This window comes from Clarias gariepinus, chromosome 19 (assembly GCF_024256425.1).
Source record: "Clarias gariepinus isolate MV-2021 ecotype Netherlands chromosome 19, CGAR_prim_01v2, whole genome shotgun sequence".
In the NCBI taxonomy this organism is placed as follows: domain Eukaryota; kingdom Metazoa; phylum Chordata; class Actinopteri; order Siluriformes; family Clariidae; genus Clarias; species Clarias gariepinus.
The window spans coordinates 3,409,180-3,541,750 of record NC_071118.1 but is presented as its reverse complement, the minus strand read 5'-3'; the positions used below and the strand labels follow the sequence as shown (position 1 = coordinate 3,541,750).

Here is a 132,571-nt window from a genome sequence, read left to right as displayed (position 1 = left end):
GCTGGACAAGGCATTGTTCGTCACCAAACTGTTCTTGGATGATGGGAGAAGTTGCTCTCTGGAGATGTTTTTGTGCCATTCTTTGTTCATGGCTGTGTTCAACCCCACACATGAACGGTCTCAGGATGCTGTTGGCATGATGGAAGCCTGTGACACATTCGGAAATCTTTTAAATATACTTCAGTATACCATAGTAACTCCTGACAAAAAGATCTAAAAAATAAATATTTGTTTATTCTTAAAATGTTTCGCCATGGCTGTCTTACAAAACACCACCTTCCTGCCTTTACAGATCACATTAAAGGGTATACTGTACTGTATATCATCTAGGATCATAGACTTACATACGTATCTGTTATTACATGCACAGTTCCTCACCTCTCCTTGCTCCTAGTTATAGTGAAATCCAACACCTCCTTGATCTCTCCAGTCAGCCTCTATCAGTTCTTTGTTTTTTTATCACTGCAGCTCCTATGTTAAATTGTGCTTTTGTTTCTGGCCAGACTAATCCTATTGTGTCTTATCACGGGACAATTACAAACCCCTTTATCATGGATGCTTTAACTTTTTATTGTCTTGCTTCTAACAGAAGACAGAGCCAGAGGTGGTTTATGACCATAAGGTAGATTGTGTGGGGGTAAATAAACATTTATAATGGCATAGCCCCAAATAAAAGTAAAGTCGACAACCTACAGTATCACACTTGACTTGTCCTGGGTTACTCTCTAGTGAATTTTTTAGAGTAATAGGCATTCGAGAGTTAAAAATTATGTAACAGAAACCCACGTGACAATCTTGCTTCTTGCTTTAAACAATTTACAGATGTATTTGTTTAACTGCTTTCAGCATAGCAAAAACTTTCCTAGTTTCAGCCGATCCACATCTCAACGCAAAAGACCTGAAACAAGACACCAAAAACATCTTCTTTTCCTCTGCCTTTGCATGAGAATCATAGTCATTGTGTACTGTGCCCACATCCACTTCATAATCCTTGTTTCTTTCACCCAATCAGTATCTTCTATTAGAAATTATAGCATAGACACACTGTCTGGACTTACACATTACCTTTGTCTTGAGAAATGTATTATTCATATGTATTATTAATATGTAATTCTGATTATTTGGTATAATAACAAGATGCTGAAATTAAAAAATCATTGGGCATTTTCACATTAGGAACAATTGATTAGTAACATGCTCCGAAATTATTGCTACACAATCTTGTGGAGTCTGCTTTAGTTGTGTCCACACTGTCATTAACTTCAAATAGGGACATAGTCAATTCTAAGAAATTCTTGAATTCAGGTCACTATTTTACAGATTCTCCTTTTTTCTAAAGTTATTGCTAATGATATCAATTACTTATTATCAAGACATTTAGGACTTCATTGGATATAAAGAAATATTCGATATTCCCTTATGTCACTATTCTTATATTTCTACAACTTATAATTTTCATGTATTTCCCATCAGATCATACAGTAAGTAGGTCAGTGAATATCATCTGTTTGTGAGGGCAGGGTGAGGCATGAGATTCACAATGCATAATATTTATATAGAGGTCTGGCATGGTTACCCCGTATACATAAAAACAAACTCTGCACACCACCGACTGTGGTAATTATCCACCCAGATCCAACCTTCTATTTTACTCTCGAAGCTAAATAAAAGGGTTGTGACCACCCAACTGCAAACACACATTTGCACCAACAACCTGTTTGCACTGTTAGGTTTTTACCTGCATAATATTACAAAAAAAATTACTCTTTACCAGTGGACAAAATCCTCCCATGTTTGTCTAATTCTGGCCTCATTAACTTTCTACTCTTTTTAGACCTCAGTGCTGCGTTTCATGCAGTTAAGCATAACAGTCTGTCCTAGGCATCTGTGGCACGGCTGTGTCTCAAAGCATTCCTTCCTGTCAAACAGAATTTAAACTTGTTTCTTTTGTCTTTTCTTTGGTTTATTCTTAACATGCTTCCTCTTAGATTAAATTGACCACTTACACTCTTAACAAGACCACGATCAGCAATTCTACTCTAATTTGTTTCTCACATAGACATTCTTTAAGGAAATTAGACTATTTGTAATGTTCACAACTCTGGCTCAGTGGTTAAGGCACTTCAACCTTAACACATTTAACTTTCTCTCTCCACGGTGCTGTGCCATGGCTGAACTTGTGCTCTGAACCCAAATTTCTAGCAAGCTTGGATATCTGGTGAAAAGAATTTGACTCTCTTTTTCATGCACAAACACTGATTCATGTATTCATTACATACCTCACAATGCAACTTGATTTTTGCATCCCACTTTTTCGGTATTTAACTTAAATTCTTTAATAAACTTCAATACTGTACATAATAAATCTGTATTCTGCGTACTCATTCACACCAGCTACAGTGGTGTGAAAAACTATTTGCCCCCTTCCTGATTTCTTATTCTTTTGCATGTTTGTCACACAAAATGTTTCTGATCATCAAACACATTTAACTATAAGTCAAAGATAACACAAGTAAACACAAAATGCAGTTTTTAAATGATGGTTTTTATTATTTAGGGAGAAAAAAAATCCAAACCTAAATGGCCCTGTGTGAAAAAGTAATTGCCCCCTGAACCTAATAACTGGTTGGGCCACCCTTAGCAGCAATAACTGCAATCAAGCGTTTGCGATAACTTGCAACGAGTCTTTTACAGAGCTCTGGAGGAATTTTGGCCCACTCATCTTTGCAGAATTGTTGTAATTCAGCTTTATTTGAGGGTTTTCTAGCATGAATCGCCTTTTTAAGGTCATGCCACAACATCTCAATAGGATTCAGGTCAGGACTTTGACTGGGCCACTCCAAAGTCTTCATTTTGTTTTTCTTCAGCCATTCAGAGGTGGATTTGCTGGTGTGTTATGGGTCATTGTCCCGCTGCAGCACCCAAGATCGCTTCAGCTTGAGTTGACGAACAGATGGCCGGACATTCTCCTTCAGGATTTTTTGGTAGACAGTAGAATTCATGGTTCCATCTATCACAGCAAGCCTTCCAGGTCCTGAAGCAGCAAAACAACCCCAGACCATCACACTACCACCACCATATTTTACTGTTGGTATGATGTTCTTTTTCTGAAATGCTGTGTTACTTTTACGCCAGATGTAACGGGACACGCACCTTCCAAAAAGTTCAACTTTTGTCTCGTCGGTCCACAAGGTATTTTCCCAAAAGTCTTGGCAATCATTGAGATGTTTTTTAGCAAAATTGAGACGAGCCTTAATGTTCTTTTTGCTTAAGTGGTTTGCGCCTTGGAAATCTGCCATGCAGGCCGTTTTTGCCCAGTCTCTTTCTTATGGTGGAGTCATGAACACTGACCTTAATTGAGGCAAGTGAGGCCTGCAGTTCTTTAGATGTTGTCCTGGGGTCTTTTGTGGCCTCTCGGATGAGTTGTCTCTGCGCTCTTGGGGTAATTTTGGTTGGCCGACCACTCCTGGGAAGGTTCACCACTGTTCCATGTTTTTGCCATTTGTAGATAATGGCTCTCACTGTGGTTCGCTGGAGGCCCAAAGCTTTAGAAATGGCTTTATAACCTTTACCAGCCTGATAGATCTCAATTACTTTTGTTCTCATTTGTTCCTGAATTTCTTTGGATCTTGGCATGATGTCTAGCTTTTGAGGTGCTTTTGGTCTACTTCTCTGTGTCAGGTAGCTTCTATTTAAGTGATTTCTTGATTGAAACAGGTGTGGCAGTAATCAGGCCTGGGGGTGACTACAGAAATTGAACTCAGGTATGATAAACTACAGTTAAGTTATTTTTTAACAAGGGGGGCAATCACTTTTTCACACAGGGCCATGTAGGTTTGGATTTTTTTTCTCCCTAAATAATAAAAACCATCATTTAAAAACTGCATTTTTTGTTCAATTATATTATCTTTGACTAATAGTTAAATGTGTTTGATGATCAGAAACATTTTGTGTGACAAACATGCAAAAGAATAAGAAATCAGGAAGGGGGCAAATAGTTTTTCACACCACTGTATGTCCAAATGTCATAAAAAATGAAGACTTGTACATTTTCCAAAGCAAATACAGTAGTTTATGAACATTTTCACCCATGGTATATTCAATGTTGAGTCCCTGCCTACCTCCTGCTTCAATTACTCCGTTTACATCAGGAAATGTCTTAAGATTCACTTACAGTATTTGCCACATGTACATAACAGCAGAGTGAAATTATGTTTTCGCTTCTCCCAATCAGAAAACTGGCATCAGAGTGCAGGGTCAGCCAGGATAAAGTACCCCCTGGATAAAGGGTTAAGGTCCTTGTGCTAGGGCTTAACAGTGGTAACATGGCAGTGCTGGGGCTTGAACCCACAACCTTCCAATCAGTAACCCAGAGCCTTAACTGTTTGAACCAACACTATCCTGTTTAAGTAAGGAATTGCAAATGATGTGACATAATTCATTTTTTATAATCATCTTCTATACCGCTTATCCTGGACAGGGTCACAGATGGGCCTAAAGCCTATCCTGGGCATGAGACAGGGTGCCGATCCATTGCACATGGCTACAAACCAGTCTGTTGACTCAGATCCTCTGGGAGCAGTCTCATCTTTCCTCCAAACACACACTTCCCACAACAAGAGTCAGATTTTAGTGAGTCTAAGTCAGGAGTGAAAGAAGATTTAAATTCTTGCTGGTGCTACAGTACTTTCTTTTTAGTACTCAATTCTCCTTGGTTTCAAAAATTTATTGAATATTTTGAATACCTATATGGGATAGAAAGAATTAGAAACACTTAACATTGCACATAGCAATCTTTAACAGGCTTCTATAAAAATTGACAAAACTTTCAAAATCCTAAAAACTTCTTTTGTCTTCATTGAAGGAAAAACGGCGGCACGGTGGTGTAGTGGTTAGCATTGTCGTTTTGCACCTTCACGGTCCGGCTTCGATACCCGGCCAGGCTGTGTGCATGGAGTTTCCAAAGACATATAGGTAAGGTTAATTGACGTTCCCATATTGCCCTTAGTGTGTTAATGTGTATGTGTGTGCCCTGCGATGGATTGGCCCCCTGTCCAGGGTGTACCCTGCCTCATGCCCTAAGTCTCCTGGGATAGGCTCCAGGTAAATCTTGTCTTTCTTTTACAAGTGTTTAGACAAAAAACTTTTAACTCTGTAAATGTGGGTTTAATGTAGTGTTATACACTTGTTTGTTCTGACCTACTGTAGCAATTTTGTTTGGACAAGACATGATCAATGATCACTGATAATAAAGCATAACATCACTGGGACATTTAACTATTTTATATGTATCACTCCGCTACACTGGTGTTCTAATCATTTTTAACTACTGATCAAGAGAACTACTTATTTCGTGGAACAATGGATCCTACACCCTACATAGTGCACTATCCTTCCTTTTTACGCTATTTGGAATTTAACGCTGGAACAGTTACTTAGCTGAGGATATTCTAAAGCGGAATAAGTGGACAAAAAAAAAGAGATACTTATCAGATTTACAGGACTGAGCATGGGTTATTCTTCTAACCTTCTGACCACACAGTACTGGTAAGAATTACTTCAACCCTCTTAATTACACTAACTCTCAGTTAACACTAGTTTACCCAGTTGAGGAAGGATCTGTGTTGGCAGAGCCAAATAACTGGGTAAATAAACAAACAAATCATAATCTGTTGATAATATAAATATCATTGTTGTTGCACTGAATATCAGCACGGCTGCAATATCTTCAGTACTTGGACAGCGTACTGATATTCAGTACAACAGCACTCCCACTCACATGATATTGCTTAAGTATACAATACTTCTTAAAATTATTAATTGAATTAAATGTCTTTAAAACACAATTTTTAGCCATGTAAATGAGCATTCAAAGGAATAACTAAAGTAAAATGAAAAGTACTTCAGGAACAAATTTGAGCCATTAAATTCTGACCTCCTGCTTACTGTACATGAAGATGGCAAGGGTAAGATAATGCACCGTCAAATAAATTTAAAAGTCTAAAGAGAAAAGAGAAATCCTGAGTCAAATTTTTTTTTTGCATTTTCATTTTTTTTACTTTCACCATAATATTGTAATTTACAGAGATACAATATCAGAACACATTTTGTTACAAATGACGTTAGAATTGCAACAGTTTTACGTTTCACTTTCTGACCAGAGAAGAAGAAAACTCTACATCACCTCAACCTCCTGACAACATGCCGTTTGTTTTGACAAAAAAAAGAAAGAAAAAACACAAAAAAGAAGCCAAAAAAAAAAGATTGAATATAGGATTGACATTTCATTACAAACGGAATACAAAACAGTGTAAAGTCATTAGCTAGTTGAAATATCTAGCTAGGTTTTAACTCAAGTCCTGTGGCATTATGGCTGATCATATCATAAAAACGTGCATGTGTAGGTAGAGTGTGTGACTCGGAGAGGCCCATGTGTTTCTGTGCTCCTCTCAGGCCATACTCCCCCCAATTGCTTCCTTGTTCACTGAGACTCGACATGCAGCATGTTATCCCAGTATGGGTCATCATTCTGTGGCTTATCCTTCGGCATGTTGTTGCTTAAACTACCTAAGATTTCTGGGTCATCGCTTAATTCGGCTGTCGCTCCGGGTTCCGGGTTTGTGACCACGCCCAGGAAGAGAGGTGTGTGTGAAACGTCATCCACGATGACAAAGATGAATGGCATGTTGACTGCGAAAATGGGGATAGTGCGCACCAGAGTGACCGATGTAGCAGCTGAGGCCTCAGCTCCCTCCTCATTGAGCTCGATGCTGGAGGCATGCTGCACACCGGAGACTACAAGAGGGCCTGCTGCGATACCGGATAGATCAGGCCCAGAGAACAGTGTCCCCAAACCTGGGCAAGAGAACCAGAGAAGTCAACTGAAGACGTAAATGCAAAGAGAAATGCTGACGCTTTGTTGGTTAGCTTAGTTTAGACTACAGTTTATCAGCCACACTCATTTAGCTCTTTCAAAAGATATACAGTAGCTCTTAACCATCTGAAGAACATAGTCCCATAATCCATAAATGGATGGATGTATCTATACCTACAAACCACAAGGAGAACATGAAAAATGCAGGCTAGATTTAAACCCTAAAACCTGCGTGTGTGCTAACTAGGAAAAGAGTTTGTGGAAATAGTTAAAAGGTTAAAGCTATAACTAATCTGATCAGCTTTAATCTAATAAGTGATATTATTATTCCAGGTTGAAGCCCATGTACATGTCTGCCTACAACAAAGATGAACCCCTTAATATTTTTAAAACTATACTTTCACAAAATTTTGTTTGGCATGACAACATTATATAGTTTCCACTGGATTGTACAAAATGTATTTAGTTTATGGCAGAATTTTTGATCTACTGTCATTTTCATGATCACACCTTGTTTATGCTAATCACAGATGAGAAATCAAAAAGGTAGATCGGATAAAGATGAGGTTTTGTCTTGAAGCAACTTGTTAAAATGTCCTTAAATTAGTTTAGCACTGTTATTCCGTAGGTGAAAATATGAACTAATCTCAGTAAAAATATTCAGTTCAGCTTTTCAAATAAATTTCTATTGCTGCAGGTTTTTGTTTACTAAAATAGACACAAAACTGTTCATAACCGCTTTTACTCAACATTTTGATTTCACTTATATTGCAGGTTCAATTTCAGGCAGATATCTACTGTAAGTACTGCAAAAGTTTCATTAAATTCTGTCCGGCCTGTGTTTGTGTGATGCTGTGATATAATCTGGCTGGACAGACATACACACAGAACATTTTCTGAGACCTGTTTCAGGTCCTCCAAAGTATAAAATGTAAAGATATCATTAAAATAGCAGGTTCAGACAGTTTCGTTTATTAGCTATTATAAATGGTCTGTCAAAGTACAGCAAAGTCTAGATGAAATCTCTCACCCATGCTTGTGAGTGCTTGTTGCAAATCCTGTTTATATTCCAGTTTGAATTTGGGCAGTTTGACAAGCATTGGCTTCTCATTTGGAAGACGTTCATACAGATCTGAGATGTTGAGATTGGCAGCTGCTCTTGACAAGTCCTGGGACGGCATGGGCATGACAACCAGGAAGCTTACATTCCCTTGAAAAGGGAATCGAGCGACCTAGATGAGAAATGAAGGATAGACAGAATGACATACAGTGTGTAGTGCAAAGAAGGTGCAAGAACATAGTTGGGAGGGTCCAAGAAGTCTACCATGACTAGACATTTTAATAGGAATACTAGGCATTTAATCATGTAGTAGTAGCCAAACAGGTGTAAAAGCAAACAGGTCATGAGAAAAAAAAAAGCACTCTCAATGGCTTGGTACTGGTCTCTGTGTTAAATTTAATGCTGGCTGTAAAGCCGAACTACCTGTATGCCTTGGTCTATATCCACAAACATGCTGAGAGGATATTTGGATCCAATCATCATGTCCACCTTTACAGCGGTCTGTCTGTCAATGTAGAAAAGATCCTTAGTGGTAAAGCGCGTGTCAAAGCGAGACTTCCACTCCCCTAAAGAGCAAACACAAGAGCTCAGTTTTGCAAATACAGACCTGCTTCCACTTTCCAGCCCTTAAACATTAATTCAAAAATACTGTATAACAAAATCAATAAACTAAAACAGACAAAATACTTTGCTCAGTTACAATGTGATTTTGACTATGAGGAGCGTTCAAGTCAAAGTGGGACAGAATGACAGAACACAGTTATGAGAGTAAAAACTCCCATCTGAAACGCTGGCCTCCCAGGAACTCCTTTAATGGTCCAAACATGTGAAAATGGCTTCATTCACCAGTCCCAATTTGACTTGAACACTCCTCATAAATCCAGTTACTGTATGCCTTGCCTTTAAAATGAACAGCGTTTATCAGCATCAAGACCACGTTAGGTGGAAGAACAGACAAAAAGTTCTTGATCTGATCATCTGTGGCCTCCTCGACCCAGTGATTAACTTCTTCTACAGAAGTGAGTGGTGTGGGTGCGGATCTAAACAGCTGACGGGATCTTTCCAGGAAGTCCTTCTTCAGGTCGAAGCCTATTCAGGTATAAAAGGAAAAAGCTAAAACCTAATAGTAATAGTTGGTTTGAGTAATGTGGACTGTTCTTACCTGGTTTGAGGTAGATACGAGAAGCCACTTTAATGGCTTTGACAATCAGTTGTTCTTGGAGGCAGCTTAAAGTTTTATAATAGTCTGTTAACGAATCTGCATGTAAAGCTTTTAAAAGTTGCTCCTCTGTCTCAGTCCTGGCACCTGATTAAAATACAGCGTTAGAAATGCACTAATGTAGTTTTTTTTTTTAAACTGGGAAAATTATTCTTTAAGTTTTAATACTTTTTGCACCCTAATCACGTACCCAAAGCTAATTGTGAAAGTGCAAGAGAAATACTCAGCGGAGACAGGACGACATTTGGTTGTTCAGGCCCAGGCTGCACATGCTCCAGTAGCTTTAGCCCCAGTTTAGCTATTGCACCACCAACTGCCTGCTGAGTCTCCAGAATGAAGTTGCAATCCTCAGTAGCCTGGTGTAGAGTATTGGTGTCATTGCCGACCAGTGTAGTGTTCTCAGGAGGCACTGAACTGACTTCACCCTTCAGTTAGTATGAAAGAAAGGGAATTGTTTGTGTTTGTCCCTCTTTTTAAATGAAGTTAGCCTAAAAAAATAAAACCAATGATAATGGAACCTCTCTCTCTCTCTCTCTCTCTCTCTTTGGAATATGAATTACACATATGTGAATTATACATGCAGTCATAAATACATTATGTTTACATTTATTTTTTGCCAACATTTCACTTTTGCTGTGAATTTTCTATAGTCAAGATTGCTGTTAATTAAAAGCAAATAAATTATTTGAACGCTTTTTATCTATAAATGTGCCCTGTTTATAACTCTGTCTTACCACCAGCCCACGTCTGAATAAACAGAGAAGCATCAGCAGTGAAGGATGGAGCTTCATATTCTCCACGTTGACCTGAAAAACATCATCAAATACTTTATTTAGTTGTTATTTACTTAACTTAAATATTATAAATTATTTTATGCACTTTCATCTTTTGGCACTTCATTTGTTTTCATCCAACACCCAACTTTTCATCCACTTCTCTCTCCTGTATTACAGTGATGTAAAGTTTTTTTATGGGTTCTTGATAAAAAGATCATTTAAATGAGCCCTAATGTTAACATTACAGTACTTACAAAAATCCACATTTCTTTATTACCTGCACATTTCCCACATTCCCAAGATGATAAAAAGTATGAAGGGTAAAACTGCTCGATCTGGTAACACATAATGTTATTTTCTCGCTTGTTGGGATCCTACAGTACGTCCGTACATTGAAATTGTGTGTGTGTGTGTGTGTGTGTGTGCCTATTCATACGTTGCTGGAGATAAATTTATTACATTTACGTTTATGCATTTGGCAGATGCTCTTATCTCGAGCGACTTACAAAAAGTGCTTTGAAGTTTCCGTCATTGGATTGATTGCAAAACTTTAAATCAGGGTCAATCAAGGAAAAAAATGTTAAAGGCACATTTATGAAAACATAAAATGTGCAAAAATACAAAAACACAAATATTCAAAAAGTAATACAGTGTGTAAGTTACCAAATGTGGTTCTTTGCCCAATTAAAGAATATGTGGAAATTTTACTGAACAAAACAAAATTGGCAAAAAAAAAAATCACAATACATATGTGTGCGTGCGTGCGTGCGTGCGTAATTTTTTAACCAAGAAACCCCTATTAAAAAAAAGTAGACATGGCACAAATTTTCAATTCAGCAACATTTTGACAATTTTCTAGGCTAAGTGAAGCAGGATGCACATAATGTTTGTGTGACATTATTACATGCTTTTCTATTAACAGGTAAATAAAATATTTTAGAAAAAAAATAACATCAACAAACATGGAATGTGCCCCATTTTATAGAATGAGAAAGTCACTTTGCATTGCTAATTGATTTTGTCAGTAAAGTTTTCACATATTCCTTAATTGACAGTTAATACTTTAGATCATTTTCACTTTTACTTATGGAAGCAAAAGTTAACAAATACAAATTGTAAGATATTGAAGAATTATAAAATAGTGCATAAAGACTTTCTATGACTACTTATTGTTGGAATTTTGGTGGAATAGTTTCCCTTTAAATATTAAGTCAGCTCTCAAATCTGTCGACTTTTCAATCTTTTCCATCCACATTTCTTTTCTTTGGCTTTTAATCAAAGTGGATGTTAAGTACTAGTTATTATCTTTTTTTAGATTGGTAATTGTCTGTAAATACTACTTCATTGCTGTATTGTTTTTATTTTTGTTTTAATGATATAAAAATAAATATAAATATAGAAAAAAAAATTTACAAATTAACTTTTGGTTGATTGGTTAATTTGATTTCGGTAACCACTTTATGGTCATGGTGGTTTAACTGAATACTTTGGTAATATTTTAAGAAATAGAACAAAACAAAGGACTGTGGGAACAGACGATATAGATCTGAATTCCTTGGCAGGGAGTGAGACTAAAATTAAATAAAATCGACTTGGCTATATCTTAGTTAGAATAAGATGGGAAAACTACAGTGGTCATATTGATATTATTATAATTATTTTTTTTTATTATTATTATTATATAAAAGTGTTTTGAACACCTTCTATTAGATGTAATGCAAAATACAATACAATGCCATAATTTAATGCAACCTATTTTTTATTACATACAGCACCAGTGAAATTCACTGCTAAACATTTTTGTTTGTTTGTTTGTTTGTTTGCTTGTTTTTCTTTAGGGTTTTCATTAATGCACTGGTATAAAAGTAGTCTTACTGACATCTAGTGTTAAATTCTGAATTTACACACTTCTTCCCATGAAGAAAAATTCAAAATTCTAAAATTTTTCTTCTTTACTCTCAAACTCTCAGCTCTCAAACATGTTAAATAAAATACGCTTCAGAAGATCCCAGGTTCAAACCCCACAACCACCAAGTTTTAATCCTCAACTGCTTAGATGTATAATGAGATTTAAAAAAAATGTAAGTCGCTCTGATTAAGAGCATCTGACAAATGCCTAAATGTAAATGTGTCTATGGAGTTGTACTACTATTGATTGTTGAAGTAAGCATCCATCACAAACGTGTGAATTTATCATTGCTCTCTCATTATAGTTTATTATCGACACCTTAGCAAGGACTTTTTTTTCTGTATTTTTGCCTCTGTACACCACTGTAGTGGGTGTGAAATGAAGCAATCAAGATGTGATTAAGGTGTAGTGTTTCAGCTTCAATTCAAAGGGTTAAAAAAATATTGCATTAAACATTTAGAAATTACATAATTTTTTTTCAAAGTCCCTCAAAAATTATTTGACAAATTAACATCACCACAAATTTTGATTATCAGCTTATGGTTATGATAATCAGAATACAGTGGAACCACGGATTGCGAGTAACGTGGTTTGCGAGCGTTCTGCAAGAATTTTAATAAATAAAAAAGCAAAAGACTTGAAAAACGAGCAAGTCTTGGTTTATGAGTGCCAAGTATCATGTATCACGCATGCACTTCTTGTTTTGATGCCGAGCGTCACATGATCACACCTAAGCCAACGGTTTTTCTCTTATGGGTAATTGTCTCCTCCTGGTATAATCAACATCCGTGCATGCGTGTTCTGTTTACTATAACACTGTGAGCATGTGTGTGTGTGCGTAAAAATATTAAATTTTGTGTCTCTACGCGTTTGTGTACAGCGAATGTGTAAAGAAAAAAGCAAGTCGCATTAGACAGGTTAAAAATTCATTTTCTCTCTCTGTATTAGCCTGCACTTTGTGTCTGTGTGCGAGTGCGTCATTGGACACTGTGCGACACACACACACACACACCCCTCCTTTCGCTTTCACACACACACACACATTCTGCTCTAAACAGAAACACCCCTCTGTCGTGATTCTTTTCAAAGGTAAAGTGCAGGTTCATTTGTTTGTTTGTTTTTTACTTTACAGCAGTGATTCTGTTAGCGTGTCGCTCATGCAAGTGTTGTTAGCAATGTTCCTTGCAATTTTCCCGATAAAAAAGTCTTTCTGTTAATGTGTGTGTGTGTGTGTGTGTGTGTGTGGTCATATGAGAAGGGTAATAATAATTTGTATTAATAATTTTTATGTATTTACTTTTTGGGGCTGTGGAACAAATAATTTGAGTTTCCTTATGCAAATTAAAAAAATTCCCATTATTTCTAATGGGAAAATACACTTTGAGTTACGAGTGTTTTGAAATATGAGCCCGTTTCTTAAACAAATTATGCTCGTTATCCAATAAATATAAAGATCATTTGTAATACTTGGAGACCAAAACCCATGGATATGACCAAATGCTGAATTTTCTCTTTTGAGCAGCTTTCATTCAGTTATTCAAAAAGCAGCTCAGTTCTTTGCCTTGGGTTTCTTTCATTATGCATTTCGTATCATCATCCATCTGTACTGTGAAGCACTCCGCTATCAGTTTTGCAGTATTGACTGTATCTAAGCAGAAAGTACATACACACTTATGTCGTAACACTGCCTCCATGTTTGCCAGATGATATGTTATGCTCTTTGTATTTTGAGGTAAAAATGCTGTATTTACATTCATGAAAGTATCTTTTAATCTTAGAGATTCACAACGATACGCCAAGTGTTCTTGACCAAGGACAGAATTCTGTGATCATTCACTTTATTTTTTATATGCCCTTTCATGCAATTTGATGCTACTGTTTTTCAAATAGTGCGTTATTTTTATTTTTTTAATGTACCAGATTGCTGATTTGGCCAAACCTGTTTTTTTTTTTATCCTAATACTGAGCTCCTTCACTTATAAGTTACCCAAGGTGAATTCAATTCCACACCTTATATTCCTTAATTAAAAATTAACATGTGATAACTAAGAAACATCCAGGGACAAAAACATGACAACTGTGCCATTGTCCAAAACCATATGGACTAGACTGTGTGTTCATACCGTGATGGCAACCTTTCACAAATTTACTGTGAAACAGTGTTATTACTTTTGCATGGAAAGAAGCTTTTCAATTTTTTTGAATTTTAAATCCTTATATTCCATTAAAACAGGCCATGATTGTTCTGCCATGTAAGTCAATGTAATTCACCACAATAACAAACAAAAATAGTTTGCTCTAATGCACAATAACTTAATATCTTGTTTCCTCAAGTGGTTTTCTTTACTTTCGTAATATGCTGTTATTCAGTGGATGAATATTGGGCATCAGCTATTCCTAATTGACTTGAAAAGTCACATAAAAGGCCACAATTAACAAATGAATATAAGTGTTGCATGGGCTACACAGCAAAATAGATCATGATGTATTAATATATGTCAAATAGGCCAAAATGCCAATGCGTCCGCCATATAGCCATACAGTATATTCACATTCCGAAAAACTCTGATATTGGGCATTAACATTGATTTTGTCTCCATTTGCAGCCATTATAGCTTCCACTCCACTGGGAGAGCTTAATGAATGCCAGTGAGGTCTGGCACGCAGTCATCATTTCAGTCCAGTAGGGTTGAGATCAGGTCTCCCTGCAGGACGTTTGAGTTCTTTCACACTGACCATAAAACACCATGTTTTTTATGGAGCTCATTTTGTGCATGAAGCGTAATGCAATACCACTAAAGAACACATTGGAATTCTAGATAAGTCTGTGCTTTCACCAACTTTGTGGGAGAAAATAATTTTAAAGAATAAAAGAGAGTTTGTTGTCTTTATGCTATTAAAGGGGGCTCTCTCTCTGTCCCAGAACAGTAAGATGAACTTGTGTGAACCAAAGGCTATGCAAACCAGAAAGCAAGAAACAAACTGGAACGCTGCAGAGACTAAAATTGCTGAACTGCATGGTTAAAATTGAAGAGGAAATAGTTGCTCTAATTATGTTCCAGATTAATTGAATAGTTAAAGCACTGTAGGTCAATTATACAATTAGGATTTTCATTAAGTTTACATAACTAAACTATAAGTCTTAAACAAAATAATTAAAATAATTTGCAAGACACATTATGCTTTTGATAATGCATGAAAATTTGAGAATTTTTATTTATTTAAAAAAATAATGCAAATAAGGCGGTATAATATATTCAGGACTGCATTTTTCGTTATTAAAGTTTATCCAAGAGTGTAAAAGTTAAATCCGTGTGACCTCTACCCACTCTCCTCTAAACACAAGCATACAAATCAGTTACAGCTTTGTTTGCATTTGCAACATGCAATTTTTCCACTCTGCACTTAAGCTGATTTCAACAGTTTACAATAAATTATATGGATTCTCTATTAAAGTCAAAATAAATTTGTATATTATCTAATTATTAAGACTGGTTTACATTATTTTTCCTGATTTTAATTATCACAAATCTGACATAAAAAAATGTAATTTAACATAAAATTAATTACTTAAAACTTAAAATGCAATTTAAAAAAACTTTAATGACGACAATACATGCACCTAAATGTAGCGCATTTCAAGGTTAGAGTCATAAGAGGCCCAGACCCGTAGCGTGCATATGGGTCTATAATATGTCTTTATAGGTCTCTCGTGCATAGTTGCATAATTTTGCCACTTTTACAAATTTCAATGACATTGACATTATTTGACGGGCAAATTAAAGATTTAGACTTACCAAACCCACGTTTGGACTAGTGATAATTTTAAGCGATGTAGCTCCTGGACAGATCTGTAGCTCAACCACGTCCAGGCACCCCACTGCTGGTTAATGTTTTATGACTCATTGATTTATGTCTCCCTACAAATACATACACAAAAATGGAAGTACTGGTCATTGGTTAAAAAGAACTACACTGACCCTTGGTTCGAATGTGTGTGTGTAATAAATGTACATAAACATTTCAAATCAATGAAGTAAGGATTTATTGTAGCTTCATATCACACAATAGTAAGGTAGTTAGAAAGCTTCGATTTACTTATCTTGTGTGCTTTGGACTGTTGCCATTTCCACCCACACAGGACCTTGAAGCCTCCAACCCCATACTGTTGCACTTCAGGCGAGGGGTTCCGCTGTTCAGAGAGTCAATTCGGGCAATCGGAGCGAATAACCTGCCGAAATGGGTAACCCTCAAGAAAACTTGAATCTTTACCCGCTACAGTAGATACGTGTGAAAGTAATTTATTTTTTGACCATCAAATCCACCAATGTATATATATGTCCTATATAAAAGGATTTATTGGATTTCTAATAACTGTTGATCTTTCACTGAGTACATACAGTAAGTAGGCAACTGTTGTCTTAACTTGGTTGTATAACCAGCACACATTTCTGGTTCAGACTATGCAGAAATCTGCTTCACTTAACCATGCTCAAAGAACACGAAAACCTACCACCATTCAGTCACAAAATCATACACCAATCCAAGCATCTTCCTCTTCACTGTGTCATGACATTTTCTTATTTTTACCTCTTGAAGCAGTTTATAAAATCCTTTATTTTCATGTATGACTCTGAACCAAAGCTCAGCATAAGATCTTAAACCATACACCATCCTGCCACCCACCTGCTTGGTCACAAACATCCAATGGGACACTGATCAGGTAAATGGAAAGTGTAGCAGCTCGTGACACGAGACCATTACATTTTCACACTGTGGAATTCCATATAGCCTTGGTCACACAAAACACTCAGGAGCAGATCCCAGTATTAATGCCAGTAGAACAACACTATTTGGAATCTTCTTGGTTGGCCTTCTGCTTCACACATACATTTCAACTTCCTACTGTAAGCTATCAACCTGAACTGTACTGAGTTTAAATCAACATTCAGTGCCAAGAAGATCATGGCTGTACGTAGGTCAAGACACAATGCACTCAATTTCTATCAACAGCTGCCTGGTCATGGTCGTCAACCAAGTCACATAACTGGGCTTCATTGTCTCTGCCATACTCTTTCTTGATGACTGTAAAGGAGATGCTGCTAGTGACATGGGGAAGCTGAGCAAGAGAAACAGCAAAATGTAAACTGGAGTTCTACTAGGCACATGATCACTTACTCCAGGCAAGAAAGGAATCTTAGGTCATTTCCACATGATGCCTCTGGTGCATCCTCAACATACGCCAATCAGCAGGGCAGGCATAGAAGGTGCTGCAGCTAGGACACTGCACTGGGCATGTTCAGAGTGCTCTATGGAAACATTTTTGTTCATTTTTTTCTGATAAAAAAGGTTAATATTTGATGAAATCATTGTATTTGCACCTATGAACATTTTCTACAAATAACTATTTTAATGAATTTAGAGACTGTCTACGGAACAAATAATTTTTTAAAGATAATTATATAATAAATTTAGTTGCAAGCAACAATGACGTCCTATTGAGTTGAGTCCATGACGTATAGTAAAAAAATATATAGTTTATAGTGTATGGTAAGTTGTTAAGGTCAATGAGATCTAGAAGTGTATCGAGTTTGACATATATACGTGCAAGTAAGTATGAGCTTTGCAGCAAGATCCTCTGTTAAAGGCCCTGAGCGTGGCCAGACTCACAGGCGTTCTTATGGCAGCATATTCCAACCTTCGTACCAATTTACATTTGTTTTTGAGAATGTTAAGCCCCCCAAAAGGGCCAGGATGATTGAAAAAAACAAGCAGAACAAGTGGGCCTTCTTATATTAGGCATCGGCAATATTAAAACAGATTTTAAAAAATGATCAGAGCAATAGCGATGATGTTGGGCCCTGATATGTATTCCATTCATCCATCCAGGTACCTCTGTAGTCCAACTAGAGAACATGGAGGCTAATGGTGACCATGGTGTTTATTCCCATATTTACTTTAGTAGGACTTCCGGTGAGCAGTTACACACTACTGGCAATTTGAGAAGAACAATTAGCCTATTTTTCATGTTTTTGAACAGTGGGAGAAACCGGAATAAACTTTATGCACACATATCCCAAGGCAGAAATCGATCCCAGACCCTGGAGGTAAAAGCCACCCTGCTAACCACTAAGCCACCGTGCCTACTTCAAAATGTATTATCCAAAAAAATAATAAGTCAAATAATAAGTCCAAGCTTTAATTATAGTCTAAATATTGAGATTTGAAATAACTGTAGACAATTTTTTTTTTGGGCACTAATAAGATCATAAATAATCAAATATATGAAATCAAATTAAATAAAATAGAATAATATAAGTTGAAACATGTACAGTAACATGGCTGATGTGGCATGTACAGTACTGTAGGTGTGCATATCTATGGCAAAGAATTTTTTAGATTTATTTGCTGCCAGTTTATAGACATACTGTACATATCAAGATGTCTTGCTGCCATCTAGTGCCGTTTGGTGATAGAAACTGTGACTATATTATATCCACCTGTCTAGGAACCTCTGTAGTCCAACAAGGGACTGTGGAGACCAATGGTGATTATCATTCTATTTATTTTTTAAGGTAAGACCTCGGCCAGCATTCACACCCTATGTATGGGCAATCTGGCAACGGCAATTCATTGAATCTGCATGTCTTTAGACTGTGGGAGGAAATCAGTACCTGGAGGAAACCCACCGAGCACAGGGAGAACAGGCAGACACAATACACACAGATCCAAGGTGGAACTTGAACCCGGACCCACGAGGTGGAAGGCAACAGTGCTAACCAATGCTAACCTGAAGCTTTATTTATGCTAACCACTAAGCCACCGTGTCACCGTTATCTATTTCCCAGAGGTTTAAGTAAAGGTTCACATGTTTCTGCACAAGCACACTGTGCATCCCCTGTAGCAAGATACTTGATTTTATTTGATTAGAGCAGTCCAGAGACGGACCTCCTCTTATTTGGGAACATTTTAAGCAATTTCTCCCAATAATGTCATAAGGTGAATGCAATATTAATTATACTGCAGGCCTATTTGCGATACACATTTTGTCCACTAGATGTCAGTACAACGAGCTCGTAAATAAAGCTTCATGAAACGAACGTTTTTAGTCATCAAACCTTTCTACTTAGCAACAAGCTAAAGCATATAGATAACGCTTCTGTCGCCAACTAACTACGTCATCAACCGTCGTCCACAGTTGCCATTGGTTACTAAATGCACTTTAAACACGAAGTCGTGGTCAAAATACTGACGTGGCCGAAGATTTGTTCTGCAACTGATAAATGTTATTTTTTTTAATTGAACAAAATTAAAACAAAATGTACATTTATAAAAGCATCAATAAGTTTGAGTAATATGGATTAAATAAAGACATACATTAGTTAAACAAAAAACAAATAGCGAAAAAACAATCAAAGAAATAAAAGGGAAAACAAATATAATAAAAAAAAGTAAATAAATAAACAAAATAGATAAGTGAATACAAATACAAAAGGGTCTTTTTATTCCTCTACTAATAAACCATCAGTATACAGTAGTATGTATAGAGTCTTAGGGTACTGCCCTCTAGTGGCAGTAACGTGAATGGCAACCCCCCTTGGAGATCAGATCTAAGAATAAAATTTAATAAAATAAACTCTTGCCTTGATTTTGCTAAGGTCATGAAACTTTGCTAAGGTCATGAAACACTGGATATAAAATGATTTTCAACATTATGTAAGCTAACAACAGAGCAAGGCGGTAACTGCGACATATATTTATCTTTTCTCCCTTTCTTTCTTCTTTTTTTTTTAAACTGGGCACCTAATGTCTTCGACCTTTTTGTCCCCATGCAAATCAGTGAGCCTTGGCCACCCATGACCCTGTCGCTGGTTCACTGGTTTTCCTTCCTTGTATTACTTTTGGTATGTCCTGACCACTGCAGCCTGGGAACATCATCCCTTAAGAACCTCAGTTTTGGAGTTTCTCTAAACAAGTTGTCGAGCTATCACAATTCGACCCCTGTCAAAATCACTCAAATCCTTAAACTTCCAACACATCAACTTCAGGACAAAAAGGTTCACTTGCTGGCTAATATATCCCAGCCACCACAGTAACAAGATATTAAAAATGTAGCTACATTTTCAATATCTTATATGTAAGAAGGGTCTGACTGTAATGGACAGACCCCAGTCTTGGAACTTGGAATTTGGTTAAAATTTAAGTTTTAAACCGACAAACAGCATAGGGACTGTAAAGGTATAAAGAAGTGTGTGATTTTTCATTTAGAGTGACAGAACGCTGTATAATTGATCAAATATTTTGGACAGTTTTATATAAATTTTGTCTTTTTTTTTTTAAAAATTTGGGGCTTGAAACCACTAGCTGAATATGGCAACTAAGTTCACTTTGTGTCATAAAAAGTGTATGACATTTTTGTACAAACAAGGATGTATTTGCGATTACACATTTTGGGTTTCCAAATGTCCTGGGTTAAACTGTTATACTTGTTTTTAAGAAATGGGTAAAACCCACCAGACGTTAATTTGGTGCCGCATGTATTTGTACTTTTCTGAGCATTAGGATCCATTTCCCGAGTGTATTCACGGCTGACATTTTGATAACTAAGTGCACATTACAGTAATAGTAAGATTTTTTCGATACATACAGGAATAATTAAATTGAATGAGTTTAATATATTATACAATAAAATAATATATAATTTGTGTAATTAAATGAAATGAGCTTAAAGTGTCAGCAATTAAATAAAAGAGGGTTAAAGTGTCCGTAATCAAATTGAATAGTTAGACGTGTCCAGCTAATTTTGATATGCTTGATCTACAACAATTCACTAACATTTAGAGCATTATTATAAAAGATGAAATTTCTGCACACAATATTAAGACTGCAGTCACAAAAGTAAATAAGCAAAGAGAAATGTTTATTGAGAAATAACCCACTATTACAGTATGTTGCAGTGTTGCAGTGTTGTTTTGCGAGCTCAGCTGCTCCAAATTAAGCATAAGCTTTGGCTTGGGTTCACACATACACCCCTGACTCAGACAATGACCTGACTGACAACCAGGATTCACACCAATTTCAGACATGACCAAAAGATGTGTTTAGATTGTATGTGACAAAGATTTATGTCCCCTGTGTTGTGTATGACTGTACTCCTGTTTCAACCTGACCACATTGCTTTTGCAGACAAACTAGCAAATACAAATACAAATATTTTATTGTAATGACAAGCTTGACAAGATCTTCCCAAACAGGCAAAATTGCACTGCAAATTGACAATGATTGGTGCCATTAAACAACATTCTGTTATATTTCAGATGCAGATGTTCCATTAGAGCAGCTGATGATTGATATTATTGTGTCTAATGAATGAATGAATGCTGTTCATACCTAACCAAACAGCCCTCTAAAATTACCATGTTAAATATATTTTTTTATGAAAAACTATTCAATAATCAGAAGTAATTTAAAACAATTATATCTGCAAGTAACAATTTACTCCTTGTAGATCATTCTTACCATGAAGCAAAAAAAAAAAAAAAAAAAAAACACAAAAAGATACCAAAGTGTTGGTTGCAGACCACAACTATTCCTGATACAACAGAGCACAGAGCACAGACCATGGAGGCCATGCACAGGTGGGCTATGCTCTACAAACGGCTCTATGCTCTATGCCCTACTCAATTCCCTTTCTTGTTCCTTTCCTTGTAATATAAAACATGGCAATGTAATGAATTTTCATTTCCAACCTGTACATCAACTTTGGGCTTGAAATTCAGATTCAAATTCAACTGGTCTGTTTACATTTGCAATTTGATGTAGTGCTATTAGGATTTCATTTACACAGGCACTTTTGGATGCTTCATAAATACCATTTTTCTGGTTTTAATTATTATTCTCCATTTTAAGTATTAAACTCACCTAAAAGCAAAATTTAAAGGAAACATAGCCTCCCAGATTTGCAGTAATAGACTTGTGCTAACTGTCTCAGAATTGGCTGAGATTCATCCTGAGCCATTTGCCTTTTTTTTTTAAGCCTGCATGTTCTCCACATGTTCTGTTTGTCAAAACCACCATTTGTCACTATTATCTTACAAATAATAAATGTTTGTCAGCCTTTGAGGTACACAAGGGTAGAGTTTGGCATAGTAAGGCCAGGATTGCCAGAAGCGGCATCTTTTAAGGAGGCATCAAAAAGTTTCAAGACTAGTTTCGTAACACAGTCTAAGGGAGCACCGACCTTCATAAGTCAGCGTGCCAAAAGACATCATCCTGTGTACATTGGGAGCTGTGTAACTGGTGCTATTCTCACCATGTGTCCTACCATGTCTACTATCTCACCATGGACAGCAAGTTAGAACAAAAAGAGAATATGAAGTTCTCTGTGAAACCAGGCAAATTTGCCACAGAGAGAGTTGACATAATTCGGCAAGATAATAGCAACACCGCAGCAACTTGTTCAAGGTGTTTTGAGTGGCATCATGACATGTCCTTCATGTTGAGAATCATTACTGGTGACGAAACTTGCATGTATGGGTACGACAGCAACGAAGCAACAGCCTTCACAGTGGAAGAGCACATCATCGTCACAAACAATAAGGGTGAGGCAGGTCCGCAGAGCATATTCATCGTCTTTTTCGACATTCTCTGCATTGTCTATCGAGAATTCATCTCAAGGGGCCAGACCGCCGTACAAGCAGCTTGTAAACAGAGCTAATCTTGAAACCTTTTGAAATGCACTCCTTGATCTTAAAGACACAATAATCCATATAGACAAATCGGATGCTACGCCCAATTGGCTTTTCTGTGGGATATACAGTAGGGTGCAGGAATCCTGAGCCACATCCCATTTCTTTATATCTTGCATTCCAAGGGCCAGACTTTCTTGCATTTTTAATGTAGTCTTGAGGAATAGTTGTCCAGGCTTTCTGAAGGACTTTTTTGGCTCTCATTTTCAGTTCATTCCCTGGACCTGAGCAGTGACCTATGAATCAATCAAACATAAAACCCATCTAACTTGAGACATGATCCAATGAGAAACAGGTGCAGATGGTGACAGATGATCAGGCCAGTGATTAGTATACTTCTGATGCTAAATGCTGAACAGACGAAAGGGGAAATGAGGTTGCTGCTAAGGTTGTTATATATAAACCACTGATTTTTAATTTGTGTCCTTAAGCACTTTGCATTCTGTTGCAGTAAAACATTTTCTCTCATTCTTAAAATGTAATCCTATATTATTAAATTTCTTTTAATATGAAGAAATGAGGTTTAAGACTTTTGCGCGTTACTCTAGGTACAGTAAGTGTAGTTTTTCAGTCTGATATTTGGATGCCAGGTGCCTGCCACAACCTACGATTCTCTCAGGGGTGTTCGGACCCCGTACTTTAATAGTTCAAACTAATTATCCTACACAGCCTATCACATGTGCTTCTTTTTTCATGGTTATAATAACTATAACTATAATTTCTTTTTATGGATGCTCAATTAAATAAAGACACTTTTATTATTAGGAAATTATGATAAGGTATGACACATTGTCAGAATTATAATCTGAAATTTTGATAAGATACAACATAATGTTAGGAGCACCTGGGACTTTGACTCATCAGCTGTTGCATCTATTTGCAAATGTGGCAGTAAAATAACTGACTTTAGCACTTTTTCTTGCATTAATTCTGGAAGTACCATGTATTATTTAGATAGACATGCAATAAACATGCATCAAAATATTTAAATAAGGGTTTATATAAGGGCTAGCCCTGGCCCCAATATCTTAGATAATATTAAGCCAAAAAAGACATGTCAGCTTATATAAGAAATGTCTAAAACAGCTGAGGTGGTCTCAGAACATCTGGCCCAATTCCAATAGAGCAAAGGTTTGCTGCATTTAGCAGCAAACCTTTGTTAATTAAAGTCTCGACATATCTTACAGTGAGACGGACAGTCCAACTGGGATGATGTGCACCAGCTCAGGCAGTTCATTAGCTTATATAACAGTGGATTCTTGGCATATTAAAGCAGTTCATGTGCCAATTGTTCTCCTTCCTTTCTGATTATGGAAAACTGTTATTTGGGACAACAAGTCTTGGGAAACTGATTTACTGGTACCTCTACCTCTATGGTGGCGGAATCATCAGAGGTAGGGTCTCTGTATATAAAACGTGTTAGAGGCATGTTTTTTGTGTGGTGCAACATAGTAAAGTGCTCGCTAACATAAAGATGCTTCGACCAAGTGCTGTAGTACAATATAGAGATGCAGAAGATGTGACCGAAGAGGCAAAATTGGCATTGCACTCTTGATGGGAGAGATGGCACACCCTGGATGCCTGTCAAACCCAGTTTAGCTCATGTTAGCAAACAGTAAGCATCTCTGAGCTCATGTAGCGTATGTGGAAGAGGATAGGTACTGTATGTAGCATAAGCAGCAAGTCGAAGGCTTCATGTCATGTTCATGTCTAAGATTATAGGAATTAATGCAAGAAGGAGCATCTAGTATTTACTGTGCAAATCCACTGTCAACCTATACATGGACGCAGTGGGGCCTGGAGCGAGGAGACTTAGGGCATAAAGCATGTTACACGCTGAATGGGGTGCCAAACCATCGCAGGGCATACACACACTCACACACTTATTTACACACTTTGGGCAATTTAGGAATGCCAATTAGCCTAATCTGCATGTCTTTGGACTTGATAGGAAACCGCAGTACCCGGAGGAAACCCACCAAGCACAGGGAGAAAATGCAAACTCCATGTCCACAGACCCTGGGCAGGAATTGAACCCAGAACCTGGAGGTGCAAAGCAATAGTCTTATCCACTAAGCCACTGTACCACCTGGGTACAAACCATGACACAAATATTATATACTTTAAGAGCACTTTAAGAACTTTTTTACAGCTTAAGTTAATTGCCACGTAAGCAGAATAAGTTTTGTGTGCAGAATTATTACAAGCAGACAAACTACTAAAAAGCTAATTAATAATTAACAAAAGTGTGTAATTTATTACTATGTACTCCCAGTACAAGATTGCTGAACTGTTTATCAGGCAACATAAATCAGGGATTAAAATAGGCTGCAATGACATACAAGTGATTATACATCAGTGCTGACACTTATCAAGTTTATCAAGTATGACGCTATCTGTGCGATCACACTGTGTTTTTGTTGTCACAATCAATCACAAAGTAAATTTGATAAGAGTCATTTAAATATTACGTAATTGTTTAGGGATTTTAAAAAAAATAGTTAATTATTAAACAAACAGCCAAAGGATTCTGTGTAAAGGCAGTGCCAGTGCTGAAGACCGGAAAACACTGAAGATTGTGAAAGATGGTACAAAAAGATTTGAATACATTCTTGCTGGGATGGTGGTGATGGAGAAGGTATCATTGTGACCTTTTAGCTCCAGGAGCTCAGGTAACATTTGGGTTTCACCTGGAGTCAATTTCTTCCTTCTGTCCAGAAAAAAAAAAAAAAAAAGATAAGGAGCTCTGCTAAATTACCCCTGCGAATTGTTTGTCCTATGTAAAGGGGAATTTTTTCATCTTTCACCCAGTGTTAAACATATTGGATTTTTGGATCCACCACAACCCTGAAGATGAATGAATGAATGAATGAATGAATGAGTGTTAGTGTTGACAGATTAAATCCTCCAGCGATTTACCTGCATGGTTAATACCCTGTTAGTCTATATAATTAAAATAAATCCCATGCCAATTAGTTTCTTAGAGATCCAAAAGTTAAAACCACTGGAAATCGCTGCGAGCAAAATACAATTTAGTGTTCATCAAAATTTTTATATATTACTCAACGCAGTGAGATGCAAAAAAGCATTAACTGGACAAAACTTAAACCTGTGACAAAACTTGGGCTTATCAGAGTTGCATGCAGGTTTGTGAGGATTAAGGAAACCTCATCCTTGCTCTCTTACAGAGCCCCATTGTCAGTCTCTCAGCAGGCCGGTCACCTGCCTGCTAAGTTACACTGTGTAGGGTTTCAGCAAGACCAACAGTTGATCCTCTATGTTTTACTCCTCCAGGGTCTTCACTTGACCCAGATGAGATTTTCTCATACTTTTTCTTTGTCTTTTCATACTCTCTCTCTCTCTCTCTCTCTCTAAAATCCTTAACTATTTGACATTTTCTCTGCTTATATAGCTATAGGATTTATTATTATTATTATTATTATTATTATTATTATTATTAAATAACCTTCGGTTGATATCTCAGAGCTCTTTAAAAGGATCTTGTTATAGACCTTGTTAGTCATAACCTTAGTTGTTTTCAGTTGTATTTAAGAATAGGCCCAAAATCCAAACTCTCCCACTATTCATGTATACAGCTAGCTTACTTTGACTGAAAAAAAATCAACCTAAACGTAAAGTACCATTAAAGGTAATACCTATAGCAGATCAGACTGGAAAACAAAGTCCAGATATTTCTTTTGAACATATAGAAACATCAAATCAAACCACAGACTGATAACTGTCTGATAACCATGTAAAAAAGCATGGCTTGAGATTCTGAGAAGGCTAAGTTACATAAAATACATAAGCATGATTTCCCAAACCTACTATGGGTAAATATTGGTTCAACTCCAACCAGTGGTACATTTACGCAGTTCTATACCTTCCTAACATCTGCAACTAATATTTCATAGTCAATATACAATACTGTGCGCAAGCATTGAGTCCCTCCATATGCCCTTATATTAAATTCAATTATGTGGACTGAATTAAACTGAAACAAATGTTTTACAGCAACAGGATGCAAAGTGCCTAAAGATACAACCTAAAAATTGATTGTTTACAGTATGTAAAAAAATATATATATTTTTTTAAATATGAAGAAATAAGAGGTGGCTGAAGACTTTTGAACATTAGTGTAGTTTGTGCATTTTTTAACATTTTGTTTAACATCAGGTTTTATAACTTGGTTTAATATTGTGCATGTTGAGAGAGAGAGGTAATGGTGTGTTTTATATGCAAGCAATATCAGGAAATGCTGTTTAAGAAAAATAATCAAGTTAATCGAGTTGCCAGATGAATTCACCATTTTTATCTCTACTACATCTCAAACACTACACAATAAAAACCCTGAAACTAAGTCCCAAAAATTGGAAATTTGGAAAAGAAGATCATAACAGCCCAAAATGATTGTCAAAATATAACAATTTGGCATAAAAATACACAATTAATAAAAATAGCTGTTCTGTCCGCTGCTCTGTCTTTACTGAAAATGTTTACAGAGTGAGCACGGGATTGGAGAATTCCATCCCCATTGAGCCTGTATAATAATAATAATAATAATAATAATAATTATTATTATTATTATTATTATTATTATTATTATTATCATCATCATCATCTCAATGCAATCACACAAAGATTGCATAACATCCACAAAGCTAAACAATTTAATGTAACTTTAGCATATTTATGGCAAAAAGTAATATATGCTCACCATATCATCTAATGTCTCATTTCTTTTTACTGAGGTAATGACTTCACATGCATTTGGCCTTCCTATGCAATATACTGTTAAGCTTCATGTTACTTTAATTTATTCATTTATTCTGACAAGCTTTCATTCTGTCTCTTTAACGGTTCAAAAATAGAAAATCAATCACATTAATCAATGTTCACTTTTTCTGAGTGACTGAAAACCATCTGAATAAGATGTGTGGTTATTTGAAACACAAGTTTAGATTGGTTTAACTATTACATTCGTCCTCACTGAGGTACTTAAGGCATTACTCATTTACAGCATTCTTACTCTACCAGACAAAAGTATGGACACACCATCTAACTCCATGGTCTTTTCTGATTTTTATTTCCTTCTACACTGTAAAACAATGCTAAAGGCGTCCAAAATATGCAATAATGTCCTTTTAACAGTTGATATTGCGATGTGTCTGCTAATTACTTAAGCCTTCATAATGGCTCTAATCTGCATCAATATTTTGTAATACTTTAGTAAAATTAACATTTGTGATTATTTTCTTATATCAATACAACAACAATATAACAATGGAGAACAACAATAATAAAAACACCATCTTCAGTATTTTCCAAATTCATAATCAAATACATTAGTAAGTAGGTAGGTACTGTAGGTAAAAAACATTTTATAATTATTTCTTGAAATAAGAGCATAACACGAAAAGAAAAAAAAATAGATTTAAATTTCTGCACACTAATTAGAACACCGTAATTATTTCCTCAGTACAGCATTTATATTACTTCTGGTAATTAAGGTGCTTATTAATTTTAAGCCACAATTTTATTTAATCTTCCACTTGTACTGGTTATAGATTCTTAATTGTCACCCTGTACCTTGCCCTGTAAGGAAAGCATGCATGGTCATGGTGTAACTAACAAAACCCTACTGAATCATCTCTGTCTCCTTTTTGGTGCCCACTAATAGGCTATTATTAAAATAATAATTAGACTGCTCTTAGAGCTGACTACACAATTCCTAACAGCAATAACTAACCCATATTTAACTTACAGTTTGGCTGACTGCTGTGTTCACATTCACTCCGCACCATACTTTACAAGAAACACAAGTCACCTCTCTTCTATTCTAACACAAATACTTTGCATTATTATATTTATTTATTTAGCTATGTAATTTATAGGAAGAAATTCTATATGCAGGTTAGCAGTATCGCCTCACACGTCAGGATTCGGGTTCGATTTCCACCTTGGGTCTGTGTGCATGGGGTTTGCATGTTCTCCCTGTGCTTGGTGGGTTTCCTCTGAGTACTCTGGTTTCCTCCCACAGTCCAAAGACATGCAGATTAGGTTAACAGGTGTTCCAGTAGTGTGTGTGTGTGTGTGTGTGTGTGTGTATGTGTGTGTGTATGTGTGTGTTTGTGTGTTTGTGTGTGTGTCTGTGTGCGAGTGTGTGTTTGCTCTGCAATCGATTGGCACCATCAGGGGGCATACCCTGCCTCGTGCCCTAAGTCTGCTGGGATAGGCTAGGATTAAGTGGTAGTACAGATGTTGAGTGAGTGAATAAAAGTCACCCAATAAAGCACCCTGAAGAACTTCAACCTGAGAGAGAAAAAGAGAGAGAGAGAGAGAGAGAGAGAGAGAGAGAGAGTAAATGTGTGTGTAAGAGAGAGAGAGAGAGAGAGAGAGAGAAATAGAGAGAAAGAGAGAAAGAGTAAATGTGTGGGTGTGAGAGAGAGAGATAGACAGAGTCAAGATGAGTGAGTGTGAGAGAGAAAACAGATGAATGAGTGGATGAATGGTAGAGTGTGTGTGAGAAAGAGAGTGTGTGTGAAAGAGAGCGTGTGTGTGTGTGTGTAAAAGAGAGAGAAAGAGAGAGAGAGAGAAGGACAGAGTGAATGTGTGTGTGAGAGAGAGAAAAGAAAGTGCGTGTGAAAGAGAGTGAGTGTGTGTGTGTGTGAGAGAGAGAGAGAGAGAGAGAGAGCGTATGAGAGAGAAAGTGTGTGTGTGTGTGTGTCAGAGTGGGGGGGTGGATGCAAGTGTGAGTTGGATGAGAGAGTGCGTTTGTGTGTGCGCGCGCGCATGTGAGAAAGATAGACGGAGTGAAGGCAAGAGAGAGAGCGCGCGCGCGCTCTCATTGGTAAACGCAGTTTCTCCCTCGCGCACTTTTTCTCAGCAGCAGTGGAGCGCGCGATATAGTTCTGCCTCGAGCCGCGAGACCCGTGACATCACCGGAGAGCATGCTCGTGCCGCTGTTCAAGTCGATCTGGGGAGCGAGGAATGGGCTCGTGCTGTTCTGCACCCCGGTGCTGCTCCTGCCCCTGCCCCTGCTGATCGGGACCAAGGTACGTATAGCGCTTACAGTGCAGGTAACCTGCCACAGCTGCACGAAAGTTACAGAATAGAGAAGTGCACTTAGTCTGTTATTCTTCAGCTTAAACATTACAGTGTGACCAGGTTCAGCTTCTCCATGGGCACTTAAAGAAGAATTGTCTTTAAAGAGATAAAATAGTTAGGATGCTTAAATTAGAGATTGGTGCTTAGTGATTAATGCAGGTCACGTGCGCCAGGGCAGGGTGAGAGAACACACACACATACACGCACACGCACACACACACTGCCCCTGCACCCCTTTGTTGTCTTTACGCTTTGTTGTCATAAAGAGGCACGGATTCCACATCATATCCGTCATTTCTCTCTTTGCTCCTCTGGCGCAGACAGACAGAAAGCCTCTGGGAAAATAAGAGAAAGCGCATTTCATTTTTCACATTTGCATGAAGTATTTGAATGCATAAATATAGTGACATTGTTAAGCCTGAGTCAGGGCAAAGAATAACCAGGCACTGTGCACCTCGCCATAATCACCTGCCTCATCTTAAACTAATGGATAACTGATATTAAATTAATGTATATGGTATCATGCATAACCAAGGTGTCATCTGTACAGGTAGATAGATATTTGGTGTTTGGTTCATGTCACTGTCTACACCCAAAAAAAACCTGTTTGATTTACATAAAAAAAAATGTATATCAGCTGCCTTTATTAAAATTATGTTTACTCAGCATTTATTTATGTTCATGTACACCGATCAGCCATAACATCATGATCACCTGCTTAATAGTCAGTAGGGCCCCTCTTTTGCCCCATTACAATGATGCACTGTCTGTTCTACAACCAGCATTAACCTTTTTATCAATTTGATCTATCCTAGCGTTTCTATTGGATCAGACTACACAGGCCAGCCTTCACTCCCCATGTGCATCAGTGAACCTTGGCCACCCATGGCCCTGTCGCTAGGTCAACCGGTTTTTCTTTCTTGGAGCAAGTTTGGTAGTTCCTGACGACTGCAACCTGGGAGCATCCCACAAGAGCTGGTCCTATAGTCATCACAATTTATTCATTCTGACAGTAGATAATTTTTTTGTATCTTGTTACAATAGCTGGAAGTGGTTTGGATATATTAGGCAGCAAGTTAACCGTTTTACCTAAAGTTGATGTGTTAAAAGTGGAAAAAATGGGCAGCCATCACACAAGCATAAAGATTTGCGTGACTTTGACAAGGGCCAAATTGTGATGACTGTAGACCGGTATAGAGCAACTCCAAAATTGAAACTCTTGTGGGATGTTCCTGGTCTGCAGAGGTCAAGATCTACAGAAAGTGTTCCAAGGAAGGACAGCCGGTGAATTGGCGACAGGGCCATGGGTGACTAAGGCTCACTGATGCACATGCGGAGCGAAGGCTGGGCCGTGTAGCCCGATCCAATAGAACCGCACAAAGATTTTTAAAATCAAATTGATAAAAAAGTTAATCCTGGTTCCAATAGAAAGGCATCAGAATACACAGTCCATCACTGTTTTGGTGCCAAAAAAGGGCACCTACTCAATATTAGACGGGTGGTCATAATGTTATTGTTTTTAAGTTTTCATTTTCTCCCACTGTCCAATGCACTGATTGGTGTTTCCAAATTGCCTGTATAGTGTGTGAGTGTGTGTGCTTGTTCCCAGCAATGAGGTAGCACTCAATCCAGGGTTTACCCCACCTTACAGAGGCACCAGGCTTCCCCATAACCCTGGACAGGTTAAGATGTAATGAAACACCAATTAATCTAATCTTCATGACTTTGGACGGAAACCGGAGTACCCATAGAAAACCCAGCAAGCACAGGAAGAACATGCAAACACCACACCCAGACACAGACAGACAGACAGACAGACAGACAATTGAACCCAGACGCTGGAGGTGCAAGGCAACAGTGCTAACCACTAAGCCAACGTGCCGCCAAGTAGTGGTCATGTTGTCATAGAGACCAAACTTTCACTGTAGTTTTCAATAAGATCTCAGTAGTAATATAACACTAAAACATACAACTTGTTAGTTCAGTGTTTTATCAGTTAAAGCCTTGTAAAAAGATGAATAGAGGTTTTCGCACTTTATCATTGTATTTATTGTTCTTTATCATGTTTGGACTGTGCAGGAAGCCAGTTGTGCCTACGTTATCGCGCTGATGGCTGTGTACTGGTGTACAGAGGTGCTGCCTTTGGCCGTTACTGCTCTCTTACCTGCTGTCCTTTTCCCTCTGTTTGGCATCATGGTGTCAAAAGATGTATGTATATATATAAATATTATAATGTTCCATACAAATAATTTTTATACAATCTACTTAACCATACGGATCTGTATAGTATGAAACTGTACTATTTTTGTTTGTATGTGTGTGGTTGTGTGTTAGGTTTGCATGCAGTACCTAAAGGATACAAACATGCTGTTCTTGGGCGGCCTGATGGTCGCCGTCGCTATAGAGGATTGGAGTTTGCACAAGCGCATTGCACTGCGAGTTCTGCTCATCGTTGGGGTGCGGCCTGCCCTGTAAGTTCCTACACCACGTGTATTACAACACACCCTTTATCTATGACAATGTGATGTTCACGTTTAGCATAAGTGTTAGGTTCAAGTAATCATTAATCACAAAGATAACAACAATTCCATGTTAGACAACACTTTCAGGCACTTTTACCTATGGTAGTATCTTTACTGCCATCGACATGTTTATCAGCCTGGTCCTGATTATGGGTTCTACTAAATAGTGATACTGTAAGTTTTCCTAGAAGTCAGGTAGTTTAGTCGTTAAGGCATTGGACTACTGTTTGGAAGGTCCTGGTTTCAAACCCCACGACCACCAAGTTGGGCCTTTGAGCCAGACCTTTAACCCCTTAACTGCTACGGTGTAAAATTGAATAAAAACGGTGTCTGTCAAGTGCCGTGATGTGTCAGTGTAACTGTTCATTCTATCCTGTACAGGCTCATGTTAGGTTTTATGGGCGTCACAGCATTCCTGTCCATGTGGATCAGTAACACTGCTACCACAGCCATGATGGTGCCCATAGTGCAGGCAGTACTGGAGCAACTCAACAACACAGCGGGCGAAGAGGAAGCTGGAGCTCCTCAAGAACATGAGGAGAAACTGCCCGAGATAAAAGTTGATGGCCAGGGTGAGTCCAGAAGCCTTACGTGAAACCACCTTTCATATTTAATACTTCATGTTCCTTTCATATTTTATACTGTAATATTTCAGCATTGGCCTGCTCACTACCTCAGCCCAGCAATGAAGAACTGAACACATAGGTTACTCTTAAACACAACTCAATGGTGCAGCGTTGGACTGTTCAGTACCTCAGCCCAGCAATCATAGAACTGTAAACTCATGTCACTTTAAACAAATTAAAATAAGCTCATTTGCACTACTCTTATTGCACTGTTCCACTTTGCACCACATCGGCCTTCTGTCATGTTAACTGTCCCTTTTTGCAGGACAGTTACTCAGTTGTATTACCACCGTTTTAGTTTAAGTTTTTTTTTTTTTTTTCCGCCCTTGTGTTTTGTTCGTAAGGGAATTGAGAGTAACGTAGTTTCAATTCTCTATATGTATGCACTGTACATGTCGCAGAATCGACAATAAAGACTTTGACTTTTGACCTTTTACCCTATTGTGTTCACTGCATCTCGGTACATTTTTGTTTGTGTACAGTGCTGGTGAACGGCCTGAGCTTTTCCACGGAGAATCCAGCAGAACCATGTAGGGAACCCAATGAGATGCTGAGAATGTGTAAAGGCATGATGCTGTGTGTATGTTACGCTGCTAGCATTGGCGGAACCGCCACACTGACCGGCACCGGACCCAATCTGGTCCTCTCAGGCCAAATGAACCAGTAGGTTCCAAACATTCAGCCCAACATTGCCTAAACGTAATCCGTAGCAACACTGTCTAAAGTCTTGAGTTCTCTCCTCAGGCTCTTCCCAAACAACCCAGATGTTGTGAACTTTGCCTCCTGGTTTGGGTTTGCCTTCCCTAACATGATTATTATGCTCTTGGCAGCCTGGCTCTGGTTGCAGCTTGTGTTCCTGGGCTTCAAGTAAGTGACATTAATTGAGTATCATAAAATTTTAATGTCAGTTAACTATAAACATATTCACATGATTTGCTCGTGTGCATTTGATTGATATTATGGCGCTTATTATCTCTCTTTCCTGTCTCTGTCTATCTTCCCTTTGATCTTTAGTCTTAAAAAAGCATGGGGCTGTGGCGCAGTGAAGACGGAGAAAGAGGTTGCTGCGTATAATGTGATCCGCGAGGAGCATCGGAGCCTCGGACCCATGTCTTTCGGGGAAATAAGCGTTTTAACACTCTTCTGCCTCTTGGTGGTTCTGTGGTTCACACGTGACCCGGGCTTTGTGGACGGCTGGGCAACACACCTTTTCAACAATGAAAAAGAGTATGGATCAATTCTGAACACAAAAGTACGAGGGGCGTTCAAGTCAAACCGGGACGTTTTGATTGTGCAGAATAACAGAACACAGTTATGTCAGTCCCTTTATCTCTTTGTATAATCTTTTGCCACACTAATTCACTAATCCCAGCATTTCATTAGTACTTGGTAGAAAGTTTTCTCAGTATCATAATCCAGCCATGATTAACGCCTGAAGCGATAGCCTCCCAGGAACTCCTTTAATTGCCCAAACATGTGGCAGTGGCATGAAATGAGGTTAGGACTCTACAGGGAATGTGCCAATAACTCCCAGCTGTGCAAGTTGTGTTGGTGAATCATTGTGTGTACAGTTCCCACACACAGATGCGACTCTGCTGCAAGTTGGTAAAAAGTTATTCATTGATTTCCAACAATAAGGACATAATTCCATTCGCTGAATGTTCATGGGAACGACTGCAGTGTGCTCTGAATCACCTCTGCCATGATCATCATTCAAGGCCTTTTGTAAAACATTTGCACCATTCGAGTGTTTCACTGCAGCTAAGTGTCTCATCACCGTACTGTGTGTCTGTAAATGTCAATCAGTTCTATATGCCTTGTTTGTGAGAAATCACAACAATCATTACAAGTCCCCATTTGACTTGAACGCCCCTTGTAAAAAATCTCTCTTTGGTGTTGCTTTTGAGACCGTCTTAATACTGTCACTGGTAATAAACTTCACTTCTTTTAAACGAAAATTCCACATAAGACAGCAAGTTCAGCAGGTAACGACGTACCCATAAAAAGGCTGGAAAGTTCATCCTTATCTGTCAGTGATGCTTGGTACATAAGGTTTGTCGGTAAATGTTTGCACGGATGTTTAGAAACAGGTTCACAAACCATGATGCAAATGACTCTATATCTAATGTCACCAAACGCACTTTGACTTGCAGCTCGGAAAATTGAAAAAAAAAAAAAAAGAAAAGCTTAACACACTAGTAGTAAACAAGATTACTCATTAAAAAAAATAAACCAAAGCAGAAAACATATCGGAATGCCTTGAGAAAAACAAATGCCTTTTGGAACACATGCTTCTAAGTCTGTTCAAATGAATAATGAAAAAGAAAAGAATTAATCTTTAGCCTAGTGCGCCTACTGTGTGTGCTCGTATCAGACGATGAAGGTCACGTGTCTGAGGATTTGTGAATGGAGTTTCCGAGAGGATACAATGTGCAAATAGTGGTTGTGTACACATCGGTGTAACGATCAATTATTCGCCGTTAGAGGCTTTTTGTTCCGGAATGTTCTGAATGTCACAGGATTCCGCAATGTTATTATACAATGCAAAACAATTCATTTGGATAGATGTGGGATTTTTATATATATATATTTCAAATTTGCTTTTTTTTAAAGAGAAATGATGATTTATATATAATGCATAGAAAATGCACTATAATCTACAGGCTCGGAAATGACACTATAGCCTATGTGTGTACTCTTCCTCTGGCAGGTATGTGACAGACGCCACAGTTGCACTGTTTATAGCTGCCCTTCATTTTGTGCTTCCTGCTAAGCCACCCTGTCTGTTCTACTGGAGGACACAGAGCCTCGACACAGGTAAGTCAAAATCTATAGAACCTGAACGATGGCTCTCTGGAATCCAGTTATTTTAAGCCTTATTGTGTATTTATTAATTCATTTTCAGTTAACGCTTTTTCCCTGGAACAGTGAGTACGACTAATAACTAGGACTTGATAGATGAGGTGCATGTCCAGTAACAGGATGTAACTTAGAGGAACATCATTCAGATCATTGAAAGTAACTGATTGGTTAAAACAGCAAAATTGCTGAGTTAGTTCACTTCAAGCTGTGCTGTTTCCTTAAAATAATCCACTTCCAGTAAACATTGTGTCGTATCACGCTTAATTAGAACATTAAAGAACTTCAACATTAACCCCTCTTAGGTTTTGGGTTCTCTGCCCCCTCGGGCTCCAGCATGTTGGGTTGTGCGGTGGAGCACCTGTGGATCTGACTTGTTTGTCTGGCGTATCCCAAGGTGTTTGATTGAATTGGTATCTGGGGAATTTGAATTTGGGGTCTTTGCTTGCTGGGCCCATGCCCATGCATTTTCTCTGCAATTTGTGCTGCATTGGCTTTTCTGTGGATTCGGACCAGACAGACTGGCCTTTGACCCACGCAAGCATGTTTGCCCATAATCTGTCACCAGTTTGCTGGTGTAGAGTTGGTGAGCAGTGTTGGAAATTGTCTTCTTTGAAAAAATAAAATAAAATCTGACAATGATGTAAACACATTTTGTAAAACTAGCATAAATGTTTAGCCACTTAAAGCCAGTATTAGTAATTAAAACTAGACAAAAATGCCACAGTTAAAACTATCGTTTTAAATATGTTTTTAAGTTCCTCAAAATTTGTTTTTGTCTCTTAATTGAGCTGACTTCATATCAGAGAATTCATATCTTAATATCCATAAACCCTACAATAGTACAATAAAAGTAAGTGACCTTGTCCTGAGTTAAGTGCACTACAAGCACTTTTATTTTAAACAACATTTATTAAAATAATGAACCTTGCCTTAACAGCTGCTTAATTGAAAATAATGTGACAACATTAACTGGTCTACACTAAGTTTAGACAGGACAAGTGGTCTTACTGGTAAAAAAAAAATTACTGTTTTCTACCGCTGGGATATTATACAAAAATTGTTGTAATTTTCTAGAATTAATTCTAGTTCAAATATTAGCTGTTAAAAAGAGATTTTTCTTTTCTGATGTAAAACATGATTACCAATAATATTTTTTTTATTTAGAAAAAAAAGACAATTTTTTTTTTTCTTTCTTTTTACTTTCTTGGGTTAAAAAATTGTAAGGGTTAGGTATAAAAATGTTGCCCTCAAAGAGCAAAATATGAGTCATTTTATACATTTTCCTCATGGTTACTCTTTTATGCTGGAATAGTGCAATCCTGTCTAACTCTTAATTTAATCTTAGAAGTATCAGAAATTTATGTGACACCTATACAGCAAATCATTAGAAATGTTATATTTCATTCTATTACAACAACTTGTATTCCATTCTATGTTTAGCCAGATCTCAGTTCCCATAGCAGTTTATTACATGTTTTAGGAAATCTGGAGCCTGGGATTTATTCTGCAATATAATTTATTGTTATTTATAATTAAAAAAAGGGAATATTATGCACACTTTGTCGCAGTGCCGCAGGCCAACAGTGAACCCCGAAAAACGCTGCTGTCCTGGCAGGTGGTTCAGAAGAAGATGCCATGGAGCATAATACTGCTCCTCGGAGGAGGTTTTGCCCTGGCTAAGGGTAGTGAGGTAAAATGCACAAAAAAATAATATATCCTATTAAAGAAGAAAACGATAACATTTAATAACATAAACTTATAGGTTTATGTGAACAACAAATAAAAAAATCCATCACTCATAATGATATTTCTGTAAAAAATAGCATTTCTGTATGCCCCACACTGCAACCCCAACATCATGAACAATTATTAATGCAAATGCATATGCTAAAAGCACATAGAGTAGTTCCGTGTAGTATGCATGAATGAGTTTTAGGAGTAAATCAGGAGATCCAGTAGCTTTATCTTGTACACAGATATCAGTACATGCTGTTTCTACTCACTTTGAATTTCTCCTTACAAACAGGAATCAAATTTATCTCGATGGCTTGGGGAACAGTTGAGTCCCCTCCAGTCCATTCCTCCATGGGCTATTGGTATTATCGTGTGTCTGATGATAGCCACCTTCACAGAATGCACCAGCAATGTGGCCACGGCCACCCTGTTTCTGCCCATCCTCGCCTCTATGGTACGTAAACATGCTTCCAAAAATATAATTAAAATGAAAGATACTCTTACATTGAGGGCTTAATAATTAATAGAATAATAGAATATAAGTGATGTCATTAGCATTATTTTTATTGAGTTTAACCGTCCAATGGGTAAGACTTGCCTTGAAAACAGAGACTTTAAAATATAAGTTTTTGGTTTTAGGGTTTAATTATTTTTAAAATCCATCCATCCATCCATCCATCTATTATCTATACGGTTATCCTGTGTAGAGCCGGGGGGGGGATACGTATTTATGTAACTTTCAGCTAGTTCGGCTATGCTAACATATATGATTAGCTAACAGTCAATGTTAAATTTTATTACAAATTTAGATATAAAGAGAATATAAAGCATACAAAATCTCACTACAGGTTATATCCTCCGTTTTGACTTCATTTCTCCTGTGTGTTCCTTCACTACATGAAAGTGGTAGACGGCTGCAGTTAACTCCATGCTGAGTTTGCAGACTCAGAAAGTGTCTACTTCTGGGATTGCGAGATGCGTCACAATTGGCCTGATTTGTTTAAATTTAATGCTATAAACCATAATTCCCAATATGTCTTAAATGCAACTTTGCTGCATGGAAAGTGCAAAATAAAGAAGATCTTTGTAAATTAATATTTAATTTATTTTTAGTACACCACCGAACTCCTTGAATTAATTTCGCTGTGTATTTCGCTGTAGAATGAAATTCTTTTCTGTCTTTGATTTATCTTCGTAAAAAAGGCAGGGTGTCCCCAAAATATTTGTACCGAAATTAATTCAATATCCCCTGATCCAACCATGGGAATGACTTTGTTTCAGTCTTGTTTTGTCAAAGCATTCTGCTATCTAAAAAAAAATTATATATATTGTAAAACAAAATTTTTGAAAAACATTTTGCTAAAACATGTTCATTAGTCCCAGGTATTGAGTCTTATGGGACGCCCTGTAGTAAGAATGAAACAAATGCATTGTTCCCATAATTTATGTATGCACAGATTTTTTCATATAAATTAATTTTTGAACGTTTTATATATATATAATAAATTCAGAGTTAGGAATGTGAGTCATGAAATGAACCTGGTCATTGCTCCACACTTTAACAGCCTAGTCTCTTTGAGCCTCCACCCCCCTCTCGTGAAACTTCACCTTCCCTCGCTGTTATTGTAAAGCGTCTGGCACACACTGCCATGTCGTGATGAATGTAGACCTCTGTGAGGAGAGCTTCTGAATAGGGAGATTTGAGTGAGGCCAGAGCTCATGTAGCTCACAAGGCAGAGCTAGGAAGATGCCATGGGGGGTTGTGGGGGAGAGAGAGAGAGAAAGAGAGAGAGAGATGGTGAATTGAGGCAAATGAAAAGTTTACCACATTGCCAACCAGTGGACCCAAATCTGGCACTGGTGTGTGTGTGCGGCCCTTGTTTCTCACTCTGTGGAACATGGTGTTTCAGAAGCAAAGCCAGATCTTTGTTTTACTGCACTCTTGTCTTTTGTCTAGTACCTATCCCTTTCTGTTTGCAAGTTTGTATTTCACTGTGAAAACCTGCTTTTAAAGCCTACCATTCAGAGCAAACCAACAGGAGTTTAATGGCCAGACACGTCAATGCTCCTGGATTGAAACTGAGCGTTGTATTGGCACACGGTAACCAACCACATGACCAAAGATAAGATGAACCTGGGTGTGAATGTGTGTTGAAATATTAATTATGGGATGATTTTGGGATGAGAAACCAATAAAAAAATTTAAAAAACTTTTTTTGACCGGACGTTAGCTTGTCTAGATGTTATGCAGTCACTAGACAGCATGCTTAGTGCCCACATTCAGCGTTAATATTGCTATTCTAGCATACATACCTGTCGATGACGGCCAAAGAGTTTGTAGCTATAGTAAAAAGGGTTAATGTAAAAATACGCTGATAGGATTTAATGTCATCAGTGATATTATTATTTCTGGTTCACATACATGTCTGTCTGTCTCTCTGTACAGCAGAACTCGAGTTCTGACCAATGTACAGGACAGACTAAAACGTTTCTTTTATTTATATACAGTAGGTGGTCAAAATGGGAACTGCAGCAAGCGCTTTTAGAGGCCAAACAGTCATTTTTTCCCAAAATCCATCCATTAACATTTTCAAAAGGAAGAGCAGTTAATGGCAAAGTTGCCAGGGTCTCATTCTCATGCCACTTTTGGCTAGTTTTCTGTTGTAAGGTATACTGTGGAGATTGGGATAAAGAAAGTGGCATTATGGAGAGGTTAAAGTCTGACCCTCAGAAATGCATGCACACCATGTTGACCTTTTTTCTCGACCAAATGCTAAGAAAAAGAAAAAAAATCCTCAACAAGTTGTATTAATGCTAGTGGCAAGTTTTGGATTACCAGATTTAACATAAATCATAATAAAAGATAAAACATAAAGAAAGCTACATCATATTTGTTATACCTATATATTTCAAACACAGTACCTTGTGCTAACTAATTCCTTTTATTTCTTGGCAGTCCCAGTCGATAGGCATAAACCCGCTGTACGTCATGATTCCCTGCACCCTCAGTGCCTCCTTCGCCTTCATGCTTCCAGTAGCAACTCCTCCGAACGCCATCGTTTTCTCTTTCGGTTATCTGAAAGTGTCAGACATGGTGAGCATCATGAACAAACCAATCGTTTTTCCATGAATATTGAAGGAAAGGCACTCTCTGTAAGTATCTTTACAGATTTGGATAGTAAACTTAAAAAAAAGATGTTTCTTCTTCAGGCCAAAACCGGGATTGTCATGAACATCATTGGGATCCTGTCCATCACTCTGGCAATCAACAGCTGGGGAAAACCGCTGTTCAAATTAGACTCGTTTCCCAGTTGGGCAAACAGCACAGGGGTGTGAAGTAATGAACCCCTTCATGCAAGTCAAAAAAAATCACATGTATCATCCTCAGCCTCGAGGATGACGTCAGATACCACACCAGCGACGGGTCCTTCAGCCTCAAGCCTCAAGCACTTACTGTATACTGTGACAATGTGACACGCAGTTTGTCAAAACTGTATGAATACTGTGTACAGCAGTGACATGTAGATTTTGTTTTTCTTTTTAAATGTAATGAAGGGCAGTGATGCATATCCATAATCATAGTGTATTTGTATAAAATTTGTAAAAGTTATTTTATTTAATTGTATACTGTACATGTAAAGTATTATATTACTGCCTTTTGAAATGACTTTTAATAACACTGCATAAAATCACATCTTATCAAGTGACTACAGTCACATTTATCAGGTGTGTAATATAAGTATTATGAGATTACAATAAGCACAGTATACTGTATAATTATTTTAATGAAGCAGTATTTGATTGCCTCTAGGACAGTACAGTTTATAAATCTAAAATGTTTTTTTAAGATAGTGAATATGTGTATCACTACATTCTTGTTCGATTGTTCATACAAGCACTTACAGTGACTCACAGAGCCTGCACAGTCGCACACTGTATATAAAAGTCTTTCATATGCCCTAGTCTAATCACTTTCTAAAAACAGAGGTTTTTATATATTGTTTATCCTGTTTTAATAAAAACATAACTGTTATATAATTTCAAGACTTTATAGGTGGTAATATGATAGTCATGTTTACTTTCGATTCATTTTATAATAACAGAAGCCATAGTCAGGTTGAGGATGACCCTAAGGATCGTCTCTACTGTTTATATCTCCATGTGATTGATTTGTTAAGAGAGAGAGAGAGAGAGTATGAAGCTGAAATGTTTTTTACTTATTGTAGTGATGATCAATCCATCATGAAAATGAGCAAAAGTTTGTTTATAAAATGAAAACCACATGCACTGACTAATACATTGAGCTTAAAGATAAGAGCTACAATGCAGCAAATTGTGCAATTTTTTTAACTGACCGGGAATTAATATTAAACAGAAAATAAGAACTCTTACAGCATAACTCCCTGCATTGCACAGGGCATATGCTCCTCCTGCTGGCGCGTTTTTCCAGAAATATTTTATGTATTTTTTTTCCATTTCTAATTTAAAGAGTTAATCGATTGAATAGATTAATTTTAAACAAATCTTTATATTTATACATTATTCTTTTTTTTTCTTTTTTTTTTTTTACCAAAAAATATCAAAACTTTTTCAAAATTAAATTATACTGTTTAAAAAATTGAGGGAATATATCTCTGTATATGGTTACAACCTACACTGCATGGATGGCTTAGTGTTTAGCACCTCCAGCTCCTGGGTTCAATTTTCACATTGGATCTGTGTGCATGGGGTTTGCATGTTCTCACTGTGCTTGTTGGGTTTTCTTTCACAGTCCAAAGACATGCAGATAAGGCTAATTGATGTTTGGTGTAAAGGCGTATGTGAATGTTGACCAGAAGTCCTACCACTGTTGTACGAATGGAAATAAACACATTGGCCTACAGTGATGTGACACCTTATGAAAGCCTGGGTATTTTGTAACAATTTTTAATATATGGATATTTAATCTCGATATTAACAATATTAACTAAACAATTAAAACTGAGAAAACAAAGAAATGTCAAGATCTTCAAGATCTGTAAATGTAATTCTACAAAATGCATATTCTAACCGAGGAAAAAGTTAGGACACCCTCACATTTATTCACGCTTATAATGGCTTAAATCACACACAGGTGCACATGAATAGTAGATCATTACTCAGCATTTTGAATGAGGCTTGCCCTATTTAAACCTCAGATATTTATATGGGTGTGCTCCTTATTGTTGGAGCAGGAGAGAGCACCATGGTAAGAGCAAAAGAGCTCCCTGGGGCCTTCAAAAAAAATATATATAGCAGCCTGTGAGTCTGGTAAGGGATTTAAAAAGTAGTGATGGGACGTAAAAAAAGGATTTGGTCACCTACAAACAAGCAAGATTTCTGGCTCTCATGGACCTATAACTTCTTCTTTAAGAGGCTCCTCTGTCCTCCGCTTGTTACCTGTATTAATGGCATCTGTTGTCAAGACACCTGTTCACAACCTCAAACAGTCACACTCCAAACTCCACTATGGCCAAGAGCTGTCAAAGAACACCAGAAACAAAATTGTAGACCTGTGTAACGGATGTGGAAAGACACGCTCACACATGGGATCTCTTTAACTCCTCTTTATCCACAGCAGTGCAACTCAAATCTTTTTAACAGATAAAGAGGCACAAAACAGGTTGGCTGACAATGGACTGCAGATATACACATAACCACAGCGTTGATACTCAGTTCTGCTGAGGTACGGAAAGAAAAAAAAGGGACAAAATACTACATCTGCAGTACCATTAACAGCCACTGGAGGGGAGCATTCATACACCAACAAATATACAACCAAAACCTTTATTTTATGAAATTCACACAAGATTCTTTACTCTTTAAATTAAATCTTCTTTTTTTTTTTCTTTACCATGTTACATCCACCCCCTCTGAATTACATAAAATAAATGTATCATAAGTGGAGTGGTAACAAAATATCTCCTTAGTTCTCAGTAAAGAAGTACACAACATGAAAGGAGTTCCTATTGTCAAAAATACAATTATCCCATAAGGATGAAGTGATGGGAGAGTAGCGCCAAGCTCCCCCACCAGCCACTGACAGTAGAACATCTACATACATTCCACAACATCCTTCCATTCTTAACCTTGCTTAACAATGCGGAAGCAAAAGGAAAAATCTACTTTAAAAAAAAGTGTAGAATCCCATCAGAGTTTGTGGAGGCATCCCTTTCATCAAGTGCTTTCTGATTTTATAGAATTTTTTTTTTTTTTTTTTTAAATCAAACTTGATAATAAAAGACTAATAAACAAATTTCAAACTAACATACTAAGAGACATGAAATCAAATATGACATCTAAGCAGAAAAGGCCCTAAGTACTGACTTACAAACAGCTTGAACACTATGTTTTGTGTCCTTAACCATATCTTGTGCTGACATAACATGTATTAACCTGTCAACAGGTCTAATAATGCGACCAAAACGAGTCCTGACCTGTGTGACTGCGCTAGTACTTGATGGTGCATTCCTAGTGTCAGCTGCATATGTATTAGCAGAAGCCTCCAAGTGCGGCTGGGCAGACAGAGTCTCTGCTTCTGAATCATGCGAATCTGAACTGTCACTTCCAATGTCACCAGACGCAGACAGTCTTGCATCTCTTGGCGATTCAGATTGGTGACTTTCTGCTGCAGCAGTAGTGACCTTAGTTGAGGGAACCGGCAGAATTCCACTTAGGGTTCGATCAGACTCGCTTTGAACGCATCTGTCAGGCAGGTCCGAAACCCAACCAATAGTCCTTTCTCTGGCACCAGAGTCAACATCATCACCTCCTGATAGCGACTTGCTTCCTGCCATTACTGATCCTTCCATCGTAACACTACTGCAGCCATCCTCCACATACTCTGACAGTCCTGCGTCTCTTCCCAAAGATCCATCCTCCACTGCACACGATGAAAGGACTGAAGGCAGACTCTGACAAGACTTGGATGCCTCTGAAAGGTGACCAGACAGGGAGTTCTCTACATTTACTGGTAGGAAATTTACTAGCATCAACAGGTTTCGATGAACCACTTTTTCCTGACCAGTAGATGGATTACAGATCCTGTAAGTATGAGTGTCTGGTTTACGATCCACAACAGTATAAACTGTCGACTCCCACCTGTCAGCCACTTTCCTTTTTCCCCTTTCGGTTTTATTTGCCAAGAGCACTTGATCACCTATTCCGATATCTAGTCCTTTCACTCTCCGGTTGTACAGCTCTGCATGCCTTTTCTGTTCTTTTGTCACGTCTTTGTGCGATAAGCTGTGCTTCTTTCAAATCTTTGACTAAGGTGGTCACAAACTTGTCACAGCTGGTTACAGCTGGATCATTTAAAACTGAACGAAAAAAAGCATCAATGGGCAGACGAGGCACGCGCCCAAACATCAAATAAAAGGGGGCGTAACCCGTCGTTTCATGTATTGTGCAGTTATACAGAAAAGTCAGTGTCTGTAGGCGTCTAGGCCAATCTCTTTTCACATCTGGTGATAAAACTCGTATCATATTTCCAAGGGTTCTGTTAAAGCGTTCCACGCTCCCATTACCCATCGGGTGATAAGGCGTTGTATGTGACTTGTGCACCCCAGAAACCCTTAGAAGCTCTCGAATCAACTTGCTTTCAAAACATGGCCCTTGGTCACTATGAATTCATTCTGGAAGGCCATAAACGCAGAAGTACCTATCCCATAGGACCCTGGCAACTTGTTTGGCAGACTGGTCTCTACACACAAAAGCTTGTGCCAGTCTTGTGAAATGGTCAGTCACTACCAAGACGTCAACAGTCTTGTTACTGGAATCTTCTGCTGACCAGAAGTCTATGCAGACAAGCTCTAATGGTCTACTTGTTGAGATGTTTTCCAAGGAGGCTCTCCCAGAAGGATCCATAGTTTTGCCTACAGTGCAGCGGTAGCATCTATGCATGTAGTCCCTTACAGTGCAATCCATGTTTATCCAAAAGAACCGCTGCCTTGCAAGACTAATAGTACGGGACTGACCTTGATGGCCACAGTCATCATGAATTCCTTTTAGAATCACATTTACTAGAGACTCTGGGACAACATACTGATGACGTTTGATCCTTAATAGATGGTCACATGACACTCGGTACAACACACCATTTCGGACAACGAGTTTCTACCAGTGCTTCAGATATCGAATGACAATCATGGATTCTTTTGCCCTTTCTCTTCTGGAAGGTCTACGTTGGCGTTCGACATAATACAAAACTCTTGACAAGTGATTATCACAAGTTGTTTTTCACGCAGCTCCCGTTCTGAATACGCCGGAAGCGCGTCCTGCCCAACAGACATGACTTGAGGCAGGTGATCGATGACTGTCATAGCTCATGCTCTGGCACCCATGTCCCACTCAGCATATGAATCCAATGTGGCAGAGACCTCCGCAGAAGGAATTAACAATAGTTCATCAATTTGATGGACGTTGTGTTTATACAACTGACTCGTATTAAGGACAGTCTGTTTCTTGTCCGAATCACTTGCACGTCTGAAGGCGTCCTGCACCGAACTTGTTGACATTCCTTTGGAGTCAGCTAGAAGCGCTCCATATGACTCTTTGAGCAATCTCTGCTTGACGTCAGTTTTGACAAATGGGACCCGACTTAGGGCATCTGCGACAGTGTTTTGGGGACCAGGCACATACTTGATGTTAAAATCGTAGGTCGCCAATTTAGCCACCCAGCGTTGTTCGCAGCAATCAAGTTTGGGTTTTGTAAGTATATGGGCTAAGGGATTATTGTCAGTCAAGACAGTAAATTCATGGCCCTTGAGCCAATGACTGAACTTATCGCATATTGACCATTTTAAGGCCAAAAACTCCAAACGATGCGCTGGATAGTTTTGCTGCGATCGAGAAAGCGACTTACTGGCGAAAGCTACAGGCCTGGCTTTTATTTCCCCCTCTGGGACCTGTGAGAGCACAGCCCCAATACCATCTAAGGATGCATCTGTCGCCAGTACAAAAGGGCGATTAAAATCTGGATGAGCAAGGACAACGCTCTCGACCAACAATGTTTTCAACCTCTCGACAGCTTGGTCTTGTGCTTCCGTCCAATCACTGAGTTTCAGCCTTCTGTTCTGGTGAACATGACCCCGCTTACCCAGATTCCTCCCACTTGCCTTCTGGCCCTTTAGTAGACTAAAAAGAGGCTTTGCTACAGCTGAATAGTTTGGAATGAAGTGCTGGTAGTAATTCACCATTCCCAAGAATGATCTTATTTTTTTCTGGGAAGGGGTGACCCCATCCAGCTCCATCAAATCCAAACTGCTCATCTTAGAGATGCTCTCAACTTTGCTTGGGTCTGTGGAAACCCCTGTCTGATCAATTATATGGCCGAGGAACTTCACCGATTTCCTCATCAAGTGACATTTTTTTGGAGCCAGCTTAAGATTGTATGCAGGGAGTCTACCAAACACCATTTCTAAGCGATTGAGAGCAGTAGTTTCATCTGGACCGAAGACAATTAGGTCATCCAGGTAACACAGGAGACTGAGGAAGTTTTCATCTCCAAATATGCTGGTCATCATACGCATAAAGCTGCCAGGACTGTTGCAGAGGCCCTGGGGCAGACGATTGTACTCGAAGAGACCCATAGGCGTTGTAAAAGCTGTGAACTTGCGGTCGTCTTCGTGCAGCGGCATGTTATAAAATCCGGAAGTTAGATCCATCGTGCTAAATAAAGCATTTCCGCCCAGTGCTGCTAAACAATCCGCTTGATGTGGAAGAGGGTGCGCGTCCTTCAGTGTTCTCCTGTTCAGCCAGCGGAAATCTGTGCATACACGCAAGTCCCCATTTTTCTTCCAGACCAAAACAAGAGGAGAGGCGTACTCACTGGTAGATCGCCTAATTATCTCTTTCTCCTCCATTTCGGTCAACACCTGCCACAGTTTTTGATACTGGCTGGGTGCTACTCGTCTAAATGGAAGCCTGAATGGTCTGGTGTCTGAGAGATGTATCCTGTGTACAAAGCTCTTTGCTTCCCCGCAATCAAGATGGCTATGTGAAAATACATCTTCATAGCTCATAATCATGTTCACCAGCCGCTGCTTACATGCATCTGAGATGTCACATGAATCAATGTCAAGAGTATGCAGACCAACTGACTTAAGTCGTTCAGTCACGGGTGGAGCATCAGCTGCTCCATCCGACAACCTTACTGAGCAATTTACCAGCAGAGGAGTGGCAATATCAGTGTGATCAAAATCTTCAAGTGCAATACATGGATAGAGGTCTGCAATTTTTGCATTCCTCTTTAATAACACTGGCCTGCCTAATGTGTTAATAAGCTTCAAGGGGACCCATCCATCTCCCCATAGTGATGTGATAAGTCTAGCCACCATGACACCTCTGGGAGCAGAGTGAGATGATGTAGGCTCAATCATGACTGCACTTCCAGGAGAGACAACAGCAGATTTGGGCAACTTCCCCCATACTAAGTACTCACAACCTGGCTCCAGATGGACAGCTGAGTTGCATCGTACTGTCCCTATCTTTTCAGGGATCTCCTCTCCTCTCCAACGGTTCAATCCCGCAAGCATTGACAAGAAGCTTTCGCACTCAGGGTTTGAAGATGTTGGTTTAGACACTGCTTGCCAATATCCCTCACTTATTTTGAAATATCTAAGAATGTGCTTAATAACATTAGTCCCAAGTATTAACTCATCATGTTGTCCGGGAACTACTAATGTAGGTACTATCATTTTTATACCATACACCTCCATGGCAAGATTGAATGATGATCTTGGGTTGACACGCTGCCCTCCACAGCCTACCAAGGTGACATCAACGACAACTTTATCACATTCATTCACTGCCCCAGCTGATCTCAGAGCCATTTCAGCAGATTCATTTATAGTACAGGCCATCGAACCACTGTCCAACATTGCATTTAGCGTGACCATTTCTCCAATCTTCACTGGAGTGTAGAAGAGGCTGTCTCGTCCACCCACAACGTGTGTGTTCTGATAAATAAGTTCTGATTGATCACAGTTTACTTTGGCTGACTGATAAACATTCTCACAATCATCAACAACTTGGGAGTTACAGAAATGATGACCCGCATGTCCTCCCTCCAAATACGGGTCTGCTAGTTTCCCTCATGTTGTGCCTGGGCAGAGGGTTGTTTAGGACATTCTTTTTTTGTGTGCCCTGGGGAGAAGCATGCTAAACACAATCTGTCTGTCATGCAATGTGTCACCGTGGTATGTTTGTTGTCGTTACAGACCCGACATGCAGTTCTGACAAAGTTGCGTCGTTGTCTAGAGTCACGTCTGGGGCTGGAAACATCACGCAATTGCACCCTGTCCATCAGCTGCTCCATCATCTCCATCATACGAGTTAGCACTTGACTGTCAGCCTGTTGTGTGTTTTGAGATATCATTGGAGATGAGCAGGAGGAAGGCTGATGCTGTGCCTGACTGGGCATTGATGTAGACTCTGGCTGGCGGCATACTTGAGCGCTGGGTAAAGTGCAGAATGATCGCATTGGAAAAGCTGGCAACCCCGCCTTGGGGCTATCATTCAGATCTGGTTCGCTGCTGAACACTGTAGTTGAGTGGCTCTGTAGGTTCACACCAGCATTTCCCCGGCTCCTGAATTCCCTCTGATAGTCATCAATTCTGCTCTGTATTTCTTTCGCACTCCATTCTTGAATAGGCTTGCATCTAAATATGTTTGCTAAACTGGGGTCAGGACAGAATTTAATAAACATCCTTGTTACCTCCTCTCCTATGTTATCTAAATGCTTGCCTTGTCTTCGTAGTCCCTCATTTGCTAAATCAGCTGCTTTTTTCAGTCGGATCCAGTAGTCTACAGGTAGTCTATTCTCTTTAGCTCTGGGGATAGTGGCATAACAGTCTGTGAGTGGTAAACAGGAGGGCGCTTCACTAAAGTACTGCATGAGAATTCCATAAATTAAATCAGGGTTCTGTCTGACGTTGAGCGTAGCATCACTACACTGACTTTAACAATGTCCTTTGCCTTTCCAGTAAGTCTACTCATTATCTCCTCGGCTTGTTCTTGAATGGGACACATTTGTTTTCTTAAGCAAGCTTTTGTCCTGTCTACCCACTCTTTAATGGCGTACTTATCAGAGTCAACACCCCTAAATGTGTCATTCTCTGACTTCATATGCACTGTTACTCGTGGTGTCATAAATGTATGTGTGCATTGTTCTGTGCGTGTAGGGGTCTGAGTGTGACTTGGTGAATTGGTTTGGCTCTCAGCATTTACATTGACTACTCCAGCAGAAACTAGTTTTGCAACTATTGACTCCAATATGTAAACCTAACTGCTCTACTATATCTGTGAGGTGATCAAACGCGACTCTATCAACTCCAGGTGTCGAAGTGTACGGACCCTCACCAGGAACCCGCCCAACAGGAGTACCACCCATGGACTGACATATCCCGATACCCCTACCGTTGCCAGCATGCACCTGTGGTCGTCCCACCTCCCGGCTGACACCGTCACTAAAAATACCACCCTCTGGACTATCAAATAACCATGTACCTCGACCTCTGTTACCATAACTTGTTACATCAAAGTCACCATCACACTCACATTTTTCAGCCATTATGCGATCAGAGAAATATGCATGAGAAATAATGTAAAAAAAAAAAAAAACAAGAAAAAAAAAAAAAAAAATTCAATACCAACTATAAGTTCTCTGACTATATGAAATTAAATCCTAAACATGATGATAGTCAAAGCCATATTCCGTGTGTTCATGCTTTGTGTAAATGTGAAAAACAAATGTATTGTCTCTATCACTTTGTGTGAGTATGCATATACTGTCCTCATCCGTAGTATCTAAAACTTGAACTACTGACGAACTTGATGTGCTCACTGTGTTGAAGACTTGGGCCACCGGTAAACTTCACACGTACACAGCAACCACAGTCGATCTGCGTCGAGCTGATCAAAGAATCCGAAGAAGTCACGGCACCAGTGTAACGGATGTGAAAAGACACGCTCACACATGGGATCTCTTTAACTCCTCTTTATCCACAGCAGTGCAACTCAAATCTTTTTAACAGATAAAGAGGCACAAAACAGGTTGGCTGACAATAGACTGCAGATATACACATGACCACAGCGTTGATACTCAGTTCTGCTGAGGTACGGAAAGAAAAAAAAGGGACAAAATACTACATCTGCAGTACCATTAACAGCCACTGGAGGGGAGCATTCATACACCAACAAGTATACAACCAAAACCTTTATTTTATGAAATTCACACAAGATTCTTTACTCTTTAAATTAAATCTTCTTTTTTTTTACCATGTTACACCTGCACCAGGCTGGGAAGGTCTCCCTCGATCAGACGTGTCCCCCTGCCTTACCCAGTACATGTCCAGGCTCGTCTGAAGTTTGCTAAAGAGCATTTGGATGATCCAGAAGAGGATTGGGAGAATGTCATAGGGTCAGATGAAACCAAAATAGAACTTTTTGGAAAAAACTCAACTTGTCGTCTTTGGAGGAGAAAGAATGCTGAGTTGCATCCAAAGAACACCATACCTACTGTAAAGCACGGGGGGGGGGGTGTATATATATATATATATATATATATATATATATATATATATATATATATAAACACAAGCACTAAACAAGAAGAAAACTAAACCTGTGATAAATAAATCCATGGACAGGCAAAACCAAAACAACTTTCCAAAACAGCAGTAGAACAGAACAGCTTAACTCAACAGATGCAAGACAGCCAACCAGAACATAGGCAGGCTATTTATACCAAAACTAATGAGCCACCTCGGTTCAGGTCAGTGCTCCCATGACCTGACCAAGGTGCATCCTGGGAATTGAAGTCCAAAAGGTCAAAACAAACAAACAAAAAAAGTCTCTGGGCGCAAGGCGCCCTCTAGGGGTTAGTCCTGACAAAGGAAAAGAACCTCATACCAATTGTAAAGCATGGAGGTGGAAGTGTGTTGGTTTGGGGCTGCGTTGCTCAATCAGAACCTGACCAGCTCACCATCATAGAATCCACCATGAATTCTACTGTGTACCAGAGGGTGCTTAAGGAACATGTGAGACCATTTGTCAGAAAATTAAAGCTAAAGCGGAACTCAACCATGCAACATGCAACATGACAATGATTTAAAACATACCAGTAAATTAACCAAGGACTGGCTGAAAATTAAGAAATTGAGAGTCCTGGAATGGCCGAATCAAAGCCCAGATTTTAATCCCATCAAGATGCTGTGGGCTGACTTGAAACAGGCTGTACATGCAAGAAACCCAACAAACATCTCACAGCTGAATGAATTCTGCATTGAGGAGTGGGGAAAACTTTCATCAGACCAATGTCAGAGACTGGTAGATGGTTATGAGAAGCATCTCACTGCAGTTATTTCAGCCAAAGAGGGTAACACTAGCTATTAAGGGGTAGGGTGTCCTAACTTTTTCCTCAGTTAGAATATGCATTTTGTAGAATTAAATTTACAGAAGATCTAAAAAAGTTTTTTTTTCAGTTCGAATTGTTAAATTATATCACTTCAGTCTTTTTGTATTGTTTGCATTGAGACTAAATATCCATATATTTAAACATTTTACAAAACACTCAGATTTTCGTATAGGGTCTTGTAATTTTTTCACATGACTGTACATATATAATATACTGTATATATACACTCAGCAAAAAAAGAAACGTCCCTTTTTCAGGACTGTGTATTTCAACAATAATGTTGTAAAAATCCAAATAACTTTACAGATCTTTATTGTAAAGGGTTTAAACAATGTTTTCCATGCATGTTCAATTAACCATAATCAATTAATTAACATGCACCTGTGAATTGTTCGTTAAGACCTTATCAGATTACAGAAGGTAGGCATTTAAGGTCACAGTTCTAAAAACGCAGGACACTAAAGAGACTTGTCTACCGACTGTGAAAAACACCCAAAGAAAAATGCCCAGGGTCCCTGCTCATCTGCGTGAACGTGCATTAGGCATGCTGCAGGGAGGCATGAGGACTGCTGATGTGGCTAGGGCGATAAATCACCATGTCCGCAACGTGAGACGCCTAAGACGGCGCTACAGGGAGACAGGAAGGACAGCTGATCGTCCTCGCAGTGGAAGACCACGTGTAACAACACCTGCACAGGATCGGTACATCCAAATATCACACCTGCGTGACAGGTACAGGATGGCCACGACAACTGGTGTTGAGTCACACCAGGAACACACAATCCCTCCATCAGTGCTCAGACTGTCCGCAATAGGCAGTCCATGAGGAGGAGATGCACTGCAGTACTTCAAGCAGCTGGTGGCCACACCAGATACTGACTGGTACTTTTGAGCCTCCCTTTATTCAGGGACACATTGTGAAACATTTTTAGTTTATGTCTTATGGTGTTGACTCTTTTAGTGTTCATACAAATATTTACACATTAAGTTTACTGAAAGTAAAAACAGGTGAAAGTCAGAGGACGTTTCTTTTTTTGCTGATATATATATATATATATATATATATATATATATATATACACACACACACACACACACACACGTATATAGTATTTTACTTTGTATTATATTTTTTATTATTATTTAAGTTCCCTTCTTCAATAACACACACACGCAAATACGCACACACACATTTTACAAATTTTACGGATTTGAAAATTTCAAAAAAGGATTTCTAAAAAAATTCCAAACAAAAAACGAACAATTTTGAGTAGAAAAAAAAAGCAAAAAAAAAAGTTTATTGAAGACAAACGTAGATATACAGCTCTAACCGGTCAGAAAGACAGACACGCCACAAAGTTGAAAGCATAAAGTTCTAACTTCTTTAATTTCACAAGGGCTTATACACCTGACAAGTGCCTCATTGCTCCTCTTCATTTCTTTGTTCGATCCAATTTTAATTTAATATTCAATAGATACAGTAATATATGTTAATTTGCTCGGCCTAGTGGTGTGGTGACTCCCAGTGCCACACGTTTCTTCTTATCTTTTATTTATTATTTCGTCATGTCTGGTTTGGTTTTATTGGGTTTTATTTATTCTTTTTTTTTCTTTTTTCTGTTTTTTTCCTCTTTTTTTAACCAGAATATCGACCACTTATGCTGATGGCTTAATTTGTCCATGGAAAAATTTTGAAAAAAAAATTCCCCCAAGATGCATAAGTATCCTATTCTTGTTTTCTTATCATCTGTCCTTAGCATGCTTAAAGTTATTGAAATCATTTATTTTATTTATTTTTTTTGTTATACATATATGATTCCTTTCATGATTTCAAGATTATATGTCATATAATGATTCATTATTGGACTTTATTACGGTTAAGATCGAGGACTCGTTTTATCAAAGCTTGACTACATTAAAGTGAATAATTTAACTTGAAAATTTGCCAGACCTTACCAAGGTACTTTCTGTACTTTTCCATTACACTCTGTCTGCACTGAAGTTTCTTTTTTCTTACTTTTTGTGTACGATTTTTGCCTTTTCGGGTCATCCTTTGGTCACGTTTTCTACATGTTTTTTTTAGTACGAAGTTAGTATAATATTATAGAATAAGAAAAATTAGTAAATATTATTAGTAAATTGTTAGTTTAGATATTATAGATTATTACTATTGACATTGTTGTTTCCATCTCTGCCTCCTGCTTGTGTATCTCCTACTTCCCCAAATTGAGTGCCTGCAGGCCTGTTTTTCCCATTATTTAGCTTTACAGAGGCCTTCTGGGCATAAATAAATTAAACATCCCACATATGCATCTTTTTTTTTTTTCTTAGTGTCAGGTGTGATTAAATGTTACTTAGTGGGTCATTATACCCTGAATTCCCCTACTCTGGCAGCATGGTGACATAATGGTTAGCACTGCCACCGTGCAACTTTATGCAAGGTTGGGGTTCGATTCCCACCACAGAGTCTGTGTGCATGGAGTATGCGTGTTTTCCCTGCTTTGTGGGTTTCTTTCCACGGTCCAAAGAAATGCAAATTGTGCAGTAGTCTAATTGGACTGAAGGTCATAAAATGGAAATAAATTTAATGATTATCACCATTGGCTTCAACATTGGGTCCATAGTTGTACTACAGAGGTTCCTGGATAGATGAATGGATGGATACCCCTACTCTAGGTTATAAGCACATATATGCACTTGTTTTCAGAGTACAGATAAAGTCTAATAGTCTAATCAATTTAGATAATTAGCTTTAAATAACAAGATACAATAATTACCGTGTATCTGAAGTAAATAACTACAAACTACGCCATATAAGCAAACATACAGAAAGAACTTAAGTGTCCTGCACAGAGCCCTGACTTCAACCTCACTGAACACTTTTGGGAAAGAGCTGGAACACAGAATGGAACCCAGACATTAATACCTGAACTCATTAATGCCCTTGTGGCTGAATGTGCACACATCCACACATCCATGCTCCAAAATCTTGTGAAAAGCCCTTCCCGGGAGTATGATTCTTTTTAGAGATTTATAATAGAGATGAATCTTTAAATCAGCCAGCGACCAGAATTGTCTGATTTTAGGTTTGATTAACCTTGACTGGTGATCAGTCGATCAGCCTCAGATATAAACAATTCTGTAATGAGCGCAGAAGCTTCCAAGTGGTACAACAGAAAGCATTTTTATATAAAAAATTGTGCATGTTTATAGCCCCTGATCTGTCTTTTCCTACAAATTCTGTGAGCAATTTAGTCTCAAACCCACTCATTACACATGCTTACACAAGTCTCAAAACACAGCACTAATTGGACAAAAATCACGTACATTAGAAACCCTGCATGCCCGCATTAAAAGCTGCACACGTCCTCATGTTAGCAGGCGCTCACTGTCGAATTGAGTTTTGAGACTTTGGAATCATTTAAGAAGCTGAAACATACAGTAGCAGTTTCTTTATAATCATACAGATGGTGCACTCTAAACTATTTACATATTTTTATTACGTGTGGTCAGAGTGAATTATTTGCTATAGTTTGTATACTCTTGTATTTGAAGTTAGTTTGTGTTGTTTAAAGGTTTCGCTTGATGTTTAAATATAAAAAACTAAGGTTATAAGGAACGTTCTACATTTAATACCTCATTAAAGTTTTTTTTTTTTTTTATCGGGAAAAAATGTAGTATCGAATCAGGATATTTACAAAATCGTGAATATGGAATTCTAGAACCGCAATTTAAATCGTATCAGCACTGAGGTATCGTGATGATATCGTTTCGGGAGGCGGCTGGTGATTCTCATCCATAAAATCTTTAACTTAGGGTAATTAACTGTGTCCAGTAAACACATATGAGTGCTATTGGTTAACTGTCCTTTTGACTATGTATAAGCAAAAGAGAGAGTATATGGAATTTCCTGTTTAATTTTCCCCTTCACACTCCAACAGCAAACTGTCGTAAAAAAAACACACGCCATTGTTGGCATTTACGTCAGCGCAAACAGCTTTGCGACAAATATGGCGCGGGGGTAGACAACATGAAGTGAAGTCTACATAAACAAAACAATGCTACTATAATAGACTCCTAATCATATTAAACATTTTAAAGCTTATTCAAAACGACATTCCAGTTCGTATACAGTTCTGTACGATGGCAGGCGTCATGGAGACAGGTTTGTGGTCAATAAAAGGCTGTTTATTTCTTCCCCGAGGGCGGTGAGCTAACTGGCTAAGCTAACACAGGGCTGTGCTTGCTTTAAAACAAACTGGTAGTAAAATGCTTAAAGTTTTGCTTAACAGATATACATTTTAATCATTTGTTTTTGTTAATAGAGGAGCAGGCGAGGAATCGTTTCCAGTCGGAGTTAGAGTTTGTTCAGTGCCTGGCCAATCCGAATTATCTGAACTGTAAGTATGGAATCGGTCACAGTTTTATTTTCATATTTTCCTTCAGTTGCTGATGTGTTTTTACATGACATAAGTCTGTTTACGCTGGCTCAGGTAATGAGGATTATCCGTCCTATGATTTATATTACTGATCCTAATGCAATACTGCCTTTAATACAAACAGCAAGTATGTGAGCATACTCGAGTGTGGTCATAATGTTATGGCTGATCAGTGTACACTCACTACCTTCTTTATTAAGAACACCCAGACACCGGCACCTTTTAAATAGCTGTAGCAAAATTATGCAGATATGGTTCAAAAGTGTCTGGTAACTTCACGTCAACAATCAGTGTGGACATTATAATCAGATTTATTTTGTCCATGGCATGGTTGTTGTTACCCGATGGGCCTGTTTCAGTATTTTAACTGAAAATGGTGATATCCTTCGATTTTACACTAAACACAAAAACTATTGAGAATAATTAAACCAAAAAAAAGATGACCAGATATCAGAGAATAACCACTCGCTGCCACCTGCAACCGTGGTCACCAGATCACAGAACATATCGGACCTTGACGGTTGGATGGACTATAAACGCAAAACACCACATCAAGTTTTATGCCTGTCAGACCGGAATTAGAGTCTACAGCCAGGAATGACTCAACAAAACTGAATAAATTAACACACCTTGTCAGATGAATTTAGATTTCTGCTGATGGTAAAGTCAGAATTAAGTGTTAAATTAGCAGTATGAATCCATAGAGCTACCCTGTCCAGGCTGGTGGTGTAATAGTGGGTTTTTTTGTTTGTTTGTTTGTTTTTTTGCTTGGCACACACAATCCTAAATAAACTGATTATCATTTAGGTTCTGCAACCTGTACAAGTATTAATACAACCACATGCATGCCAGAATGGCCACAATTTACCTAGAATAATCATTTCACAAAGGCGTGCCTTAAACTGGCTCCATAAAGAAGAAGAAGCAGCAGATGCCTTTATTGGCATTATACGGTGTACAAAAAATAAAACAGTAGACAGCATCACCCAAACAGACTAATTAATGTTGTCTGATGTTGGATGAAAGATGTTAGACATAATAAAATTATGGAGAGACAGACATTGTTGCACAAGCCAAACAATAAATGAGTTGTTTAAGGTCATATAGTATTGCACTGATTATATATTAAAAATTGCACTCGTCGTGCCAGATCAGGTGATTCCCTTTGCACATTTAGGAAGATGTAGATATATATAAATGCATCACCTGTTTGATGTCATCATGTTAAAACTGCTTCTGCCTAGTATCAGTATAGTGTAGTAATAATTAGATCACAGTATTTCCCTTTTCTATGATACATTATGGCTTGAAAATAAGCTTTTAACTTGGTTGCTTTGAGGACTTTGTAAAAAAATGACGAAAGGGGCAATCCGGTTTGTTCATGTATTCTTTTAAAGACTTTAATTGGAAATCATGTATCATGTAAAATATATATTTTCTTTTCTTTCAAGTCATTAGATATGTTGTAAAATGTTGCAGTTCTACTGTATTCCAGCAGGTGGTGTGCTCTAAACCACCACACAGCAGCACAGGCAGCACCAAGATCAGTGTGTGTGATAGAAGCAGATTATTGACCAAGTTTGTTTAGGGTTATAATAAAATTGTGATACTAACCCTAGAATCGCAGTACAAATCAAAGCGTCACCTAGGTATCGTGATATCGTATCAGGTGATCCCTGCTGATTTTCTTGCCGACTGTAAAGTGCATCATGATGTTACAATATCACAATTCTGATCTCTTTATTTTACTTTTCCTGCCTCTGATTTTTTTTCTTCTCCTTGTAGTTTTGGCTCAGCGAGGCTACTTGAGAGAAAAACCTTTTGTGAATTATCTGAAGTATTTGCTGTATTGGAAAGAACCTGAATACGCCAAATTCCTCAAGTAAGTTAGATGTTGTGTACACTCGCTCTTTATTATATATTATTCATTTCTTTTCATTTTTGATTTTACATTTACAGTAGTTTTACACAGACTTTATTTTCACCAGGAAGTGACAGTATCTCGATCTGCTGTGTCTTTACTGTACAGATATCCTCATTGCCTGCACATGCTGGAGCTGTTGCAGTACGAGCATTTCCGGAAGGAGCTGGTGAACGCGCAGTGTGCCAAGTTCATCGACGAGCAGCAGATCCTGCACTGGCAGCACTACTCACGCAAGCGCACGCGCCTTCAGCAGGCTCTCGCCGAGCAGCAGCAGCAGCAGCAGCCGGCACCGCACAATAACGCCGCCTCGAAATGAAGCCAAAGATGTCACGCTTCGCCTGATGAGGCACGCGTAGAGTATGCCTCGTGTCTTATTTTCAGAAGTGTAAATATTGTACAATATAAGACTGAAACACAGTAAGCCTATGATGTCATCATAAAAAAGTTAAAAAGCTTACACTTTTTTTTCCACTGCTCTTGAACTTTAGATCAGTTAGAATAGTGCCCTTGTTGATAAACATTACATTAGTTTTGTAACTGAAGTTAGATCTGTTAATGGGCATGAAAGTGTGGAAAAACAAATTAAAGTATTCCCAGCACTGTAACTAAGCAATGTCATGTCAATAAGGCTGTGTGCGCCTTTGTGGGTGGGTTTGTTATGCGAAATAAAGATTTTTGTATAAGGTTTTGTCGTAAAGTAATTTCAAAATAGATTTAAATTAACAGGCAGAATAAGGCACATGTAATGTAATGTTGTTATGAAATGTCGTTAAGCAAACCTGTGATGGAGTAGCTTTACATTAAGCCGCTTAAAAATCCCCTGACCAGTACGAAGCGATGACTCTGAGTGTGTAAGTGACTCGCCAACATTTTGCTTAAGTCATGACTTGTTTTCAGTACTTTGCCAAAACAAAAAATGTATTTTCTTTAGTTAATGATTAGAAGCATGATTGTACTATGAGAGCCAAAAAAAGGAAATCACATTGTAGGATTTTTAAAGAATTTATTTGCAAATTATGGTGAAAAATAAGTATTTGGTCAATAACAAAATTTCATCTCAATACTTTGTCATATACCCTTTGTTGGCAATGGTCATTAGTTTTCTGTAAGTCTTCACAAGGATTTCACACACTGTTGCTGGTATTTTGGCCCATTCCTCCACGCAGATCTCCTCTGCGACAGAATAAATGACCGAATTCAAACTTTTCATCACTTTAATCACCAATGAGGACAACATTCACTCAGACCAGAGGTGAGATTCGACACCTCAACCCTGGAGATGTGAGGAAACAGTGCTAACCACTTATTATTTTAAACAACAGCAGCATCAACAACAACGATAATATGATGTAATATATTTAATAACATTTAATAATTGATAGTTTCATATGTATTAATTCATCATATATTATTATACTATTACTGTACTACTACTTCTAACGGTTCTAATAACAGAAAAAATATTAACAACAATAATATGATGATGATCATTATTTAATATTATTATAGCTATTGTAATTAACATACTAACAACAATAATAGAGAAAATTATTATTATTATTATTATAGCCCAAGCACTGATATCAGCCCTATTATATCATAGTGTGTGAAGGGCCCTCTTGTTCTTCTAAGGATTATTATTATAATTAGGGCCTAAGTACTATGAAATCAGCACTCTAATGTCATAGTGATGTGTGAGGGTGTGCAAGTGTGAGGGCCCTTATTGCTTATTATTTTTAGAATTATTATTTTTAGGGCCCAAGCACTATGACATCTGCCCTCTGTCGTCATAGCGTGTGAGGGCCATCTTTTTCTTCTAAGGATTATTATTTATTAGGGCCCAAGCACTATGGCATCAGCACGAAGATGTCATGGCTATTATGTAATTACCATCGCTATGAAAGTGATGTCTAATAGTGCTGATGGTATAGTATGTAAAACACCCTCTTTTTCTAAAACACCTGTTTTTCTAAAGATTTTTTCCCAGCATCCATGGGTTTTGGGGGTCTTAACATGCTCAAAAACTCATGAAAATCAGCACACAGGTTGGAATCTGCTGCCATTAAGATGCCTCAGCAGCTGGGCTCTGGGTGTAGCACAATAGCGTGATGCCTTTTTCCAGCATCTGGCTCTTTTTTTTAAGTCATAACATGCTCAAAAATCACACAGATTGTGGTGGTGTTTAATCGTGTAGCCCAGATTCAACCAGATTCCTGTTCACATAAACTCCCAGTCTGCGCTATTCAGCTGAAGTGTGAGCATAACCTGGTTTATGAGAAGGTAAGCTTTTGTTGTGTGTGATGTTTGTTGAAGTTTTAGAAACTTTGTCATTAAAATCATTTAGTCTTTATAGAATTTTGTTGAAGATTCAGTAGTTTCACTTTGCAAGTGGTGTAATTAGTAGTGAATTATCTCTAATATAAAAAATACTTATGTGCATATTATTTATATACTGGAAACATATTGCCTGGTAAGATTAATCTAAAATAGTAATAATAAAATCAAAATGCCAATGTCAGAATCAAATGGGTGTGTTTATACTCGGGTATATTTGGCATCCTAGAAATTAAAGTCAGTGTCAGTAAATAAAAACACGAGCTTATGCTGCGTAGCACATCCACACTTGAATCTCTGCATGTGAAACCTGGTACACATTTGGAGCTCATTGAGCTGAGCAACTTTTAAATTGCACGTCATGATCTCACCTTAAAAGGAAGTCAGTTATTGGCTAATAACTGCCTAAGTGAAATCATATTGAGTGACATCATAGTGTGATACTAAAGACACTGAGGATGCAAAATTGCAGAGGGATTTTTCATATCCCGAACAGGTCAGCCGTGATGATGCTCTAAACTTACGCTGAAAAGTGGTTGATAACTACCTGTGTGACATTATATTAAGACCTTACATTAAGTAATTTTGACATCAAATTGAGTAACATCCTAGTGTGATGCTTTTTTTGCTAGCATCTGCAGCCTATTCTACACACGTAAACATCACAAATGTTAACACTTAAACACACATCTCTCTCTCAGACAAACACTCGCACAAACACATGAGCTTTTTGAAGGTCTTAACATTAAATTCTCCCTATTCTACTGTACATGCACTCACACAATCACATCTCTCACACACACAGGTGATATGACAAAGTTGGGCCCAACCTGACGTCAGCCCTATTACATCATATTGTGTGAATTGTGCAATTGGCCACCCAGGCAGCGATGGCTTTTTGTACAGAAAGAAGTCTTATTATTAACAAAAACAGCAACAACAATAATAATAATAATAATAATAATAATAATATGATGATGATAATGATGATAATGATGATGATGATGATTGGAGATAAAGTCAGAGAGGCCAGATTAAGGTGGTTTGGACATGTTCAGAGGAGAGATGGTAAACATATCGGTAGAAGGATGCTGAGATTTGAACTGCCAGGCAGGAGGTCTAGAGGAAGACCAAAGAGGAGATTTATGGATGCAGTGAGAGAGGACATGAAGTTAGTTGGTGTGAGAGAAGAGGATTCACTGTGGCGACCCCTGAAAGGGAACAGCCGAAAGACAAAGAATACTACTACTACTACTACTACTACTAATAATAATAATAATAATAGTAATAATATAATGATGATGATGATGAGGATGATAATGATGATGATGATGATGATTATTATTATTATTATTATTATTATTTAATAATATTATAGTTATTACAAAAAATATCATTACTACCCTTTATACAACAATACCATAAAAAAAATAAGAAAAATAAGAAAAATATTAATAACAGATATACTTATTATTAACAACAACAATAATAATAATAATAATTAGATGTTGGTGGTGGAGATTATTATTATTATTATTATTATGTAATAATAATATTGTCATTATAATAATATTAACATAAATAGAATAATATTATAATTATACCATTATTACACTTCAGTAGTAATATAGAGATTAATAAAAAATTATATAAAGAATATTAATAACAGATAGACTTATTATTATTTTTAACAACAACAACAACAATATTAATAATAATAATAATAATAATAATAATAATTATAAGATGATAGTGGTGTGATTATTATTATTATTATTATTATTATTATTATTATTTAATATCGTTATTATAATATTAAAATAAATAGAATAATATTATAATCAATATCATTATTACACTTCAAACAACAATCGTAATATAGAGACTAATAATAATGTGTTTTAATAAAAATGTTAAAATAACGCTCTGTAAGCCCCCGCTGTGTTTGCAGTAAAAGTCCGACAGAAATCTGCACGCGTTAACGACCTCGGATGAAGTGACGTCATGTTTACGAAATCCGCGTGCTCCCTGAGTGCGGCAGCTGACACGCAGATTCCCGCGCGCTCTGTCCTCGCGTGTGGCTTTAACGCAACCTGCCCCGCCTGTCCTGCCCCTGCTGTTCCGCTGGTGTTCCCGGGGCAGGACTGAGTTTCACCAGCTCGGTAATATTTACCGTAAAGTTCAAACTTCCCCGAGTGTCCAGGCTGATCAGATAACGGAACGGAGCTGTGTCTCAGTGTCTCAGTGTCTCATCGCTCTCTTCTGGACGTCTCCCTGTCCCTCGTCTCTCTCTCTGGTGCTCCACCTGGATCATCTCTCTCTCTCTCTCTCTCTCTCTGTCCAGGACCAGGTGCTTTGATCACTACCACAGGACTTTATTTATTTTTATTTTTATTTTTATTTCTTTTTCATCATTCTAAGTATTACTAGCACTGCAACAATGGAGAGGAAAGAAGACGCTCAGATGAATGGGGTTTCAGCTTCTGAAGTCTCTGATGCTCCATCAGGCTCCAGCTGTGTGTGTGGAGGATGTGCGAGGAAACTGCGGAGCTGCATCCCTGTGAATTACAAAGAGGAAATCTCAGAGATAGTCAAACTGGCTGGACCTGTGGTAAGAGCTCAGAATCACCAGGACATGGCATGTGAAATTAACAATCCTGAAATTAACAATACCGCTTGATCAACCGTGCATGATGGTGTTAAATAGAATACGCTGTATAAGAGCTTTCATTTAGGATTTATTACTAAGCGCGTGAATAAATTCTAGGAATTAATACATACAGTATATGTTGTTTTTTTCTTTAACAACAAATAACATAACAGAACTATATCAGAATTGTTTATAACAAAATTGTTGGACACTTGTGTAATGTCACTTTTTAAAGACACTGCAAGACAATATGTATTGTCATTTTTGGTAAACAAGAATGGAAAATTAGTTTTCACTGTTTCATTGTACATGGAGACTTTATGACTTTATGACTTTATGTACAGCTGGATCCAGATAAGACATTGAATAAGGTTAACTCAATCCCCAACACTTTGTTGTTAAAAGGCCAAAATGGAGATAAACCCTAAAACAAGAAACCTTACATAATAGCATGTGACTATGTAGGCAACGTAATCAGCTTTCTATATTTCGATTTTTCATGACGACTACTACTACTACTACTTATAATAATTATAATAATGCTATCATGTATTTCTATTATTGTAATTAGTATAGTTGTTTTTATTTAACAATAATTTCACATTTATATTAATATGATGGGCTTTCAAGTCAAACCGGGTTTTATTCTGGTAAATGAAGGCGTAAAATCTATTAACATTTACAAAAGATTTCATGCACAGTGCGGTGATAATTTGAATGGTGCAAACGTTCTATAGAAAGTCGTATATGAATGACTAAATAGAACGCCTGATTCTAGAAAATTGTGGAAACTTGCAGAAGAGACGCATCTGTCTTGAACGTTACAGGAACTCGGCTGGAAGTTATCCCCACATCCCTCATTTAGTCCTGACCTCGCTTTAAGCCATTTTCACGTATTTAGGCCATTAAAAGAGTTCCTGGGAGGCCAGCGTTTCAGACATGAAACAAGCAGTCAGGACTGAGAAAACGTTCTACCTTGATGGTGTCCTAGCACTAGTGAAACACTGGGATAAGTGCATTAGTGTAGCAGGGGATTATATAGAGACATAAAGTAGGTTTTGGTAGAGTCCCAGTTTGACTTGAACACCCCTAAGTGTGTCAGCTCCTGTGCCTAGAGCAACACTGGAGTCAATTTTACTACATGTTCCTTCATACTGTATGTACATTAACTCTGGCCCTATTTCAAGCCATTCTGTAAGTTTCTATTGAGGTATTACCTGCTGATAAAAATGCATCGTTGGGAAGCACGGTGTTTAATTATGATTCCCATGTTTCCCCCCACACAGTTTATTTCACAGCTGATGATCTTCTTGATCAGCTTCGTCAGTACTGTGTTTTGTGGACACTTGGGGAAGACAGAGTTAGCAGGTGTCTCTCTGGCAATAGCTGTGAGTGAATGCACATCATGTCTCCTGATACTGTACATTTCTTCATCCAGAATATTAAATATGCCTTATTGAAGCTGTTCAGTTGACGGTGTTTGTCTTTGGACAGGTTATTAACGTCACAGGCCTGTCCGTTGGTGTGGGTTTGGCGTCCGCATGTGACACACTCATCTCTCAGGTGAGCTTTCTGACAGTGTTCCTTTTTTCTGTATTTCATTTAGTCACCTTTAGCTTTGATTCCAGCCCAATTTAGTGTCCAGTTCATGTGTAAAAATGAATTACTCATGCTCCCAGAACCTTACTATTAATATAAATATAATATATTAATATAAAAATTAATAAATCCTACTTTTGTCATGTCATGAGGCGAGATTGGTTGTTCACACCTTACACTGCGGTTAATATGACGACAGTCGTGTGTCAGCTCGTAACACCTACGCTTGACTCTACTAGCCGATCAGAGTTAAACTGTAATCCATTTGCTTTTTGTTAGCTTGTTTGGATCAAAAGTCCTGTTTAATAAGTTCTTGGTGAGGAAATTAATCTAGTCTTAGTGTTCATGATGTAATGTAGGTGCAATGACCAGGGTTGCCAAGTCTGTGTGTCAAAGTGTTCTAAATGACAAATGCTGAAACACATCCAGATGTTTCTTGGATTCAGTTTCCTTTCATGTTCTCCCCATGATTCTGCGGGTTTCCTCTTACAGTAGTTTACCGGTTTCCTTCCCACTTCCCAAAAATTGCGGGTCATCCTAAGTGCAAATATGAATGCCTTTGGACATTGACGTGTTTAGTTGCAGAATACCAATGCTGATGAATTAGCTAGTCCTGCTCAACAATATGATCAACTTAAAATCGCTATCAGCCAAAACACAATATTGGTGCTGATTTGACTTTTTAATGTCATACATATAATACAGAAAATGTGTGTGGACAAACTTTTGAAGTTTGTGCAACAAGCTGATCTGGTGACCGATCTTACTTCCCTAAAAAAATTGCTAACTTCAGCTGTTTTGGAGAAACTATTTTAAATGTAGCGGCACTGTGATTTAGTGGTTAGCACTGCCGCCTTGCACCTCCAGGTCCTAGGTTCGATTCCCGTGTCGGGTCTGTGTGCATGCAGTTTGCATGTTCTCCCTGTGCTTGGTGTTTTTTTCTTCGGGTATTCTGCTTTCCTCCCACAGTCCAAAGACATGCAGAATAGGCTAATAGGCGTTCCCAAATTGCACGTAGTGTGTGCATGCTTTTGTGAGTGTTGACCCGGAGGTCCTACCATGGTCGTACAAAGTGGAAATACAGTTAATACAATGCTCACTATTGAGCTCCATGGTCCCTAGTTGGACTAGAAAAGGTTTCAAGATGAAAAGATGTTTCAGTGTTATACTGTCTCACTTCAAACAATAATAATTTAAAACGAAAACTATTCATATTGCTTTATTTTTCCCCCAAAATTAATAACAAAATTAAAAACATTGTTTTGTTTAAATGCTCCAAATTAGTCACACACCTTATGTTGTGTAGTCAAAAAACATAGAATGCTATAGTTTAGTTAGTTAAAGTTGCTTTTTGTAATCTTTAAACAATAATTACCATTAAGGTTCCAGGCCTACCTTAGTGCTTTGCATGAGAGATAAGTAAAAACTTATAAGGCAAAGAAAATCTGTAGTGTCCGTAACTTTGTCAAATTGATGTTGTAATATCTTGTTAATTTAGCATTGTAGAATAATACACCTTTTTTTCAAAGGTGTATTACAAATATAAATATTGTATTATATATAATATTTTTATAATTAAATATTATGAAAATTGATGTTATATGATCCTATCAAAAAATTCACTTTATCACCTGTTTGGTCCGAACACAGATCAACCCAGTAGTCCTATTACGTCAACTCCAAATTGAACTTTTGAGTTCTTTGCGATCTTTGAGATAATATTCTAAGACAGTAGAGGTAACTCTTTCCATCTTTCTCTACAGACGTTTGGCAGTAAAAACCTAAAGCGTGTCGGGGTGATCCTGCAGAGGGGGGTCCTCATCCTCACACTGGCCTGCTTCCCGTGCTGGGCCGTCCTGATCAACACCGAGAGCATCCTGCTGGCTGTGAAACAGAACCCCAGGGTGGCCAGGTATGCCTAGCATTACGTTTTTATCTTACACCAATCAGTCTGAGACATTTGGCAGTTATTGAAGATGATATATCAGGCTAATTTAACACTCTTGGAATCTAATGCTCAGGTTTTGTGATCCACATCTTTCTTGTTCTCTGCAGCCTCTCCCAGCTGTATGTAAAGATATACATGCCTGCTCTGCCTGTGAGTGTGTCGTTTCCATGCCTTTCCCATGAGTTTGAGTTGTTTGATCCCAATTATTATGTTAATGAATTTGTCATTTAACTCTTCCAGGCTGTGTTTATGTACCAGTTGCAAGCAAAATATTTGCAGAATCAGGTACAGTAAATATTATATATAGATTTTGGTATAGAGTGATATGGCAGGATAAAATGGACTCACTGGCCACTTTATGAGGACATTGACACAATTGTCCACCAGTCAAGGGTTTCAAATAATATTCACATCGAACATCAGAATTAAAAAATGTGATCTGGTTGACTTTTAAGTAAAAGAAGACATTTTTTGGTTTAAATCAATTTGTATTATTTTGGGTCAACCTGTGCCCACTGTAGCAAATTCCTGTTGTTGGCAGACAGGAGTGGAATGCATAGTGCCCTTCTGTACTTGTAGCACATCACCTTCAAGGTTGGACACGTTGTGCATTCGAAATGCTTTTCCGCTTACTTTGGTTGTAAAGTGACTATTTGATTTACCGAACCTTTATGTCAGCTTGAATAATTCTCCAATTAATTAATATTGTGGGGGGGGGGGAATTTTCCCTTTGTCATACTGCTGTTTAATTAATGATTTCATATGTGTGTGTGTGTGTGTGTGTGTAAGTGTGTGTGTGAAGTGTTTTATGCCATTCTACGTAGAATACATATATAACAATATTGGTACATCATATAATACAGTGGTGTGAAAAACTATTTGCCCCCTTCCTGATTTCTTATTCTTTTGCATGTTTGTCACACAAAATGTTTCTGATCATCAAACACATTTAACTGTTAGTCAAAGATAACACAAGTAAACACAAAATGCAGCGCTGTAAAAGACTCGTTGCAAGTTATCGCAAACGCTTGATTGCAGTTATTGCTGCTAAGGGTGGCCCAACCAGTTATTAGGTTCAGGGGGCAATTACTTTTTCACACAGGGCCATGTAGATTTGGAGTTTTTTTTCTCCCTTAATAACGTAAACCTTCATTTAAAAACTGCATTTTGTGTTCGATTATGTTATCTTTGACTAATAGTTAACGGTTTTTGATGAGCAGAAACATTTAAGTGTGACAAACATGCAAAAGAATAGGAAATCAGGAAAGGGGGGACATAGTTTTTCACACCACTGTATGGTGCCTAAGACTTTTGCACAGTACTGTAATTGTTGGAGAATGTTGTGGATGAAGTCAGCAGTTTTTAAGTTTGGTACCAACAACCGTGCCACACTGGACGTCCCAGAGATCACACTTTTCCTCTATTCTAAAGTGCATTAATCGAAACTTTTGAGCTGAATCTGCACGATCCTATGAATTTGCATAGCTGTTATGCAAGTATGCACATGTTGCAATTAAAGTGGCCTCTGAGATTTTTTTGGTGTGTGTCTTTGTAATAATAAGGACCGTTTTCTTTAGGGTATAATCTGGCCTCAGGTGGTCACTGGGGCCACTGGAAACATCCTGAACGCTTTGATAAACTACCTCTTTCTTCATGTGCTGAATCTGGGTGTGGCGTAAGTCATGTCTTATTTTCATTTTTTTTTAACACGTCATGTTCCGTGATCATTTTCTTTGGTATTATGCTTTCTGTGAGATCGTTATCACTTTGTGCACAGTGGTTCTGCGATCGCAAATTCCATTTCTCAGTGCTCATTGGCCCTGATCCTTTTCATCTACATTTGGTGGAGAGGTCTGCACAAGGCCACGTGGGACGGTGAGTCAGCAAAATCATGCATCTCTGACGTAATCGCAAGGTCTAGTGGGGACATGGGTGTTTTAGAGGTGATGCCTCTCTGAACTGGACCATGAAAGACTGACTGGTTTCACTAGTCAAGTTACACCATGCCACGCATATGATCACGCTTGTGATAAATATCTAACCACCCTGCATTTCTGGCAAACAGTATGACTTTAAGATTTAAGTTTTACCCGAGGATGAACTATTTTGTAACTTTTTAACAAAATATGAAAAAGAGTTCACCCCGGAGCAAGACTTTTAAGGATATTACGTAACTCACAATGTCTCAACCGGTTAAATGATAAACATGTTTTCAGTAATAGTTCCATTACTTGTATGTTATTTTAACTTGTAAGAAGTGTACTTTTACTCAAAGTGTTGTAGGGCAGAAATGTTTATGAATCATCCATCATACAATGAAATCTAACAGTAGGCAGGACGAAGCATTTCCCAGATTAAGCATACCAGTATTTGAGTTTTGTACTTGGGAATAAAATTACTTTTGTTAGTACTGTTAATAGAATGTGTTAGTTTTTCATTTCAATGTAAAAACATATTATTTTTTTAGTTACCATAAACATTTATGCAGGAATAGCACACATTTTTACAAAAACAAAAAAAGCAGCTTTTTTTTTTACGTTGCACACACGTCATGAGATCAAAAATTACTATAGTAACTTTATAGTCGGTGTTGCTGTTCTACAGGAGGCTTAGGGCACGAGGCAGGGTACACCCTGGACAGGGTCCCAATCCATCGTAGGGCACACACACAGTACGGGCAATTTGGAAACGCCAATTAGCCTATTCTACATGTCTTTGGACTATGGAATGAAACCGTAGTACTCAGAGGAAACCCACCAAACACATGCATGATTCGCAGATAAAGCTGCGTGTCATCAGCGTAACAATGATAGGAAACTCCATATTTAGAAATCTAACTGGTAAAGTAATTTATTAGTAACTAATACAGCAACAAGGCGGTGTAGTGGTTAGCACTGTCGTCTTGCACCTCCAGGGACCAGGTTCGATTCCCGTCCAGGCTCGATTCCCGGCTCTGTGTGCATGGAGCATGGAGCCCTTAAAATTTGGAAATCCGAAATCGTGACAACCAGCACGTTTTTGCTACAGCACTCAGAATCTGTACATACTGTACAAATAGTTACTGTGTTGCTATATTGAAAAGTCATGTTACGTTACTAGTTACAAACAAAAGTAATATATTACTTTTTTTTTTTAAAGCAGCGATCTGAAGTGCTAAAAACACGGGGCTTTAGAGCAAACATACCCGCATCAGTCTGAGGTGAGGGTGTGCAAAATATCCGAACTGAGAGCCCGGTATGACAGAGTCCTTTTACATTCTTTTACAGCCCAGCAGTGTGCAAATAAAGATTAAATTTAACTTCTTGAAAGCTCATTTCCTCCTCAATTCCCATCTCTCCTTTAACCCTCAATCCTCACTCACTGTCATTGTATCAGGCTGGACTCGAGACTGCCTACAGGAATGGGGTGCCTTCTTTCGCCTAGCCTTACCTAGCATGCTAATGCTATGTGTGGAGTGGTGGACTTATGAGATTGGAGGATTCCTGGCAGGTCGAGAACCACTGTCTGTCTTTGTACCTATATCAAAATGAAATAGATCAAATCAAATCTCTGTAATCTGCTTTCAAGTCATTCGATGCCTCCCCTTGCAGGTCTGATCAGCGAGACTGAGTTAGGAGCGCAGTCTGTTGTGTATGGACTGGCCACGATTGCATACATGGTAAGAAGTACCATGGTAAGGCTAAAGAGCTACGACTTTCAGAATTAAGATGATATAATAGCATTTAGCAACTATAAGTATTTAAGTGTTATTTAAGTGTTAATTGTGTTACTACTGCAGCACTTTCAGTGTGCGAGTTGTACTTCCTTTATTAAGTGTTTCTGTCAAAGGGTTAAATGTTACACTGAATATGTTTTGTTATAACACAAAAATAGAAATTCAATCCTTTTCTTTGACATCCAGAGACGGAAAGGGGCTCTGTTTTTCCTACACCTCCAGTAAAATCATCTTTCTGTTTAGACAAGCAATGTTATGAAAAATAGGAGACTCAAGTTACTTAAGGAAAGCAAGGTTGTACACAGTGATGTGTGCAACATCCACTCCATTTATTGCTGAAAGCCTAATGATTTTCTATTAGAGAAGAATTGATTAAAAAAAAGGATGATTATATGAAATATTTAAAAGGATAATTTATTGCATGTATCATATCAGATTGTATTATATCGTATCATATCATGCTGTAACATATTGTAGAATGTCATATCGTATCGTATAGTATTAAATCATATATTAATTTCAATTCGCATCAAAAAGTATGATATATCGTATCGTATTACATTATAACATAGTTATTGCAATACCAAATATAATATTACAATAAGGTATATAACACTACCTATTGTATTGATCGCATAATATCAAATTGTATCATATTGTATTAAAAAATCTAATTACATTTTTATTTTATTTTTTTGTCTCATACACAGTATGATATGCAGTGAAATGGTTATACAACTGCCTGCGACCTAAATTGAATAAAAACTAAATACATTTATAAATTGATTCAAATAGAGAAATAGAATATGAAATAAGAAAGAATTACATACAGGTATAAAAAAATCTTTATCTGGAAGATTTACAATATGTACGAGGTTGCTAATAAAATAGAGTTGAAATAGAAGTGTATGAGATGTTAAGGTATTTTTGTAAAATATCACATCAAATCAAATTCATCAAATTTTACCATATTTTGTTGTATCATATAAAATCCTATGGTATTGTATCATATGATATCATATAACATTGTGGGATATCATATCATATTGTACCCTGTTGTATCATATCATTGTATCATATTTTATTGTATGTTATTTTTTTTACAGTATATCGTTAAATTGTATCATATCCATAGTATATAGTTAAATTGTATCCATATCATATAGATTTAAGATCAAAGAGCTCTATTAATCCCAGAGTTATATTGCATCATAATAACATTGTATCATATCACATTGAATTTTATCATATTATATCATTTTTATCATATTGTATCATATATAGGGATTTTTACACCCTTATGATCAATAGATTTATAGCCTCAAGCACAACAATTTTTTTATGAAGGTCCAAATAGGAACCACTTACATTTTACTCACATTACACTGTGTATCTCTGAGAATGTGTTAACCCACAGACACAGGATGGCATGACATGATGATTCTTTATTATGCATCTCTCATTTATTCTAATGCGTTCTCTTGATTGACTATTAGTTTCCTCTTGGCTTTGGGGTGGCAGCAAACGTCAGAGTCGGAAATGCTCTTGGAGCAGGAAACACACACCAGGCAAAACTCTCCGGCAAAGTGGCCCTGGTCTGTGGATGTAAGTGGACCTGGCATGCACCCCATGAGGTTGAAGCTACAGATTTGTTTTGTTTTTTTGTTTTAATCAGGATATAGCTCTGCAACATTAATCTTTTACCTGTTGTATAATGAACCTAGCCTTTTACCCAAAGGTATGCCAAGAAAAACAAATGAGAGACCAAGAGGAAAATAAGTAAACTGAAGGAGTGGACTGATTTGAGCTTAAAGTATTGATAGAGTACCTAAAATGTAGTTTACCTTCGGAAAACAATAACCTGGTCTTTTTTCCCCCTGTAACCTTAAATTCCTCAGGTGTAGACGTGTTCCTAATAAAATAGTCAGTTAATGTAATGTCTCCATGTCTTTATGTCTCTGAGATAAATGGGTTTGCATAAGTGTATTATATAATTTATACAATAATGCATGAAACTGCCTCTTTTGTCTTTGTAGCCTTGATCTCGTGTGTGGTTGGTGCTTCACTAACTGGATGCAAGGATATCATTGGATACATCTTTACAACTGAAATGTAAGGAGATGAAAGAATCTGATGCTACGTATTTTGTTGTATTGTATTTTATTTTATATATTTATATTTATATAAGAAATAATATTTATAACAACAATAATAAATTGGAATTATTGTATTCAATAGATTACATTTTGGAATTGATCCAGTACTGTTTGTGCAGTACTGTGCAAAAGTCTTGAGCCGCTTTTCAATTTCTTCATATAAAATGAATGAAATGTTGTAGATTACATCAAAGAAATGCGAACAATTGTTTCAGTGTGACAGCCTGCAAAGTGCATAAAGATACAATTTAAAAACTGGTTATTTGTTTAACAACCTTGGCAGCAGCCTCATTTTCCCTCTCGTCTGTTCCAAACACTCAGCATTCCGCATCAGTTAACAAACTACACAAACTGCTCCGGTACAGGGACTAGACTGAAAATGAGAGACAAAAAAAAATAGTCCCTCAGGTAGCCGGGGAGCTATTCCACAAAAATACATTAAAAAACAGAAAACATCCTGACTCTTTAGAAGAGAAATAAGAAAAAATAAGGGCGGCCTCAAGACTTTTGCACAGCCTGGTTTGTAGTGGTTTCTACTTGTTCCACTTACATTCAGAATCAAAAATTAAATGGATAAGAGTTTGGATATTAAAAGTGTGGGAGTCCCAATGCAGGACTTGCAGAGGGAAGCGTTGGGCCGTGGAGAGTTTATTTTGGCAGGAAATAATCGGTTAGCAGCACTAAGGTAATGGCGCTTCTACACCTCTTTAATTTACTCTCGCACCTCAAAAGCGGAAGGCATTCTATTCTAACTATTGCGAGGGGCGTGTTTATGTCTACGTATGCCGATTTGTTTTTTTTTTTGTTCCCAATGAAGGTGCAAACTCGTGCGCAGGTTCCCCTTCTTTCTCCTGTAAAATGATAATTTTTTTTTTTTTTTTCTTTTTCACTTTTTTCTTCTCTTTATTTTTTCGTTTTTCTTTTCCTATACCAGAGCAACGCTCCCAGACCTGGTGCTACCTAAATGTCCGCACATAGTGCGCTGCGTTCTGGGAGCTTAAGTAGCCTTCTAGCCAAGTGTGGTAGGGTTGCCTAGCAACAGCACCTGTCTGCCGCTCTGCCCGCAAAGTGGTTACCCGTGGCTTTGCCCATCGCACAGACGGCCTTGTTCTACTGGTATCTTGATTCCATTTATGCATCAAACTTTTTTTTTCCCTATAGAGAAATTGTGCAGAGAGTTTCACAAGTCATGGTTATGTATGGATTTCTTCACCTATTTGATGCGATTGCAGTAAGTTCCATTTATATTAACCAGACTTTCTATATTAAAACGCTTACAATTTAAAACCCTCCTTTAATGGTTAGTCCTTTCTGTTAGTCCTTTCTGCTTCCTCTCACAGTCCAAAAACATACAGGATAATTGGCGTTCCCAAATTGACTATAGTGTATGAATGAGCGTGAGTGTGTGTGTGTGTTCCCTGTGATGGATTGGCACCTTGTCCAGGGTGTACTCCGCCTCATGCTCTAAGTCTCCTGGGATAGGCTCCAGGCCCGCGAGTCTGTATACGGGATAAAGCGATAAAGACACTCAGTGAATGAGTGTAATTTTTAAATATTAGAATAAAATCCAAACTAAAGTTTACATTCAGTAAAGGAAGCCATTTTATCACTAGGCAAAGTTAGATATTTTAAGACATAGCTTTAATTAATGCACAAACATTTACATTTATTTTTTATAAAAATGAATAAACTGGTAGGTTTGAGGTTTTTTTGCTTAAATATTCGGGATCATCAGTGGTATTTCTCTCTGCCCATAGGCCATTACAGGTGGTATTGTCAGAGGTGCAGGAAAGCAACTGCTTGGTGCTTTGTGTATTTTGGCCGGCTACTATTTAGTGGGTTTTCCGCTCGGAGTGTCGCTTATGTTTGTACTTAACATGGGAATTATTGGTAAGCAGAATAATGCATTGACCTAGTGTTTAAGATGCTGATAACATTCAAAAACTTTATCATCAAGTCATCACTGTATGTGCGTAATTATGTCTGTCTGCCTCGTTCTCTTCGGCTTGTTGTCCAGGTCTGTGGAGTGGGTTCTTTGTGTGTCTCGTTTTACAGTCTCTTTTCTTCCTCATTCTAATCTACAAACTTGACTGGAAACGTGCAACTGAACAGGTAAGCTATGATGTTACATGTTTATGTATTTGAGTGTGAGTGTGTGTGCATGCATGCATGCATGTGCTTTCTTTGTTCTAAGTCAGTGTTGTGTCTTTGATTGGTAATTTTCAGGCTCGGAAACGAGCAGGCGTACAAACACCCGAACCCAAAGTCGAATCCTTCGGCCTGGAAAATAAGTGTGCTGATAAAGGTAATGCACCTTTGTCTTCAATAAGACTTGAATGTGCTTGAAGAAAATAAATTTCGCAGACAAAACGTTTCATAACTTTTTTTTCATTCCCCATTATAGATGTATTAGAGGAAGCGCAGGCTAGTCCAGGAGACCAAGCTGACGTGGAAGCAAGTGGGGAAAATGATGACAAAGGAGCTGAAGGACATGGAGTGATGGTCACTGTGGGTGATGTTCTGACCTTAAAACAGCTGCTTGTTCGTCGAGGGCTGACTCTTTTCCTGATGATACTCATCCTCGCTGGTGGGATCATTTTGAACGAGTTTCTCACAGGCCTCCTCAGATGAACACTACTTGATATATGCACTGACAAAACGTTACCTTTCTCAGCAAATATTATGAGATCCAGGGAGGGTAGAAATACTACCTTGTTTTACAGCCCAAGGGTCAGAGTCTCTCTAGGAGAATGAAAATAAAGAGCAATACAATAAGCCGGACTAAAGACCGATGGCAAAAGGTACTTAAGCCAAATCATATCATGTTAACTATTTTAGTTTTTTTTTTTCTACAAACTGTATATGTAAGCTAAGCCAAAGAATTATGTAGCTGCGATGTTTGAAAATGAGCCAAACGGCTGTTAAACTAGAACTGAGCAATGTTCTGGTATAGTCGTACTGTAGGTGTTTAAATGCTACATTTTTTCCATCATATTTTAAATAACTACTTGTAATATTAAAATATAAATTTGACCCTGATTTATGTGATCTATCCAAAGCCAGACTCGGGACCAGACGCACTTCTTAGGAAACAGATCCTGCATTAAGCTGCATAATGGGTCTGGTTTTAAGTAGAGAGGGAAACCAATTCCCCTGGACGAATGCTTTTATATCACTTACGATATCCATTATCAGTATTTAAACTCAATCACAGACGAATCACATGGGATATACTGTATATGTGTGTTTCAAACCCACAGGCTATGCACCAGCCCTCTTTAGCGATACCCTTTAATGCAGAAACACACCGTCCAAATTTTTATGAATGATTTAGGCTGTTAAATTAAACTTAGAAGTAAGGATTCTGGTAAAGTATGGAATTAAGCGAGAAATTAGAAAAAAACAAGTTATTAGGCAGGCAATTGTGATCATGTAACCTGTATGGTAAATACTGTCATTATACAAATAATCATGTGATATTTAAGTGCTGTTGACAGTTGCCCATGCTGATATCATGTCAACTCAGGGCTTAGGAGACCTTCCTAAATTTCCAAGTGTGGGAACTCCAAACTTAGGAGGGGACAGATGTCATTGCTGCTTACTGCTAGTAAATTACTATTTTTAACTATTATTTTTAATACATATTAAATTTATATAAAAAGTCATATACAGTACTGTATTAGTATTACTAAAGCATATACTAATAAGTATTACTTTGTGTTACTTTTAAATTTGCTATACTTTGCAATACAAGTCAGGATGGCAGCAGCAACGACCCACCAGGTCGAATGCCATTGTGATACAGAACACAAGAACCAAAGGCATTTTTTTCCCAAGTTCGTCTATGAACTTGGTATACATTGTATGCAGCACGGCCTTAACCTGCCATTAGGCTCAGAGGCTGAGAAGTTTTATAAGATGGATATAATGTGATGGGAGGAAAAAAAAGTACAGGTGCTTGATGTACAAGCAAAACTAATGCAAAAGTAAAGCTTATTTGCGTTACTAAAAAAATACTATCACTGCGTGTATAATATATATATTATTATTACTGTATATATATATATATATATATTATTATTACTGTATATATATATATATATATATATATATATATATATATATATATATATATATATATTGAAGAGTGTTATGTTACATTACTAAAGAACATACACATTGTTACATTTGTAACAAGTTACATCAATCACTGATGCTAACCAGCTGCAGTTTCTATGGAGCTTGATTCTGGGCAGAGTTTAATTGGCTTAATTAAACATTAATTAGCTAATTGTACAAATGTAAGTATTCAGTTCATATTTTGACTTGAAAATCAAAGATGTCATTAATGATTTACAAGCATTCACACAATTGCTGCTAAACAAGGTCAACATCCTGACCAATTCCCATCAGTGTAGTAACTGGCTATCCTGCCTACATGACAGCTAGCTAGATACAGCTAGCCAAGCTTCTAATATAACAACTTATCCAAACAACACTGAAAGGAAAGAGATTCAAATAACAAAAAAGAATGCACAGGAATAAATGCCATTCATGAATCAAATTTCAGCAGAAAGTACGCTTTAGACATTACTAGTGTAATTTTCAGTACTGTATTTTTATGTACACTGATCAGCACCACCTAGGTTTAGGTTTAGCCTGTGCCACCAGGATGGCTTTCGCATGTGCTCTGGTGTCTGGCACTATGGTTTTGGCTTGGATTATTTGATTAATGTACATTGTGTCAAGGGATTGGACCTGGTTGCAAGATCAGACATGGATTTAGGGAGTTTGAAGAATGGGTTGGAGGACCCCATGCACGGCGGGTTGTGGTGCGCTGGGTGTTCTGGTGCCTTTTTATCAAGGCCGAAACTCATGGACTTTTTCAGTGATTTGTGCTGCATCGGCTCTTCTGTGGGACCTGACCTGACAGACAGGCCTTTGAATGTTATGATTGATCAGTGTATATCAAACATTTTACAATTGTTCATAAAACCTTAATTCAATCACTAATATATTCGTGTAACTCAGTTGAACTACTAATTAAATGCTTTAATTAAATAACAATTTAACAAATGTTGACATAAGCACATGTTCCAGTAATTTTGTCTTGTTTATAGATTTAACATCTATTTATTCATTACGCGCCATAGAGTTATTGTTACTCCTTGTGGTCAAAAATCTGGACTACAGCAAGAGCTATGGCAAGTCTCAATCTCAACAAAAGTTACCAAAATGAACGCTATCGTTGTTAGGTGTTTGTTTTTTGTCCTTTTATTGGTTAGGAAGGATGTGATTACCAAGTGTATTCTACATGACTATGTACATAATCATGTAGAATACAATGATTGGGTTGTAAAGTGCAATTATCAGCAAATAGAAACTGTTGCTATTAAAATTATAACTGATTTATATGAAGCCATGATAGACTTTTGTGCTACTGAAGAAATGACAACCTTTTTTTTTTTTTAGGGGAAATGAAATAGTGAGGAGGCAGAGATGTCAACTTTGATCAAGTAATGTTTTGCATTAGTTTGTATTTTTTGATTTTTGGACAAATATCAATGCTTATGAGCCACTACTAATTATATTAAATAAATATATTTACTTTAAGTTTTAGAAGTGAACTGCAACATTTATAAAGTACATTTTAGTTACAAACTGGGTTTTGTCAAAGACCGCAAGCTGAGATCCTAGATTTTAAGTCATGAGATGCAAACCAAAGATCCTGTGTTTTGATTACAAGCGTAGAACTGAGGAATATCAGTACTGTTACTGTGATAGCGAAATCAGCTTTATACAAGAAGTGTTCAAATCAAAGCGGGACTTTTGATCGTACAGAATAACGCAACAATCCCTTTATTTCTCTATATAATCCCCTGCTACACTAATGCACTTATCACAGCGTTTCACTAGTACTTGGATACCATCAAGGTAGAATGTTTTCTCAGTACACCGAGACCATAATCAGATTGCCTGCTTCACGTCTGGAACGCTGGCCTCCCAGAAACTCCTTTAATTGGTCTGAACATGTGAAAATGGATTGGAGCGAAGACAGGGCTGTATGGGGACAGAACAATAACTGCCAGCCAAGGTGCAAGTGGTGTTGGTGAATAATTGTGTGTACAGTTCACACAGACAGATGCGTCTCTTTAGCAAGTTATCCATCGATTTTTAACCATTAGCCGTTCCACTTGCTAAATGTTCATGGGAATAAGCTAAAAAATTAAATTTTTTCTAATTGTTCATGCCATTTAAATGTATTTTGCCATTCATGACATTCAATATTTTAAGATGATGTCATATGCATCATAACTGAGGATCATATGCAAATAGGAAATAATAAAATTATGTTCCTCTATCAAAATGATTTTTGAAAATGACATGTGCAGAACATTTATGTCTGTTATCTTATGCTTTATTTTGAATTTTAAATTTTCTGGGAATGATATTTCTGATTAAGTATATTTCTGAATTCTGAATTCTATTTAAGATTTCTGATTTATAAGTTTAGTTTATATATTCTATTCTCTCATAGGGAATATAAAGAACTTTGGATCTCTTTTGATAGATTTTATAGGTCTATATATGTGTCTGTAAAGGGTTTGTGTCATTTATGGTTAGCAGGAAAAGGAAATACTCCCCAAATATCTAAAATTGAAAACCCTATAGTGTATCAAAAAAGAGAGACAGTTTCATTATGGTGCTTGATTGGTTTTGCAAACGCACTTGACACAATACTGTTCTTGCAAGAAATGTTCCAGAACAGCCGACATTCATGTTTTAAAATAACAACTGACTGTTAGCGTTGTTGTTATTTAATGTATGTCATAGTTTAAAAAAAGTGTAGAAAATAAATTGAAACCTTGTGTCCCTACTTTTGATACTGTGTGTAAAATGCATAGTCCTATCAAATGTCTCAAAATTTTAATAAGGATGGTATTATCAAATTTTTGGTAGTTCCAAAATAACAACTTATTACACATAAAATAATTACATTGTTGATTTTTTTTTATGTTTAGCAAACTAAATTATTATAATCTCTTTCATTTTGCTGAAGCTGTCTTATGCACAATCAATATGTTTTTAATCACTTTAATCTTTATTGCAGTCAGTAATAAAGTACAAATGAATATGTCCATGTGTACAGAGTTATTATTAAAATTCAAAAAAAGAATTCTGACTAAAAAAGTACAATAGATCCAAATGCACCCTCGTATATGAAAATATAATGTAAAACACTAAGAACGGAAAGTGTTTCAATGAATTTCATTGATAATTTGGTAACACTACACTTGAAACAGTCTGTCGTGTGAAAAACAATTACAAACACATAAATAGACAGGTGATGAGAATGAAAAACACAAAATGACAGACTACTTCAAGTATAACCTTACTAGCAGTTTGCAACATTTACATTAATCCTATAAAATTAGATTTTAATCATTTCATACTGTACCACATGAAAACTAACAACCCCAGAGGACCTGGGTTACTCCTGAGATTGGGTTACTATGTGAGGAGTTTTACATGTTCTTTCCACGTGATAGGTTTCCACTGGGCTTTCTAGGTTCCCACACCTCCCAAACACACCCATATACTGTAAGGAGACTGGCTATGCCCTGTGTAAATGTGTGTATGTGTATTGCTCTGTAATAGACTGGCGGTCCATCTCGGAAAGGATCGACTGCAACCCTGACCAGGATATGAAGTGTTTGTTGTTCAGTTGAATGAAATCTGTTTTAATCACACTATGGGGAAAATAAACTTCTCCTTATTAGTAGATACTCATCTCAAGCATTCTCTGCTCGTATACAAATGGAGTGTGAAATGCATTCCTTAGACCTTTAAGGGCTAAGCAGTTCCATTAGACAGGTTCCTAACTTTTGTTCATACAGTTGAGGAGGTCATGGTTAGAAAGTAATTCAATACTGGTTTGGTGTTTGGTAAACCTGCTAAGGAGTGACTGGACTAATACCACAGCAAAACCTTAGCAAAAAAACTGCAAGCTTTGGTAGCTCATGTTTCCGATTGTATTGTAATTCAGATCGATCTCACTGTTAGGTAGTTAGTAGTTGTAGAGCTGGGGAAGGCAGTAGGGCTGGTCTGGTTCCCCGTGTCCGCAGTCAAGTTGCTCTTAAACTGGGCAAATGGCTGCGGTGGTGGGCATGTCAGATGAACCACAATGCTAATGGATAACAGCAAAACCGCAATCAGGACAGCCAAGCCTCTCCTCAGGACCAACTGTGGGACAGAGAGCAGAGCTCTCTGCCTCTCTCCTGCCTCTCTGTCCTCCGGCTCATCCTGAGCGTTCACGGGTTTCACCTGTTCTTTGGTGCTCACTGGAGCGTATGGACTCGTTTTTGCACAGTTGTTTACCGAGTGTGCCTAAAGTGAATTAAGGAAAACAGTTAAAACAAACTAATCAGAAGCTGCAGCACATTTGGTAGGTTTCAGTGGTTAAGTGTCACCTGTCAAGCCATTAAACCTCAAAGAATAGTCATTAATGTCATAACGCCACTGCAAGTTGCTTTAAGATTCAAATTTGGTCTTTACCTGTCGTGACGTGACCTTTCATGTCACGTTAGGTATTAAGACACAAAGGTGAATTTGCGCTATGGTCAATAGAGTGCAGGTAGTAAATTGATCAAATTTTTAAAAATCTGTTGATATCTGTTGATCTTCTTGATAATTCAACACTATTGAAAAACTTTTATTCCTAAACATTGTTTTAAAGCACTTAAAGGAACACTAAACCTGGTTAATCCAGGTGTCATAGAAAACTGTTCATTTCTTTCATTATAAACTGCCCAGCTGGTGAAAATATTTTTTAGAGATAGCCAGGAAATCTACATGTTAAAACGAGCCAGAGCATTCCTTCTTTCTCATTACGTCACAAAATCCTTATGTAAGTATTTTTTGAAAATAGGATTTAAACCTTTTTTTTTTTTTGAAGGGACTATTTATTTATTTATTTATTTTATCTAAACTTGCACTGGCCATATCTCAGGAACCTGACAACATACAGCAATAAAACTTGATTTTGAACTGGAGCTCATTAACCCAGAAATCTGAAAATATGCATAACTGAAATCCCTCAAAAAGCAGCTTAATGGCTGATTTGATGTGCCGGGTCACATATGGTCTTGGTCTCCACCTAGAATAATGCTTTTTTTGTCTTCTAGTAGTGAAAAGTTCCTTCAGGATTCTAAAAACTAATTTTTATTTGGACTTAATCTTGTCTTAGCCTTGGTCTTGGATTTGATACTGTCAGTTTTAACTACAGTTCTACACCACACTATGAAATATAGAACTTTTAATAATGATGAATCCAAAATTATGTAACACTCTCATTCACATTTCCAAGCCGGAGCCTCTTTTCCCAATTTTAAAGCAAAACTAAAATCTAAAAACATTCCCTCTTACTTAAGGACTTATTTTAAGTTGAGGTCATGAGTACAATAATGCTTTAAAATAAAATTAGATTTTAAATCGAGAAATAGGGCAGAATCCTTGAATATTGAATCAGTAATATTATTACTTTTAATTATTCAGTTTAATATGGGCATTGTTTTATTTTTTATTTTTCAAAACAAAAGTTTTAAACAAACAAAAATATTTTTATATGATCTCATTGTGGAGCAAACTTATTGTGCTTTGCATTTATTTTTTTTATTTGTTTACTGTCTCATAGGCTTTTATATTCTGAATAAATTTTCTGAATATTATTATTACAGGGTTTTTTTTATAATCTGTAGTATATCTGCATTCAGTGTCAGTGTCCTTGCTTTTAAAAAACCTTCTGTTCTTTTTCTTCTTATTCTTATATAATTGTGAATATTTGAGTGTAAATGATCATAAACGACTCACCACAGTTCCTCCAGCAGGTACGTGCTCGGGGTTGTCTGGTCCTTCAGGAATAATGTTGTCCAGGACTGGAACACTAAGAGGTACCTTCTGTCCTACACAATTTACCTTCCCATTCTTTCCCGCTCGTTTCTGAGCCTGAAGATAAAGCACAGAAAGCAGTTAATGGCATTCATGAGCTCTATATTACAATAAATGTGCTGGGCGTTAAGGATAACACAATGATGAATGGAGCTCTCATAGCATTACAATCGACAGCTTGATCTCTTTATCTGTGTGCTTTTTTAGCGCCTTACCTTCTCCGTCAGTTTTTTCCAATCGAGTTTCAAGATGAGCGTGATGAAAAAGCAAGCTTGGATGATAACGCAGACTAAGAGACCAAGTGTCAGACCTGGGAATTCAAGAAAGACAAAACTGAAAAAACAATACACTTTTTAAAATATTTTTCCTAAAATCTCAGTTGAATTAAAATGATACTTCTGTTCGGATTGGAAAGAGACACTAGGACGGAACTAAAATTACCGAGAACCCTCAGCTTAGCGGCAAACATCAGCGATATTCCCAAAGGAAGTCCGATACAGTAGTAAGAGATCAGGTTGGCTATGGCTGCTATCTTCTGTTTCCCTGAGCCAAGAAGGATCCCAGAACTGACACACTAGATAGAACAAAATACCAGATATTACTAATGATAAGAATGCACAAAGATCAGAAGATGTTTCCAGTGTTATGAATGTGATATTTGACTTAAGTTGTTTAAACCTTCACAGCATCAGTTAGCAATTAATTAATTAGAATTAATCAGCATCATTTTTAATGTACTGTAATCTCTTTATTTAAAAGCTAACAAACTCACTTAATTATAAGGACAGCTGCAGAGAGCAATAGACTTGAATGAACACAAAAAAAAGTGAAGATATAAAAATGTTTGGCATTTTTGGAATAAATGATTTAGAATTAATGGGCGTTTTGGATGTAAATCAGTCCTTAAAGAACATATTTAAATAGTAAATTTTAACATGAAACACTGACAGTAATTGTGAAAGAACTGGACTGGACTGGCACCTAGTACGTAGGATTGATGTACCTGCTTAGTGCTTAATTCTTACTGCTGACATCCGTTTATGGTCTTTTTTCTTTGTAGTGTTCATCATTACAGTATATGCATTTTTATGCTTAGCATTGAATATTACTGTTTTTTAATATTATTCATTCTCTCAATCAATCCTGGCTTATCCAGAGTGATCTCATTATATATCTAAGCAGTTGAGGGCCTTACTCAAGGGCCCAACAACTTGGTGGTCGTCAGGTTTGAACCTGGAACCAAACCGTAGTTCAATGCCTTAAACTTAACTACTGAGCTACTCACATACATTCACTCACACACTCATTCACATGCTATGGGCAATTTGGTTACACAAATTAGCTAAAGTAAACACAGGGATAACACACAGTACATACTCCAGAAGGGAACTGAACTTGGAACCCTGAGGTGTGAAGGCACAGTACTAACCGCTACGCCACCGTGCTGCCCGTTACTGTTTAATTTACATTATGCATTATGGTATTGCTTAAACGTGTATAAAATACAAAAATCTAAAACTATTTAATTAACCCCTGAGTTACTGTATCTAATAATACTATTACGTTTCCTAATTTTAGAGAGAGGTGTTTCTGTTTATATTTCTATTCATCAAATGCTAAAAAAGTCAAAATATACTGTAAATCTAAATAATGTACAGTAACAGTCATTTAATATTTTAAAACTGCTCAAAGGAGATTATTGTATATTCTGGACACCTTCAGCATTGGTTTAGAGTGTAGAAAGAAATAAAAAAAGCGTAAAGCTTTTGAGTTCAAGATTCTGATTCTGTAATGATGTTTTTTAGTATTAATTTTTGTTTTCAAAACAAAAATTTGTATTATCTTTTTAAATAATGTATTTAGCCCAAAGCACAAATTAAGCCAACTTTGTCAGATGTTGATTTCATTTTGACAAACATCAAATAAATGGTAACTCACCACAAGGGCGTCGACAAACTGCAAAAAAACATAGAAGGTCATATTTTCGGACACGATCTCAATAATGGCCCTGGGGGGAAGTGGAAAGAATTATTATTATTATTATTTTTTTTCATCTTCTATGTTTTAGGATCTATGCATTTCTTAAATATCCACAATGATAAAACAAGTGTGTGTATCAGGTCATGCTGTTGTGTTTTTTAATGACTTACTTGTCACTGGTAAAGATGTGGCCTAAGACTGATTTTGTAGATCCGAGCACAATCCCTTGTAACAGTGCTAATACTCCTAAAGAAGAGAACATGAAAGGTATTATGTATTAAGTAGTATGTATACAGTACATACAGTAGCTCAGTGGTTAAGGCATTGGACTACAGTTCGGAAGATCCCAGGTTCAAACCCCACAACCACCAAGTTTCCACTGTTGGGCCCTTGAGCAAGGCCCTTAACCCTCAACTGTTTAGATGTGTAATGAGATAAAAATTTAAGTCGCTCTGGATAAGAGCGTCTGCCAAATGCCTTAATGTAATGTAATGTAGTATCTATAGAAAAGTTTGGGAACACTTTCTAAATCCATGGTCGTTTCTGATTTTTATTTCTTTCTACACTGTAAAACAATGCTAAAGGCATCTAAAATACGCATTGATCTCCTTTAAACAGTGATATTGAGATATTTTCTGATATTGATATTGAGATGTGTCTGTTTGACAGCCAGTTTCATTATGGTGCTTGATGGATTTTGCAAATACACTTTTCCAGACGGGCTGACCTCCATGTCTTAACAGAACTGACTGTTGTTGTTGTTGTTGAATTAATTACCTAATTCCATATGGGCCATATATCGTCATAGTTTTAAAATCCCCAGAATTGTTGTAGAATGTAGAGAATAAAGTGATCCCAAACTTTTGAACCTTTATACCGCTCAAAGGTTTGTGTGTGTATATATATATATATATATATATATATATATATATATATTCTGTATGAATAGTAATTTACTAGCACCGAAAAAAAAGAAACCTTCCCACACACGATGTGAGTTGTGTTTTTAAAGTTCAGTGTGTTGTGCTGCATGGTTATATTCTGAATCACAGCTATTCTTAGCTCTCGGTGAAATCATATGATAGGTAAAGGTCTAGGAACACTTCAATAGAAAAGAAAATCTGTCTTTAACTTTCTGCCAAAACAAATCAAGCAGAAGAGGGGGTTTTGGGTTATGATTTAAAACGAGTCTTCTACTAACTATTTTCAAATATTAGACAATTATACGAATTATAATATTACCTGATGTCCTTATTTTTCCAGTTTTTTTTTAACAAATATATATAAAAACTGCGTATCAGTATACCAATGCATCTCAAAATATTAGAATAGCATAGAAAAGGTTTTCCCTGTAATTTAATTGGAAAAGTGAAACTCAGGATTCATCTAGATCATCTTAATACTATATATATATATATATATATATATATATATATACAATAAATAGTAATTTACTTCAAAAAAGACACTTTAAATACTTTAAATACATTTTTTACTTTATGTGTAATAAATCTAGAAAGGTTTAGTTTTTTTATTCAATTATTTTTTATTTAACTTTCTATTATATTCTAATTTTTAAGATGCACTGTATATCAATAAAAAAAAAGTCAAATACTGTGGGTATTTCAAGTGGTGAGAAATTAAAGAGGAAAAAAAGAGTGCTGGTTTCACTGCAGCATGGTTTGTGTCCAGATCAGTACAAAGTTCTTCACCTCTATCCTGTGATGGGGCTACATAATATATATAATTCATTTGGGGGGTTATTTGTGATGGGAGACGTCTCTTCCAGAATGACTCCATCCACTCCAAACCCATTCATTAGGGATTATGTCATTAGGTTTAAAGAGTACTGGAACACCTATGGGAGCTTTTTAAGCCACCACCACGGACACAGACTGTAGCTGTTATAATGGTTCCTTTTGTTACCTTCCACCTTCCTATGATCTTTAATTTCTCAACAATTTGTGTTTGTACAGCCTTGTGGGTATTAAGTGTATCTATCTTTTGTCCTGACCTGAAACAAATAAGGCCACTTTGCTGGTGATCAGAGCTTGACGTGTGTCTCCTGCCCCCAAAGCATTGCCCACACGTACGCACGCTGCTGCATGGACACCTAGAGGGAACTAGAAAACACGTCCATTACAAACACACATTTAAACAAAAAAAAGGTGTACTTTTTGCTGGTTTTTGGAATTTTTGATTAGATTCTAATCTCAATTCTTTACTTACAGAAAGGTGTTTTATGTCTAATCGAAATATTCAGCTAAATGTTTTGGCATCCCTGCCCTTAATTCTTTCAGAGCTCGACTTTCTCTATTAAACTCTCGCTCATAATAATCTGGCTAATACCTAACGGGTTTCCACACCACTGCTGTCAGCACAACTCCATCTAAATCAAGAGCAGGCAACACAGACTCACCATGTACGTGATGGATCCCAGCTCCAGCAGCACGTGTTGGGCCGCCAGGTCCACCTCTCCCAGCATACCTAGCAACGAGATGTTTTATTTCAAATAAAATATTGTTCTTGGGACTATTATAAGGAGAGAAAATTGATTCATGTGTCAAGATGCCATGAGACAGGCATGATACCAAATGATGATTATTATTATTATTATTATTATTATTATTATTATGGTCCAGACACTGTGACATCAGCCCTTGGGAAGGAAAATAGTTTTAACAATCATAAGGAGAGAAAATCAATTTATGTGACAAGATGCCATAAGACAGGCATGATAACAAATTATTATTATTATTATTATTATTATTATTATTGTTGTTGTTGTTGCTGTTGTTAGGGCCCATCAGCCCTATGTCATTATAATGTGTGAAGGCCCTCTTGTTCTTCTAAGGTTTTTTTTTTCAGCATCCAGGGCTTTTGGGGGTCTTAACATGCTCACAAAATCATGAGAATTGGCAGACAGGTTGCAATCTGCTGCCATTGGGATGTCTGGACCCCGGGCGTGGCACAAAGCCCTCCCATGTTATTTTGCTACTAAGCATATTCACACTTGCACCTACAGTATGCACACGAAACCTATTACACATTTAGAGCCCACTGTGCTAAACAACTTTCACATTGCATATTATGGGCGTCACTCAACAGGAAGTTTGCAAAATGCACCCAATAAATTTTGATATACTCCTCCTAGGGGATTTATACGATCACCAAAAAAAAAAGCCTAAGTGATCTTAGTACACTGAGGATGCAAAATAGCAGAGGGATTTTTTATATCTCAAACGGTGATGATGCCTTAAACGTATACCGAAAAGTGATTAAAAACTTTCTTTGTGACATTGTATTCCATGAAATCATTTTGAGTGACACCATAGTGTGATGGGTTTTTTTTTCACTATTCGGGGCTTTTTGGAGATCTTAACATAAAATTCCCCTTTTTCCAAAATTATGTTATAATGGTATTAGTATGTCCCCTTTAAATGGATGCGCCCAGTGTCTTTCTGGTGCACCTGGGTGGCAATGGTGCAGAGTGCTTGGGCCCACTCATCGTTGCTTGCAACTATATTAATTATTATTATTATTATTATTATTAATCTTTCTATGGAAAAAATACAGCTTTGGAAACGTAATTTAAGCAAACACTATATCAATAGTTTATCTGGGGAAGTTTATCACATTCAGAACTGCCGTAAGCAATAGAATAAACAGGTTTTTTCTTGCAGTCAGTTTGTGTCGGTAAAATCGGCTGATATTCCCCCAGTGTAAATAATTTAAAAAGAATTGAATTAAATTGACTCGACCTGTTAAGTTGTAATTTTAAAGTTTGATCACTGAACTAGCCTGATTCGATTCAGAAACATGGTGAGGTTGAACAGACCGTATATCTCTGGAGGAAGTAACATTTAAGATAAACGATTGTTTGGTTCGGTTTTTGCTGGATGCAAGGTGGAATAGTACTGAAGAAAAGAGAAACCTTTCCCTTCTCCAAGTCAGGCAACGTCTGTGTTCAATGTGTTCAACCCCTGGTGAAGCTAATCACACCCTGTGAGTTGCGTTTTTGGAGTGTCAGTGTGTTGTGTTGCATGGTGTTATTCTGAATCACAGCTATTCTTAGCTCTCCATGAAATGATCTGATAGCTAAAGTTCTAGGAACACTTTATTAGAGAAGAAACTCTGGCTTTATCTTTCCATCAAGCATACAGGGGCTATTGGGTTCTGATTTAAGACCAGTCTTCTTCTATTGCCACATATAACAAACAATTAAGTTAATATCCTCTTATTTTGTGCTTATTTTTCCCAGTTTTTTAATTTTTTTTATTGTTTGATATGGAAATTTGTACACTTTCCATGTACCTCCGTGACCCAAATGTGCCACCGTCTGCTATAGTTATGCATGTTGACTATTTCCACATTTTTCCCCACATTTTTTTTCATATGCTGATTCTACACTCACTGTACACTTTACAACATCACCATGTTAATAAACATCACAATTCAACAGCATTAAGGATTACTAAACTTTTAAGAACAGAGTCTTTTAGTCATTAAATTGTGATCAGTAAAGCAAACACATTGTTAAGCAACTTTTACACATGCTGTTGGTCTTTCGGCTGCTTCCGGCAAGGGGTCACCACAGCGGAATACCCAGTCTGAACTACAACTTGGCACAGGTTTTACGCCGGATGCCCTTCCTGATGCAACCCTCCCATTTTATCCGGGCTTGGGACCGGCACTGTATCCAGTGGCTGGGGGGGTTGGGCACTGGCTGGGAATCGAATCTAATTGGATTATCTAAGCAACCACAATAACAAAAAGTCTAAAAAAGGCTAGTGAATATTGCACAATAGCTTCCCATTAAGGTCTGTATCATGTAGTTTAAATGTATCCTTATTTTCCAAATGTATCACAGACTCCAGTGGTGCAACCTAAAGAGTATAAGAGACTAATATAATACACAACAACACCACTATGGTCATTGCAGTGGTACCATCGCGTAATCATAAACACCCCATACCTGTGAGGAAACCTCCGATTTCATAAATCCACCACTCGAAGCAGAGCATTAATGTACTGGGAATGGCCAGCTTCATGAAGGAATCCCACTCCTGCAGCGAGGCCATGGACCAGCCTGTAGAGGGAGACACAGACAGGAATTCACCCAGTTATTCAGCTAAAGAAGAAAGCATCAAGATCAAGACTTGTCTGACCGTCCGGCTTCAATTCAGTTCCTATGTTTGCGTCTTGTTGAGTTTCCTGGATTATTGCTTAATGTACATTATATGAACCTAAAGATTGTCCTGGAAATCGCTCATAAAAAAATAAGTTTTAAAATGTGATGCAAATGTTGATGCAAGAGCTAGATGTGGGGTTTAGGGTTTGAAAGAATCACATCAACCCTATTTATTTGAATTCGAAAGAATTTCTCATGAATTCATATCCATGTGCACAGAGTTGTGATTATTCAACCACTGATCTAAAATCCAGCCAAGAGTATGTGGGTAGGAAGCTACAAGCAGCAAGGTCAGGGGTTCAAGCCCCGGCACCACCAAGCTTCTAGTGTTGTATTAGGTCTGACCCTGCGGCTCTGACGCCAGCTTCGTAACAAGCTGGTACTGTATGTGAAGAAAGGAATTTCACTGCGCTGGAATGTATTTGCAACAAATAAAGGCTTTTAATAAGTTATGTAAAGTAAAAGCACGCTGAAGAGCACATGTTTAGATGAAAAATTACAGACAGCATGGTCATATGATCTAAAGCATATACTGCATCTCCAATGACTATAGTGTATGATTAAGTCATGAACTTGTGCATTTTATCAATTTATACTTTGGATTTAAAATTTTGGAGCATTCGTTAAAGAAGCTAGGTAAAAAAATCTATTTTAAAATCTTCAAGATTTGTGGGAAGTGTGGGAATGTTCACATTATCATAAAGAGTTAAGTAAATGTTACGTTTTTGGAACTGTGTCTTTTACGTTGATATGAGATGATGTGTTTTTAATGAACATATCCACTAGTTTATTATTAAATTGGGTTATGGGTGTGATTAATGTACTGACTTCATAAGAAGAGGCCACTCATCTGCATACCCATGATCCACTGCAGCCTAGTTTCATCTGGGGTTTAATGTTTTTTTTTTTTCTTGTTTTTTTTTACGTTTTTTCCCATATTCCTGAATTGATGCAATCTCAATTTTAAAAACTGGGAAGTTCAGCATACAATGCAGCTCAATACAGATTGTCACAATGCCAGAGAAATCCCTGCTACTAGATCAAATCCTGCACACTAAACTACCAAAAAGTATGATCTAATACATACTACACAGACGTGCGGGTCAGGGTCAAAGCTGATATAGTCCGAGATATTCAGGTCACGGCTAACAGGTGAGAAATCATACCAGGTCTTAAGAATTCATGGCCAATTGTAAGGTGTAGTAGCTACATTGTAACAGTTAGTAGGTGGATCTTGATGGTTCTTAGACACTTCTTGTTTGGTTCATTTTGTGGGAGATTCGTAAGTAGGTCATAGCTAATGCATAGTTGTTACTTTCATAGGTGATTTAAGGCATTTGGGAACACTGAGTGGAGAGAGACCAAGAATGGTTAAGAATTTCATCACAATCCCGTGCTCTCTGGCCAAATGTCCAGGAATGCGGGAAGTCTTTGTACTGTTGTTAGTAGGGAAAAGTGTTGCCTGTGGTCTGTATCAGTATGTGCTATTGCAGAACACTCTTTGTGTTTACTGTCCATGGGCAGGCCAGTAGGTAGTAGTCAAGGTTCTTCCCCACACATTACTGTCTAGTGCCATCTGAAAAGGATTTCGACTTTACTCTGCCAAAAGTTGTTAGTCCTTCTCTTGAGACCCAGATGTCCTCATATGAGCACCTGACATTTCCTCCCAAGTACACTGACAACCCTTGCGTATTATTCTTTGCCAAAATTCCTTCTGTTGAGAAATTACAATGTTCATGAAAGTTGAGGTATAACACAAACACGTGTTGAAAAGTCTTTTCACAAATCAGAACTTTCTCACAGTCCTGGCTCCAGATGTAGCCGGGCGAGGTTACAACCTCTGTGTGTGATGTGTGCAGTGTTTTTCTCTCTCTCTCACTGTGTGTGTGTGTGTGTGTGTGTGTGTGTGTGTGTTTTTGTCACTGACCCCCCCATGTGCTGACATGCAGTTTTTTCCAGCGTATGTAGCCGAACAGCAGGAGTCCGATGGAGAACTGTGAGATACAATTAGCTGCAGCAGAGCCCCTGCAGAAACACACACACACACACACAAACAGAATCTTCACTTTGCAGACTTCGTGTGAGCAGCGAATTTAAGAATATTGCAAATAAATGCATCTCTAAAAAATTTTAATGTTTTCATTTTTCTAAGGTTTTCTTAACACGCATCAACTCTTCATCCAGAGACTATAACTACAGACTGTAACTTTATATGACTTTTAAAAGTTAAAATCACAAAGGCAGAGGATGTGCGGTTCAGTCCAGGATACGTACTTTACTCCCAGACCCATCCGGAAAATGAGTGTGTAATTGGCCGCTACATTTAATACGTTGGCTATTGCTGCTGTGTACATCTGGGGCAGGATGATCCCCTGAAATACAACAACATGTCTGATTTTTATCACTCGTTCCTTCATTAAACACACAAAATACACACATACACACACAAAAATAAGGTAAGCTCTATACCTGGTTCTGAAGGTAAGCCACCTGAAGCTGGTGCAAGAAAAAGGCCTGAGGAAACAACAATGAGAGCGGGATCGAAAATATTTTGCTACCAAGCTCATACATTGATGCTATTTAGAAAAGAAATTTAGGATTTATTGGATACATGTTCAGTTGTAGCATATTCAAAGGACGCAACAAGCTGGACAACTAAAATTGAGAATTTATGAGTTTATGCTGGGCGGCACAGTGGTGTAGTGGTTAGCACTGTCGCCTTTCACCTCCAGGGTCCGGGTTCGATTTCCGTCGCTGTGTGCATGGAGTTTGCATGTTCTCCCCGTGTTCTGAGTTTCCTCCAGGTGCTCAGGTTTCCTCTCACAGTCCAAAGACATGCAGATTAGGCTAATTGGCGTTCCCAAGTTGCCCGTAGTGTGTGTGCTACTATCAGTTGTCTTGTGCACAGGAATGCTGGGTATTGTGACAAAATTGTCCTGCACAAAGCCCCGACTAACCCGAACCCCACTGAACAGCTTTGGGATGAATTGGAACTGGAACCTTGACGACATCCCAACATCGGTGCCTGAGCTCACTAATGAGCTGAATGACCCTCAAGATCCCCAGATCCACACTCCCAAAAAAAAGTACAAAGCCTTCACTGGAGAGTTGATGTCATGATAACAGCAAACAGGAATAAATCTGGAATAGGCGGTTCAACAAGTACATGTGGTTTTGATAGTCAGGAGTTCACATACTTTTGGAATGTCATCTGTAATGTTTGTGAAGACACACGTGACATGCAGTTGTCCACGGTACATGCAGTGTACTATAGTGGGTCAGAGGTAGCTCAGCGTTTAAGGCGGTGGTCTGCTGATCATGAGGTTCAAACCCCACTATCACCAAGTTTCCAAGGTTGGGCCCTTAGGCAAGGTTCTTAATCCTCAACTGTATACTGTTTAGTAAGATAAAAATGTAAGTTGCTCTGGATAAGGTTCTTCCCATTGCTGTAAACGAATGCAAAAGAGGTGTAGTTTCCATCTTTATTGCCGTTATCGGTGAAATTAAAAGACTACGACTTCAGACTAACTCCAATAAAAGTACAAATTATACAAAAGGACAGAAATATTTTGATTTAACTGAAAATTTTCAGTTAACCATGTTAAGTATTCAGAGTAAACAAAGCACAAACTCAGTAGAGAACTACAGACTTGAAATATTATTAATAATTGACTTCATATCATTCATGGCAACGTGCCACCTATGAGCCATCATGATTTAATGCATTACTCAACCATAAGAGTTTAATTTTCAAGCTACTGATAGAGATTAGATTTTAGCTTTGAATTACGAAAAGCTGTAACTGGTTGAACTATTTTGTCAGAGTTCAACGTATATTAGGAACATGCAAAATAAATATAAACGAAATGGTGGCCAAAAATATTATAACAACATATGCCATGTAAAAGTGCTCTCCCTGTGCACAAAACAGGTGATGTCACTAATTAGTTGTAGCCTAATTAGTTTCTCACCACTGTATAATATGTATTATACAGTGGTGTGAAGAAGTGTTTGCCCCCTTACTGATCTCTTATTTATTTGCATGTTTGTCATCAATGTTTCAGATCATCAAACAAATTTAAATATTAGTCAAAAATAACACAAGTAAACACATCAAGGAGTTTTTAAATGAAGATGGACAGTTTGTGACCTCAAGCTGAAGCGAACTTGGGTTATGCAGCAGGAAAATGATCCAAAACACACCAGCAATTCCACTTCTGAATGGCTAAAGAAAAACAACATGAAGACTTAAGAGTGGCCTAGTCAAAGTACTGACCCGAATCCAGTTGAAATGCTGTGGCATGACCTTAAAAAGGTGATTCAGGCTGGAAAACCCTCCAATGTGGCTGAATTACAACAATTCTGCAAAGATGAGTGGGCCAAAATTCCTCCACAGTGCTGTAACAGACTCATTACAAGTTATCGAAAACGCTTGATGGCAGTTGTTTGCACCAGTTCTTAGGTTTAAGGGGCAAACACTTTTTCACACAGGGCTATGTAGTTTTGGATTTTGTTTTCCGTTAATAATAAAAACCTTTATTTAAAAACTGCATGATGTGTTTATTTGTGTTATACAACTGTATATACGCCTGTTTATTTGTTAGTGTAAAAATAAAAAATTCAGAATGAATAATAAATGAGACGACTTACAGGAACTGCTGGTATGAATGCATAGACATACATCTGTGCGATTCTGAGGAAGATAAGAAGAAGAATAAAAATTATTAAAGGATGCTGAAGTTAAGAGCGAGAGAGAGAGAGAGAGAGAGAGAGAGATTATGCAGGCAGGCAGTGAACTTTTTGCAATACGATTTGAAAGAATAAAGATGCAGCATGAACTCGAAGTTACCAGAGAAACAGGTTCTGAGAGCTTCAACGAGTTCCTTTTCAGTTTCCTGCCATAGCAACCGCTACTCTAGCTTCACACACTGCCAGACATTAAAGTCATTTACAGTCTTGTCAGAAAATCTCCATTTAGGTGTATAATTTGCATTAATGCAGTAAGGTAATTGTGTTAATTGGACTTTAAATGCATTTCTTTATAGTTCTGCATAAAAATGCACTCCTTTGATCTTTCTTTAATATTTTTGCTTAACACCAAACATCTCTGTGGCTAAGCAGGACGTAATGAATTGATAGAATTTGTTCTGTAATACAGGCTTTATATATATTCCACATCAGTCACTGTCAGGTTACCGCGGTCCCACATGACATCCTATAATGCAGTCTGGGTTTCCTGACGTGCCTTCAGTCAGAAACCCCACGCTTCTCTACAGTAAGAGAAACCGTCTGCATTTACTTTCCCAGGCTTCCACTGTATGCTGAAGATCATCTTTAAAAGCAGATTTTCCGTTTTCCTTTTCCTTCTCAGGTCTGTGAGAACCTCGGATTCCCCAGTGAGATCTTACTCTGCTAATGGAAATTCAGTTTTTTTGCTCATGAATAATGACCTAGATATGTGATGGTTATCGAGCAAGTCATTTTTACAATAATTATCCCATAGAACTGTGAGCAAGATCCATGCATGACTCTGAAAGTTCTTGTATTTTACTTTTTTTTTTTTTTTTACCAAGTTACAGAGATCTGCCAAAGTGTGGGTTAATGGTTCTTTATATCTTAAACCCCCTCTATTTCACTCCTCCTACAAATGTGCCATTTTAGTGTCTATGTAAATACTAAGCCAGAGAACAGCAGAGATGAGCAACAACCTGGGGATGGGCTCATATTCAGGGGGAAATCTAATTAATTAGTTTAAAGGCCTAGTCATTGCAAAAATGGAAAAATAAATAACAAAATGTAAAAGTATTTTTTTTCATGATTTTTGTTTGTGCACCCACACTCTTCACAGTCTGAATGGCTAAAAATAACAAATAGACTTTGCATAAGAGGTGCCTTTTAAATTATTACAAGATTCCAGATTTAGGATTCTTTTTTGTCACTTTACGAGTACAGTGCAACTCAAATTACACTCACCTAAAGGATTATTAGGAACACCTGTTCAATTTCTCATTAATGCAATTATCTAAACAACCAATCACATGGCAGTTGCTTCAATGCATTTAGGGGTGTGGTCCTGGTCAAGACAATCTCCTGAACTCCAAACTGAATGTCAGAATGGGAAAGAAAGGTGATTTAAGCAATTTTGAGCGTCGCATGGTTGTTGGTTCCAGACGGGCCGGTCTGAGTATTTCACAATCTGCTCAGTAACTGGGATTTTCACGTACAACCATTTCTAGGGTTTACAAAGAATGGTGTGAAAAAGGGAAAAACATCCAGTATGCGGCAGTCCTGTGGGCGAAAATGCCTTGTTGATGCTAGAGGTCAGAGGAAAATGGGCCGACTGATTCAAGCTGATAGAAGAGCAACTTTGACTGAAATAACCACTCGTTACAACCGAGGTATGCAGCAAAGCATTTGTGAAGCCACAACACGCACAACCTTGAGGCGGATGGGCTACAACAGCAGAAGACCCCACCGGGTACCACTCATCTCCACTACAAATAGGAAAAAGAGGCTACAATTTGCACGAGCTCACCAAAATTGGACAGTTGAAGACTGGAAAAATGTTGCCTGGTTTGATGAGTCTCGATTTCTGTTGAGACATTCAAATGGTAGAGTCAGAATTTGGCGTAAACAGAATGAGAACATGGATCCATCATGCCTTGTTACCACTGTGCAGGCTGGTGGTGGTGGTGTAATGGTGTGGGGGATGTTTTCTTGGCACACTTTAGGCCCCTTAGTGCCAATTGGGCATCGTTTAAATGCCACGGGCTACCTGAGCATTGTTTCTGACCATGTCCATCCCTTTATGACCACCATGTACCCATCCTCTGATGGCTACTTCCAGCAGGATAATGCACCATGTCACAAAGCTCGAATCATTTCAAATTGGTTTCTTGAACATGACAATGAGTTCACTGTACTAAAATGGCCCCCACAGTCACCAGATCTCAACCCAATAGAGCATCTTTGGGATCTGGTGGAACGAGAGCTTCGTGCCCTGGATGTGCATCCCACAAACCTCCATCAACTCCAAGATGCTATTCTATCAATATGGGCCAACATTTCTAAAGAATGCTTTCAGCACCTTGTTGAATCAATGCCACGTAGAATTAGGGCAGTTCTGAAGGCGAAAGGGGGTCAAACCCCGTATTAGTATGGTGTTCCTAATAATCTGTTAGGTGAGTGCATAACTACAATTTGTAGTGCAGTCTAAATAATACAAATCATATAATCAATTCATCTATTAACCTTTGTATTCCAACTAGGGACCGTGAAGCCCAATAGTGAGCATTGTATTTATTCCCTCCGGTCAATGCCAATTATGCATGTTTTTGGAATGAGGGAGGAAAAACCAGGAGGAAACCTACCAAGCACAGGGAGAACATGAAAACTCCATGCACACAGACCCGAAATGGGAAACGAACCCAGGACCTGAAGGAGCAAGGGGACAGTGCTAACCACTAAGCCACCCATATAATCAATATTCTCTATACACACATTCTACATGTATATAATAATAATAACAATAATATTACAATGTCAGATATCAGATCTAATTCTCTAATAAAATCTAATGCACCTGCAGCACAATCTATTCAATTGTAGGATTAAAATAGGACGTAAGGGGATGGTAGGATGGTAATAGGACGTAAAAGCTTTCTGATGGGTGTACTAATAAATTTCATGTTAATGAAATTCATAAAACTAAAACTTATAAGGATAAGCTGTTTCCAAAAAACGTTTTAAGTAAAGTGAGCAAAATTGGATTTACAGTCTGAATTCTTAGCATTAAAAAAAATAATAATAATTTGTAGCATCTGTGAAAACGCTCAAGTTATTAAATACATATTTAATCTATTTTTTTCTGTATTTTGAAACCAGGCATCACATACAGTATCCATCACACTATTCTGATGTCTCACCTGGCAACCTCAGCTTCCTGATGCAAGAGCAACAGAATGGACTCGGAGTTGATGAGGACGGCCCAGCATGGCAGACAGAACAGCAGCAGGATCAGGATACTCCTCTGCATAATCTCCCCAACACGCTTCAGATTTTTACTCCCGAACGTCTACGGAAACACAGCACAACACAGCACAGAACTGTATTTAACTCTCTAAGAGATTACTAGTTTGTTGAGATAAGCACCGTCACAATCAAACAACACATTTTCAATCAGAAGTTCATTTTCTGAACTAATCTTCTCAGCAATACATGAGCCTAAGACTGTGGCTTAAACTTTACATTCTGACAGAAGTATCTTTTTGTACCGGGTACTTGTGGTTTTAATCATGTTGGTTCTTTTTAAACAAACTGAGGTGTGATGGAGTCATGGGGAGATGGTAAATGTTTATTAAAATGATTGACAGGAGACTCAAGTAATCACAAACAAGCACTTAAGAAGCTCAGGATGATGCTCGACATATTTCAAATTAAATGTCAGTTAATTAGGCACGCTCACCTGGGACACCAGTGTGTCACACGTCAGGGCCAGACCACATCCTGTGGCTGCGGTCGTCACGTTAATGGTCTGGGGAGAAGAGAGATTAGATAAAGCTGTTTTTGCACGAGGGGATTTCTCTTATCACGCGCTGCTCCTGCTCTAAAAACTCATGCATTGAATTTTCATCAGTCGCTTCCTGAGGTTTGTGAGCAGAGTCATAGAGCCGGAATGCAAAAGATTCACTGGTATTGTTATGACATCATCTCATTTTGTATTAATTGACCAGACTGATAAGCCTTCGACTTTGACAGTTGTGTATAAGATTAGATGATGCCATGTTTCTTAACGGAGCAGATTGACTATTCCGCTCCTGAATGCAAATGATTTATTGGAGATTAAACATCTTTTAGGATCAAAGTACACGACACCAATGAAACCTGATCAAGCTTAGAGGAAGCAGGGCTGAGCAATGAGAACAAATATACAAAAGAACATTAATTTGAAGAGAAATTACCGCAGAGGCCAGCGCATATCCTGCCAGTTCAGCATTCCCGAGATGACCAACAAATATGGTGCTGACGAAAGGCTGAAGGAAGTTTAAAATCCGGGTAACGAGCTGAAAAAAACACAAATCCGTAAATATCAACGTATAATGAACCTGAGAACAAGTCTTGCTCAAGTACACAAGAAAGTTCCACAAACCCAATACATCAAATTTACTTGAAAATCTGATTTTTTTTTTTTTCTAAATATAACAACATGCAAAATCCCACAAACACGACCCAGATATAACTTATAGAAACACCGAGGTAAGTAGGCACATCATAAGGTCTAGGGTCAACTTTTGCGTCCAGATGACCGTCAGTCATCCAATTACATGTTTTGTTGGTGTTTGTCAAGCACTAAGTTTTCTGAATCAGAACCAACCCTGTGTCCAGCTTTACAGAGCATTAAATAATGGTTTGTTATAAGTTTCTGTCTCGTTAAGACATCATCCAGCTATCTAAGCTGAGAACCACACATGTATAAGCCTGTTGGTGGATGAGCATTTAACTGTGCTCCTAATAAAGACATTCCAGTGGGGACAGATGGAGTAGGACTGCATGATACATCTTCAATAACTGCAGTCTATTGGGTTTGTCTTCAACCCTTCATCATCTTCAACCCTAAAAACGTTAATGCTCCAGACATCCCAGACATGGTCCTCATACCAAAGCCATCTTTATGAGATAATTAGTAATAATTATAAAAATCCTTTTAATGAGTCTTTAATCTTTGAAAACCTACTGGAGACAACCTCAGTGGTAGTCTACATGCCCACTGGGAGTGGACTCTATCCTGCCAAAGGAGCCCATAGAGATGTGTTTCAATAGATTGATTCTTATCAGTGTCTTGAGGCATGAATGAAATTTTCTTGCGGGCTTTTTCTTCTCTCCACCAAAACTGTTTGCTTTAAATGGACAAACTTGCTGTGAGATATTTGATCACCCGGTTTTCTTAAAATGTTTCATTTCACAAAGAGTGATGAATGATTTCTATATTGAAGATTGATTACTTTAACAAAATGACTTCGCCGCATTTTAGTAAAAATTGTAGGTGAAGCTGGACCTCCCATTGATCCTTAAAGCAACTGACAAAAAAAAGAATAAAATAACTAAAGAGATTTAAAATGACTGGAATTGGGTAAAGAATTGTTCAAGATATTACTAAAAACCGTAAAGCATAGTGCTCCACCGTCAACTTCATGGAAGAAATGTGGTCAGAAAAAGTAATGAATGGAGATCACTTTAATAGTGTTTAATAGTGAAAGCAAATACATTTCCATACACACTCAATGTTCATAAGTGAGTCCATAAGAAAACTACTGGTTAGTTAAACTCATCAGAAAAAAGCTTCTGTTCACTAGGAAGCATAAAGATCGGACATGGAAAAAGGTCATGTGACCTGATGAGTCACCTCACTGAGCCTATTCCAGAGTGATGTGCGTGTCAGGGTAAGAAGGGAAGCCCATGAAGCGATGCACCCATCATGCATAGTGCCCTCTATACAAGCCTCTGGAGGCAGTGTTATGATCTGGGGTTGATCAGTTGCTCAGGTCTAGACTCAGCAACGTTATGTGGCAATTGAAGGAAGTCAGCTGATGACCTGAATGTACTGTACTCAATGACCAGGTATTCACATTTATGGAGTTCTTCTTCTTCCCCGATGGCACAGCCATATTCCAGGACATACAATATACAGGTGAAACCCGAAAAATTTGAATATCGTGCAAAAGTTCATTTATTTCAGTAATGCATCTTAAAAGGTGAAACTAATATATGAGAGAGACTCATTAATTGAGATGATTATGGCTTACAGTTCATGAAAACCCCAAATCTCTGAAAATTAAAGACATGCAATCAATAAAACAAGAGTTGTACATAGAACACATCGGACCTCTGAAAAGTATAAGTATGCATATGTACTCAGTACTTGGTTTGGGCCCCTTTTGCAGCAATTACTGCCTCAATGCGGCATGGCATGGAAGCTATCAGCCTGTGGCACTGCTGAGATGTTATGGAAGACCAGGATGCTTTAATAGCGGCCTTCAGCCCTTCTGCATTGTTCGGTCTCTCATCTTTCTCTTGGCAATGCCCCATAGAATCTCTATGGGGTTTTGGTCAGGCAGGTTTCCTGGCCAATCAAGCACAGTAATCCTCCAGTCGATGAACCAGGTTTTGGTGCTTTTGGCAGTGTGGGCAGGTGCCAAGTCCTGCTGGAAAATGGAGTCAGCATCCCCATAAAGCTCGTCTGCAGAAGGAAGCATGAAGTGCTTTAAAATCTCCTGGTAGACGCTGCATAGACCCTGGACTTAATGAACCACAGTGGACCAACACCAGGAGATGACATGGCTCCCCGAATCAACACAGACTGTGGAAACTTCACACTGGAGTTCAAGCACCTTGCAGTGTGTGCCTCTCCATTCTTCTTCTTTAAGAGGACTTTTCTGATGAGACCAGACCAGTTCTTTTTTTCTTTAGCTCAGGTAAGATGTTTCTGACGTTGTTTGTTGACTCCAGCCTCAGTCCACTCCTTGTGAAAGTCCCTAACACTTTTGAATGACCTTTTCCTGACAATCCTCTCCAGACTGCGGTCATTCCTGCAACTTTCTATTAATGTGCTTTGATACAGCAGTTTGCTTCCTGCTTCCTACTGAACCAGACTGAGAGACCATTTAAAAGGGTTTTCTTGAGCTGTAAGCCATAATCATCTCAATTATGACAAATCACGGCTTGAACTATCTTGCTTTGCATGTAATGAGTCTATCTCATATATTAGTTTCACCTTTTAAGTTGCATTACTGAAATAAATGAACTTTTGCACAATATTAATTTTTTTTTAGTTTTACCTGTATGCAAATTTTTTCAAATAACTTTACATGATTGTTAATTTAACATTTTAAGGAAGAAACATGGCTGACGTAGAAGGTGACGTAAAGAGAGGAAAATACTTTTTAATCGAAGTAGAGTTCTTATAGGACCCCAATTTGAAAGAAGCACACCATGTGATTTTTGTGCACTTTGCATAAAAGCACGTAAATTTATCTTCAGCAATTACTTTCCATTTTTTGTGCAATGCTATAAATCATGCAAATTTTTAAACAAAAATGTAACTTCAGCCTGCAATGTATTCATTTTGTAATGTCACAGTTCGAAAAAGCGTTTTTTAAATAGTATTTTATTCCATGCATCTGCAAAAAAAAACTTAGAGAATTAGAAAAAAAATCTAATTCAATTTCAATAATTATAATAAAATCATGTGTAGAACTGGCCCTTAAGTTCTAACAAGATAGAAACCGATCTTCTGTTGATTAGACAACACTGTCTTAGTCACTTTACAAGCATTTAAAACTCTTTATCTTTTAATGCTATGTGCACAGAACACCTCTATACCTAATGTTTCTTCAGACCTGACTATTTATCAGACCAAATGCAAACATATAACCTGTAAAGCTACCCAAATAATCATTACTGCCATTCCAAAAAACTTGTATAACTGTTACTCAAGACTTGTTTTTGCTCCTTAAATTCACAGCTATGCAGCATACGAAACTATATATGTATGTGAAGAGGTAACTCACCAGAGGCCCTGTTAGTCGCAGAACTTGATAAAGCTCCTCTCTGTAGGCCAGGGGTACCCAGTGTCGTACAAAGCCGCAGCGGAACACCCGAGCGCTGGGGGCCGTTGCCTCGGTGACCTGACCGGTGCCTGCCAGGGGGCTCGCAGCATCTGAGATGCCAGCTTTGTCCATTTAACCATGAAAAGTGGGGGAAGAGGGGGAGAAAGAGAGAGACAGAAAGTACACGAGCACGAAAGAGATCCTGATTCGTAGTGAGTACCAGATCTGTGCTGGAGGCCAAGTTGTAAAGAGTGAGAGAGCGAGAGAGAGAGAGAGAGAGAGAGAGAGAAAGAGAGAGAGAGAGAGTTACTTATTAAATAACCTTCTGCCTTCAGCTACCCAGTAAGCCCACAATCAAGCTTTTTATAATTCCCTGCTGTACAGAAGGGGGTGGAAGTGCTCACTCCAGGGTCTTACATCTCAAACTCAGCGGTAATCTTATCAAGAATGTCTGGGTAAATAACAGCCAGTTGCTTCCGTGGAGGAAATCCTAGTTGTAATTAATCGAGCCAGTGCAAAAGCAGCAGGAGGGGGGTGCCGTGGCAGAGGGCCACATATTGACCCCTGAGGTATCCCATAAACAACGAACACTTCATCAAGCATCTGAACATCAATTTCCCAACTGGGTCAGATTTTTGTTCTGGGTCTGTAGTTTATTGATTGTACATGTAGCTCTATTTGTACTTCTGCAACACCACTAGGTTCGTCATGGTGTCACATTTTGGGAAGAAGGCGGTATTTATCATGCCTGTAATCATGATTGATTCAGCTCATCATGGAAGACTTCCAAGTGCATCCAATTCTCAGATTACAACACTGCATATCATACGACCTTTGGCCGTAGTGTTCTCAACCAGTTCAGCTGTGATACGTCTTGCACAACTTTTATTGATCCATGTGCTGAACACACTGATTTATTTTCTTTACAGCACCATGATGTCTCCTGTGAACAAATGTCTGTCATACGTCTAAAGGCTCATAACCTTTCCTTGACAGTCTTTTTTTTAGCTTTCTGAAATCTAACTAAGAAAAGGCTAGGAGAAAAGGGTTTCTATTCATATATTCACTTGTTGGGACAACGCATATGTATTTCAAAGTATTTGTGGTGCAATCAGAGGTAACCTTTGATCATCATGTGCACGTAGGGCTTTTGGATTATCAGACGCATGTTAAATATCTGAATACAATAAAAGGAAATAGAGTGTGTGAGGTTCGGAGAAGGTCAGCTCATACTGTAGAAATGCCAAGAAAGAAAAAAATCTCTGTGTCCATTCCTTTATGCTTTGTATTCCAGCCATATGGGCAGGGGCGGACACTAGTTACATTCATATGGACAATATTTCTTTAATGTGATTAGAGATTCCACCTAAACTGTTTACATAGATGCTGGTCAGATGTGTTTACATGCACAAAGCAGTTAATCAGAATGTACCTATTTTGAAAGGCGCAGAGTGGTTCTGTCCGTGGTGATGTGTTTAATCTGCTGGAAATATAACAGAAGAAGAATTTCGGTGTGTGTCTTCCCGACTGTGAATGTGCTGTTTCATCAGTGTCTGCAACCATCTGCATGTCTCATTTCACACACCTCTACATGATGGATGTTTCGCAGAGGGAAGGCAAATCATGAAATTACATATGACTGTCAGCAGGTGGCGATACAAATTCAACATAAATGATTCAAATGCTACACACCATTTGAACGGTAACATCTAACAATGTAACCATACATCTAATGGTGGAAACTCTCAATCTAAAACGGAGTCAAATGGAACAGTTTACAAATTGTCTTTAATCATATATATTACCTTATGTGTTCAAATACAATACATACTGGATGACATGTAGAATTTTCTTTAAATTATCGAGATAGTTGTCTATGCATGTTTTTTTCACTTTGAATTATGTGGCACAGGAAATTATACTTTATATCCCTCTTTATAACCTTTATCTTTCCTCCATAAGTTCTATTGAGCTACCACTAAACAAGTTGCACTATTTGATGGATAAATAGAGCAAGTAGTTGGTTTTATAATCAACTCTAAATATAAGCCAAAAGGAAAGCAAACACTAAATATCCTAGGACTACACGTATGTTAACAGACATGCAATAGTGTATATGTGAATAGTCACCCACAATTTTATGCTAAAATCTCTTTGCCATTTTTATCATGACCATTTGTTTCTCTCCTTTTTTTTTAATCATTAGCCATCTTTAATGTGCATGCCTAGAAGGAAGAATTCCCAAAATTTTGTCCAATTTAAAGAAAAGGGTAAGACAAGAACAGGGTCATCATGACCTGGTTGACCTGAACCAAGATCCGTTGAAAACAGCACTCTAGTCAACACTTCAGCGTTTTTCGCCTAGGGGAGTTGCTGCTCTTAAAGTCACTAAATGAAAGTACTAAAGTATTAACAATGAAATGAAAGTCTTAATGTCTTAAAGTATTTAAATGGATTACTCGCTAAAGCTTGCTTGCTCGAAATTGTAATACATTTTGGTGCATACATATTCGAATAAAAATATGAACAATTTTCATGCAAAATGAGATATATCCATTTCTATATCCATTATATCCAAATTGATCAATTAGACTGTGGCTGTGTTCCTGATCATGTAAATATACGAATCAACACCCCGGTGGCTTAGGGCTTAGCATTGTCGCCTTGCACCTCCAGGTTTCAGGTTCGATTCCCATCTGTGTGAATAGAGTTTGCATGTTCTCCCCGTGCTTGATGGGTTTCCACCGGGTTCTCTGCTTTTCTCCCACAATCCAAAGACATGCAGATTTGAGTTCCCAAATGTGTGTAAACGTTGTAAAATCAGAATAAATACAATGATGGTCACAATTGGCCTCCTCCTAGTTGGACTACAGAGGTTCCTAGATGGATAGATTAGTCAAATTAGTATCAATAACAGCGTTGGTTGAGTTTTCATTTAAGAAAATCTAGCAAACTATAAATTCTTTGTACAAGGAAAAAAATGTTGAGTCCTGTTTCACACAAAACTTTTAATTACAAAAAACATCATGAGACACATTAAAACAATAAAAAAAACTTTGGTTTACAGCATCATCAGCCTAATTTTTCCTTCCAGTTTCTGATCACTTTTTAAGGATGGCACCTTTCCATAGTAAGTTAAGCCTTTATTTGTCACGTATACATTACAGCACAGTGAAATTTCTTCTTCGCATATCCCAGCGTAACTAGGGTCAGCCATGATACACGCCCCTGGAGCAGTTAGGGTTAAAGGCCTTGCTCAAGGGCCCAACAGTGGCAACCTGGTGGAGCTGGGGATTGTACCATATAACGTCCGATTAGACATCAACCCATTGCATGTACATCTGTGATCCCACAGGCTTCTAATACAGTTCAGAAATCCCATTTGGAGACCTATTTTACTGAGTAACAACTTCGTACACACGCAAGTCTCTTGTACACAAAGTAATCTCACGTCTCTTGTGTGTTGTAGCACTTTTTATCTGCTATGAATTTTCTTTCATAAAGATATTACTTGCATGAATTATAAAGTACATAGTGGCTCCTAGGTGCAGCATAACCAGCGCTAGTGATAGTTCAAAGCTTAGGGGAAAAAAGGAGCATGTAGTTTTCAACAAAAATGTTTTGTTAAAGACAGCCGGGTGTGTCTGTGGACAGTAATTTGCAAAGTTTGAAAAATGCCTTTTATCTCATTTAGCTGGGAAACTGTTCATATGTAGGTGTTTATTTACCTCTTGCATGTCGAGCAATTGAAAAAAAAAACAAGACTGTACTGAAAGATTATAATGATAGCATCATTCAAAAAGTTGTGGTTCACTGTAGGTATAGACACTGTGGCAGGAACATTGTGTGCTGTGATGGACTAAATAAATCAGTGCAGTATTAAGCAACCTTGAGCAATTACAGCAGATTATGTGTATTTATAATTGATCGGGATAGTTCCTGCGCATGTGAAGTGTCATTTTAAACCAATTTCTGTTTCAAATGTAAGTTTTACTTAAATAGTAAATTACAGAGAGATATTTCATTCAGTTTGAGTTTCTCACTCAGTCTGGGAAACTGGGAGTCCTGGGAAACTGGGAATGGATACCTAGGCATCGTGCACACACACACATGCACACGTGCACACGCTTTAAAGGTATATGTTGGATATAAATCAGGGAACCCAGAGGAAAATTGAAATGAGATTAATACATAAATTTTGTCATCTTAGATCTGATGTGAAGCACTGATTTAAAGTCCAAGCATAAAGATCTATATGACTCCAATAAATATCCATCATATTACTGATAATTCTATAATGTACCTAATATTTGCATAGTCAGAATAAGTTTATAAATAAATTAGTCTTAAAGGGATCCATCTTCATTTCCTGTACATTCAAAAAAAACTACAAAAACTACTTTTTAAAACTCCTCCCCTACACCCACTGATAGGGACACAGTGGTGTACCCATGGTCAAAAATACGCTTCAAAAGTGCCCTCTAGAGTACACTCAGTAGAGTGTTAAAGAAAAAACTGATGAATTGCCCTCCAGGATGTCCCTATGTGCAAAAGAATGTAATAAAGTGCCCTCTGCCTGGCATTTCTATCTGAGAATATGTAATGAAGCACCCTATAGGGTTTCCGCTTTACACAGTACAAGAAAATGAGATGCCCTCTAAGAGCTCCTGTGTTCAAAAATATGTGCCCTCTAGGGGGAAAAACATGAATTAATGTCCTCCATGTGCCCCTGTATTTTTTTCCCCCGTTTTGTGTAGAATGTGCTCTTTTTTTATTTTTCCCTAAATTTGCATCTTTTCTGTTTTAGGCTTGTGTATGAAATTTTAAAAAGAAATTAACTGCATTGTCAGCTGTAACTCGGCATTAAAGGCGACTCACAGTCTGAGCAGGCAGACAGTGAGCAGGCCGTTGAAGCTGAAGAGTTGAGGAAATGGTTGGTCAGGTTTTATTGTAATTCTTTAAAGTCACCTAACAGGCAGCAGAAAAGACTGAAAACTAGAAAGTGCTGAGAAGGATGCAGTACACATTTAATGAACTTATAATTATACAGGAACAATGCAGGAGAAAAATATGTAGAAAGAAAGCATTCCTGTTCTGCAACCTGGATGAGAGACTGTATATAACCGTACAAACCCTGCATAAGGTCACCCAGCTAGCTTACTTGCTAAACTTAGCTAAAATGCTATGGTGGCTAATATTAATTTATATGCACATGTTACCTTTTCATTTGATTTACTTCCATTAGAAGTGACATTATGAGCGGTTATGTTTAACAGCGTACTGCGGATGCATAAAACTGTGGACGGGTCCAAAATAATTTGCTGGACAGAATTTTTGCAGTAGAAGTTTCTCCGCAACCTAAGTGAAATTAAAATATTAAGTAAAAGTTATGTTATGAACAGTTATTTGTCGGATTTAATACAGTAATTTACTTTAAAAAACGCTACTATTAAGCTACTTGCTTAATGTAAACAAACACCTGCACAAACAGATATTAATTATAAAAAAAGCTAAACTGTATATTTTTATGGGATTAGTTCATATTTTCACCGCTGAAGTGGTATAAGTGAATTTTAATGTTTTTTATATTTTTAATATAGTCTTAAGGAATAGTTCTCCAGGCTGCCTGGGGGATTTTTTGGTCTTTCGTTTTCAGTCCAGTCCGTGTACCTGTTTGATTAGTATACTGATGCTAAATGGTTGGAACAGACGAGAGGGGAAATGTAGTCGCTGCTGAGATTTGTTACATAAATAAGGAAATTTTTTTCTCTCCTGTGTCTTTTTAGTGGCTCCAACTAATTTTTTTAGACAGTTTTTGTATTTCTGCAATAGGTTTTCTAACACATGCAGACATATGAATCAAAGATCATAATAATAAATGTATTCATAGCATCATGAATGAATGAATAAATTCATAGCACAAGAGAAAAACACGACAAACCTATGATGTGTAAAGTAGAGTGTGATGATCATGATCACAGCATGCATACAGTGATTTCATGAGTCTTTGCTGAATTGATGTAAAATGTCAAATGACTGCATTCAAAACACTTATAATAAATTACTGTTCTATACTATATGACACACATAGCATTTCTAAATATGGAATATTTACAAACCCAGATGTTCCTATTTATGCCTAAAGTGTTATATGTAATTTTGTGGCTCCAGGGCTTCCCTGTTGGTTCCTGGTCCCATGCAATCTGCACACTGTGTGTCTGAGTGTTAGTGATGAGAATCATTTGGCTCAGACCACCAAATGGGTCACTGCCATATATTCTAAACCAAAGTATGAATAACTGCTTCCAAGCAACAGTTTTAGTTAAAGTGTCCAATTTGTCTTCACATTTGGTTACTAATGCATGCCCAGCCTGGCTCGTATATGCAAATCAGGTCTTAAAGTTCACCTAAAAGCTTTAGTTTAATATAGAGTCGAGACAATTATGACCCACTCCACACTGGACTTCGTTCTGTGGGTGCTTGCTTTAACTCATCATGAGCTTTTCATTAAAGTTGGCCAATTAAGAGAATAGTTAACCATGTTCTCTGTCCCAGTTTTTTGTCCACTGTATTTGATCTCTGCCTCAATTTTAAGTGTCACCTACTATCAGTCAAGTTAAGTGTGTTTGCACAGCATTATAAAAGGTCTGTTACGGTCTCAGGAGAGGAGTGGTGATTCTGAAAAACTGCTATAAAATATCTCGCTGGCTCAATATAAAGCTCTGCTTAGTTCACGGGAGGCTTTTAAAACCTCTGCAGTGCAACCTTTGGATTCTCTGAAGCATTTTTGAGACAATCATTGCCTTGTCTTGGTAAGTAGTGAAGCGAAAAATAACTTTGTAGGTTTTTTTAATAATATTTTTATCATTTTACCAATTTCAAGACTCCCGCAATCCATAATTTATCAAAATTCCTAAAGGCTGTTATGTAATGTATGTTATGTTTATTGGTTAATTTTAAAACGTTCTGTTCAAGGGAATCATCAAACTGTTTCATTAAAGTCTTTTATTAACGTAGATACCTTTATGGTTAAAACATGAGAAAATGATGTCATTTTGGTCTCCTTGTTGTTTTTATTCTCCAGGACTAAAGAAACCGATAACCATGAGAATCTGCTTCAGAATCCAGTTAATCCATCTTACGCTCATCTTTGCCAGCAGTGTCCACAGTGCCAACGGTAAACCAATTCAAATCATATACAGAACTTAAATAGCTCAAGCTTAATCTTAACTTAACCTAACCTTATTGTAAGCTGATCGAAGAATCAGAATCAGAAGCACTTTATTGATCCCCGTGGGGAAATTCTCTTTCATTACAGAACAAACTCCTGATGAAAATAAAGATTTAAGAAGACATGTAAAGATGGTAGAGAAGACTTAAATAAAAATAAAACAATAAAGTAATTAATCTTCTCTATTTTTTCATTAATATCTCTATTTTAAAAAATTCACAGTTCTCATTTTGCCTAAGCGACAGTTAACTCAGGGCGCCAAAATATATAAACCCGATTAATGACCATTAGATCATTATTCTAATGAAAGGATTAATCAAAGGAAAAACATTGTTTCATTGGTTAATTCTTGTTTGGGTAATTAGCTAGCAATGTAACATGTTAGCCTAACACTTGCTAGTTATCTAATTGGCTAATTCTTTTCTATTTAATTTACAGCAAAAAAAACGAAGCATTCTGACAAAATCCAAAAGTGCTAGCAACTTAACGTCCTCTTTTCTAATGTTATCTAATTAGTCACATTTTCACTATTTCATTTATAGCAAAATAAAACAAACAAAAAAATAACATTTTGAATAAATCCAAAATTAGCTACTAAACGTAGCATGCTAGTTTATCATTCCTCACTCCATAACCTTGCTAGTTACAGGCATCTAAATCGCCACTATTTTTCCATATCAGTTACAGCCAAAAATAAATTAACATAACGTATTGATTAAATCCATAATTAGCCAGCAATGTGACATTAGCTTATGTCTTACTCCAGTTAAACATTTTTTCAGTATCAGTTACAGCAAAAAAGGAACATATTTACTAAACAATAGATATTAATAAATGTTTCTCATGGGATTCTCATGGCTACCATGTAAAGTGTTAGCGCAACATTCTTATTCCAGGAACTTGCTGATAATCCAATCCACCATTATTTTCTACTTCAATTAAAGCAAAAACAATTATTTTTAATTATGCTATGGTTCTGTTCCTCTTTTCCATTTTTTCCTTTTGCATTTAGGATCACAGCTTTTTTTAGATATTTTGACTATTTTTTTATCAGTTACCATTCTCTTTACACCACCTAAAACTGCCTGATATACATAATACTGTACTGTATCATTCCTATTCAGAAATGATACCAAAATTAGTAAAGTCTGCTTTATTTGCACAATTAAACCAAAAAAATCATGACACCCCCAGTGGTCTGGGGGTATTATGACAGAATTTCCTAGATCTAAGATAAGATAAGATAAGATAAGATAAGATAAGATAAGATAAGATAAGATAGGATAAAACTGGCACCCCGTCCAGGGTGTACCCTGCCTGTGTTAGTTTCCTGGGATAGGCTCCATGCCCCCCGCGACCCTGAATACAGGATAAAGCGGTAGAGACTATGAGAGTGAGTAAGATAAGATAAGATACAATAAATCTTTATTAATCCAGAGGGAAATTGCAGCTCTGCACCAGCACAAACTGAAACACAAACTAAAACCTGCACAAGTACATTAAAGGAAACAAAAAAAGGATGCAATAAAATACAATAAACCAAGTTCACAGAAGTATAGTGAAACCTTGAATTACGAACATAATTTGTTCCGGAAGCGGGCTCGTATTTCAAAACACTCGTAAACCAAAACCAAATTTTCCCAGAAAAAATAATGAAAACTTTAATTATTCATTCCACAGCCCAAAAAAATAAATAAATAAAAAAATTTACACAAAATCTAAAGTAAAAACAAAACAAATTAATCTGCACTTTACATAAAAAAATTAATTCCGACAGGTAAGTGTTTCTGTTTGTGCGCAAAGGCGCTGTGTGTGTGTATATGTGTGTGAAGCTAAAGTAAGCTTCCCTCTCCCCCTTTCTCGTCTTACATAGTTACCCTTCCTCCACTCTTCTCACACACACGCACACACAACTGAAACACTGTTTTATCGGAAAAATAAACACGAAATCTCTCTAGTGACACACGATTGAGCGACACACTAACGGAATCTCTGCTGTAAAGTAAAAATAAAACAAATTAACCTGCACTTTACCTTTGAAAAGAATCGCGACAGAGCAGTGTTTCTGTGTAGAGCGGAGAGAAAGAGTGTGACAAAGAGCAGGCTAAGCCTCGAGCAGAGAGAGAAAATGGATCTTTAACCTCTCTAATGAGGCTTTTTTTTTCTTTACACGCGCGCTGTACACACATGCATACAGACACAAAATAAAATATGTTTTACACACACACATGGTCAAGGTGTTACAGTAAACAGTACACGCACAGAGTATCACGTGATTATACCAGTAAGAGATGCACACTAAGACCCAGCAGGGGAGACGATTACCCACAATTCCAAAGCCAAAAACAATGGCTCAGTTGTGATCACTGTGACGCTTGTTGTCAAAACAAGAAGCGCATGCGTGATACGTGATACTCTGTACTCGTAAACCAAGACTTGTTCTTTTTCAAAGTCAAAATTTAAGAAAATTCTTTGCTCGTCTTGCGGAACACTCGCAAACCGCGTTACTCGCAATCCGAGGTTTCACTGTACTATTTATACATACACTTGTACAGTGAGAAGTACTGTACAAGTGTATGTATAAATAGTACAGAGTTAGAGTCTTTGTTCAATGGTCTGTATTTTTTGAAGTGTCCACCGTCCCTACTGAGTCCAGAGCAGCTTATTAGGCCTATTAAGCTTATTAGGATTTTTCTCCTATTGGCATTTAGAGTTATAATTTGTGATAAATTGTGATTCAGTCTTTCTCAATGCTTACTAACCCTTATCTAACTTCTGTTTTATTCAAACTCATCAGTCACCATTCAGTCAAACCCACCAACAAACGGAGGGTTTGTTATAACCAAGCCAGAGAGGACCGTGTCTCTGACCTGCACAGTCGAGAACTCTGCTCAGGCAGAACAACTGCAGTGGCTCCGAAATGGCCGGGAAGTGAGTCTGAAAGCTGAAAACCGATTCAACACGAGCCACGTGTGTGTGCAGCCAGTCAACAGAGACGACAATTTCGTCACCTTTACCTGTCAGTTAAAGTCTAACGCTAATGTGAAAGACTCCATCCAACTAGAGGTTCAATGTGAGTACAAAAGTGAAACCTGAGGGTTTGATCGCATTTCTGGCGCATTGTGTGTGTGTGTGTGTGTGTGTGTGGGTAACACAAACTCTACACTGGTTTCAGTATATCGTCCAATAACAAATAAAACAATGTATTTTTCACACTATAGTTGATCATTTTCCTGTAACGCAACATTTTGAAGTGTTTTATTCCTCTAAGAACACAGGAAGTCGTTACAGTCATTATTATTTAATTACTTTTTTTGTAACAAACAAAACATTTTAATGCTGTTTAACCATTCACAGTTACATTTAATGTTTTAAAACATAATGATCACTTTTACACAGTACTGTGCAAAAGTCTTGACCCCCCCCCCCTTTTTCCTCATATACAGTATTTCTTTATATTAAATGAAATTAAATGATAAGGATTGAATTAAAGAAATGGGAACAAGTGTTTACTGTGATAGGCTGCAAATTGCCTAAATATTTTGCATAGTGATGTTCTGTAGCTCACATATCTTTCGATTGGTGGTTGTTGAAAAGGAAGGACATTCTGACATTCTGGAAATAAATTACAAAAATTACCACGTCAGCCTACGCAAAGATGACCGAGCAGCGTTGCCAGATTGGGCAGCTTTCCAGTAACTGGATTACTTTTATTAACATTGGCTGGACCAGTGTGTCTTGGGATGGTAATTAGTGTTATGTGAAAGAAGGTAAAGTCCTGTGCAAAAGCCACAAGAGCAACGACTCAGCTTTTAGCATCAGCAGTATACTACTCACCATCCTGATCATCTGCACCTGTTTCTCACCATTTTATGTCTTACGTTAGATGCTTTTTCATGCTTGGATGATTCATACTGTTGGTGGCACGATGGTGTAAGAGTTAGCACTGTGGCTTTGCACCTCCAGGGTCCTGGTTCCGTGTGCATGCTTTCCTCATGCTTGATGGGTTCCCTCTGGGTATACATGCAGATTAGGCTAAGTTTCCAAACTTAATTTCTAGGCATTTCTAAAGTTGTGTGCCCTGAGATGAATTTGCACCCTGTTCAGCGTGCCCGCACCCAGGCTTGTACCCTGAGTCCTCTAGGAAAGGCTCCAGCAATCTTGAACGCAGTAATGAGAGAGAGGTCACTGTGTTCCTTAACAAAAAAAAAACATTTCTTTAAAACTGCTCAGATACAGAAACAGGACTGAAAAACTTGCCAAAAATAAGAGCGAAAAAAGGTTTCAGGAAGCCTGGAGAACTATTCCTTAAGTCTATATTAATAATACAATATATATATATATATTTACATTGCTGCACTTTATATCATGAGAATCATACCGCTGCTTCTTCTTTGCTAATTTTAATCTTATGTACATTTCTGTACATTTTTTTCCTATTTCATAGTATTCAGTTTACTTTAATGTAAATGAGATTTTAAGTACAATATTATTTTATTGCGCAAAACAGACATAATAAGCATTTCAATTCACGTCGCTCTGCCTATGGATGTGTGTGTGAATTAAAATTTGATGCTATAGCGGCTAGAAGCATCAGTGTCATACCGTGACTGATCTCACTTTTATTTTCTCTCTTAAAGTTAGATGAAAAATAAAAAATGTAGCTTATCATGTCAATGAGAATTCAACACTGTTTTATAAGATGGATAAAACCTATCCAGTGCCATGTTTAGGACTTTACGTCAACGTTATTATCTCCTGCAGATCCTCCAACCCTAGGACAGAATGTAGACGTGAACGTTGAGGAGAAAAGTGATGCCGTTCTGTCCTGTGACGTTCGTGCTTATCCTCCAGTAACTGTAGTCTGGAAGAAGGACGACATCCTTCTTGACCTTTCTCCTAGCAACTACAAGACCAGCAACGACGGGATTACCGCTTCGCTTTCTGTCTCAAACGTTAACCGGAACCAGCATCGTGGTGTGTTCAGCTGCGAGGCCAACTCCACCGTCTTCGGGGTCAACAAAAAGAGCTTCAATGTCACCGTTGTAGGTTCGTGTCTTTATAAAATCATCAGTTTCGTGCCTGTATATTCAATGCAGCAAATTGATAAGAATTACTTCATGTATTATGTTCGCTGTATTTAAGGAATATCACATGAGAGATGGTGCTGTTGTGCTGGTTATCAGCACGGCTCTGATGCGGTTATAGGCTTGAGTACCGAAGATATTACAGCGCTGATATCCAGCACAACAGCACGATTTTGAGCGTGACATTGCTTTTATACAACAGTTCCACAAACACCATTTATGATAAACAAAATATGATTTGTTTGTTTATTTAACCAGTTATTTTGTTCCGCCAAAACATATCCATCCGTGACTGGTAGACTAGCTAACCGCGACCCGCGGAGCCGGCGACTGACAGTTAGTGGTATTAACCAGGGGGAAAGTAGTTTTAAATTCATTCCAGTATTATAACAGCCAATGTCAGGCAGCCGCTCTCTCCTCTTTCTAGTACCGTGCAACATACAGAAGTGCTTTCCTCCATGCTGCAACCGAAAGAATTAACGATTATTAGAACACGTGTTATGCTGAGGGATGCATATAGTTTAACGTCATAATGCTGTTACCCTCTATTATCACCTCATGAAATTTAATTCATTCACGCTGTTATAATACTGGAATAACTGTATTATCAGTACAATTCAATTCCATTGGGTTACTGGTTAAAGCTTTCTAGAATACCTTATGTAAAGAGCAACAAAATTGATTTAATGTAACTCATATACAGTTTAAATCAAAATCACATTGGATCTAATGTTTTAGATAAATTACTGCCAGTCACTCTTTTTCTTTTACCCAAGTTGTCCACATCTTGGTCACCTGCCTCTTCCAAGCCATCAGCCAGCCGGTGTTCGACATGGAAAAGAGAGAGAGAGAGAATAGAGCATTTTTCAATACATTACATAATTACTTATGTAATAAGTTTTTGGGAAGGAAAAAAGAAATGGCAGCAGTATAATAAAGGAGGCAAGGAGGAAATCAGTTTATTATAACAAGTAATATAACAAAGAGAGAGAATAAAGTTCGTAAGCAGTGCAATATACTGTATCAACAGAAAATTGTTGCAATATAACAAAGCAAACTAGGAAATGGTGTTTTTATGGACAAGGATATTGGATAAAAGATATAAGATTACAAGATAGTTACAGTTGTTGTTGTTGTTGCTTTAATGCTGTATTATTGTAGACTAAGGTTTGCAATGTATGTGACGTAAGTGATGGATGTTAAATATCATAAATATGAATACAATAAAATGTCATTGTAAAGTATGCCCAGTGACGCACACCAACACATTGTTTCAGATTTTACTTGCATATTTGTCCTATTTCTTATATAAAAAGGGAGATTTAATCATTGGCTAATAGAATCAGCCTGCGGGTGGCTGCTGTTGTATAATGACTGACACTCTGTAAAGTTTATTTCTGTAAAGAATTTGTCCACATCGATTCCTGATCGTGTTTTAAGAGTGATATCTCAATTTAAATTAAATGGATAATAAAATAATGATAAAATATCCATAAAATATGAATAATGTATGTAGTTTTCTTTCACAGACAGGGTGGAGCTCTATCTTGGTTTGGGGGCGGGGTTAATTTCTGGGCCAGAAAAAAAGAACGTAAACCTTTAATACAAAGCAAAATGTATTGATTGGAGAAATTGTGAAGTTAGTAGTTAGTTAGGTTAAATTGTAAACTTTTTCTTAGGGATTATTTTAATGATATTATTACAGGAATAGAACCGATTTCAAACTTACCTATTTTTTATGTAAATGTATGAATCAAAACAAAGCCTTGATTATTATTCATACTGCTAGGATGTTAAAAAAACTTTACTATTTCATAATGCCAAAGTTTTGTCATCTTTTGAAACTAGCCACAATACCCTGTAAACTTTTTGTTCCTAAAACACAGACAGAACGATGAAGTTCCCTCTTTGGCCGACAGTAGCTGGAGTAGTGGTGGTCATCCTGACAATGCTCCTGGCTGCCATTTCCCGGCTGGATAAGATTATGAAGGTATAATAATGGAAAGTAAAGTACATGCCGTGTGCTCTGAGAGAATCTAAAGTAGGAGATGATTCATTCAGATGCACTTAGGAAGCTTTTTAACACCTATTTTCTTTGTTATTCGCTCTTATTCATGTGATATTTCTTTCCCTTTCAGTGCTTTAAAAAAGGCTGATGATCCATCAAGTGGGCCATCGTGTTACAGCCAAATGCACAGAGAATCACAAAGAGGACATATACGAAGCAAACACTTCCCACATAACGTGTTCTGTTTAATTAAAAACGTTAAATACCTATCACTGTCAACATCTGATTTTTATTATTATTATTTTATTTAAGTACTAAAATACAATCACTAAAGTGATCACTAAAAAGTAATCACTGAAAGTCGTCTTGCCTCAGGTAAAGCTTTCATTCCTGCCTTTTAAATGCTAACGATATTGCACAAGCGTGCTTTGAAGAGGTGTGACACATTGACCCCTGAGTAACAATACAAGTCCCTAGAGCATTGACTTTCTTTGTCAATAACATGGCAATATAAACCCATTAAAATATATTGCTAACTATTATAAAGTTTCACGGCCAAGGTCAATGATTTCTCTTGTTCTCGTAAAAACATGCACAGGAAAAACAAAAAACTAAAAATTACCATGGTGATGTTTGTGCACTTATTTTTAGAAGAGATACTATTTCTCCAGCATACTGTTTATCTATAGCAGTTATTTATAGGACTAATTAAGTAAGTATTCTTTAACCACAAGAGCATATTTCTGTTCATGTTTGTTTTTCCTGTACTGACACACTGCGTTTAGCTATTTCAGCAGTTATATTCTATTATATTTTTCTCACTTACTCTCAAATTGTCTATAACACTTATCCTTTACAGGAAGCCTGGAGTTTATCCCAGGAGGATCAGAGTGTAGTCTGTCTCGTGCCACGAGACATAGGCAGGGTGTACTCTCTGATGGGGTAGCAGTCCATCACAGAGCACACACACATACCAGTCACACACACACATACATACACACACACTAAAGGGAGATTGGAAATATGTCTAATCTACACGTCTTTGGACTGTGGAAGGAAAACGGAGCACCTGGAGGAAATCCACACGAGCCTCGAACCCTGAACTCTGGAGGTGTGGAGCCACAGTGACACCGTGCCATTATATTTGTTTCTATTATTTTCTATAAGTATTTTTTTTAATCTATCCAATCAATGAAGCTCTGATTAAATCCTAATTCTATCCCTTTGTTAAAATAAAGCAGTAACATGAATTCATTTTCTTGGCGGATTTAATAGATGCAATTTTGTATCATTTAATAACTGATTCTGTGCTCATTTATCTTTCCCTAATTTAGTCATGAGCTTAATATTGATGTACCCATTTAGATATTTTACCTTTAAACAAACACTAATTAATATTACAGTTAATTACTTTAATTCCTTATTAATAATTCATTCATTTTAAGTGAGCTAGCAAATCATTTACAAATAAATGGAATGAAAAACATTATGATCAATTGTTTCTGACTTTTAATTCAAACATTTTGTTTGAACACCAACGCGCACCATTACAGAGGCTAGGAAGAAAGGATGGACTAAAGGAAGGAAGGAAGGAAGAACTAAATAGCAGGATGGTATATTAAGGAAGGTAGAAAGGATGGAATGACAAACTGCCAGCATGATACAGTATATAAAGAAATGAATAAAGGTAGAAAAGAAAGAAAGAAAGCAAGAAAGGAGGGATGGAGAAAAGGAAGGACTTAATGAAGAAAGGGATGCAGGAAGGAAAGAAAGCAAAGAAGGAGGATAGAGAGAAGTAAGAAAGGAGAGCTGTCAGTTTGGTTTTTGTGAGTAATATAAATAAACAAAAAAACTGTTGCAAGTAAACAACAAAACAAAGAAATTACATAATGCAGCATGGTATAGCCAGAAAGAAAGAAATGCAACATTATGGTATATCTAGAAAAAAAGACAGAAAAAAAGAACTATTATACTAGTATAATAGTATAATACTATTATAGCAGGTGCCAAAACATAAAAAACACAAAGAGAAAGATGAAAAACAAGTGCAGTATATAAACAGAAATGAAATTGTAATGTCCAACAAAGGAAAGAATGAATAAATGAATGAAGTCAATACGACTCTTGAATTCGACCAATCAAATCGAGGCATGGTGTGGGGGCGTGTTTACACAGTGTCTTATTAAAGCGCGGGGCGGGGCTTGGGGCGGGGCTTCACAAGCTTAGACCGAGGGTCCGCCAAATTCAAACTCCAAAAGAGAGGCGAAAACATTCCCGCAGCGCGGAGCAACAACACCGAGCGGGTAAGAGCCGGGATGTGACCTAATGTCTGCAGTGTGTTATTCCGGTAATGTGCAATTAAAAAAAGATTTGAGCGTTTGGTGAAAAACAAGCGGTTTATCTCGACACCAGCTGGATGTTAGCGGGGTGAGGCTAGCTGGCGTTAGCATCGGCTCTGTATTGTTTTACAGGATTAACTATAAACACACAGCGGCTCTGAGTAATATTACCGGGTTATAAAATGTTAAAGTATTTGTAGAATGTCTTGTTTCGTTTTATCATGATAAGAAAATGCTCCCTGCAATGAAAAAGATGAAAATCGTGAGATTCTGGGCGTGCAGAACTGCGCATGCGCAGAAAATCAATTCAACCCAATGGGTCTTGCACAAAGTTTATACCTTTAAAAGAGGTTGCTTTTTTAAATTTTTTTTTTTAATCTTTTTTATTATTATTAATGCTCCTTAAAGTGGACTCTTAGTCACACAAGTGTGCAGTGTGATTTCTAAGTTTGTAGGAACAATTTTGGAAAGAACCATGTGTGTGTGGGAGAAGGTCAGGTGTCCACAAACTTTTGGTCTTATTGTTTTTGGATTATTTATTACAGCTCTATTTTTTATTTTATTTTTTACCCATAAGACAGGACACATAAGGTCCAAGCAGATCTGATTTATAGGATAAAAGATGTAAAAAGTACAGGAACCACGTCATACAATTTTATTATTATTATTATTATTATTATTATTATTATTATTTTGTGTAATCAGGTTTCCACTTTGCTTCCACGAACAGCCTGTGATTATTAAAAGTTATATTACATTCTTTTATACAATTTCCCTTCGGGATTAATAAATTCTATATCCTCTTATTTGCAACGGTTATAATTTCCCATCATTCCTTGCAGCACCGGTTCCCATCATGTCATCAGCTATCGTGAACAGCGTGAGCGGCATCGGCTCCACCGTGTCAGGGATGTGGCGTTCCCACAGCGTTCTCCCCGAGTCAGACCCCGAGAGCTCCCCTGAGGCGCCGCAGCAGTTTCGAAAGCTACGCTCCTCCAGCTCGCTCAACTCCCTGCGCATGTCTCTGAGGAAGAGACTTCCCCTGAAGACCGTGCAGTCGACCAGCAACATCACGAACAGCGAGGGGTTCCAGAACAGCAAGAAGACGAGCACTGCCACGCAGATCAAGCGCACCGCCAAAAACACTTTCGGCAATGCTTACCAGGTCAGGTCCTTTACAGATACCCGTGTCCTGCTAATGGGGCGGGAATCACCAGGGGCGACCCGATACGATACTATTGTGATACTTGGGTGCTGATTCGATTTGTATTGCAAGAATTACATTTAAATATAGATTTTGTTGCAGTTCTAAACAAATTTAGCAAATAATCTGCTCCAGCTGTACAGGATGCACCACCTTCAGGGTTATATGCAACATTTTACCACCTTAAATACAATCATATAAAAAAAATCTGTTTGGCAATATATGAATTGCTGCACAAAATAGTCACAGTACATAATTGAATAACATTTTTTCAACCATCTCTACTGGTTAATGTAACCAAAAAACATCATATCTCAATATGCAGCGTATAACCAGTACTTTCAACCAAACCAGTGTTTCAGTTTTATTCTCAGAGATTCCCGACTCAGCATCAGCAAGAAAGAAAAAAAAAAAAACTTGTCGAGGCAATGCTGAGAATGTTCACACAACTAACAGTCTTTATTTCTTCCTCTCAGAAGTTCCAAAAGAGCACACTGTCCCGTGAGGAGTGCCTGGTCAGGACGCCCGGCGCTATCCTGGAAGGAGAAGAGAACGAGTGTGCCCCTTCGTCGGCGCGCACACCTAAACGGCAAGCCACGACGCCCAGACGAACACCGAGATCAGCCGCAAAGCGTACCCCGCGAGGCGTCGGTACCCCTGAGCCAAGCGAGTCGGCCGTGAGAGCGGTGAAGACGGGAGGAACCAGGCGGCAGCTCGTACGCATGGCAGCACTGAGGAGCCCTTTTGCATCCCCGAACTCGGGGAACCGTCGCAGGTGAGAAGCTTTCAGGGTTCAGGAGAAAATTAAGTTATATTGTGTTAGCTATGTAGGATACCTTTAGAGTACTTCAGTGTAGTCACTTTTATGGGTCTTTTTTCTCCTGCTTTAGGCAGTTTGATCAGGATCTGGACAGCGTCTCAAAAGGCCTCAAGAAACTAAAGCGGCTCTCTCTGGCATTTGATGAAGTCATCGGGAGAGACGAGCGGTGAGTTAAAGTGTGCTTCACTGCATTACTAGGACTCGCCTGATTATCAGTCTGGCTGATTATCAGGGCAGATAATCAGTCGAGTCCTGGAGTGTCTTTAATGAAGTCTGCAGTTCTGTATTCCTATAAGAAACGTAGCTGCTTGAGAAAAATCAGACAATCATTAGTGCTGTTGAATCGTATTTAAACGACAATTTGCCTTTGCTTCATGGCTCTGATAAACATATAAACATTTAATTAAAAACGAATTAAGTTCTTTTATTTTCTTGCAAAATTCTTGTTTTTTCTATTAAGCTAATGGCCGATTACTGGACTGGAGTGTAGCTCGAAGATTAACAGGAGGCAAAAGTTCTTGCTTTTTGGACACGGCCTTTAAACAATTAATAACACAAATTACATAGTTACATAAGTTAATTTATTAGATACTTTTAATAGTTTGTTCAAACCCAGTAAGAATTATAGCTGCTTGAGACAAATCAGACATTAGTGCTAGTGAATTAAATCAAATGGAAACTCTCAATGCTTTAAAATTCGAATCAGTAAAAAGGAATTTAGTCACCTCTTTACATTTCATTTGAGTTGTGAAATGTGGTTTAGGCATTGGATTACTGATTGGAAGGTCTCAGGCTCGAACCTCAGCACCACAAAGTTCTCACTGTTGGGCCCCTGATCAAGGCCCTTACCCTTTAGACTGTATAACGAGATAAAATATACGTCGCTCTGGATTTGATGTCTTCCAAATGCCGTAAATGTTGTCAGAGAAGCAACCGAAAACAACATGGATAACTACAATCACTGGTAATGCTACCACTACTATGCTTTACTTTAGAGAAAATATAGACGTCCGATAGATATCCCTTACTTTCTAGAGTGTCTCTTTTTTTTATATATATATATATATATATATATATATATATCAAATTAAAATTAAAATTTTATTTGTCACATACACAATCATACAGAGTACAATATGCAGTGAAATGATTTTGTGCGACCACAGAGTCGCGACGGCAGCCACCTAACCGGCGCCATCATAGAAGATAAGAAATAGATACATTAGGATAACGAGGGTAAAAAATCCCCTCCCAGACTGTCCTTCGAAAAGGGCAGTGTGCGATCAGGGGTACAAAAATACCTCAGCAACAAGCACATAAAAACATGTAAACACAAGACATAAACATTGCAACGATTAGGGTACAGGAGATAGGGAATGTCCAATGTAGGCAAACAGCTCCAGTTCCTGCAGCTAGAGAGCGCTGGTCCCGATTCCGCCTGCCCACACTGAAGGGAATAAGCACACGAAGGCGTTGGATATGGGGAAGGTAGAGTGTCTATCTGTAGCTGTTATGTGTGTGCGTGAGTGCGTGCGTATCAGTTTGTAAGCCTGTAACATCCCGTAATAGTCTGCGCCAGGTGTCCTTGAAGGGGGGGGGAGTAGGATTCCAGAGCGTCTCGTTATCTTGGTCTTCGGGGAGTTTGTTATGACTCCAGCCACGGCCTTGAATGCAGTAGCTGGAAAGAAAAAGGGGCAGCTGAAAAGAAAATCATATTTTCCAGGTTTCGGTCAATATCTGCCAATTTCACAGATATTTAATGTCCATCACTGGTCTCCAGGTCTGTCCAAATCACGTTGCATAGCTGCTAGTCTCACCAAGATGTTATCCAATTTGCGGTCCAAAAACCACAGTCTGATTACTGACAGCTCTCGTCACCACTATTTCCCAGCCAGCCAGTCTCTTGGGGTTGAGACTGACTGCTTTTAAGATTTTTCGATATCCAAGTATCCCACCTAATCCAATCAGCAGAATCCCTGTTATCAAAGTTCCGAATAGGTAGATATCTTCAACGTCCTCCAGAGACAGTGCGGCCAGGCACACAATGCGCCACTTCTCCCAACCGTCCATCGTGTATCCAGCAGCAAACGTCCCAGCAGGACAAGTAGGTTCCCCAGAACCCACACTTCTCGTCGAGAAGATCGTGTCAATTGCATTCAGAGACCACTTGATCAAATCCATATTCCTTTTTATTTTCAAGAGCAAGGCGAGGAGAGTCTCTGAATAGTATTCACAAGACAGACAAGAGAAGCAAGCGGGGAGAGATAAGGGAGGGAGAGCAGATGCGATATATATATATATATATTTATCGGCCCACATTATAGTCTGGTAAAGTTGGTTTCACTGATTAATGGTTTTTTCACTCCCTGGACTAAAAAATGCCTGATTTTGTAGTGGTTCAACAGAGTAGTCTGTTGTTAGTAACATCTGCTTTCCTAAGAACTAATACTTTTTACTCTTAACATACAGAAGTGCTGAGACACAGTCTATTTATGTCCATTTGTTAAAAAAAAAACCTAAGTCTACATATTCACACATCCTGTTTTAGTGTCCAGTCTATTTCCTGTTTAGTATTAGGGTGGTTCCTCTAACGGCTCTCTGTTCTAAAAACACTCTTCCCGCCAGAGGTTGAGCATGAGGGAATGATTTGGTTGCTTTGGGGTGCGTCCGAGTGCCTTACACACACACACACACACACACGCACGCACGCACTGAAAAGACGATCTGTTCTACACTGAATGATTTATTAAACTGTTTCATGTTTTGATGAATATGTTCATACATTATAGTTTCTTGTGCTGTACTGTTGGAATATCTTTAAAGTGTTTGTGTTTTGGACAGCACTGTACTGTATCAGTCCTCAGACTGTCTACTGTAAGGTCCTGTTATCTGGGAGTGTTACGACTCCCCCACCCCCTAAAATTCCTCGCATAACTCTTGTCCCGCCAAGATTTTCAAACTCTTTTCCATTCAGGGAAGTCATGTGAAACACTCCATCGCTGTGTTAGACCGTCTGCTGTTCCCTCCACTCCCTTACTGTTTTCACGTGGCATGCTTTGTGCTGTGGATGAGATCATCTTCTAGGAGCAAATATTCCAACTGCTCCCGGAAAGAAATCACTTATAATGAAGACATTTATGGTCTATATTCAACGCGCGTTTAGAGTACTCATGTATTCAATTGCAGCACAGGCTCAATTTTTAATCATAATCACACTGTCCAAGAGTAAACACATCTTTATGAACCACTCCTCATTAGAGCTGTTCAGTTTAATTAAATTTTGTTTGTTGATCAGAACCGATTAATGCTTTAGAGTAAACTTGCAATCATGATGTGATGTAAAATGAACAAATTCCTTGAAATGTAACACCCCCACCCTAATGGCCTGGAGTATAGCGAGGAAGATCCATATACTAAAAAAACAGTTTGTATGGGACGTGACATTTAAACAATCAGCAACACAAGATACACACTATTTTGATAAATCAGACAGTTTTCATGTCCGACAACATTCATGCTATTGATCCACATATCAACATAAAACCTGATTTATGCTTCCGCGTCAGGCGTTCCTCTTTGTCAGTCAGAGGTGTGGTTTCTACTCCACTGTGCCGAGTCTCAGCACTTTCTGGTGAACTTTTTTTGGTGAAATACAAACAGTGTCAAAAAGAAACTAAGTGGATCTTCTCAGAGCTGGTGCTAGCAAGACGTTGAACAACCGTTATTTTTTCGGAAATTACTACAATATAGAAATGAGAGATGATGTCGCAAGGGCAGAAATGCGATTCTACACACAGGATGACCGATCGCAGTCATTGCCATCACCACGACTTGAAGTTACATTTCTGGTGATGTGCAAATCAGGCTACGCTGTAGACTTGATGCATAGGCATAAATCAGGCTTAACGCATAATCTGCCCTCTTACGCATACATGAACCAGATGCCCACGATTGGTCAGTGTGATTGGCAGGGAACAGAGTAACACCCTCCATCCCACCCATATAGCAAAGGTGAAAGTGCATCATAGAAAAATCCCTTAAATTGTTTTCCTCATTTTTAATGTCCGCATATACAGTAGAGTAAACGTGACATTTAAAGACTTGTGGCCTTTCAGACTGCAGATTTACACGTCCAAGTACAGAACCCTGAGGCATCTCCGAAGATCTTGACAAGGAAACAGGAGGGTGTGTGCGCCAATGACCTTTTACATGTGGTGCAAGAGAATACGTTGACCTACAGAGATCTGCTTGGGCTGCCCCCTCAGTCTGCACTCGGTCATTCGAATATGTTTCAGTGTTATCTGTTAATGCATTTTCAGTAAAAATGGCTTAAATTAATTTGTGAAACTGTAGCCTAACATGTCTTTCATTTTGGCAGCCGCAAATTCAAGTACTCTGTTATGTCCGAGTAAAGCCTGAGGTAAAATCATTTTACAAACCGAAAAAAAAAATTTCTTTCATGTGCATGAAGGCTGTATGTCCATGATATGACCAAAAGTATGTGAACACCTAAACATCCACCATTGTTGATCATTTAGTTCCAGATCATTAGGCCCGTCTTTCCTATTACTATAAGCTCCAGTCTTTAGGGACGGCTTAACGCTGAATGTTTAGAGCGTGGCTGTGGGATGTTCATTTTGTGCTCATTCAGATATGAGTGTCAGTGAAGACTAGGGATTAATCTTTAATCGAGTAATTATTGTTACGGTTTTAACCGATTTAGAATGTATCCGCTAATGATATTTGTTTTGCATGGTGATGCTCTGTAGCGCACATATCTTTCGATTGGTGGTTGTTGAAAAGTAAGGACATCCTGACATTCACGTTTACTTTGTCAGCCTGTGCAAAGATGAACGAGCAGTTCGGTTGCCAGATAGGGCGGCTTTCCAATAACTGGGCTACATTTATTACCTTTGGCTGGAACAATGTGTCTTGGGATGGTGATAAATGTTATGTGAGAGAAGGTACAGTACTGTGCAAAAGTCTTGAAGAGAAGTGCCCTCATTTCTTTATAGTAAATTAAATTAAATAGTGCAGGTAAAAAAAAAAAAAAGGGAACAAATGTTTTACTGTGACAGGCTGCAAAGTGCCTAAAGATACACTTTAAAAATTGCTGGTTTATGTACCAACTTCAGCAGCGACCTCATTTCCCCTCTTGTCTTCCAACCACTCAGCGTTCAGCATCAGCAGTGTACTAATCATCGGGCATCATCTGTACCTGTTTCTCACTAATTCATGACTTGAGTAGGATGCGTTTTATTGCTTAAAGGATTTATAGGTCACTGTGTTACTTGACAAACAAACAAAACAAAAAAAACATTCTTTTAAAACGACTCAAGTATAGGGACTGGACTGAAAGGTTTCATAATGTCCTTCAGGAAGACTGGAGAGCTACTCATCAAGACTACGATAAAAATACAGCTTAGACTGGCTCTTTGGAAGCAGAATATAAACAAATAAAGGGGTCAAGACTTTTCCTGAAATAGTGTGATACAGGATTGGTTCTAGTACTGATGTGAAGAGCCCAAGGGTTTCAACTTCTCATACATTTTAGTGTTTTCGGCACACCCGCCTTAATTAATCAGCTAATTAACAGCGTTTTCTTAATTTTAAGAATGTGTGATGGCGCAGAGCAAACACTAATTTCTTGGGATTGTGCTGCTAGGAATTTTTTATGATTATTAATTGGTTATTGATTGAGCTCCTTGTTCAACTTTTGTTTGAAGAAAAATGTGCGAAATTTGCACCCCTAGTGAAGACCGACGCTAATGTCAGGTGAGGAGTTCAGGGATGCTTTTATGTTCCCATTTATTCCAAAGGCTTTAAGGTGGGGTTGCAGTTAAGCTCCGTCAAGTTTCTCTGCTCCAACTGTTGCACAGCAGGCAGAACTCCTGACGCTGGCTTTGTGCACAGGCAGAACGGGTTCAGTTCCAGTGACAATTGTGAGCAACAAAGACATGTAGATGAAACTCGTACGGGTGTGATGGTTGGGTGTCCACATACTTTTGGCCATTTAGTGTGGCTTCATCTGATGTCTGGGAATGAATTAATAATTAACCATCATGCTTTGTCGGCTGCATGTTTAATTTTTTTTTTTTAATTTCACGAAGTTGCATGAATTTAAACAGCCCGTTCTGTCATGTTGCCTTTCACACACTAGAGTTGTCTCTAAGATCCTGAATCTCATTTACTCGACATTTCTATGCAGGACCGAGGCCATGGAGCATTACAGAAGAGTGTTGGTTCAGAGCTACGGCTCCAGCGCCGATCCGGGGAGCGTGACGGGAAAATTAAACAGATCCTTTATCCAGCAGCAGAGTCGACAAATTCGGCAGCGAGTGGGCAGCTGGACCGACGGCGCGCTCTCCAGTCTCCGCAAAAACACACAAAGATAAAACTTACTACCTGTACATGTTTGTCACCTTTGGTCTCTCATCGTCATTGTCATTCTTTTGATGTGTGTCTCGTGTGGAATATCTCTCTCCATAATCACCAGGTCATGTCCAGGCAAATTTGAGTTACAGTATATAAAGGTCATGGTTTTCGATATTGATGAATATCCATGCTGTTTGTTTTTTCCTTTTATTTCTGTAACAAAACTTTGGCACCAAAGATTATAGTAGAAGGTGTCTATGTGGAGGAAAACCCTGTTACAGTGCTCACTTTGATCTCTATTTAAAGCTAACACTATAATGAATGTAGCGAGATAAACTTTGTGTTTACTAATTCATAACTAGTCTCTAGTTGTCCTGTAGATTATTCACTATATTTTAGACTCCACCTTGTATCGAGGTGCTAGCATTATCTAACTCATCTTTTTTTTTTTTTTTTTTAATTTAGCGCATAATAGCGGCTTTACTGTATTTTTAACGATGTGTTTCATACAAGGAAGAAAATTATGTTGAAAATTCTAAAAACATATTCATCAGCTTTTTTTGTTAAAAAGCAAAAAAATACCGATGTGAACTACGAGTTTGTGCTTTTTCTAACACCAAGTATGCTTTACCTTTTCTACTTTAATAAAAATATATTTTTTGTTCTCTGCCATTTTTGTTTGTTTGTTTGTTTTTTTGAGTAGGATGCGTATTATCCTTACCAGACAGTGACAGTAAAAGAATAAGCAATGCGAAAACCAGAACAAAGCAAAAATGTTGCATTCAACAACAAAAGTGTCCCGCTGTTTAGTCTTAGTGCTGAGAGTCTTTGTCAGATTGTGTGTGTATGAAAATGTCAGTATTAAACATTACTCCGATTTCTACTGGCTGTTTTTACCATGCAACTTAAATAAGTGTTTTAGTAATCTCTCAGGGACATTCAAGATTTTTTCACATCACAAAATTTTATCTTTAATCACAAGATGATATTTAAAAAAATAAATAAATCAATGACAAACTTTTATACATTTATATACATAAACATTTATTCTCAACGATGCATGTATTACTATTAAGTCTTTTGGGATTAAATAATTGCCCCGATCTATATCATGCATTAACAGTTTCCAAAACTATTTCAATTGTGATCTTATAAGTACCCCCTCTTATTGGTGTGAACCCCCTCAATTATTTTTCATGCAATAGTATATCATAAGTAGATCTATAATTATGCCTACAATTTAAGTGTCACATGATCTTAATATAAATAAATGAAATCTTCTTGAAAGGCCTCAGTTTCATTTTATTATATTGTTTAATTGTATTGTCATCATGCATAATACCAATCATTTACATTCTATTTTAACCTGCGTATCAATTTAAAAAGGGGTGAATACTTGTGCAACAACATATGCAAAAATAACTTTCAACTTAAAAAAAAGTTAGTTTAATAGTTAATAGTTTTTTTTTAAAGAAGTGAAATAGACATGTATCATGCTGTATTTGGCTCCTATAAAGATTAGACAAGATTAAGGAACCAATTTTGGTCCATTTCAGCATCTCTGGAAGACTCGTAAGTCTCCGTCACTCCCCTTCTATCTGCTAAACACCTCTGCATTAAAATACCACACACTTCATTTCAGATAATCTTTATTAAAGATAACAGTGTTACATCGTTAACGTTCAATCTCTAACAATTAGTTTTTCTCTTTTACAAAAGACACTTTTTTTTTCAAACAACACACTTGTTTAAATTATATACAATTCTTACACTATCTTACAGGTCACATATACAGCTGTCTCTCATTGCCGCGGAACTACAGTTCACACAAGCCTCGGACGCGTCACGTGCTGCAGCTGTGCGTACAGCAGCATTTACTGACATAATGGACATTTTAACCACACTTGGCAACATCTTTTCGTGTTATGTGAAAGAACTGAACTGGACGCAGACACGAAGGCAATTCAGAACAAAGGATGGTTTCGAAACTAGCTGAGAACTGACGGCAAGGCCACGGGAATAATCGGAGCGAATGCAGGTCTGTGACTGCTGTGCTGCTATAAATAGAGCTGGTTCAGGTGCTTACGCACACACGGTTACCTTCACAAAGGGCCGCAACAGCAGTAAATATGAACACCATTATTTATATATATATATATATATATACACACACACATATATATATATAAAGAGAGCTTCAGGGAGAGCGTGCAATATGTGGTCGTGAATAAAACATCATGTTCCTTCTTCTTGCCTTCAGGGTCCTCATGATGATCACGACGCCGCTCTCGTTTCAGCGTTCGTATTCGTCAATGTCCTACCGAAATGTCCTGCTGAGAGACGGGTGACGGTTCTCCCTCGGGACAATCGCTACAATCGTTCCTTTTGTTAAAAGTGTCACTATTTACTTGGCAAGAACCTGATTCTGTTTCTATTGTAGTTTATCTGCATTCGAAGGTCATGAGATGGTGAATGATAACATCTACATGCTGTGCAAAAAGAAGAAGCGGGAACGTTTACTAGCTTTGCAATCAATTCTGATATTAGTAATGTTCCTCCAACATGCAGAAATCATACTGACAGAAATCAGAACTGGCTACTCTCTCTCTCTCTCTCTCTTTTAATACGTTCAGTAAAAACTTTTTCTGCCTAACGGTCAAGTTTCCTTCAGTGCAACTTCACTTGCATACTTGTACCTAAAAACATCTGCCACAATAAAGTAAACAAACTTTACACTGTACAGTCGCGGCTGAGTGACAATTTGTCCCGCTAGTCCTTTTTTCCTAGATGTGGACGGCTTCCTGTTGGAGTTTGTGGTTTCTTCCTTGGTTCCTCTCACCGGGTTTCACTGCTGCCGTCATATCTGGTGTGTTTGTTAACGATCGCACGTGTGGAATTAAATTTGTGCTCAAAGTTGAACAAAAAGAAATACATTTACGACATTTGCCAGCCTTATCCAGAAGGACTTACATTTTTAGCCTTATATATAAATCTGAGCACTTGAGGGTTAAGGGCCTTGTTCGAGGGCCCAACACTGACAACTTGGGGGTTGTGGGGTTTGAGAACTTCTGAACCATAATCCAAAGCCGTTACCACTGAACCTATGACTGCTAAATTGAAAGTGTATAAAAAAATGGCAAACCAAACATCTAATATCTAGATCAAATAATCTAGAGTTTATAACAATAATTGCGTTTCTTTTACTTGTTCAGGGTCGTTCTGCAGTTTGAGGCTTTGAGGCGGGTGTTACAGGACTGCATCATCATTGACCAGCTGCTTTTAAATTCTCTTCTTCTGCAAAAAGCAAACAGGGGAGCTGCTTTTTTTTCTAGATAAGATGCGCTATAGTGATTAATAAAAAAATATATATTTAATTCAAGGTTTTATGATCTACATGTGGAATAAAACATTTTTCTTTAGTTAAAAATTCCATAGGCTATAACCGATGCTATGCGCTGCGTCAGGCTTGCATGACCTAAATTACTTTTATGGTCGAATTATTCAGGCATGTACATGAAATGCCAGAAGGTTTTTATCATTGAAAAAAAAAATACTTTTCTGTGTACGACCGCTGAAAAAACTGAAAATAAAAAATGAGCAGGGAAAGAGAAGTAAAACTTATTGTAATGAACCATATAGTACTCATTTTGTTTATGTTATCTTTGTTTATTTGTTTATTTTTTAGTTCTCAAAAGTTTGTTACTTTGTTTGCCATTCTATTTATTGATGTTCAATTAACTTTTTTTTGTTTAATCTTTTCCCAGACACAGTCTAATTCCATACTGCTGCGTTCAACTAAACGCGTCGCTCATCTTTCTTCTGAACTCTGACAAAAAAAAAAAAAAAACATAAAACATCCCTCAACTTACACAGAAAGCTCTGGACAGTCTTTTTAACTCACAAGCTGAAAGAGTAAATAAAGTATTACTTCTTCCCGTTAAATCAGTCATACCGTAACAGGAATGTATATAAAAAATTCCTATATACAGGAATATATATCTGTAACACTGACTGTACTGAGGTCTATCTGGCTCGCTTGTTAATACAACAAAAAAAAAAAAACAATGTTAATGTCCGTGTTTTTTTGAGTTCTGACTTTCATGTTGGCCGCGATATAATACTGGTGATTTGTTCTCTACAAGAAAACACCTTTGGCTCTGTAAGGGTGAAACAAACACTAATCCCAACATATGACTCAAACACTTTCTAAAACAAATCCTGACATATTATATCTTGGCACATGTGCTTTGTACAAAATGGCGATTATGTAGAAAAACAACAATGTAAAAAAAAATTTTAAAAAAGGAAAAAGGTTTTCAAGTGACTCTGGCTGCTTTAAACATCTAAAAGACAAAAAAAAGGGGGGAAAAACATGGGAAGTACTTATGGAACATACAGGATGGATGTATATGGTTCCAGAGGTGTTCCAGTTAAACCAGGACTTGTGATACAATTTCTTGTGAATGAAGGCGTAGAAGGGATTGACATTTACAGAAGACATCAAGCTCAGTTCGGTGAGAGACTCTTAGCCGCAGTAATAATACATTTGAACGGTGCAAACAATTATAGAAAGCCGTCGGGCTGTGAACGACGCTCCCGGGCTCCAGGTGTTTTAGAGCACACTCATTCCTGTGAAAGGAACGCCTGATCCTTGTAAATTAACTGATAACATGACGCACCTGTCTGTGGGAACTGTACACACAATCATTCACCAACACCACTTGCACGGTACAGGAACTCAGCTGAGAGAGATTGTCACGTCCCCTGTACAGTCCTGACCTCGCTTCAAGCCATTTCCACATGTTCGGTCATTAAGGGAGTTCTTGGGAGGCCAGGGTTTCAGATGTGAATCAGACAGGCAAGAAAACTGAGAAAACTTTCTACCTTGATGGTGTCCAAGCACTAGTGAAACACTGGGATAAGTGCGTTAGTGTAGCAGGGGATTATATAGAGAAATAAAGGCCTCAATCAAAAGTCCCGGTTTGACTTGAACGTCCCTTGTACATAGTCATTTTTAATATTTTCAATTTGTGTCCTTCACTACCTACCAGTATAACATATTTTACAAACCTAATAAATATTTCTCACTAATAATCAGGTGTTTATGTCTCTTCTGGTTTTTGTTCTCAAAACCATTTTTTTGTTCA

The 132,571-nt window shown here is 37.8% G+C and overlaps 7 protein-coding genes across 7 annotated transcripts; 5 read left to right on the top strand and 2 right to left on the bottom strand.

Moving 5' to 3' along the window:
• Positions 1-6,048: 6,048 nt before the first annotated feature.
• serpinf2a (serpin peptidase inhibitor, clade F (alpha-2 antiplasmin, pigment epithelium derived factor), member 2a) lies at positions 6,049-15,983 on the bottom strand. Its single transcript, XM_053478861.1, has 8 exons — positions 15,636-15,983; positions 9,888-9,959; positions 9,344-9,578; positions 9,097-9,240; positions 8,835-9,023; positions 8,358-8,500; positions 7,905-8,106; positions 6,049-6,855 (listed from the first exon to the last, which is right to left on the bottom strand). The coding sequence occupies exons 2-8, from the start codon at positions 9,942-9,944 to the stop codon at positions 6,482-6,484; spliced, it is 1,344 nt and encodes a 447-aa protein (XP_053334836.1). The 5' UTR covers positions 9,945-9,959; positions 15,636-15,983; the 3' UTR covers positions 6,049-6,481.
• A 13,435-nt stretch (positions 15,984-29,418) lies between these two features.
• slc13a5a (solute carrier family 13 member 5a) lies at positions 29,419-41,475 on the top strand. Its single transcript, XM_053479199.1, has 12 exons — positions 29,419-29,641; positions 31,773-31,901; positions 32,028-32,164; positions 32,597-32,787; positions 33,324-33,504; positions 33,586-33,708; positions 33,856-34,068; positions 35,552-35,658; positions 37,272-37,393; positions 37,730-37,891; positions 40,394-40,531; positions 40,648-41,475. Exons 1-12 carry the CDS (start codon positions 29,537-29,539, stop codon positions 40,771-40,773), a joined length of 1,734 nt encoding a protein of 577 aa, XP_053335174.1. The 5' UTR covers positions 29,419-29,536; the 3' UTR covers positions 40,774-41,475.
• Positions 41,476-55,872: 14,397 nt separating this feature from the next.
• Positions 55,873-58,917, top strand: med31 (mediator complex subunit 31). The gene is made up of 4 exons (XM_053478722.1): positions 55,873-56,036; positions 56,197-56,271; positions 58,096-58,192; positions 58,340-58,917. The coding sequence occupies exons 1-4, from the start codon at positions 56,015-56,017 to the stop codon at positions 58,548-58,550; spliced, it is 405 nt and encodes a 134-aa protein (XP_053334697.1). The 5' UTR covers positions 55,873-56,014; the 3' UTR covers positions 58,551-58,917.
• Positions 58,918-62,646: 3,729 nt separating this feature from the next.
• Positions 62,647-76,231, top strand: LOC128507130 (multidrug and toxin extrusion protein 1-like). The gene is made up of 18 exons (XM_053477778.1): positions 62,647-62,864; positions 62,990-63,179; positions 64,505-64,606; positions 64,713-64,781; positions 66,581-66,729; positions 66,873-66,915; positions 67,006-67,050; positions 68,343-68,440; positions 68,543-68,640; positions 70,141-70,254; positions 70,356-70,423; positions 71,977-72,085; positions 72,517-72,592; positions 73,798-73,867; positions 74,394-74,526; positions 74,654-74,748; positions 74,863-74,941; positions 75,041-76,231. The coding sequence occupies exons 2-18, from the start codon at positions 63,009-63,011 to the stop codon at positions 75,265-75,267; spliced, it is 1,746 nt and encodes a 581-aa protein (XP_053333753.1). The 5' UTR covers positions 62,647-62,864; positions 62,990-63,008; the 3' UTR covers positions 75,268-76,231.
• Positions 76,232-76,953: 722 nt separating this feature from the next.
• Positions 76,954-102,606, bottom strand: slc47a1 (solute carrier family 47 member 1). The gene is made up of 17 exons (XM_053479268.1): positions 102,322-102,606; positions 98,716-98,817; positions 98,220-98,288; positions 97,681-97,829; positions 94,406-94,448; positions 92,225-92,269; positions 92,030-92,127; positions 91,683-91,780; positions 89,540-89,653; positions 86,984-87,051; positions 86,579-86,687; positions 84,735-84,810; positions 84,523-84,592; positions 83,026-83,158; positions 82,800-82,894; positions 82,507-82,641; positions 76,954-81,024 (listed from the first exon to the last, which is right to left on the bottom strand). Exons 1-17 carry the CDS (start codon positions 102,490-102,492, stop codon positions 80,680-80,682), a joined length of 1,920 nt encoding a protein of 639 aa, XP_053335243.1. The 5' UTR covers positions 102,493-102,606; the 3' UTR covers positions 76,954-80,679.
• A 6,394-nt stretch (positions 102,607-109,000) lies between these two features.
• Positions 109,001-116,955, top strand: tmigd1 (transmembrane and immunoglobulin domain containing 1). The gene is made up of 6 exons (XM_053478917.1): positions 109,001-109,172; positions 109,445-109,537; positions 112,389-112,664; positions 114,356-114,640; positions 116,565-116,668; positions 116,817-116,955. The coding sequence occupies exons 2-6, from the start codon at positions 109,465-109,467 to the stop codon at positions 116,832-116,834; spliced, it is 756 nt and encodes a 251-aa protein (XP_053334892.1). The 5' UTR covers positions 109,001-109,172; positions 109,445-109,464; the 3' UTR covers positions 116,835-116,955.
• Positions 116,956-118,904: 1,949 nt separating this feature from the next.
• On the top strand, positions 118,905-128,094 carry LOC128507220 (uncharacterized). Its single transcript, XM_053477938.1, has 5 exons — positions 118,905-118,989; positions 119,868-120,190; positions 120,706-121,004; positions 121,120-121,215; positions 127,258-128,094. The coding sequence occupies exons 2-5, from the start codon at positions 119,882-119,884 to the stop codon at positions 127,442-127,444; spliced, it is 891 nt and encodes a 296-aa protein (XP_053333913.1). The 5' UTR covers positions 118,905-118,989; positions 119,868-119,881; the 3' UTR covers positions 127,445-128,094.
• Positions 128,095-132,571: the final 4,477 nt, after the last annotated feature.

Bases quoted from the DNA above. Each gene is read 5' to 3' on its own strand.
- serpinf2a (XM_053478861.1), bottom strand. From the start codon at position 9,944: ATGAAGCTCCATCCTTCACTGCTGATGCTTCTCTGTTTATTCAGACGT. The intron at 9,024-9,096 runs GTAAGAACAGTC...ATACCTGAATAG, and splicing joins TCGTATCTACCTCAAACCAG to GCTTCGACCTGAAGAAGGAC. The intron at 8,501-8,834 runs GCAAGGCATACA...TTTGCTCTTTAG, and splicing joins AAACGCTGTTCATTTTAAAG to GGGAGTGGAAGTCTCGCTTT.
- slc13a5a (XM_053479199.1), top strand. From the start codon at position 29,537: ATGCTCGTGCCGCTGTTCAAGTCGATCTGGGGAGCGAGGAATGGGCTC. The intron at 29,642-31,772 runs GTACGTATAGCG...TGGACTGTGCAG, and splicing joins CCCTGCTGATCGGGACCAAG to GAAGCCAGTTGTGCCTACGT. The intron at 35,659-37,271 runs GTAAGTCAAAAT...ACTTTGTCGCAG, and splicing joins GACACAGAGCCTCGACACAG to TGCCGCAGGCCAACAGTGAA.
- med31 (XM_053478722.1), top strand. From the start codon at position 56,015: ATGGCAGGCGTCATGGAGACAG. The intron at 56,037-56,196 runs GTTTGTGGTCAA...TTTTGTTAATAG, and splicing joins GGCAGGCGTCATGGAGACAG to AGGAGCAGGCGAGGAATCGT. The intron at 58,193-58,339 runs GTAAGTTAGATG...TTTACTGTACAG, and splicing joins GAATACGCCAAATTCCTCAA to ATATCCTCATTGCCTGCACA.
- LOC128507130 (XM_053477778.1), top strand. From the start codon at position 63,009: ATGGAGAGGAAAGAAGACGCTCAGATGAATGGGGTTTCAGCTTCTGAA. The intron at 73,868-74,393 runs GTAAGTTCCATT...CTCTGCCCATAG, and splicing joins ACCTATTTGATGCGATTGCA to GCCATTACAGGTGGTATTGT. The intron at 74,749-74,862 runs GTAAGCTATGAT...GGTAATTTTCAG, and splicing joins GGAAACGTGCAACTGAACAG to GCTCGGAAACGAGCAGGCGT.
- slc47a1 (XM_053479268.1), bottom strand. From the start codon at position 102,492: ATGGACAAAGCTGGCATCTCAGATGCTGCGAGCCCCCTGGCAGGCACC. The intron at 89,654-91,682 runs GTCAGTGACAAA...CTCCCTCTACAG, and splicing joins GCATGTCAGCACATGGGGGG to GCTGGTCCATGGCCTCGCTG. The intron at 84,811-86,578 runs GTCAGGACAAAA...TCTCTTCTTTAG, and splicing joins AGTGGCCTTATTTGTTTCAG to GAGTATTAGCACTGTTACAA.
- tmigd1 (XM_053478917.1), top strand. From the start codon at position 109,465: ATGAGAATCTGCTTCAGAATCCAGTTAATCCATCTTACGCTCATCTTT. The intron at 112,665-114,355 runs GTGAGTACAAAA...TATCTCCTGCAG, and splicing joins CATCCAACTAGAGGTTCAAT to ATCCTCCAACCCTAGGACAG. The intron at 114,641-116,564 runs GTTCGTGTCTTT...CCTAAAACACAG, and splicing joins CTTCAATGTCACCGTTGTAG to ACAGAACGATGAAGTTCCCT.
- LOC128507220 (XM_053477938.1), top strand. From the start codon at position 119,882: ATGTCATCAGCTATCGTGAACAGCGTGAGCGGCATCGGCTCCACCGTG. The intron at 121,005-121,119 runs GTGAGAAGCTTT...CTCCTGCTTTAG, and splicing joins AACTCGGGGAACCGTCGCAG to GCAGTTTGATCAGGATCTGG. The intron at 121,216-127,257 runs GTGAGTTAAAGT...ATTTCTATGCAG, and splicing joins GTCATCGGGAGAGACGAGCG to GACCGAGGCCATGGAGCATT.